The following is a 144,179-nucleotide window of genomic DNA, read 5'->3' on the forward strand; positions in this document are numbered from 1 at the left end:
CAAATGTTTGGAGGTGTGGCCTAATCAAACACCATTTGATCGTTTTTATTCGAAAAGCATCAAAGAGCAAAAACATCTCTTATTTTTATAGATCATTTATGCGTATTCGCGTAAAACTTTAGAGCGGTGAATTTGGTAATTGCAAATTTTAGTTAGTTATCTTGTGTAACTAGTATTAAATAACTGATCACTTAAATAAAACCACTGATCAAAAGGTTAACAAAAAAAAAAAATAAAAATTACGTCCGAGTATAGAAATGAGTTTAAAAGTTTATTAAAATGAGTTAAAAATGAAGTTGAAAAGCACCGCACTGCGCGTTAAACTCCCCGCGTGGACGAACCCACGTGGAGTTCTCGTTACACGTGGAAAACCCACATGCACGCTATCCAACAGGCTAGTTTATGAACACACGTGCCAGGCTCGCATATTATAATCACGCAAATCACACAATGTGCGTTAACGACGCGCCGCGGTTTAAAGCACCGTGTTAAATGTCCGCTCATCCGCTTCAAAGAGCCAAAATGGAGGCGTTTAGCATCCGGCTACATCGCTACACGCTCACGTGGCGAGCGGCGATTAGCCAAACCGCGACATAAAGCTCGAGAAACCTCGCTTGCTAACGACGGCTGGTTTTACAACACTACAAAACGGTCACATACACACTGATAAAAAAAATACTCCATGCGTGTCAGCTGAGGCTAAAGAAGGAGAAGCGTGGCCCGTCCGTGCGAAGCGAATAACCCACACAAACGGCTATTAGATTAGAATTAGTTTATTTTAGAAGCAGCTATTTAGCATTAAAAATCATTTGCACTCTTTGAGTTCACCTGTTAAAGCTATGAAACACACATGATCGAGCTACATGTGTCGCACATGTGGGCCTTCTCCACATCAGAGGCGGCACAACGAAAAACGGAACATTTAGCGTTTCGGACCGTTTAAATTTAAATCGACACTTTGAGTTAGAATGTGTTTGCAGATATCTTACCTTGGCAAGCTTCACCATGACTGAAGGTTTTGTTTTTGTCTTTTTTCTTAACAGTAAGGGTGATAACAGGAGCGTGGCGCAGGTAAAACCGTTCAGTCACACGTGCTTCTCTGTACAGGACGGAAAAGAGCGCTCGCATACGCTTTTAGTACGTCCGGCGAGGCCCCGCCCACTGAGCCCGCCCTCCCAATGACATTCAGCGACGGGAGGTCCGAGTCGTTTCCGCGAATCGGTTCTCTTCGATTCAGTGATTCTTTAATGTCTTGATGTAATTACCCATCACGTGGCCCATAACAATCTGGAGCGGATGGCAAAAATAAGGTTGACATTTTCGTTGACATTAATCAAACAAGGAAAAAACGGCCCTGTCTACTTTTCGTTTTAAAATGCATGTAAAGAATACAATCTATGAAACAATAAAAAAAAACTACTGATGTTGTGAAAATAAGATAAAATGAATACTAACCCGATATTGTTATCATATATATATATATAATATCTATATATATATATTATATATATTGTGTGTGTGTGTGTGTGTATAGATACCGGTTCATTTTAGTGAATCAAAACCATACATGCAGTACAACAAATGCAATGCTCGGTTCTCAAACAATCGACTCACCTGAGCCGGATCTTTGTAGTGTATTACTGTAAACATGTATGAATCATTTTGAGTGATTTTTGAATAAATCAGACTTATTCGTCAAAATGAAAATGAACCACGTTTGTGTCATGTTGTATCAATTTTCCAACCACACTGTTTTATTCAGTATATATATCATAAACATATTCTTATTTGTATATATTTGTGAAGGGATTTTTTAATTGTTTAAAAATCATGATGTTAATGTTTGAATATTAATTAGCAATGCCCAATTGAAAAAATGTTTTAATGAATTTGATGACTCAAATGTGCTCCTTTCTTGTTGTTGCTACACATAGCCTACTACTAGGCTCTTACCCTTTTATTATTTCTCATGTTCATATTTTTTTTAATTCACAGTAGCTGACTATATTTACATTGCAATGCAAGTTTTACCCTGTATACTGTAAATGTATGAAAGGTAAAAATCCTGCATCTTGATTAATTCTTTGAGTCGTTTCTATTTAATGAATGCGTCAAGCTTGTTAGCAAATGGTTCATAGGTTCGCTATTCAATCTGAATCACTCGGACAGTTCATCACTCACTGAGGCATCTGGAGCACTCAATACGTACCACAAGTACAAATATAAAGAAGCTGAAATATTAATTATTTATTTGTATGTAATAACCATTGAAAACTAACTTGAAAAGCATCTTAAAGTTTGATAAAGCGATGAAGAATATCCTTGATTCAACATAAAGACATGTTCAAACAAAATATAAAACAACCGTAGGCACATACACTAAAGAATGCAGCATCTTAAATTCCACGGTGTCAATACAATAAAATAAATAATGCAGCATCTTAAATTCCACGGTGTTAATGCCATACATGAATATAAACATATATCCAATTTAATTTTTATTTTAAATTTTAAATCATATATCCAATTTAATTGTTACTTTAAGTTTAGCTTGATTCAGATGTTGATTGAGTTAATTCAGTGGATGATTCGTCAGACTGTTTCAAAAAAAGGTAATTGTAACTTTTTATCTCAGTAAATATATCGTAATTATAATAATGCTTATATTTTTGCAATACTTAGCTTGTATCTCATACTTTGTATCATCATAATTCTTGTGCAAGATTTAGCAATTCTGAGATAATATTTTTCAAATCTGAGTTTATAAACTCGGAATTCTGATTTATATCTGAATTCTTATTTTATCTTGCACAATTCTGGGAGTTAATATCTTGCACTCTGAGTATTATATCTCACAATTCTAATTTTATATCTCATTCTAAGTTTATATCGCACAATTTGGGGTTTAATATCTCACAATTCTAAGTTGATATCGCAATTCTAGTTTATATCTGGCAAAAATCTCAGTATTATATCTCAATCTCATTTTTTATCTCATCTGAGATATATCTCGCGATTTTAATTTTTATATCTCAATTCTAAGTTTATATCTCCACATTTGAGTTTATATCTCACACAATTCTAGTTTATATCTCAATTCTGAGTTTAATATCTCGCAATTTTAAGTTTATATCTCAATTCTAAGTTTATATCTCACAATTTTGAGTTTATATCGCACAATTCTAAGTTATATCTCAATTCTGAGTTTATATCTCACAATTCTGAGTTTCTATTCTCCAATTCTGAGTTTATATCTTAATTTTTCTCAATTCGTTGAAAAATTTACTAATTTACCTCATGTCCTAAATAGACTGTACCCCATTTGAAAAGATCATTGTAACTAATCTCAGTTATATCTCATAATCATTTCATATTTATAAATACATAAAATTCATCAATAATTAGAATACATAAATACCAATTCTAAAACTCAAAATCCAAATTTAAAACCTTTAATATTTCACAATTCTGAGTTTATATCTGGCCATTTGGGTTTATATCTCATAATTTCTTACTAAATATTTTGTAATTCTGAGACATATTTTGTAATTCTGAGATAATATTTTGCAATTGAAAGTTTATATCTGGCGATTCTGAGTTTACATCTTGGAATTTTGAGTTTATATCTCATAATTCTTACTTTATATATCGTAATTGAGTTTAATCTCATAATTCTGAGTTTATACAAGCATTCAGAGTTTATATCTTGTAATTCTGAGTTTCTATCTCGTAATTCTGAGTTTCATCTCACTTTTTAGTTTAATATCTTGCAATTCGAGTTTATATCTCAATTCTGAGTTATATCATAATTCTGAGTTTATATCTCACAATTCTGAGTTTATATCTTGCAATTCTGAGTTTATATCTGAGTTATATGGAAACTTAATGCTGGACTTCAAGCAACTTGGGCTATGAGCTTCTCCACCCTTCCTCCAGACTCTAGGACCTTGGTTCCAAATAACTACAAAACTTGCTCTACATCTGAAAGAGGACTTTGGACACTGGGCAACGTCGCAGTTCTTCTTCTCCTTCGCGCCAGGTAAGACGCCTCTGACGTTGTCCTTTGGTCAGGAGTGCTTAACAATAGGAATAACGACAACTGTAGCCAAATCCCCTTGACCCACGTCTGTGTTTCGACAGCGTGGCTCTGGATGCCTTGACCTCCCCAGCCTCAGTCCATTCCTTGTGAAGGTCACATCAAATGTCTTGAATCGATTTTGCTTGACAATCCTCATAAGGCTGTGCGGTTCTATAGGTGTGGTTTGTGCATCTTTTTCTTCGATTACTTTTTTCCTTCGGCACTCACTTTCTGTTAACATGCTTAGATACAGCACTCTGTGAACAGCCAGCTTCTTTTGGCAATGAATGTTTTTTGGCTTACCCTCCTTGTTGAAGGGTGTCAATAATTGTCTTCTGGACAGCTGTCAGATCAGCAGTCTTCCCCATGATTGTGTAGCCTAGTGAACCAAACTGGAGAGACCATTTTGAAGGCTCAGGAAAACCCTTTTTGCAGGTGTTTGAGTTAATTAGCAGATTGGCATGTCACCATATTCTTTTGTTGAGATAGTGAATGGTGGGTTTTTTGTTAAAATGTGAGCCAAAATCATTCCCATTAAAACGAAACAGACTTAAACTTCATCAGTGTGCCTGAATTATTTTAATACACAATTCACAATTGAGTTGAATTACGGAAGATAATGAACTTTGCCATGACCTTATGTCATGTCATTGTTATGTGCAGATGCAGACCTTAATGTTTTCTTCTAAGGCATTTTTTGTAAAAGTTGCTAATTATCTTAATTGACTAGGGCTAATTCCTGGCTTAAATAAATCCTGTTTTGTGAAACCAGGCCTTCATCTCGTAATTCTGAGTTACTCTCATAATTCGAGACAATAGTTTCATAATTCTGAGATGGTATTTTTTGCAATTCTAAGTTATATCTCGCATATTCTTATTTTATATATCGTACTTCTGATATAATATTTAATGATTCTGGAAGAATATTTTACACAAATTCAAGATGTTTATATCTCGCCATTCTGGATTTTATCTTGTAATTCTTGACTTTATAGATCAAAGTTTGTCGTCCCAAAGCGACTACAATGAGAACAATAGGAAGCAATTCAGACCACGAGAGTAACAACAACGTATAACAAGTGGCCATGACAAAGTCTCATTTAGGTTTAGCACACCACACGACGCATGTTTTTTTTTCAGAATAGAATAAATAATAAAAGAAAAGAAATGTAGTGCTAGTATTAGTTTGTCCAAGTGCTGGCTAAAAGATTGGTCTTTAGAAGTTTTTTTGAAGATGAGTAAAGACTCTGTTCGAAGTGAGACTGGGAGGTCATTCCACCAGCTGGGCACAGTGATTTTGAACCTCTTTGGGATGGCGCCATTCACTTGCAGAAGGCAAGCTTCTGGAGGGCACATAAGTTTGAACTAGTGAGTTTAGGTATATTGGTGCCACGATAGTGAACGTCTTTGTAGGCAAGCATCAGTACCTTGAATTTGATGCGAGCAGCTACTGGTAGCCAGTGTAACCTGATAAGGAAGGATGCAGGAAGGCCCGCCAAGAGAGCATTACAATAGTCCAGTCTAGAGAGAACAAGAGCTTGGACAGAAGCTGTGTGGCTTGCTCTGACAGGAAGGGTCTGATCTTCCTATGTTGTATAAGTCAAATCTGCAGGACTGGGTCGTTGTAGCAATATGATCTGTGAAGCGTAACTGATAATCGATCACAACTCGGTTTCTGGCTGTCCTGGAAGGAGTTATGGTTGACGAACCCAGCTGTATAGAGTATTGTGATGAAATGTCATGGTTTGCTGTAACCACAAGCAGTTCTGTCTTAGTAAGCTTGAGATGAAGGTGATGGTCCTTCATCCAGCTAGAAACGTCTCTCAGACAGGCTGCAACGCGAGCAGCTACCATCGGATCATCTGGTTGGAATGAGAAGTAGAGTTGAGTGTCATCAGCATAGCAGTGATAAGAAAAGCCATGCTTCTTAATGACAGATCCTAATGACGTCATGTAGATGGAGAAGAGAAGTGTTCCAAGTACTGAGCCTTGAGGAACCCCAGTAGAAAGAAGTTGTGACTCACCCCTCCAAGACACCCTGAAGGACCTACCTGAGAGGTAGGACTTAAACCACAGGAGTGCGGTTCCAGAGATGCCCATCTTTCTGAGGGTGGACAGGAGAATCTGGCGGTTAACTGTGTCAAAAGCAGCTGACAGATCCAGCAAAATGAGTACTGAGGATTTGGAAGCTGCTCTTGCCAGTCATGAAACCTGACATTACATTATTCTCATACAATGTACAAAATCAGTTACTTATTACCCTTTTCATTGAGATGCACAAGTACAATAAGGAAAAGAAAACGCACAAAGCTGCAAGGCCTGCATCCTTCACGAAAGCGTACACACCACCTACAAAAGTGGAAAAGTTCACGCTTTATACAGTCCCGATTTGCCATTTAAATTCATTTCCAAATAAAGTCCTTTGCTGCTCTGTACACAAGGTTCAATGCTACATACTTCATATTTTCTGTTAACACATTGGCAGATCCATTACAATTCGAGATAAGATTTTTGCCATTCTAGTTAAATCTTGCAAATATCACTCTATATATTAGACTTTCTAAATAATATTTTCATAATTCTGGATATATTTAGCAACTCCTGCGTTTAGATCTCAAAAATGCGGAGGTTTATATCCCTCGTTATTCTTACTTTATATAGTCATCATTCTGAAAAAATTTCACAATTTGCTGAGATAATATTTTGCAATCTTACTTAATTATTGGAATTCTGAGATCATATTTCGTAATATGAATGAATATTTCGTTTAAGACTAGCTGCAGATTATGCATAGCTTCAGCTTGGGAAAACTGCATATAGGCGCAACTCTGAAATAATTTGGGTAATTTCGGAGAATAGTTTTGACAGGTCTGAGTTTATAATGTCATGTCATATCTGAGTATATCTTGCGCAATTCCTGCGTTATATCTCAAATTCGTAACTTATATGAGTGTAATTCTTCATAAATATCATACTCGCGCCCAATTCTGCGTTTACATCTTGCAAATATTACATTGATCATATATATCGATTAAATTCTGAGATAAGTTATTTTGTAATTCTTCAGATAGTAATATTTCACAATTCTGAGTTTATATCTTGCAATTTTGAGTCTTTATATCTAATAATTCTTACTTTATATATCAGTAATTCCTGAGAATATTCTGTAATTAATTCTTAAATAATAATTTACCAGTTGTGGAGTTATATATCGTAAATTCTTGTTTTTAATATGATTTAATGTCATTTAAAAACAAATGCCAAAAACGCAATTTAACATGAATGAAAAGGAGCCCCAAAAGAAGTAAAAAACTTATAATGATCCTGCCCCCCATCAACAGCAAAATCATTTACAGTTCCCCAGTTACGTTAAGCTGTTCATGCAGCCCGTCTCTTTCTCTAAGACATCAAAACACAAAATTACATCAATAAAGTTGATCTGTCTGAATACTACGCAGCCATTATATTTCTGCAACAGTCGAGAATTCTAAAACTACTTCTTACACACACATAAAGTGACTTGATTGTGAACATTTTTTCCTTTAACAGGCCGATTGGAATTGGGAACCTGGGTTTTGGTTTAAAAAAAACCTCAGTACCTTTTAGTTCAAATCAATACTATTTCCGTCTTGGTGAATCTGTTTTGCAAATTGTCGGCTAAACTTTCCAGATAGGCCTTTATGCATGGTTTTTTAGAAGCGGTTATACTCTACTAATTCATTAAATTCCCAAATATGTGCATTTCCATGCAAATGTTCGTCAATTATAATACCTGGAAACGTAATCTTCATGTGCTCCTCCAATTTCTAATCCATATAATACACAGAGAGCTGTTGACATATATATATATATTTATTTACTACAAAAATATATAAATTTTAGTTTTTGGCCCGATATTTCAGGCGACAATCTTTTGGCATTGAACATTGTCATAATATTTCTGAAATTCTATTCTCTACAATTTGTTAGGACATCTTTTATATTTTTTCTGTCTGAATTAAAAAAAGTGGTTTTCATCCGCAAACAGAATGCCACCTAAGTAACTGAGACACAGACACAATGTCATTTACATTTTAATTTAGGAAAGAAAAGGTATAGGTCCCTAGGACCTGATCCTTGGGTACCCCCACAGGTTATGTTACAATTATTAGACTTTATGTTGTCAATTTCAACCAAACTGACTTCTGTTTTTAAATAGCTGGTAACCCTTGATGTGCCACCAACTCTGATACCATATTTGGATAATTGATGCCAACAATATCTTGTGGTTCCAGCGTATCAAACGCTTTTTGAAGATCCACAAAGATGCTACTAAATAGTGGCTTTTTATCTCTAGCATTGGTAATTTCTTCGTTTAGTCTACCAATATTGCTGGCAGCAAGTGAGGGGATTAGGACGAACCCATATTGGCTGTTATTCAAAATCATTAAATTAATTTTAGAAATGTATTCAGTCCCTAATCGCAAATAACTTTTCCAGAATTTTAGAGAAATGTTGGTGGAAAGCAATGATATTGGTCTTTTTTTTTTTTTTTGCTCTATAATTAAAAAATTCAGAGTTATTTCCTTTTTTAAACAGTGGAATTACTTTGGCTATTTTCATGCAGTCTGGAAATATCCCTAAAATAAATAACAAATTACAAAGATATAGCGTTTAAAAGGTCAATAATAATCTATAATTTGCTTTATCAATTCCAATATTCATATCAGTATAATAATTTGATTTTTATTGGCACACTTCTGGGACAATTGTCAATATGTCACTTGAGTGTACACTTTCAAGAAAACACACTGCCAACATTATCTGGTACCTGTGACCACCATTGATGTTTCCGATTCTAGAATTTGGTTGTGACAAAGTTAGGGCCAATATTAACAAAAAAAATTACTGAATTCATTGTACAATTTCAAGTTTATTGCAAATTATCAACATTGTTCTTTGTAAACTTATTTGGGAAATTTGGTTTTTCGCTTGCCTTTTTGATAACAGAATTTATCATGCTTCAGTGTGTCTTTTTGTACTACTTTTTTTTTTTGTCTAACAATTTAGTGTAGTAATCCATTTTTTTGCCTTCTTATGATTCAAACTAATGGGTTTTTATATTTTTTTTTATACCAACTTCAGCATCTTTAGTTCTTGATTCTTAAAACAATCGGGTACAAATAGTTTTTTTTTCTTACAGGCATTTTTCAGTCCATTTGTAATCCATGCGATGTTAACAGTATTTTTCTTAATACGAGCATTTGCTGTGGTTATTTTAAAAATTTTTATCATTACCTGATTAATTAATGTCATCATGAAGCCTCATATTGCAATAATTACATTATCTGTGTACACTCCTATCCCAGGCTCTGTTGTTTCTTCAAAACTTCTCGGTAAAAGGCCTCCTAAAATCCTTACTAGATTTATTCTCGAAAGAGTGTTTTATAATCATCTTCTATGATTGTATATGATGTTTTCTCATAAATAAAACTACAGGGAGAGTGATCACTCACGTCTGTCATAAAGTACCTAATTAAATTACCATGTACTTTGTAAATTATATTACAAAATAGTTGCTGCACTATGTGGGTCACCCTTGTAGGTTAGTTATCAATTGGGTTATATAGATCTGTGTTTTCATGCAATTCTTAAATTCACTTGAGGTGTAGGGTTTCCAAGTTTATATTGAATAGATCCACACAAAATTAAGATGTGTATTATTTTTTCAACATCTCTAGGAATGGGATCTCTGCTAAAATTATTCAAACACAGGACCCTGGTGCTCTATTACCACAAACCTGATCCAACTAGGCGCACAGACGGCGCCAGTTCATCAATCCGCTGCTCCCGCGTAGAGAGACCGTGGGTCCTTTGGCTCTCATCATGAGTGTCAATGTTGTCACTTCGGTCCACAAGTTGAGAGCAGTTGTTCCTGTTGCGACGTCACCCTCTGCCAGCTCACTAGACATAAAGTTGAATGATCGCTTGATCCCCTCCAGGCCGTACTGCCGTGGCGTGACTTTTCCCGAAAGTGGGCCTAGATATTTCTGAGATAATATTTAGCAGTTCTGAGTTTTATATCGCGCAATTTCTGAGGTTATATCTCGTACTTTTTACGTTATATATCAGTCATTCTCCAAAGAATAGCTTCGGAATGCTTGGATAATATTTAGCAATTCTGAGTTTATATCAGTCAATTCTGAGGAGCTTATCTTGCAATTTTGAGTTTTATATCTCATAATTTTACTTTATATATCATAATTGTGAGATAATATTTAATAATTCGTAGATAAATATTTCACACTTTCTGGTTTATAATCGCGTACTTCTGAGTTTCTATCTCGGAATCTTCTACTTTACCCTACAAGTTATGCTGCAACATCCTAATTTCGTCAAATCTGAAGATCACATTTCGCGTAACCTTCTGAACCAACTCCACAGTCTCATGATGCGCCCCAAACAAAAAGACAGAATCTACTAAGAATTAAACTCAGAAAAGAGCTATAAATCAGAATGTGAAATACGGTCTCGGATTATTTAATTTATATCAGAATTACAATATATAAAGCGTAAGATTGTAAAATATTCTGTCAAGAATTAAGCGATATAAACTCAGAATTGCGAAATATGATTATCAGAATTACCAAAATATATTATGACAGAATTACGATATATAAAGTCACTATTTGCGAGATTTAAACTCCAGAATTGCAAAATACTATCTCCAGAATTTATGAAATATTATCTCAAATTTTAGATATATAAAGTAAGAATTATTGAGATATACACTCAAAAATTGCACAGATATAAACTCAGAATCCGAAATATTTTCTTCTAAGATTAAAAATATTTCTCTAATAATTACAAATATAAAGTAAATATTTGCAAGATTTAAACCTCAGAATTGTGAAATATTTCTAAGAATTATGATATATAAACTCAGAATTATGATGGATTTAAACTTAGAATTGTAAGATCTAAACTCAGAATTACGAGATATAAAACTCAGAATTGCAAAGTACGTCTACACTATTATCTCGAATTCTGAGTTTATATCTCGCAATCTGGGATTACATATTTAGCAATTCTGAGTTGTTCCCTCAACTTGGCCACAACCTACAACAGTGAGGAGTACCGCAGGAAGGAAATGGATAGAAAACGGGGACGGAGGGAGAAGACTCAGGTGGGCTGCTCCGGTGGGAAAACATCACCACCCACAAATGCCCATACATGAAAATTGAGATATAGCTTACACATCAAAAAGGCTATGGTTTAATTGATTTAAATATGAACACGCCTGCAAGTTGCTAAAATCAGGTGCTGCCTGCTTTGTTTGACTGCAGTTTACCGGGAAAATGGCTATATTTCTGACGAAAAGGCGAAAAGAATGAAGTGCATTTTTCAATAAGCCGCTTCTATTTTTCTATTTTAGTCCAAAGGCAAAATGACCCTTATTTATAAGCAGGAAAACATTGCAGTTTAAATAATTGTTTTGATATTGTTTACATTAATACAATAATTACTTAATACTAATAAATAATAATATAATAATAAGTATTAATAATAATAATAATATAATATAATATAATAATTGATACTTTTGCCAACCCCCGTCTCACTTATTTTGGGACCCAAATGTTGACAGGTATGTATATATTGTCATTCGTAATTCTGAGATAATATATCATAAATTGTGAGACAAAAAGTCTGAATTGTGATATAAAAAGTCACAATTTCCTTTGTAAATTTATTTTAACTCATTTGAAACAAGCTCCCACACTTCACAAAGGGCTTTCTTTCTTCCATTGTACATAAAATAAGATATTTTGAGAAGAACAATGTCCAAAAATCAGAAGATCAGTTAGGTACACCAAAACACAGTTTGGTCGCTAACCAAACAAATAAGCTATTTTTATGCGTTTCCAGAGAACAAAGAGAAACTCATCACAGTTTTGGACAGGGGCGTTAGCACAAGATCCCGGGCCCCTCATGCATAGGCAGTCCTGATGGGCCCCCCATGCCCCCCCATGAAAATATCCAGGTAAAAATAAAATAAATTCCAGACTTTTTCAGGGCCCTCTCTTCCATTGGGGCCCTGGGTAATCAGTATGTTTTTACCCCCAGTCTGACACCCATGGTTTTGGAGCAATGTGAGGTGAGTACATGATGACAACATTTTTCCTTTTTATAGGTGAACTATCCTTTTACAGTAACAGGTGAAGTAAGGTGTAACAAATTCTACCTTAATAAGGGTGATGCTTTTGTATCCAGTTTTGAATGCATTTGACAACCTCTGGCCTATGAGACAATGCAAGTAATACTAACACCAATTAAGAACAAAGACAAGACGTATAAGAGAACACATGTTTTTCGGGTCTTATACTGCGTAGTCTGTAAACCCCTGTAAACAGAGCATGTAAGATGATTCTTCATCTTCTACTTCTCATGCAACAGGGCCTCTGTCCTCAGCAGATCCCACACCTACCACACCTCACCACACAGCAACATAGTGTCAATGAAGAATCTTGTTATAGGAGATTAAACTTCACTGGCCACAAGATGGCTCATCATTTGCTTTTAAACTGCAGTTGAAGCATGATGAAACTGCAGAGCTGTAGAAGTGACCGCCTGCAGGCTATTAGGGGTACTGCAACTTCAGAACAAACAAAGTATTTCTTCATATTCTTTCTGTATATTCTTAGGTGGAAGTCTTTATTTTATTTTTTAATCTTTAATTAAGTTTTCTCCAGGTCATATTTTCTGGATATGGTTTATATGCTTTCTACATAGTTTTTGGACAAAAAGTCATGGTGAATATTAATAAAATCTAATTAATTTTTATTATTTAAAAATGTATAATATTTTTTTTTTAATCAGTTTGATATATACACTACGTCGCCCCAAAAACTTAAGGGTCCGGAAATTTTTTTTTTTTTTTTTAGAAATGAATGTTTTTTATTCACCAAGATGCATTCAATTTATCAAAAAACAAAAAAAAAAAAAAAAAAAAAAAAATACATTCTACCACAAACATATTTTAAGAATTTTTTTTTTTTTTTTTACTTTTATTGATTTCCGCTTAAATACTTCTGGAAAAAAAAGAGGCGTTGCAATTTTAATACTGCAAAATATATCCAATTATTATAATATATACAGCATATCTTAGAATGATTTCTGCAAGATCATGTGACTGAAAGGACTGTTTGATCGACACAGAATAAATTGCATTTTACCTATATATTACAATAGAAAAGAGTTGTTTCAAGTTTTAAAAAATACTGACAGTTTTTACTGATATTCTTGATCAAATAAAGACCTCACAGATATATATACACACACATTTAATCTTACTGACCCCGAACTTGTGAATTTTTTTTTTCTTTTCTTTTCTATGACCTCACAGAAATTAGTCAGAAAGCGTAAGAATCCTGTTCCCACTATTGGAATATTAAATGGCCAGGGTGTAAAAATGATCCAGTGTTAATCATATAATTACAAATATAGTTTTTCTATCAGTATGTATAGCTATTTATATTAGTTAGTTCTGTGAGCTTTAAGTCTGAACAAGCTGTTGTTCTCCGCCAGTTTCTCTCGTAAGTTTCAGTTGTCGGATATCGTGTTTCTCATCATTTGTTTAACTGGAGTGAGGTTGATCTGTCACAGTGTCTCTTCTTTTACAATATATTAGACCCAAAAGAGCGCAGGCAGTGAGTCACTGAAAATTGGCTTTCAAGGACAAAAACACCACTTTTTTCTTCTCTGTGTAATTCTCCTTTAAAAGCACTCTACAAATAATATTACAGCACTAATTCATTGTAATAAATCTGCTGTTTTGCCCACTTAGTGGATCAAACTTAATCGTAGTAAGCACCAATGTTTTGGACTCCTTTTTGCCATTTCAGTTGCAAATTCTGCTAACCACGCTTGCCTGATGTTTGAGAGATTCATCTGAACATACTGCTCTCTCATGTCCCCCGCCCTTGCATACATTGTCTGCAGCAGGTTTATTAATGAAATATTCAGTATAGAGACCACAGGCTTTTTTACTCACTCGCGCGCTTTTCTAAGGAAAAAATCTCTCTCTCTTTTTTTCCCTGATTTTTGAGTAGAAAATATCCAAAAAATCCTCAAAACAAGATTTTACTGTATTTATTTCTAAAGGTAATTTATTGTATTTATTGGTTTCAGAGAATTAATGTAGGATTAAGTAAACTGTAAAAATTTGTGAAAACCAATATAGCTTAATATAATTTGTTATTTTTTACTGAAACAAATCAAAAATATTGATGAAAAATGTTTAATATAAACCACCTTGTAGGGGGCCCCGCCTTTGCCTGTTTGTTTGATTTGTTCGTTATATGCCAGTCAGAATTCAGAAATGATTAGATGCTTTTCCACTGCACACACAAGATCTAAACGGGCAGCTGGGGCAACAGCTTACAACTATGACCTTCGAGACCACAATCAAACAGCATAAACTGGTATTTATGATTATTTCACATAGAAGAAGCTTTTTAAGCTATGCTTAAAAAACATAGAAGAACACGTATTGAATTGCGTCTGCACCATAGACTGTATAAAAACATGGACGTAGTGTCCATGACGTCACCCATAGTTTTCCTGAAGAGCGTTTTTGAAGCTCAAAGTAGGCGGAGTGGGCCATAGCCATCTTGGCAGCACGTCTCACCGCGCGGACTCTCCCAGATAATCGGAAATGGGCAAAAGGGCGGGAGCTAGTAGCTAAAGCCACGCCCACTGACAGCAGTGTCAGCAGCGGCAAATCCACCTGTCACTCAAGTGGCCACGCCCTTAATTATGCAGAACTTAAGGCTTAATATAATTTAAACGGATGAGTTATAAAAAAAAAATTCACCTCCACTCACAGTTGTCATGAAGGGAAAAAAAAATTAGCAATATAGACGATCTAAAATCATTTTTTTTTGCACCAGGCTGTAAACATGTTTTTTTCTCTGCTGTAAAGTTTGGGCATTTTAACCATGGGGAGTCTATGGGACTGACTCCCTTCTGCAGCCAGCCTCAAGCGGCCAGTCGATGAATTACAGTTTTAGTACACTCCGTGTTGGGCTCAAGAGAGAGAGCGGGAGGTTGGCTTGGTCTGCACCGATTGATATCACAAACACTGGCTACTTTAAAAAGCTCCACTAAGCCTTTAGCCCCAAAGAGCGCACATTTAGAAAGATAATGATAAATTCTCAAATGTTCACACCTCATTTCTTTACAGAGGATGATTCTATATTACTATATTAATGTTCCACTAAATTATGCAATCTTCTGATGAGTTCTGAGCGCTCTCTCTCTCATCATAGTGGGGAAGAAATGCCATCAAAATGATTTTAATGAGTTTCTCTTTTTATAACATAACTATGCCTATGAGATAAGACTTAGCCTATTCACACAAACAACAAGTCCTGTTTTTTTTTTTTTTTTTCTTGAATATCTGCATGATCGCAAATGTACAATAAACAGCAACTTACAGAGTAACTTTCAGACACAAAATTGGAACAAACAGCAGAACCGCTGCGTCTCCGCACATCAGTGTTTTGTTCCTCAGCGTTACACGACCAGCAAATGATTCAATCAGGCAAGATACAAAAAAAATTTCATCTTAATTCGCACAAAATTAAACTGTAAAAACTTTAGTGATCCATTTTATTTTTTTGCATTTGTGCATTTTTAATGATTTTTAAAACATTTACAACTATTAGAGACAAAATAGTTACAAACAGAATTGACCTGCAGTTTGCATTCATTTCAAAATGTTACATAAATAAACTCATATTTATAAAAATATCTCTTTTATAAACATATAAAATAGTTTTTTTTTAAAACATAAAATACATTTATGCGAGAATGAAATACATGAATGTACAGCCAGCAGCAACAATATACAGCTTTTATCCACATCATCCGCCATGTGTTTCTTTTATTTTGTACATATATGTTATCTAATTATTTTATTTCAGTATGTATCATTCATCCCCACAAACAAACGTCCTACTTACTTCCTACCAACCATTATTATTATCCTATAGGTTTTTCCTCAGAAGAGGAGCAACTAAGTCTGTTCTGTCCAAAATCGATGACGTCCGTGATTCGCTCTGAAAAAAAGAGAGGACATTTAGTCAGACGGACTGATGTAGACATGTGGCTGACGGCAGATTCTTTGACAACAGTCCTGCATCACACAGTCAGATACTCTTCTCATCAGTTTGGCACATGACGCACTCAAACGAAATCTGTCTGCTCCATAGTTTTTTATCCACTACACTTACACTCTCCAAATCTATTAAACCCAATGCAGAGGTCACAACAAAGCTCCCTGCAATCATACAGCACCTGTTATAATGTCATGTAAAGCCTTTTGCATCAAGAAACTCAGTAATAATCAGGGGCACACAAAAGGTAATATGCAACACACACAATTTTATACATCTTATAAATAAATAAATGCAATACATTTGTTTTAATGAAATTTCTCAAAAAATAATACCTACAAATATTTAAGATTTAGATAGATAGATAGATAGATAGATAGATAGATAGATCTAAAGAGTATATTTACAAATATCAATGATTTTGACTATACAGACACTACAAAAATTAAATATGTGATAACACAAATATATATATATATATATATATATAATATATATATATATATATATATATATATATATAGATATATAAATATATATATATATATATAATATAAACACAAATATATATAAAAAATATTAATTTAAGATTACCATAATTACCCTAAAATTTAGATACCTCTCAGAAATAATATTTACATCATATATATAATAATGAATTTTATTAACCTTAGTTTAAAAATGTGTGCTTTTTTATTTGTAAAAAACTAATTGTATTTTCCAAAGAGTTTACCCCCCCCCCCCACCACACAAAAAAAACATGATTTAAAACTTTACAGATACTCATTCAATAAATAAATAAATACATTTAGATTTAGATCTCTACAAATACTATATATATAGTATATATATAGTTGTGTGTGTGTGTGTGTAAATAATATAATTAAAATTAATAAAAATACATGAATGTCCGAAGCATCGTATCTCTAGAAGTATCTAAGACTGAGATCTCTAGAAACACTCACCATGAGAGATTATTTGCAGGCTGGTAATGAGAGGGTTGACAGCCCATTCCGCTCATGGTTCCTATCCTGTCCATCTTGTGTCCGAAGCATCCGCTCCTGCCCGTCGATCCTCCCTTCTTAGATCCAGCTTTGAGTCTGCGTGAGCCGGGCTGCTCGTTCAGGATCCGAGCCCAAGGGCCCTTGGCCCGAGTGTCCATGCGGAGGTCCCTGAGCAGACGAACCCTGTTCTCCATCCTCCTCTGGCTCTCATCGGACGCCAGGAACTCAGACAGCTCCTCTCCCAACAGCATCCGCAGGGACTGCGGGAAACATGGATGCAGCACTTCAGAAACACTCTCAATACTCTCACCAGTGCTCAGAAAAACAAAGTGCACTATTACTACTCATTTATGTTCTCATTTCACCTGCTAAACATCCTTTTGTGTGTGTGTGTGTGTGTGTGTGTGTGTGTGTGTGTGTGTGTCTATATGTACACTGTAAACTGGTACAAAAGATATTTCTACCTGATCTGATTCTTAAAAATTGATTTTATCGATTTAAGGTTTTATTAATATTAAACAAGATTTCTGACTAGAATAACCCAGTTTCCATGTTTAGTTTACCTGACAAAACGCACGATCCAGTTTGAGCTCCTTGAGCAGGCACTTTAAACTCTTCCACAAAGATCCATTCCAGCTTCTAAATCAATCAATATAAGCATACCAATAGACTAGATTACTACTTTATTTCTATTTATAGTCTATTTGTTTTATGTCCCCAGTGTATTGTTATTGCTAATTTATAGGAGATTCGTGGAATTTTTCCTTTAGGTTTTAATATAAGTTTAGAGAGACCAGAGCTCGAATTTTAGTAATTTATGTTTTAAATAAGTAAAACTATACGCCAACGCGTCTAGAGTGCTGTAAATGTGCTTGTTTTTCATGTTTGAGAACGAGAACCTGTTGATATATGAGCCTCAGAAATGAATGAATCAAAAGTTTTGCTCCGGACAAGTGTCCGAGTCTGGTGGAGCTGCTGCGCTCTAATGATGCGCCCAAACCGCTGTTTCATGATGATGGGGAGGAGAAGCACATACAGATGAATAGCAGAAAAGCCCATTTTGAACTTGAGATGATGTTTGTTTTATTTAAACACTGCTAGATTCACGCATACACTGCGCGGAACTGCATTTCCGAGATTTTGCGCATCTTTTACCCAAGTTACAATTACCTTATTATTAACTTTTATACATCAAACCGTGCATCATACATGCTTTAGAGTTTGTTTCAGCCTGCTATTATACTACACAAACTGTACAATTTGTTACATAAATGTCTAAATATCAACCCACCCTCTGTTTCTGCCTGCGTTAGTGGTTTTGTCTCCCGTGCTGACGGATACTAGCAGGGTCAGAATAAGTCCCACTAGCCACCAAATGCGAGCTGATCATCGTGATGCTGCTTTAGTGCGTTGGATGTCAGTGGAGAAGGGCAGTCGTTTCAATACGTCTCACGGAGAGAACACAAACACGACTTTTTTACTCCCAGAGGTGTCGAGCTCAACTCTTTCTCAATGCAATTCGGCTCAGGGTTTTATAGCCGATGTGACATCACCCTCCCCCCCCCGATGGCTGCGTCATAGGTTACCGTTCATTATTTCATTATATCAATGTTTCTGAAACTGATCAGAGGATATTTATGCTGGATGTTTAGTTAGTCATCGTTTGCAGTGACCACTTAAGTATAGGTGGGAAAAGATCAATCACCAGCGAAATCATTCATGATAACCACGAATCACCCAGACAGCATTTAGCTGAAGTAAAATGAGTTAAATTTTGTTTTAATGCCATACGCCGTTTAAAAGTCCTGCAAATATAGAAACTACTTAAAATTCTGATAGACAGAAGAAAAAAAATAAATAAAAACTAAGCAAAAGCAAGAATTATTTTATTTGCATGTTGGCATTATACATATATATTAAATGAAAACATTTCATGTAAATACGTTGTGAAAATAATTATAATAATCTCAAATAAATAAAACACCATTTAAAATTATAGATTACATTATGTGTATCTGATACTAAAATGTCAGCTGGAGTTAAAAAAAAAAAAAAAAAATTCATTAAAAGAAATACCGCATATATGCGAGCAGAGAAAGGCAGAGGTGAGAATCACTTTCTGAGTCGAGACACTGTGTGGCAGTATATGCTGATTGAAATGGTTCAGCAGTCCAGCAGATTTCAGTTCGCAGAGATGGGATAATCGTTTACAAACAGGGATTTTAAAATTAGTGCTCATACTCTTGCTGTGAATGGGTGCTCAGTTTTAATTACACTTCAAGATACTTCAAGATGAATGTGTTCTCAAGTTTGGGAGAAGCTGTCACGCGGCTGGCCCAAAAATAAAAATACAACAAATTCTTGCTACGTTCGATTTGTTTTTATTTTTATTTTTTGCAGAATTGTTTTAATTTTTAAATGAAGCTTAAAGAAATTAAATAAATAATATGATGATACATTTATGATGCATTATGCATGCTGCAATGGATAATTTTCCCTCCTGATTGTTCACTTTAGTAGCAAGAAAACTTACTTATTGCCTGTAAGATTGATATTTTGTTTTTACTGGCAATAAATCTCATTTGTGACTATTTTCAAAAGCTAGAGATAATTGTGCAGCTCACTAGGGGTTCCTGATGTTAAGCTGTTGCATGCTGAATGAAAATTTACTTCAAACATATATTTACAAAGATCTGGTTTCAAACCATCTTTAAAGGATCAGTTCACCCAAAAAAGTAAATTAGCTGAAAATGTGCTCACCCTCACGCCATCCAAGATGTAGGTGAGTTTGTTTCTTCATCAGATTTGGAGAAATGTAGCATCACATCATTTGCTCAGCAATGGATGCTCTGCAGTGAATGGGTGCCGTCAGAATGAGAGTCCAAAAACAGCTGATTAAAACATCACAATAATCCACACCACTCCAGTACATCAGTTAACATACTGAGAAGTGAAAAACTGCGTGTTTGTAAGAGAAAAATCCATCATTAAGGTGTTTTAATTAAATAATGCTGCTTCTGGCTAAAATATTTAATACTTAAGTCCATAATCCATAATAAAAAAACCCACAATCAAAAAGCACATGTTTAGAGCTGTTTTGGACTGTTTCCGCTTGTATCTGTGCATATTTTTCTCATGATCTGTGCATATTTTTCTCATGATAACAATAGTGTTTGATCTGTGCAGATTTCTCTCCTGATTAGATTACTTTTTTCACTGGAGGTAACCTTATTATGAATTTTAACATTAAAGTTTTAAAAAATGTCTTGATGGATTTGTTTCTAACAAACATGCAGCTTTTCATTTCACAAGACATTAACTGATGGACTGGAGTGGTGTGGGATTATTGTGATGTTTTTATCAGCTGTTTGGACTCTCATTCAGACGGCACCCATTCACTGCAGAGCATCCCTGGTGAGCAAGTGATGTAATGCTACATTTCTTTTTCTCCACATCTGATTGAAGAAACAAACTCATCTTGGATAGGTCTAGCTGAAGGTGCGTACATTTTCAGCAAGTTTAAATTTTTTTAGGGCAAACTATTCCTTTAAAACAAATGTGGTTTTTGAGTGCTCAGACTGCAAAAAATGTATTGCTTTGGATACTTTGTATTTAGTACCAGCACTACCAAGTTTACTTTTTGGAAACTGGAGTCAGTGATGGAGCACGTCCTCTTCAGGAATAATATGAAGCCAGGTCTAGAAAACACAAGGTGCCAGACAACCAACCTGACAGCATTCAGCCTGGCGTTCTCAAATGAATCATTTCCAGGGAATCTATACGGGGTCCACATTAATCCTGATGTTATGATTCCTGACTGCCTAACATGTGGTTGTTGATGAATGTGAACATAGGTCAGTTGTCATTTAGGATACCCTTTTTTATCTAAAGTGACATTCAGTGCACTGATTGCTGGGATGAAGTGTAAAATGAAGGGAAAAATATAGCCATATGCCACAGTTTTACAGGTCACAATGAATACCTCGTGAAATATTTAATGAGGCTGGCACAGAGGTGTTCATGATTCGTTGTCTGTAGCTAAACATTTCCTAATATTGTCCAGCATATCGTCTCATGCTATTTTTAAATACGTCTCAAATCTGTTAATGTATTTATTTATTTATTGCCAGTATTGGTCAATCAGCATCGATGATTGCAACTATCCATTTTATATTAGCAGTTTATTGTTATAAAATGGAAAAGGAATAAAATATGACTTTTAAAGTACTTGATTGTTTCCTTTCATAAAATAGATATGACTGAGTCCTCTAAAATTTGTGAACTTTCAAAAAGCCACTCTGCCTTTATCCTTAAGACCAATTTCCCCGATGTAAAAAGGCATGAAGGTTTTCTGCAGCCTTAAAATGGAACACAAGATATTGTGGGTCGTATTTAACAAAGGAAATCATACGGATCACAGATTTTATGTTTAACTGTCACAATGTGGAAAAAGCAGCCTCTTCTTCCTCAGTTCTGTATAAGTCCTATCAAGCCTGAACTGCTCACGTTTTCCTCCATGATTATTATACCTATCATTACAAATTTAAATATAGAAATATAAAATGTAATTAAATATATACAACAATGATTTGCAGTTTTTTTTTTTCTTTCTGATGAAGTAAATGCACTTAAAAATATTTCAGTTTTGTTATTCGTAATTTCATTACATATTTTGATTTAATTTCAGTGTTTTTGTCATTTTTGTTAGGTTTTGTTATTTTTATTTCAGTTTTGTTATTCGTAATTTCATTACATAAATTTTCATTTTAGAAGATTTTTAGTACCTTTATAGTGTGATTTTGCCATTTATAATATATATATTTTTTCATATTTATTACAGTTTTGGTTTTAGGTTATTTAGTACATCAAGATAGACAAAATGAAAATTTGACAATTTTCCTTGGCAACTGCTGAAATGAAATTAAGTTTAAGTTTTATTTTTAATATTTTATTTCAGCTAACATTTATATAGCACTTTTATTTCTAGCAACAAATTTGTTAAAATAATATACTAATAATAATAATAATAATAATATAATAGCTGCGAGATGAACTGACCTACTAGATAGTTATATTCAACCCTTTTATTCTCTGTATTTGTGTGTACTTTTTTTTTTTTTTTTTTAAACAACTTTGAAACTTCTAATGCCAATTTCCTGTTCAAGACGAATCGCTTTTGTAAGTCGCTTTGGATAAAAAGCATCAGTAGATGTAAAATTCTTCGAGGACACGACTTGCACTCAGAAAGATTGTGGCCATTACTCTTGCTTATGTAGCTTTTTCAAAGCATTGTGGTCGAGTCTGTCGGTCTGTCTGCAGAATTTTCTTGAATGGCCACTCGGAGAGATCCAGGAGGTCTGTAATACCTGGAGAAAGCCATCCATTAGCATTCCCATTCAGTAGCAGTTGCCTGGCCATAAACGCAGAGGGAAATGATGTCATGTCGGTGCTGATTGGCTGATAGCACCGCAAGAATGTGCACAGTCACAAGTCATTCACTAGTGAGCGGCCTGAGCTGTGACGTCAGTGGCAGTGGTCAGGGAAAACCTATCCATTTCATGCTTTGAAGAGCACTGGCTAAACATCTACTATAATATAATAACATATTTATGATTTATATGTTGCTTGGTACCATTTTTAATTCATAAGATACACATATGCTTTTTAATGGTCGTCAATGGAGAAAGATGCTTTTTGACAGCAGAATGCAGATGAGTGGATGTCATAAGTACACTAGGCCATTCATTTTGCAAATTAAGGTAGGTAACATTCAAAGAGAAAGCAAAGAAATGTTATTTCACTGCATCAGTAACGAAGGTTTGGTGCAGCTGTTAAAGAAATCGTACGGTTACTGAAAGCTTGGAGGGTTCAAAACATTTGATTGTTTTTACACTTTCTAAAGACCCAGATTTTTAATCTTAAACTGGAAATTAAAAACAGGTTATTTTATGTAAACTATGAAAAAGCTAGCAAAAAAGTAAAAAAAAAAAAAAAAATAATAATAATGAAAAAAAAACAACATTAAAACATTGTTAAAAAGCATAAACATTGTTAAAAAAACAAAACCATTTCAATATTTATTGTGTGAAAATAATTTCTGTGTGTGTGTGTGTGTTGTGTGTGTGTGTGTGTGTGTGTGTGTAAAATAGTCGATTTATCCATCATATCCACCACAACCAACAATTTTTACTTTCATTTCGAAATACTTTCAATAAACTTTAAGTTTGTAAGTCACCTGTATTTTTTTGGTTATTATTGCTTAATCAAAACAATCCAACTGCAGTTTGATTCATATTACTTGGAATGCACAAAAAACAACAACAACAACAAGTGATTTATGAAAATTAATAAAAAAGGAGTTATCTGTTTTTGCAAATGCAGCAAATCAGCATATTCATTATGATTTCTGATTGATCATGTGACACTGAAGACCGGAGTAATAATGCTGAAAATACAGCTTTGATCACAGAAACAAAATACATTTGAACAGATATTTACACAGAAAACAGTTATTTTAAATTAAGTTAATTAATTCATTTTAATATTTCACAATATAACTGTTTTTACTGCATTTTTGCCAAATATAGCCAAACTTTTGAATTGTTTTGAATTGGTATTCACATATAATAAATAAAACATATTTTATAATATATATAAAAAACTAAAATAATCCAAAAAATGTGTTTCATTCAACTAAATAAATTATCTTAATAAGTTTATTTATATAATAATCAATAAAGACAGCAGAAAGCAGATGTTAATGTGAGGAGAGCTGATGCAAACGTCAGCTGCTCCAGATTGTTTTCCAGCACCCAGACGGTGTAATAGATGTTTAGACCTGACCCCCAGACCTCAATAGTTTAGTGAGTCTGGCAGCAGCACTGAGCCTGTTCAGAGCTGGTGACCTCAGAGCAGAAGCTCTTTCAGGCTTCGAGGGCTGTAATGACAGAAGAGTCTGAGACGCAGCTTCTTTGAGGGTTCCTAGCTGCTGACAGTCTGAAGCGCTAGAGACAGCTCTGACGGAGCATTTGAAAAAGAGTAAAGGCTGGAATACACTACACTACACATTTTGAAATGCTAGACATCACGATGGAAGATCACACACCACCAGACTTTATTTTACAGTAAATTTCCAAATGTGCAACTGGCTGCTCAACAGATGGCTGCAATGCAATTTAACAAAGGCAAAGTTTTCTCTTTTAATCACATGACAGATAATCAGTTTTCTATCTACGTCTTAAATAAGCGTCCCCACTAATGGACGATAACTTTCTTATTATAAGTGTGGCACTGCAGTTTATATTGTGCTTGCCGCCTTAAAAGCCCTGTTCGACATCACGAAACGAAAACTATTCGATACCTATAACGATAGCTTATTAGCGCCCACACCAACGGACAGTACGCTCTGTTCACTATTAGCTGCGGTTATGTAGTTTGCCTCTAATTGTGTTTTTATCATTTATTGGCTGGAAAAAAAAACATTTTTTTCCTTTGTTGGCTTCCTGTTGGTCGCTTCTGCTTTTTCATATTTGTCTCTAAGCAACAGAGTTCACCTTTGTCCCAAATATTGTTTTAGGAGTTTAATCCCTGCTGGAAAACCCAGTTTAAATCTGAAGACAGTCTTGGAGTGTGGTAGCCGATTCTAATCTAGTCTTGAGGCCGATAAATCATCTTGGACCAGCGTTCAACAGACGCTGCTGCATTATGTCCCCAAAGTATAAACATTAAAACCGCAGGGGTTGAGAGCGTCAGTCGGAACAGGAAGTTTTAGGCTCGTTAGACCCACTGTGCCTGCTGTGCAACATAGGTTTCTGTGGTTGCATTTGGTTTCTTGTGTCATTTTGAAAAACTGTGTTCTTTCTAAATCCAGACTCTCATGATTTCTAAGATCTAACCACGTGTTTCAACCAAACTTTGGGTCAAATATGGACTAACCCACACTTTTGTATGTAAAAAATGTACCCAGCGTTTGGGTTAGTCCATGTTTGACACATTCGAAACAACACAGCATTTTTAAGAGTGCAGGTTTAGGGAACCCAACACATTTTCCAGCTCAGATCTACGTTTTCTGCAGAGGAAATCAATGTTGTTTATTTCTTTAGATTTTGAAAATTGAAATAAATGTATGAATAAAACTTAGAAATGTTGTCTTGGCAACCAACTGAAATGAAATAAGTTTAATTTGAAGTACTTGCATGATTAGAACCATTACTGACATAAAGATAATTATAAAATACTAAAAACCAAACTAATACAACTGACAAAAGAACAGCAAAGTTAATAAAATTTAAATTCAATATAAAAATAAAAGTTAATAATAATTATGTTATGGCTGACACTAAATGGCTGTTAAAGTTATATATTATTTTGTCTTAAGTAAATAAAAAATAAAAAAATCCAGTGTCAAATCTAAAACTAAAATCAAATGTTTTAAATGTTAAAGAGCATTCGAGCTTCACAACATTCTCATATGATTTATGAAAAATAGATTTATTGTTTATTATCAAACAAAATTTAATAAAACAATACAAAAATAACAAAATAATATAATAATAACAAATTCCATTCTGAATAATAATAATAATAATAAAAAATAATAATAATAATAATAATAATAAAAAAGTCAATCACTAAAATCAGACCTTTTAAACAAGTGAATTTAGGCATTACAATATTATAACAGATCATGAAAAAGGATACTAATTTTTCATTATTTAATATATTATTTAAAACATTTTAATAAGTATTTAATATAATTTATTATTGATAATTTTGTTAAGACTAATTATTAAAATCCCATACTATATTGTTTTAAAGATTTAAAATCAAACATTTGTAAACACCGTAAACTATAATTAATAATTACAGTTATGTAATATGCAGATCATTAAAATTCTAAAAAAAATTCATAAAAAATTTCATTAAAATTTTACAATTTTTAAAATAAGTAAATAAGAGACAAAAAAAAAATTTAAATATATTAAAAGAAAAATAATAAAAAAAAATAAATGCAAACAATACAACAATATAGAAAAATAGATATCATTTTTAAAATGATTTTTATTCATTTAATTTATTTAATATAATTATTTAATAGTAACAATTATGCTGTGGCATATTATCAAAATTACATACTATACTGCTCATTACAACATTATAATATAAAGTATTAAAAATTTATTTTTATTTACATTTTTTTTAATATAGCTTCATTTAATATTCGCTCTATTTAACATGATTTTTTAATAATAACCATCAGTTTATTTTATTTCCTGATTAAACTAAAAACTACAATTAGTTGTTTTAAATGCTACAAGTGAACCAAGACATCATTCACAACATTATAATAACTAAGAGATATAGATATTCGTGTTGAGAGCTGGCAGAAGTTGTCAGGTTAAGAGGCTTTATTGTGTTGCTTTTAACACTCAGTTAACTGTGATGTAGGAACAGAGGGAGTAATGTCGGCTCCTGCGTCTCAGCGCTGGAGAAAGCACTGCTTCTGTGTTTGTGTGTCATGTGCTGCCTTCATGAGGCCCGGTGACGCCTTTCTTCAGAAACCTTCAAGCATTTCCTCAGTTTTCGAGTGCCATCTTGATGATTGTGACTAATAGGATTAAAATGAAACCTTATACTGTGTCTCAAAGTGAAAGTGTGGATATTAAGAGCTGTGTTTATGAAGACTGTTTTAGTCTGGACTGTTGTGTTGTAGCTGTGTGTGCGTGCAGCAGAGGGAGCTGTTGTGTGTGTTCTTCTGCTGATTGTTTGTTCTTCCTGTCCGTAGGGTTTCCTGATGGGAGCCCGACCGGAGAACGCCTGTGTGCCGATCGCCCCCCCCCTCCCCTGCGGGACAACAACGCGCACGCAGCGCCTTCATCGTGCTGATCAAGCGCTTCGACTGTAACTTTGACGTCAAGGTAGGTTTCACAGACGTCTCAGGAGACATGAGCTCATGAACTCTTTCTCTCCAGCATGGGATTGAAGCCCACTGTATGTCCACAGCATCAGTCACAGCTTGCACTGCATGCAGGTATTTTGGTGACACTTTATTTTACAGCATGTGAAGTTTAAAAAAATATTTTATATTTACATTATGCATTTTGCAGACACTTTTATCCAAAGCGACTTATATTTATAATACAAATAAGCATAAGAATAGCTATTTTTAAATAATCAAATAATTGTTTTAATATAAATGAGGTATTTTTATTTTTGTCTCATTTCTTAGCAATGCTTGATAAAGCACTTTGTCCCATCATGCTTTTGCTTAGAGTGTGTGTGTGAAATTATTTATTTTAAAGCATTTATTTATATATTATTATATATGTAATATATATAATATATATATATATATATATATAGTATATAATCTATATATATATAATTTCTTAATATTAATATATATTATATATTTCTTAAGTTATAAAAATACTTTTTCTTAAATAAAAAAATTAATTATTTTTTATATAATTATATTTTTATATAAAAATATATGCTATTATATTTTTTTTACAAAATGTAATAGAATATATATATATATATATAATTTATAAAAATGAATTTACAACTTGTATTTATTATACATTAACATTTTGTAAATTTGAAATTACATTTTATAAATTATAAACCGTTAATTGTAAATTATAAAATATATAATACATAAAAAATACAAATCTGAGTAAAATATTACTTATTTTTAATATAATTTTTTTTAAATTATACATTTATGTAAATTATAGAATTTTTATCAATCATAAAAATGCTTTTGATTAATAATACACAATTTATTATAAATATAGTCAATTATATTGTTTATAAACTATAATTTTTATCACTTATAAACAATTTATTATAAATTATATAATACGTTTAAAAAAATTAATATTACTAAAAATATTTATTATGTATTTTTTTAAATTACAAAATTCATTTTTATACCTAATTTATTTTTCAAATGTCCTCCTCCTACTATTAAAACTACAAACACGGGGAACATAGAAACGCCTCTGTCCAGGTAAGCAAATGCTCTCCTAAATGCAAAATCAGCCCCCGCTCTCCAAGACACACTACACTGCACACGTTTCATGCTGCTGGCAAATAATATGCAAAGACTTCACGAGCTCTCCCTGCAGTTTGTGTTCACCTCTGGGACTTTGGACGACTTCCAGACAGCGGCGCGTGACGCCTGAGGCACTGCCTTCACAGTATTTTTCCTACAACACAATAAACCGTTAATCATCGACAGCGCTGAGGAATGTGTGATAGAGACAGAGGAAAAACTGAAACATAACACAATGTGTCCTATAACTGAGTCCACTATAATAGTTAGTTCACGTGATGATATTTTATCTAGCTGATGTTATGTCTGTGAGTGGTAGATGTCTGTGATCCTGCTGTCTGAGGAATGTCTTGGATGTTTTTAGCACTGCTTGTGCAAACATTCACTAATCAGTAATCCAGGACAGCAGGAAACTCACTCTAGACCACATTATCAAGGGCACACACACGTCTATATATACAGTGTTACTGCTCTGGGATGTATTTTGAGTAGGTTTAGGTGTCTTGGTTCTGTTGCATTTTAAAAGTGAGGATCTGATCCTGTAAGTCTCAGTTATGCCATTAGTAGCCGCAGTTGAAAATGAATGATAGCAAAAAAACAAAAGAAAAGAGAGCAGAACAACCTCAGGCTAAACTGAAATGTTTCTGACAAACACTCAGATGCTCTTTTTGATTTATCCTCCCTACTATGCAAATATCTTCAGTGATCAAGTTTAGCTGAAGTTACTGTTGGTGTGAATGTGTTCATTAAAGACAAACCTTATGACGTAAAAACTTCTCTTAAACATTGTGTCTCCCCCTTTTTTTGTTTTTTTTGTAAATGTAGTCAGATATTATAGTAAATGCTGTGTACAGTAAGTGTTTTTTTTTTATTATTTTAGCAAATTTTATTGCAACATTTCTGCATTTACTTGCACTATAACAAACAATAGAATTGATGCATTAATGAGAAAGTTGGATGAATAACTGTATTACCACCTGGTAATTAGAGTTAACCAATAATACTGTAATACAATTATCTTATTTTTAAATTAAACCCGGCTTTAAAGTAGTACAATAACCTACTATCTTTTTACAATATTTTTAATTGTGTCATTTATTTTTTATTCTCTAACACTTTGATTTTTTTTTAACTAGTTTTAAGTCAGAAGTTTTACAGTAGCAATAGTGATACTTGTTTTTAAGTAATTTTCTCTTCAAATTCTCACTACCGTGTGTCCAAATGTTTTACTTTTGAGACTTTCTGTAATTTTTCCAATTCTTAATCATCATTAATTCTAATATAATTTTTTACTGTAAAAATAGAATGATTTCTTTTTATAATATTTTTATACTTGACAACATTTTGTAAAAAGAATATTTAAAAAGCTTTATCACAAATATTTTTACATTACAGTAATGAATATCATTAAATAGTAAAAAATGAAGAATTCCTATTTCTTTGTTTGCCTGTGAACTCTGATCCAGACATGTTTTTGTGAAGCTAAAAAACTAAAAAAGATTTAAATATCACAACACCACAACAACTGTACCACACTACTATATGTGTGTGGGGGGGGGTTGGAGGAGTGCACGTATGACGCCTGTAGGTAGAGAGACACTAGCTAACTAAGAGATGGGAAGTGTTTTGTCTACCACACAATGCTATTCTGAGACTCTAGAGAGATAGTTCCTCGTCCCTCTTCCAGGTCCTGCCATGCGCAGAAGGCCGGCTAACAACCGGCGGCGATTGTCCACAATGTGGACTCCGATGACTTAATCAGCATGGGATCCAATGATCGTAAGTTCCTGCGCACGAATGCATGAAGCATGCAGCGGAGACACACGCTCAAGTGTTCTGCTGCAGGACAATGCTGTGATTCAGCCCCTGTGCTGCTAATAACTGCTGTATGTATGAGTTGTGACCGAGCCGTGATGTCCTCCCACTTGGAATGTCAGGATGAAGTCGAGAAACCAACCTTCAGCATTCTTAAAGAAATAGTTCACCCAACAATGAGAATTTGCTAAAAATGTATTTACAATGAGGTCATCCAAGATTAGGATGGGTTTGTTTCTTCATCAGATTTGGAGAAATGTAGCATTGCATCAGTGTCTCAGCAATGAATCCTCTGCAGTGAATGGGTGCCGTCAGAATGAGAGTCCAAACAGCTGATAAAAACATCACAATAATCCACAGCATATTTACATATTTCAAGCATGACAACATTGAAAATAGATTCAACAGCATTTTATAGACAATAATGGAATGTAGGATTGATGTTGAGCAGATCTAGACAGGTGGTGCTGGGGAGGCGGAGGGTTAAATAAAACATGCCGTTTTCATTCATTTAATTATTTGGAGTAAAATATTCCTTTAAAGTGGACATAAATTCAAAATAAATAGTATTTTACATTTTAAAACACACTCGTATTTATTCAACATGGATTTGTTTGAAGAATCGAAGTAAATCTGGTCTGAATGTACGATTGTATTGTTGCAGTGGATGTTCTGAAGCAGATAGACATCCCTTCAGTGTTTATTGGTGAAGCAGCAGCCAACTCTCTCAAAGAGGATTACGTCTATGAGAAAGGGTGAGGGCTCTGGTTTCACTACTGAATACTTCACTGTTCAGATGCTCACTTAACAGAAACATCTGATGAATTCAGCTGTCATATGACACTGTAGAAAGTCTGCTGTCTTAAAAAATGTGAACTATCCACAAACCGTTTTTACATTACTGACTTTAAATGTTGATATATTTAATTATGTATAGTAAAATATATATATATATTTAATACAAATAATACATTACATACATAAAATGAGTTTTAATGTAAGTATAAGTCCTGTGGTATGAAAGCAGTATCACACTCACAGTCTTGCTCCGTGTTTTCAGTGGTCATGTGATTCTCCTGCCGGACTTCAGCTTGCCTCTGGAGTATTATCTGATCCCATTCCTCATCATTGTTGGAATCTGCCTCATCCTCATTGTAGTTTTCATGGTGAGTCACGATTGTGTGTAATTTAAAATGAATCAAATAAATAAATATAATATGCATGCCAGAAATGAATAAAATATGCAACCAGATATATTAGTCTTGACTGTCATGTTTCCGTCTTTTCAATCTCAGATCACAAAGTTTGTTCAGGACAGACATAGAGCCAGGAGAAGTCGCTTACGCAAGGACCAGCTGAAGAAACTCCCAATTCACAAGTTTAAGAAAGGTAAGACACGTCTTCAGTAATATATTGTGGATCAGCATTCAAATACATAAAAGGTATCATACAAGAAGTTTTTTTCTGAAAAACAGTTAATACTTTTATTCAGCAAGAACTCATTAAATTATTCACAAGTGACAGAAAAGACATAATGTTACCTATATATATATATATATATGTGTGTGTGTATTTCAAATAAATGCTTTTTTTTCTGAACTTTTTATCCAACAAAGGATCCTGAAAAAAACATAAATTTCCACAAAAATATGAAGTAGCTCAACTGTTTTCAATGATTTCTGAAGATCATGTCACTGAAGACTGGAGTAATGATGCTGAAAATTCAGCTGCATATCACAGAAATAAATTACAGTTTAAAATATATTCACATAGAAAATAGCTATTTAAATTTATAATAATATTTCACAATATTACTGATTTTTCTGTATTTTTGATCAAATAAATGCAGACTTGGTGAGCAGAAGAGACTAAAAAGACCAACCCCAAACCTTTGACAGTAGTGTAAAATAATTGCAAAGATTTTTATTCACTGTTTGTTTGACTATTAAACTGCCCCGACTCACCAGAATGAGAGATTTTAATAGTTCAAGAGTCTGATTTAAACATAAAAAGATTTAACATGTTTAATTCATGTCAGCCAATCGATCTGTTTTAAATTCATTTAGCTACAATCAATTCATAGTTCCTCTGGAAACAATAAAAGGCCATTTCAAAGCAAATACATAAATACTGAAATATATATACATATATATTATTTAAAAAAATGGGTGACTTTGTAAAAATAAAATCAATGTTGTAAAAGGCAAACGTCAGTTGTAAAATGTTAATGTTTACTGAACTTAAATATCAAAGACCCCAAACAAATTCACTTAAAATGGCCATCTGATTTGTGTCTTGTGTGAAAACTGTTTTTCTGTGCTCCTCCACTTATTACTATTTCCTGTATGTACCAGAAATAATGCAGCAGAAGAACAGAATACGCAGAACACTGTATACTTTGAATATATACTCTATACTTATTGCAATGGAGTATTACTATCAGAATGGGCCTTTTAGCCTCTGTGTTTTGATGTTGTGCAGCTGTCGTGTTGCTGGTTCATCAGTATTGTGTGTAATCTGTGCTGGACGGACAGCACAACAGAAAGTGGGAGAAATGTGGAATTCCCCTCCCGCGCTGTTTCCGCCTCCTCCTAGTAAATCATCAAGCCATTTTACAACCAAATCAACACCGTGAGCATCGACCGTCCGCTGTGTGCCTGCATGAATGAGCATCCTGTCCGGCTCGCTCATAGTGCGTTAGAAGTGTGTTCGGCTGTGAGTGTGCACCTCCTGAAGAAGGTGTCAGACGTCACTTTCACTGAGCATAAGAAAAGAGTGCTGTCTGGACTCAGGTTACAGACACCTGTGTTCACGTGTCCTCTTTCAAACATTAAACAGATGAAAGGTGTACGAGCAGAACGTGTCCGATTCGTCTTTCACGCTTCAGATATTCTGAGCAAATGAGAGTCATATCAGCGGGAAGGTCATTTGTAATTGTTTCCATCGTACAGATTTACCAGACGTCATATGGATAATTTATCTGCAACATGTAAATGCTACCAGGACGCATTCTTAAAATTGGTTCAGAAATAGGCTTTATTTTCTTTATGCAAAACATGAGGACACTAGCGAGGCAGTATGCTTATATAAATACAAACAAGGTATTCGTGGCAGAAGGGAAATTCCCAGTAAATATACTAAATACTGCATGAATCGCAGCACATTGTTTACATTTTTATAAATGTGACCCTGCAGCACAGAACCAGTCTTAAGTCTCTGGGGTATATTTGTAGCAATAACCAAAAATACATTGTATGGGTCAAAATTATTGATTCTTTTATGCCAAAAATCATTAGGATATTAAGTAGAGATCATGTTCCATGAAGATATTTTGTACATTCCCTTCTGTAAATATATCAAAACTTATTTTTTGATTGGTAATATGCATTGCTAAGAATTCATTTGGACAACTTTAAAGCTGATTTTCTCAGTATTTAGATTTTTTTTTTTCACCCTCAAGATTCCAGATTTTCAAATAGTTGTATCTCAGCCAAATATTGTCCTCCTAACAAACCACACATCAATGGAAAGCTTATTTATTTAGCTTTCAGATGATGTATAAATCTCAATTTTGAAAGATTGACTGGTTTTGTGGTCCAGGGTCACAAATCAGCCAGGAACATTTTTAACTATCAGAATATTAACAACTCAGCATTTAGAGCCGATGGTGCAACTTACCACAAAGCATGTATATGGTGAATCCTTTCTAAATATTTATGTCAGAAAACTTGCAATTTGCTAGATTAACCCACTGACACATCTTACCTCATATCATATTTAACACGAGCAGTTGTTTCATTCATAGCAACATTACAGAGGCTTTTGAATCCATCCTGCAAACGTGTGTGTTTTCCTCCTCTGTGTCCCGCTCCTGGTCTCTGCTGACCCACTGGTCTTCTTCATCCTGTGGTCTGACAGTGCAGCTGGACCGCAGACTCAGAGCAAACAGCTGCTGTCACGGCCGTCATACGACACACTCCAGAAAACATGCTGCTGCCTGATCAAAACATCTCAGGGACTCAAACTCTTATCTATAGCTGTCTCATTCTGTTTCTGTGTAACGGAGAGACCAAGCATTTCAGTATATTACCTTTGAGAGATATAGATTATATAAAAATACTGTTATAATGCTAATATATTGAAATACTACTTTGAAATATTCTGTTATTGTTACATTAAAAAAAAAAAAAAAAAGTTAGAGAAACCATTTTTTCATATAAACACTAAAATCATTTCATTCATCGTCAAGTGCGCTCGTTCCTGTTTGGGTCATCAATCTGGCAACCTGCGTGTGTGTCAAGTCTGAGGAGGAGGGGCCGGGTGAAATTAAACTCTCTCCAATATTTTTATTTTTGTACTGCAATAGTTCAACCACTCGGGGTCAATCCTACAAACAGCACCTTTAGTTCAAAACGAATGAAGAATTTGGTCCAAAAGGTCAGTGGCGTCACAAAGAGTTGTTTCTGTTGTAAACAACCAAACCTGGCGTCTCTGTGAACTCTTCAACCAGACTCTGAGGGGTGACAGATACAGGCTTCTCCATGTACGGTCACACACAGCCACGACCGTTTGTGTTCGTTTACCGCTTACATAAACACTGAGCATCAGCAGAGCAGGTGGAAAGAAACGTGTAGAAAGCCAGAGGAATTTAAAGGGAGGGCAGGGTGAATTCCTAAACTTATTGAGCCTGGGATGTTTTCCTTCATCCACGAAACCCAGCAGCTGCACGCTTGTCAATCATGTGCTGCCAGTGTCAAAATCAAAGCCTTCTATCAAAGACCCTGAGGTAAAGCTGTCATTTATACACTTAATCATTTCTGTATTGCTCCCAGGTGATTCGTATGACGTGTGTGCCATTTGTCTGGACGAGTACGAGGAGGGTGACAAGCTGCGGGTCCTTCCCTGCTCACACGGTGAGTTTCTGTCTCCTGATCAGAACACAATATATATGTATTTTTTTTTCTGTCAGTTTGATGATTAACTTTTAATTAAAATTTGTGTATTTTTGTTTGTTTGTTACTAAATACATGTAAACATTTATGTAATAAATATGAATGCAAATATTATTTTTAATGTTAAAAAAAATTAAAACTTAACCCAGGACATAAAAGTACAGAATAATAATCAAAATAATTTGTATATGGTTTATACGTAAATTATAAAAATTAATTTTACTCATGGTACACTTTATATTTGTGCATGTCCATTTTAAGATTAATTTTAAATTAATATCAGAGTAATTTTTGTTACTAATAAATGTAAAAAAAATATTTGAAATAAATGAAGACATGGTAGGGAAAAATACTTTTTAAGAAATTTTAAGAAAAAAAAAACTTCTTTAAAGTACAGAATTATTAATAAATATTTCTTAAAGATATATATATAGGGAGATCATGTTTTATTATTAATTTGAATAGGTGGGATTTGTAAGTGAATTACTGATACATTAAAAGGATTTCCATGTAATAGATCAGCTCTGTCAGGATGTGTGGCACTAATTCTCTCTGCACCGATCATCAGCCTATCACAGCAGGTGTGTCGACCCATGGCTGACCAGAACCAAGAAGACCTGCCCCGTGTGCAAGCAGAAGGTGGTGCCGTCCGACGGGGACTCCGAGTCCGAGTCTGAGTCGGGTGACAGCGAGGAGAACGAAGTGTCAGAAAACACGCCCCTGCTGCGATCTCTGGCCTCCACCAGCGCTCATTCCTTCGGGACCATGTCCGGCTCGCTGTCCCATCACGACACCGAGTCCTCGGACTACGACCCGCGCAGCGACTCCGACAGCGAGGAGGAGGTGACCGTGGAGACGGTGGTCGTACAGCTGCAGCAGGACCGTCCTGACCACATGGAGGCCAGCGCTTGACCCTCAAACTCTCAGTGAGACTCCAGTGCGTCTCACCGTCACTCACAAGTTATCATTGAAACACGTTTAACGCTCACCGCGTGCAGCGATACTATGCAGCCAAATTTTATAATTCACGAATTTTGCCAACCTGGTGAAACGTCACCTTTGAGGATGTCCTTAGCGCTTGCTGCCAAACTCGTCTCAGACGTGCATCCGATCGCGACCAACAGCATGTTTCATACGATAAGACTTGACTGCTTGAGTTTGATCATTAGAGCGGAGCCGCCGCACACACCAGTCACTCAGAAGTGTAGTTTACATCATTTAGGAGTCTGTTTGTTTTTTCTAACACAATGTGGTCTGTTCCTGATGTCTGACTGCGTTTTAATGTTGCTTTACTGTAAATATACCTTTCACTTACACTTGTTTCTGAGTAGTCCACATTCATTTCTCTTCATGAATAAAATACTACACCTTTTGCTGTTTGTGTGTCAATTTGTCATCCAGCCGTTTGGGAGGCAGCACATGGTTTTAAGATTTTATTACATTTTTAGAAACACAATATAAACATATGTGGACCTAGAAGAAAAGTTTGTGTAGATCTTCCAAATTTTGGCAAAGAAAAAGCCTTTTTTTTGTGTATCATGAGCATGTTTTTGACACCCTCAAGCTTAAATTAATAAAGTTTTGGTGACAACAATAAGGTTCCATTTGTTAACTACACTAGTTAACATGAACTAATTATGAAAAATACTTGCAAAGCATTTGTTAATCTCAGTTGATATTAATTGCAATCTTTATTATATTATTAAAATACGTTTTATCTGTTATTTGCATTGCATTAATCAACATCATGAGTGAAGACATTTAAAATTATTTCTATTTAATAAATGCATTAACAAATTTAATTAATATATTCGACGAATTCGATATTTTGATCAAATAAATTCAGCCTTGATGAGCAGAAGATATTTATTTCAAAATCATTAATAATTGTAATGTTTTCAAAACTTTAACAAGTAACTTAAAAAAAAAAAACTCTACATACTTTACTATAATATATTATAGTACTTTATTATAATATATTGTCATGATTAAAAAAAGCTGTTTTTTATTTTTTACAGGACAGTATGTATTTTTACAATACAAGATATATTTTAATGTGCTTATATATATATATATATATATATAATTTAATAATGAGTGCTGGGGGGCGTGGTCAGATTTTGTGTGCAAAAAAGTTTCCAGATATTTATCAGAAATCATCCGCTCCATGGAAAGCCTAAATAAAATAATCTATGTTTTTTTCAAGAACATCTTATTTGTATTTATTTTTGGTGTAAAAAAAAATTCAGTTTACCATTTTCCTCTTTTGGAAAACCCCCCAAAATAAAAATAAAATAAATAAATAAATCCAGATTTCCTCAAGTTCTTTCAACAGTTTCTGTGTTGTTCATTAACAGATTAATAATTAAATAAAACAGAATCTGAAATACTGTTTTAAAAAGTTAGACTTCTACATTTTAACAGGAGAAATTTAGCAATGAAACAACTAATAATTTATCTTCCATGAACAACATTTTATTTTTAATTTATGTGCAAACAGACCAATATATACTGAACTTTTTTGAAAAAAGATTAAAAAAAAAAGGTTTCTCCTCACATGAACCCTTAAACAACACACAGCAAAGACAAGCGACAAGTAACTGGGTTGGAATAGGTTTATTTAATCTGTCTGTAAACAAGGTGGTGAAATTAATTTATGGCATTTCTCAGTTTATGCATATGAAATCAGACTGTATCCAAGATGTAAGAAAAAGTACAGGGAGAAAAGAAACCCACGAGAGTCAGCTGTACAAATCACCCACCAGGCCAGAGCTTCAGCTGACACTAGAAACCCCTGAACGAAGCAGCAGCAGAATCACTCGGGAAGCGGTTTGATTCAATGACAGGTTCTCTACCTTATGGCACAGGATACACATTATGATACGAGTGTCATACTTGAACATTTGGACTTGATGGGGCATCAAGTTTTGACAGACATGATGACACGAAGGCATTTTAATCCACAGTCATGACAGTACAGGTTCAATTCGGTTCAAGTGTTGACGTGGAGTCTGTGATCAGACGCTAGTGTTTTGTTGGTCAGCAAATACAGTAGTGCGTAAATAACCCAAGAAGTGATGAACTATACTCCAAACCGCTGTCTGAAATGGCAGTCGTCTTGAAAATTAATTAAAAATATATATATATATATTACACAAGCTAGCAAAGTAAGTGCGATGACGGAATGTCAATAAACATTCAATAGTGGTGCTGATTGGGGGGGATGCTACCTGCAGCCGCTAAATACACCGTCCAGCCTAACTAGGGTTCATTCGGTGGGCTTGAAGATGTGCATACGGTCCACCGTTCCCAGGTTTGATCTAGGACTGGGAGTTTGAGTTTAGCTCAAGCCCTTGGTAATCAACTACACTCCCAAAACTTTCACGAATAAGCAGAAACGAGACGAGCGAAGTCTGAAGCGCGTCATGGGATCGCAATGCCAAAACGGGGCCGAACACAACAAATGGACATTTATGAGAAAGAAACGGGGTTTGGGTTGCACAAAGTGGAAGTAGAGTTGAAAGCCTATAGATGATGAAGGAAATCTCATCTAGAAAGGTTAGCAGAATGAGCAGCTAGCATTGGGAGGTGTCTTAATATCCAGATTTCCTCAGGTGTTCAGCCATGTGATACGCTTTCTTGTTGAGCAGCCCTCCATGGGTGCCTTCCTTGCCCATGACAATAACCATTGCTGGAGTGCACAAGGAAACAAAACAAGAACAAAATCAACAAACTTGAGGGGAAACGAAAAAAGAAACCACTTTCCCAACTGAAAAAGGGATGCAATTGTTGACGAGATTCATTACCCTTCTTCGCCATTAAGACGTCCAAAAACTTTACATGTGTTAAAAATGGAGGGGGGGGGGGGGGGGGGGTCTTCACAGCTTATTTTGGGAACGTGGGTAACTTGTGTTTTTCCCTCTCTCTAAATTTCACTACTTGATCAAGAAAAAACAAAACAAAAACAAAGCTAGAACCCTGAATCTCTCAAGTATTTTGCCATTGAATAAGCCTTCTTATTCAGGCCGCCGCCATGGACCCCTTCTTTGCCCATTACAAGAACCAAGACTGAAAGAGAAAGACAGAGAGAGGAAGTTCAGAGGACAGGAAACTCCCAGCTCGGGGAAAAGCCAAGATCAACGAGGCCAGATAGCACAGAATAAAATCAGAAAGACGGAGATAGCATGCATGCAGAGGAAATACCTTCATTTAGCTACAGATGATAACACTAATAACTTTCACTGACATTTCGTGTTTTAAGAATAAAGCTTTGCTCAAGGCACTTAAACTCAACGGTTTTGAGTTACGGCTATTATTGTGGCATCATCAGCTTCAGATTTAACCATCAAGAGTTTATTTGACAATTAAACTAATAATAGTTACATCATATATATGTATAAAGCACATTTGTGGCACTGTGTTGTACTTTATGCAGTATTGTACTGCAAGTTAATTAAATATTAAGTTAATAAAAGATTTAAGTTAAGAATTAAATTTAGAATGTCCTTGTTGCATTACAAAACAGATTTTATGTAAGTATATTATATTAAATAATTAGTTAGAGAAATGGATTGCAGCATGTGATTCATTCAATTCAAGCAGGAAAAGCAGGTTTAGTTCCTCTCCTCAATACATGCCATGAGCTATAAGAAAGACTGATTCATAAAGGAACACTTTATTTCAGGAAACAGGAAATCCTCTCAGAGCCATAGACCCCAGATGTGTGTGAGAGTAGCAGAAGCATGCACATGAGAGGAGATGTACTTCAACATGTCCCACAGACTCCCTGCACACCTGAGCTCAAGTCTCGAGGTCAACCGAGACGCTCTAAAATAACTAGCTGGTTGATGAAACGCTAGAAGACCCACACTAACATAAACAAGCCTAATATGTTTTTGTCAGACTCCTGTGTTAATACAGGAAAGATATATTGAGGAAAGGTGGACGTCTGCATTATTCTTCATCTACCACTCAAACTAATGGAAGTTTTACTAATAAAAGACGTTTGGGAGAAAACAGACGAGTACCTTTGCCTGCTTTGCCGACAGCGACGTTGTACGTGGCCTCTCCCCCTTGACTCTTCGTCCTTATGTCCATTGTCCAATCATTGTCGACTAGGAGGCTGTCTCGGATAACGGAGCACTTCTTTGAACCTAAGGTCAGGCCGTTGGTGAAGAAACTTTCTCGGTCTTTCCCTACCAGGACGTCGATTTCTGAGGGCTGGTGTTAGAAGAAAAGAAAAGAAAAGAAAAGAATATCATATGTGGAGCTGTATCTTCTGGTCTAGCCGTTTACATTTTATTATGGATTAATGAACAGCCAAATGCAAATCAACAAATGCGGGCAGATGGTTAGAGGAGTATGATAAATCACCAGAGAGATCGATGCAGATAATTTTAGATAAAGATACAATATCATAGAACTGTCATTGAACGTCAATGAGTCATTAATACACAACAAAAAGTCAGTTACAACTAGCCCTCTATATTTAACTATATCACCTGGCCGTGACCAGATTTGAACCTGTTTCTGTGCTGAAATCTGCCTGACAACTCCGTTTTGATTACGTGTAGTGTCTTCAAAGCTTCAAAATTCAAAAAACTGTCAATATTGATGTATGAAGTCGAAATAAGACTTTCAAGCCATGAAGGCTTCAGTTGGTCAACAGCAAATTCACGTGACCAACTTGAACCCAATAACAAACTTGTGAGGGGAAATTTAGCTCCTATTGAAATCAATGGATTTTGCCCACAAAACTTTGCTGAGCAACAATAAATGTGGTCTGCAGCTTTAAGATGAGCGGGTTTGTACAATTAAGTGGGCAAAAAATGTCTTGTCATTAGTGTAGTGATGTACGAAGTCATTTTCAAACCATGCAGCTTTCGTGGCTAACTTGAACCCACTGCTAAATTTGTGTAGGGAAATCTTTTTAGCCTTGCGCAAATACACCTCGATGTTAAATAAAATAAATAAATTACATAAAGTTTAAATAAAGTAAACATCAGCAAACACTATGGAACCAAATAAATAAGCAAAAAAAACCATTTTGGAGAGTATGTGCCTGTGCGTGCTTTCATGTGCATGGAAACAAGGAGCAGCGCATGCGTCGTGATACTCTCCAAACTTACGGAGCCCTGCACAAGACATGCAAGAAAAAATAAATAAAATGTGCTCACGATTTACTAATTCGTTCCCTCAATGTACTAAAACGTGCACACGATTACTATTGCATTCCCTTGATTTGCTAAATTGAGCGCACGATTTATAAATCGAATGAACGAAATAGTAAATCGAGGGAACGCAATAGTAATCATGTGCACGTTTTAGTACATTGTGAGCACGATTTAGCCAACTATTTTTTTCCTGCATGCCATGTGCGGGGCTCCGTACCAAACTAGCTAAGGTGACACGGAGGAGAACTGTTGAATAAAGTCATTATTTTTGATTTCTTTGTGCACAAACAGTTGTTTTCTGTGTCTTGATCGTGGTAGCTCCCTTGCTGTCCGTGCAGGATTTCATCAGAAATATCAAAAATAATGCATACTTTGGGCTTAAAGCAAAACTCCAAATCACACGGATTCGGTCTGAAATGACTCCAGTAAATGTGACTGCACTTTCAGTCAACTAGTCACTGCACAACCAAACAGCTACTGACTAGCAGTCTTCCAAAAGCAATGAAAACATCATTTATATTCACACTGACTACAAATGCTCCGGTTTGATCCTCAAATGGAAACATGGATGTTTATTTTTAGAGTGCTCCACAATTTTGAAAGGATATTTCTGGAGCATGATGAAAGCATGGCTGAGCAGCGGTAAACTGTACCAGCGTCCTTAAAAGGGACTTCTACAACACGCCACATCTGGGAAATAGTCTTCCTGACCCTCAAACTGGAATGCAGCAGTCACATTAAACAACGGTCTGTGTGTCAAATGCTGTCACAGATCAAGTCTGAACGTGCAGTGTTCTTGTCGCTTAGACTGCGTCACAGTGGCTTTGTTTGTACTGACCCACGACGAAGCTACCGAGCCATCCTCCCTCAGGCCAAACCGCATCTAACTAAAAGCAGCTACTCTTTGGTGAGAATCAGTGAGCTGAAGCTATTTCCAGTGAGGCGCTTGTATGGCAATAAACACAGCCCTGAACTTCACGAAGCCTTGTTGAACTCATTCCTTTCTCTAGCAGTGCAGGAAACTAAGAGGAAAGACCTACTGCTTTTATATACATATATCTATATTTAAAGAGATTGCTCTCACCAAGAGAAATTTCTCACCGATTCGGAAGATTTCAGAACTTAATTCACTAAAGAAATGCATGTCTCTGATTAACTTCCATTACATTTCCAGACCTTAAAATAACTTTTCCTAATATTTCCAGGTTTTACGTTACCATAGGACCCTTATATACTACCAGTGTTGGGGGAAGTTACTGTTAAAAGTAATGCATTATAATTTAGTTTAACTCCATAGAAAAGTAACTAATTACATTGCTTGGTTATTTTTTATGGAAAGTAATGTAACGTTACTTTTGCGTTATTTTTTGTCATCTGCCTTGGCCTCATTTTTCTCTCTTCAGAAACAAATGTAATGTCCTTTTTGCTTATTAATATGGTTGATCATCGAAGGTCAGCAGCAGATATACTGGTTAATATAATGGAATTAAATACATAAAATATATTTGTGTTATTTACCACGCTTGCGTCACGTCCTGAGTGTGCACTTGACTGTTTTTATTCATTCTGAGGAATACGGAGTCTGTTTTTGTGCAGGTGAGATGAGCAAATGTTGACATGTAATCTAGATCTACAGTAACATCACGTTCACACAACGCTTCTGAACTCACTCCTGATCTCTCTCAACACGAGGATGTGTGTGTGTGTGTGTGTGTGTGTGTGTGTGTGTGTGACAGCTATAGAAACTCATACAGGTTAGACGTATATTCTAGTATGTTTCTGTGTTTCTTGTCCATGCATGAAATAAAGTCTTAGCAGTACAGAACAACATGATGGTGAAGAACAGTGACATAATTCACAATAACTACACCTTTAACCTGTCAACAAAAATTTGACATGCTGTAAAGTGACCTTACAGGCAGCACATTAAGCTGGGAAATAAAGGTCACTGTGACAAATAAGAGGAATCAACATTCAGTTATGAAGCGCCATCTTGGACAACGGGGAGTGGTATTCCTGAATGACTTTACGCTGATTGCGCGGCTGAATGTCGCGCGTGCTCTCTCCCGAACGCAGGTTCACGTGCGCTGCGCAGTCGATTTTCGAACCTGACGGTTTGCGCTAACAACGCCTCCCTCTTTATGACTGAAACACATTTGTTTAACTTTGTTAAGTCCTCGCGCTGTCTCCACCTGGACTTGTGACGCTCGACACTTGCGTTTCGGACAGTTCAGAGCTCCAGCAGCATTTTGGCGCGATAATTCCAAATTAAAGGCGGTTTAGAGTCGCTCTCCGAGTGCGCGCTGTCTAGATAGGACTTCATACTAGTAATCAAAACACAGCCACGGTTTTCATCCCTCCACTGAAGGCGGAGTACAAGAGTGCAGGTAATAAGGCGTATTTACCGTGATGTTTACGAACGTGCCCCCCTCCTGCGCGGCCCACACGTATTTAGAGTCCGAGCTGCACCCGACAATGGCCGAGTCCTGGCAGCAGCCATCCGACATCAGGTTATCCACGTAGCTCTGCCATGACGACATATTTGCCCTCTGGTTTCAGACGCTCACGAGCTAGTCTTGAAGAGACGGGACTGACGGTTCCGTGCGGTCACCGTATATCTGGACGTCCCGCGCGCGCACGCCCCCTTCTCTGATGAGAGTTTGCGCAGTAAAGAGTCCCGGCTCTGTGGGTGTAGTCCCTCAAATATCCCTCCGCGCAGGTCCATTAGAACAAAGCCGTGTGCGCGGATTAATACGCTTTCTGAAATCTAACAGGGAAGATGTAATACTAGAAATACATCAAAGTTTGATGTGAGATTCTGCTGGGAACCTGCTCATGTAAATATAAGGCAATGAGAAAGCAGAAAAATAACCAAAAAAATATATATATAATAATAAAATTAATCCAGGAAGAGTGATATTATAAATATTCCCATTGGTAAAGGAGAGGTTAAGGCAATGATCAGAAAAGAAATGATAAAGAAATGGCAGGTCAGGTGGGACATGGATAACAGTGGAAGAAAATACTACAGTTTACAGACATCTGTTAATGCACAGGGTGTGTCAAGAAGGAACAGAAGGGAGCAAGTACTTTTAACTAGACTGAGGTTTGACCACACAGGGTTAAATACAACATTATATGTGTCAGGTAAAAGTCAATCAGATGAATGTATGGAATGTGAAATCACAGAAAACACAGAACATATACTGTTATACTGTATAAAATACAAGGTAGAGAGGAGTAGTCTACAGCAAAGATTAATGAGGCTGGAAGAAGATGGATCCTCGAGGGTGTATTGGGAACATATAACTTCTTCCCCTCCTTCATTTTGTAGATCCAGAATTTTGCCTGTCATCTCTTTATTACCTTCTTGAATTGGTCAAACAACATTTGATTAAATTTTAGTTGCAGCACAGAATGGAAATAAAGTATCTGGTCAGGTGGATATTAAAAGAGATGGACAGACGGTATAACAATCTCATACAGTTTTAGCATCAAAACTTTTCTGGATGTACTTTTTTGTAACATCAAACACTGACAAAGTATAACGAAATGTATTTATTAGTTTGACAACCACCAGAATTTGTTGTCAGTCACCACCTGTTTTTATACAGTCTATGGCAGGGATCCTCAAATCTGGCCCACAAGATCCACTTTCCTGCAGAGTTTAGCTGTAACCCTAATCAAACACACCTGAGCAAGCTAATTCTTCAGACATTAGAAAATCACAGGTAGGTGAGTTTGATCAGGGTTGGAGCTAAACACTGCAGTGCATTGGCCCTCCAGGGTAAGATTTGAGGAACCCTGGTCTATGGTCACCACATAAATCATAGCCTCTCACGGCCTCTAGTGGACGAATCACGTAATGATATTGAAGAATTCAGGTTACTTTACACTGTCAAGTTAACGCTGCTCTGTGCCAACTCAAAATTCAGTGTCAAATATAGATGCCGCATAAAAACCAGACTAAATTATGCCTGCTCTGAGCCACAGCACATGTACATCTGCAAGAGGTCTGTTGAAGATCGCTTCATCTGGAAAGCATCTGCTGTGTGCAAACATCTGCTAGACGTCTGTAAGATGTCAGTTTTACAATCATCCTAAATCATAAACATCTGGAAGACATTTTATAAACGTTTATTTTACATCTGATAGGAAACAGACGTACAGTATTGCAGATGAGCAAACACTCTAAAAAATAATACATCTTGCAGATGTAATGCAGACGTCAAATAGATGTCTCCGTGATGTACGAGTGCTATAGGGCTCTAGCGTCACAGTATGAAGTTGTAATTGCTGTGTAAATTTAAACAGTTTTAGAACTGTTGATAGATATGTTACACTTATTAATTCAGCAGGTGTTTTAAGAACTGTTGATAGATATGTTACACTTATTAATTCAGCAGGTGTTTTATTAAAGTGATTACATTTCACTGTTGCATATTATTGTGTGGCACAAACACAGTGTCCATGTTATTGGTAGTAATGCAGAGAAAAGCAACTACTGCAGCGATTCAAGAGATTTTTAGTACAACTCCTGAGCACCATCTCACAGAAATGTGCAAATATCTTGGACGGGCTATTTACAAAAGTGACAGAAGAAAATACAAAATGCAGTCATTTCCCAGAGGTAGGCTGCACATGCACTGCAAATATTTACATAGGCTTGTTGACATTTTTTTCGGATTTGTGTTACTCATATTAACAGGCCTCTTCAGAAGAAAGCAAAAGCGTTTTACCTGTCCACTGGAGAGTAACAAGTTACATAACAGCTGCTTGAATGATCACAAAGTATTAAACAATTTCTCACGCACAAACCTATGCCCGATTGTATCTATAGATATGCTTTAGCGACCTCTTGTGGATCAGTGAATCTTCCCAAAGATACATAGGACTTGCAAATGTTATGCTTTTATTCCCTGCTGAAAAAACCAGCATATGCTGGTTAGGTATGTTTTGACGCTGGGATGCTGGTTTATGCTGGTCCTTTGCTGGCATAAACTGGTCCTTTGCCGGCTTAAGATGGTCCTTTGCTGGCTTATGCTGGTCCTTTGCTGGTTTATGCTGGTCCTTTGCTTGTTTAAGATGGTCCTTTGCTGGCTTATGCTGGTCCTTTGCTGGTTTATGCTGGTCCTTTGCCTGTTTAAGATGGTCCGTTGCCGGTTTATGCTGGTCCTTTGCGGGCTTAAGATGGTCCTTTGCTGGTTTAAGATGGTCCTTTGCCCATTTAAGCTGGTCCTTTGCCGGCTTAAGCTTGTCCTTTGCCGGTTTTAGCTGGTCCTTTGCCGGTTTATGCTGGTCCTTTGCCGGCTTAAGATGGTCCTTTGCTGGTTTAAGCTGGTCCTTTGCTGGTTTAAGCTGGTCCGTTTCCGGTTTAAGCTGGTCCCGGTTTATGCTGGTCCTTTGCCGGTTTATGCTGGTCCGTTGCTGGATATGCTGGTCCTTTGCCGGTTTATGCTGGTCCGTTGCTAGATATGCTGGTCCTTTGACTGTTTAAGCTGGTCCTTTGCCGGTTTATGCTGGTCCTTTGCCGGTTTATGCTGGTCCTTTGCCGGTTTAAGCTGGTCCTTTGCTGGTTTATGCTGGTCCTTTGCCGGTTTATGCTGGTCCTTTGCCGGTTTAAGCTGGTCCTTTGCCGGTTTATGCTGGTCCTTTGCCGGTTTATGCTGGTCCTTTGCTGGTTTAAGCTGGTCCGTTTCCGGTTTAAGCTGGTCTGTTGCCGGTTTATGCTGGTCCTTTGCCGGTTTATGCTGGTCCTTTGCCGGTTTAAGATGGTCCTTTGCCGGTTTAAGCTGGTCCTTTGCCGGTTTATGCTGGTCCTTTGCCGGTTTATGCTGGTCCTTTGCCGGTTTATCCTGGTCCTTTGCCGGTTTTAAGCTGGTCCTTTGCCGGTTTAAGATGGTCCTTTGCCGGTTTAAGCTGGTCCTTTGCTGGTTTATGCTGGTCCTTTGCTGGTTTATGCTGGTCCTTTGCTGGTTTATGCTGGTCCTTTGCCGGTTTTATGCTGGTCCTTTGCTGGTTTATGCTGGTCCTTTGCTGGTTTATGCTGGTCCTTTCCCGGTTTATGCTGGTCCTTTGCCGGTTTATCCTGGTCATGTGCTGGTTTATGCTGGTCCTTTGCTGGTTTATGCTGGTCCTTTGCTGGTTTAAGCTGGTCCTTTGCCGGTTTAAGCTGGTCCTTTGCCGGTTTATGCTGGTCCTTTGCCGGTTTAAGCTGGCCCTTTGCCGGTTTATGCTGGTCCTTTGCCGGTTTATGCTGGTCCTTTGCTGGTTTATGCTGGTCCTTTGCCGGTTTATGCTGGTCCTTTGCCGGTTTATGCTGGTCCTTTGCCGGTTTAAGCTGGTCCTTTGCTGGTTTAAGCAAAGCAAAGGACCAGCATAAACCAGCATCCCAGCGTCAAAACATACCCACCAGCATATGCTGTTTTTTCAGCAGGGTTGTAATTTTATGTTTACACTGACACCATTTTGTTTTATGTGACTTGACGTAGGAAATAAACTAGGAAAACCCTAGAAGACTAATTGCACTACTAAGTTACTCTTTATGGAAATGCTTTACTTTACTAGTTACTTGAAAAAGTAATCTGATTACATAACTTGCATAACTTGTAATGCATTACCCCAACACTGTTTACAACCACAGAACCAAACACTCTCAAATTCTTTAATTCAAAGGTTTATATCACTGACACATCAAAGTCAAATATCCTGACACTGATACCATAACACAGCTTACAACATGAGTATATTTTCCTCAGGTCCACATTTACCTACTTTGGCTACTCCAAGCCAGAATAAACCTGAATGTTCTCGCAAACTCTCAAAAAAAGCAACTTCCCGTTTAGATTTTAAATTTAGAGAAATTCCCTCAAACCTTTTTTATATCTCGGAAAAGCTGATTGAACTGGACGAAACCGCAGCGCATGTTAACACAGCGTCCAGCCCACAGACACAAAGAACGTCTCTATGTCTGGACATGACAAATAGCACCTGTCTTCAGGCGATTGATTCAAAGCCCTAGTATGGTAAAAATGCAAACTGGTTTTAGAACTTGGACACATAAATGCAGCCAGCTAAAATAACAAGTATGTCCCATTCACCACGGGACCGAAGCAAATACAATAAACAATCAAATGTTGTGTAACTTCTAAATGATACTCTGAATTCCGAAGCGACTTTTGTTGAAATTTTGAATACTTTTATACACAGCTTTATTATTACCTTTCAGATTTTGCTATGACTAAATCAACCAGTTTTCAGAAAGCTGCATCTGTGTCTTCTAATATAAAAAGTTCACCAAGCACTTCTTTCAGTATAGTGCAGTTTTCACTGGTGTTTGGACTGGGCTGCAGAGAGGATGGGCGAACTCAAAAGCCAAACAAACACAGCCTCCCGTACTTATTGGAATAGACTCGTGCCTAAAATAATGACCTAAACTAATAAACAAACTCCAGCAAAGATGTTTCTGTCTTCACTTGCTACATTCCTCCTCGCCCCCTGCGTGAACTTTTTACGAAATGCTAAACAAAGAAGAAACTGTTTTGTAACATGATTTTGCTAGAAACATTTGAAGCATGACTAGGCAAAAATTAACAAATACATCAAATGTTATGCATTAAAGAAACATTAGAACAACATCAATAAAATAAAACATTTGCATTATATATATATATATATATATTGTCTAAATGGTTCCATAAAGAACTTTTAACATCTGAAGAACCGTTCTGCTTCACAAAAGGTTCTTTGTGGTGAAAGAAGGTTCTTAAGGTTCTAAAAAGGTAAGAAAGAGATGGTTCTTTACAGAACCTTTGACTGAATGGTTCTTTGTGGGACCAAAAATGGTTCTTCTCTGGCATCGCTTGAAGAACCTTTTGAAGCACCTTTATTTTTAAAAGTGTATTTCTATCTATAGTGTGTCAGTAGGAGATATTAGAAACCTACCTGCAAAGCTACAGTGCTGTGAAAAGTTTTAGGCACTTGAGTAAAAATGCCAATGTCAGACTCCTTGTGATATTTCCTAATGTCACTCTACAGCAAATGATAGAAATAACTTAAAACCATTTTTTTTTTGTTGGTGAAAATACTAATAGCCTAAGACTTTTGCACAGTACACACACACACACACACACACACACACACACACACATAAATAAATATATAAATGTATGTGTGTGTGTGTGTGTAAATGATGTGATAAAATTAGTGGAAATAATGTCCTACAATGTCTGGTATTCTGTTAAAATGTCTGTTGAAGTTGGCGTAACAGGCCTGTTAAATATTATAAATTCATTTTTCTTTTCAACATAACATACAAACAGACCTGTTTAGTTGTGTCCAGTCTGGTTTTCCAAATGTACAGAATACCACTCGTGTAGGACAGCCAGCTGCAATCAACAAAAGTAAATGACCCCTTTGACAGAAAAAACACTGAAATGTAAGATATGTAAATAGTACAATAGCCTTGTGTAGATAGAGACACAACAACAACAACAACAAAAACTGACATATTTATAATTTGTATTATAACATAATATAACAGTATGACAATATATAATATAATATAAAAAAATAATATATTAAATATCAATATAATGTATATTTGCAGTGCACGATATCACTGGTGTGGAAAATTAAATTTCTGTTTTTATCAAATGTTTTTATGAATTCATTATTAAAATCATAAATAACTTTATCAGAGTCCAATAAGGAAAAGAGTAATACAAACGTTTAATCAAATTTATTTATATCGTCTGAATTTCTTTCTCTTGGCACTTATTTAAAAAAAAAGAAGAAGACGAAGAATGCGTAGTGGTCGGTATTCACGACTGATTTACGTACGCTTGTGCGCAATCCACCCATAGCTCAGCGCGTGCGCTACGTTGCCATCTTGTGTAGAGGAAGCGGAGCCGTTAGCTCGAGACCTGCGCTGACAGACTGACAAACAAACCAACCGTCTCTCTGCTCCCGGTGGAAACGGATAGTAAACATGCGTTACTCCGTGTCGAGACGTGTGTCCGGTGTGCTTCACGGAGGATGTGTGCTTCAGAAGAAGGGAGAGTGTTGAGAACCGAAGGCGCCTCAGAGTCTCGTTCAGTCCAGAGACGGGAGAATTTCACCCGCGAGGGCGGCCTGACGGAACTCTCTCACCGGGACACGGCCTTCGATTAGGCCTCACGGACTCGGGAGGACTAAACACAGCTGGAATAAACCTGACATTGTGTTTGGAGCTTCAGTTTAAAGGATCTAAGAGTGCCGCGATGAGGGAGTCTTGAGCTAGCGTGACGCTAACTGAACATTACATGACATTTTTACACACAGCGCGTTACTTCAGACTCACTACTTCAGTCTGACGTGTTGAGAGACACTTAAAGCTGTCAAAATGTCTAAAATGCCGTCGAAGAAGAAGAGCTGTTTCCAGATCACGAGCGTAACGCAGGCTGCGCAGGTGGCGGCTAACAGCAACACGGACGACCCCGAGAGTTTAGACGAGCCCGGGACCGAGGACCTGTCCTCGTCCGAGATATACGACATGTCCAGAGCGGGAGATTTCGAGCCGGAGGCGTGTGAGGTCAGCTTGTCGGATGAATCGCTTCATAACGAGGCCGAAACATACGGCCAAGACGGTCTCATAACGACCACACCTGGCTCTTGTAGCACAGGTGCTGTTCACATAAACCCACCTGTCCGTGCATTAGGCGGGACCGCGTCTCCCCAGGCTTCAGCTTCCGCTGCACCATCCAGCACATCACAGACTTCATCGGGTAGCAGTTCCGCCACAGTAGGTAGCTGCAGTTCCCGTTTCAGGGTCATCAAATTAGACCACAGCACGGGTGAGCCCTTCAAAAGAGGTAGGTGGACTTGCACTGAGTTTTACGAGCGAGATACGGACGCTTCCTCGTCCGCTCGGACCGTGGATACCGTCAAGCACGCGGGCACCACAGACCACAGCACGGATGCACTCGGGGCCTCGGGAGGTTCGGTGGCGGCTCGTGTTGGGCTTTCGGCAGCTGCAACAGAGCCGCACACCGATAGCGGTTACGCATCTGCGCCATCGAACCCACCCGTGGAGGCTCAGCAGCAAACCTGTGGCATTTACGGCGATGCCCACGCTCAACATGTCAGGTCTCCCAGCATGCCTTCAACAACTCAGCCACAGCCGTTATTCGCTGGGAAACAGGCGCAGAAACCTGGCCAGACTCTTCAGACTGTTGTCCCATCGAATCAGGGTGACTACAGAGCGCCGCATCCTCCCGGGTCTCCGGCCCAGACTGCCTCGGTGACTTCTCTTCCGCTCGTGACCCCGCTGAACCAGGGGCCGTCGCCTGTCATGACTCCTGCGGCGGGGAGCGCCGCTCACGTGCTCGGATTAGTTCCCCAGCCCGTGGACGGCAGAGGGCTTCCTGTCAGCCAGCCGGAGCATGTTCAGGGGCGCTTACAGCAGGCGGGCATCAGCACGGCTCTAGGGACCGTGTCGGCCGCAGCTGTTGTACAGCAGGCACCAGTGCCGCTCATTCAGCCGGCGGCAACCGTGTCTGTCAGCACGCTTGCTGGAGTCCCTGGTGTGCAAAATGTGCCTGCTGTTATGTCCAGTGCCTCTAATACCCCCCAGGGCATGCCAAAACAGACGCCGGCCCCCCAGCAGAATCAGCCTCAGGGAGTCTACGGCGGGTCGCTGGGAGGACTGGGTGCGCTGACGACCCCCGCTCACTTCAGCCAGCTTCCCACCGGCGCCGCCCAGAGCGTGGAGAACCAGAGGAAGCCCGACGGGCTGCTCCAGAGCTCTGTGCTCATGGGGAAAGATGCCATCAGACCCCTGAATCCCGAGGGCCTGCAGCTTCACACACCTGCTGTCAGCAGCCTGTTCGGAATGGCTATATCCATTGTTGGGGATGAGGACAGGTAAACCTTTATTCTTTTTTGTTGCTCACTTCGATTAAAAATAGCTCAAGTTATAGATCAAATATGCTTAAAACATTTTTATCACAACTCTGGTTGCAAATATTTGCTTTTGAAAGCGTGTTACCTTGAAAATATTTATTTGTCGGTTTTTTTTTTTATTAAATGAGTTGTTTTTCCCCCTAAATGATCATTTTTCAAAGACACTGGTGACTCATTTTCACGATTATGCAAAACATAAAACGGGGACGTCCAAACCTGTACCTGGAGGGCCACTGACCTGCAGAGTTGATATCCAGCCCTAATTAAACACACCTGAACCAGCTAATCAAGGTCTACAGGATTACCAGAAACTTCCAAGCAAGTGCCTTAAAGTTGGTTGGAACGAAACTCTGTATGATGTTGGCCTCCCAGGAGCAGGATTCAACACCCCTGTCATAAATGTACCATTTTTTTTTTTTTATATATATCTCCATTTTTAATCAAATTAATGTATATTTATAACACTATAACTTGTGTTTTACTACCTTGACATTAATTGATTTACATAAGACTAGTTAATGCTGTTGTGTGATGGCCAGTTTGACTTCTTACTCTCTTCTGACCACCCTAATCAGTCTCTGTATCTATTGGAGAGTCATAAGGGCCTTTCGCACCGCGGGAACATTTTCATAGTACCAGAACTAATTGTGGAACTACCACTTTTTGGCATTTTCGCACCACAGGAGCTGGGTGCGATTTTAGTACCGGACTGTCTTTTTCGAAAACCAAATTAGCTCCTAATTAGCAGGGTCTAACCAGTGACGTAAGTAGACATTGATTGGCCAGACGTGTTCGAAAATACCCTCACCCACCATGATTTACAACACCGTGTAACATACTGCAAACATTGTTAACTTATTTCACAAGTATGGAGAAGAGCGATAAATATACGGACGCTGAAGTGCAGTCTGATTCAGGTCACCAGCTCATTTATATTGTATTGACATCTAAAATATGAAGGGGGTCTCCAGGGCAGGATGAGAAACATATTTGTGAACTTCATAAGTGAAATTTAATTTATAACAATGCAATGCTCTCATTATTTCAAATCACGTTGTAATACCAGATGGTTTGAGCTAATCTAATTCCTGCATGCTTATTTTACATAGTAAGAATAGTTTTAATTTGCTAGGCAGTAGTTATGTAAACCTGAAAACTTCGTTCAGGTGTGATTGATTAGGTTTGTAGCTTAACTCTGCTGTACTGCAGCGCTCCAGGAGCAGGATCGGCTGTCATGACTTCAAAGGATTTTGCTCAAATATGTAAAAGTCGGTCAACTTTAATTCATCTTCATGTCATTCCAAACCTGTATGACTTTTCTTTCTTCTGCAGCGCACAAAGGAAGATATTTTAAACTGCTTTTGTACACACAGTTTAAGTCAGTGGGGTTTAAAGCAAAGGTGGCAGTTTAAAAAAAAAAATCTTCTTTTGTGTTATACAGAATAGAAATTTCTACTAGGAAACCTGTAAAGTTCATGTTTATTGTATTCAAAGCAAAGACCATATTAAATTTATGTGAACCCTTAACATCATGAAAAAAAGTCACACCAAGACTAACAACTACAAAAAAAACTGCAATCACCTTGCAGAAGTTGTTTTTGAGCTAGCTGGTTTAAATGCTAGTCCTACTGTGATGGGCAAAAACTGCAAGCGTGACAACTACTAGGCCTTCAAACACGTTGTAACTGTAGTTATGATCATTTCCATTAGTAAACATGCATTTGGGCTTTGGAAAGTTGTGACATCGGGGTTAGGTGTTAAATTGCACTCGAGTATCCAAAAGTGACTCATTAGTGATCGGCGTGGCCGATTATGTTTCGGTTTTCAAAACCGATTTGCCGATTTTTTAGAAAAAATCCAGCCACCTCAGGTCAGCGCGCACCGCTTCACTAAGCCCCGTCACATTTACCCGCATGCTATGTTCCGCTCTCACACCGAAAGCACAGGAGCTGCTTCAGTTCATCATCACACATCAATATTGTTTTCGGGTAAGCCGTACTAAGTTCACTCCTCCTCACATTGCTTTTCAGCCCCGTTCAGTTATTAAGTTGAGCTGTTGCAGTGATATGCTTTAACGGATCAGACTGATTTGTAGGTGATGCTAGTGTTAGGGCTCTTAGTCAAAAAAAAAATGCGCATATTTGTGCTTTCCATGATTGCATCTCGTGAATTTTGGACCTGAAAGGGCATCAAGCGCGAGCTCTGACGCCCCGAGGTTATCGCTCTATTTCACTAACCACTGGGGGGGATATTTCCCCCTTCTGGTCTATGCATCCCTGCCTTCAAAAAACCACAAACCCCGTGTAACATCTGAGTCGCGATGATGATTGAAGCGCATCGAAACAGTGCTGCATATGGACGTTGTTTCACTTGTCAGCTTTCTCGATGTAATTGGTAATAACCGTGGACATAAATCGTTGTTAGGTTTGTAGACTTGACTTTTTTGGCTTTGGAGAATTGTTCAGAGGCAGACCTGTGATCTAATACATGACATCACCATACACGTAATAGAAATTTTTCTCACATTGCTTTTTCTGGATGAATTGTTCAGTTTGGCAGTGACCTGTCTAAAAAAACAACAAAACACTATACAATCTTTGTGCGGCAATTAGGTTTGCAAATAGAAATATAACACACGTCACCTATCATATTGGTGTATCTTCATTAAATATAGATTGACAATATCATTTTAAAGACACATTTAATATATATATATGATTACATTTAATTATTTGCAAGCAAAGTGTTTAAGTTTTACTTAGTTTACAGAATGCTGCTGACTTGCATATTTTAATATTAATAATGAACTTCTGGTTAAAGATGTGTTAAAATAATAAAATGTCAAAAAATTTTGACATGGGGCAAATAATTGTCATTCTGTAGTGGCAAAAAATGGTTCGGACAGTTGATTAAATTTCAAAGTGTCTACTTGCATATTTCAAATAACTTTAAGCAAACCAACTAAAAATATATAAATATAACCTCAGCAGTTTGAAATAAGCATAGGCTGTGTTTTATTAAAATACCAAGTTAAAATATATATTTGTGTTCTCAGCAGTTTGAAATAAGCATAGGCTGTGTTTTATTAAAAGGACCAGACCTATGTCTTATTTTTGTCCCGAAAATGCAGTTTATGAGAAATCATTCAGTTTAACATGAACAAGAAGCCATTCTGAAATCATATAAAAAACTGACAGTCATTCGACAGTCTGTGACGGCTGCATATTGCACCCTGAAGTCCACGTGGTGCTGCAAGAAAAGTGGATTTATTGCTCTGAAATATTTGAGAATTTCACCTTTTCATGGCGTGGCATCTGAAGTTACAAAAATACATGTCACTCAGTAAAATGGCAAAAAAAAAAAGCAGATGTTGTGAATAATTGCGATTAACTTCACTGGTCAAGCTCAGTGTTTGATACGGGTGTCCAGCTGATTGCCTGCAATGTTAGCTGAAGTAGAAGTTTGGTCATTCAGGGTAATGTTTCTGTCATGCAGTGTAATGCTAATTCTGTGTTACACCACAGTGTCACCCATTACACTGAATCACAGTATCACTGTAGAAATAACCATTTTAGCATCTTTTTTATATCACAGATACATTAGGAATTAAAAGCCTTTATTTAAGGATCACAGTGCAGCCCTCAAATACCAGTTAACTGTACTCTTTAAATCTTTATACTTTGCCAGTGTGCTTCAGACCACTAGGATTTACCCATTTGTCAGCAAGACGTTTCTGTAAGGAAGTGAAAGTCACTTAAAATATAATAACACTTATGATCTCACATTCTTTTTTGTATTTTAATAAGTACAGTACAGTACATTGTTTCATTTTTACTTAAATTTATATCTGTTACTCTGAATTACTTTTGCCACAGGGGGAATAATATTGTTCAATAATTGCAATGTTTTTAGTATTAGTCTTTGTCATTATATTAGTTTTAATAATATTCCTGAGTAAATGACGGCAGAAGCAAATGCCGAAAGCATTTTATATGACCTATATTGACTCTCTGCCATGCTTGATTAGCTTGTCACTTTGTTTCTGACTTCTGCATTTGCACAGCCTGAAAAATTGCTGCTTGCAGGTATATTTATGAATACTTTCTGTTTGCCAGCGTACCGTAAATGACATTATCAGGATGAGTATTCGGGGTGGAGAATCCCCTTTACTGAACTTGTGATAAACTGTAGTGAGAGAAGACTCTCTGTTCAGAAAAATTGCTAAGCTATTATACATAATGACTTCACCCTTTTATTTTGTGCATTTTATCAGCGAAACGTTGTATTTCTGTGGCTCTAATAAAATCGGTATGCTTCACATTGAGAGCTATAATATAGATCGCACTTTCTGTTTCCGTTTTGCTCAGTTTTTTTAAGACAATTTTTGGATCATTCTTGAAGTGAACTTTTGCCCGTTTGGAGACTAAACTGTTTTAGACCGCTTGAACTGAACGTGATACATCCAAAGTGTGTGTGATACCTGTGAGTTGTAGCAAATAAAGTCCATTTGTAACAATAACTAAGATTTATAAAGCCTGTAGAAGTATTGTTCCTTCTTAGAGTGTTAATTTCAGCTTTAACTAATACATTTTTAAATTTTGCAGTTGCTTCTGTTAACATTAGTTAATGAATGATGAACTAACTTTAATGATCCATATATTTTTATTTATTTACAAAGTATGGTTCAGTACTGATTTTTATTAAATATATATAAATTTAAATAGGAAAGCACTATTTTAGTTTTCGTTCAGTATCCATTTTAAAAGCTATCGGTTATTAATCAGTATTGGCCAGTGTGGTAAAATCCACTAATGGTCGACCTCTAATGTAAAGCTTAAAGGAATAGTTCACCCCAAAATGAACATTTGCTGAAAATGTCCTCACCCTCAGGCCATCTAACATGTATATAAAAATTAATCATCACAACAATCAGAGAAATGTGGCATTTCATCACTTGCTCAATAGTGGATCCTCTGTAGTGAATGGGTGCCGTCAGAATGAGAGTCCAAACAGCTGATAAAAACATCACAATAATCCACACCACAGATCAAGCACTGCTTACAAACTACAACCGTTTTAAATAAATAGTGATGTTTTTATCAGCTGTTTGGACTCTCATTCTGACGGCACCCATTCACTGCAGAGCATCCATTGGTGAGCAAGTGATGCAATGATACATTTCTACAAACCTGTTCCCATGCAAAAACAAACTGATCTACATCTTGGATGGCCTGAGGGTGAGTACACTTAAAATGTAAATTTTTGGGTGAACTATTCCTTTTGGTCTGATGTTTGTTCCAAACCAAAGACATCTTTTCTCTCACCTTTGAGACTGAGATCTACACATCAGCGTCTGTTTATACTCAAGATTATTGCATTAACTGATTATAATGCAAGATGTCTCAGTTCTCCAGCATTAGTGCTCCGCTAAATACGCAGGAAATGGCCCTTGACAATTTTGACTTTCACTCATCACATTCTGTTCCCCTATAAAGGCCATAAGAAAGAGGAAGTGACCTTTTTACAGATATGAAGATATAAATCAGTTTATTAACTTACTGAAATGGTGTCACAGTTGGTGAACCATGGTGAATGCCTCAGGATTTGTAGAGAATGCGTTACAGGGTTCAGTCAGCTTAACTTTGAATAAGTTTGAACAGTTACAGACTGTTGTTTCTCACTTATGCATTGAAGTGCAACTTTTAAAAGAAAGTTTATTTTAATCCTCTGTTGTTGTAGTTGTTATCTTCCAAGGGTTGTGCGACTACACCTACCTGACTATTAGCGTCTTTATATTTGTTGATAGATTTTGAAAAATGAGTATAGTCTGATGTTTCTACATGTTTAGCTCTGTAACCTGTTTGAGAAACAGCAGTAGCTGAAGTTTGTTCGTTGGAAGAGCAGGTGTGCTGCTGATGTGTTATTCCTCACAGTAATGGTGCAGATGAGTCAGTCCCCTCACCGGCGCTCCGACAGTTAGGCATTTGTATATATTAAGCCATAATGTTTTGTAGGGATGCACGATACTGGATTTTTGCCGATATGCCGATATTTTTCAACTCATTTTGAACGATACCCATATATTTCCTTTTGTTTTGAAACAACCCCAAGTCTCTCCTGTGCAGAAATCATAAGCAAAATATTTTTAATTTTGGTTAGTTTTTAACAAGAACTTATTTGTTAGAATTAAATAATAATGGAGTTTTTTTGACAGTACTTTGAAAATAACTATAAATAAACTATTTATCAATTGCTGCATTTTTTTTCCCCCAGAAAGATGCAGTGTTAACCCAACATTTTATTTTAAGATTTAACATTTGTAGATGGTCTAAAGCAAAAGAGTTGTAAAAATTCTGAAAATCTTTTAGAGCTTGTGATTTGTTTTAAAAAATAAAACATATTACACATTAATGAAAAAAACAGTAAAAATAAAATTGTTTAATTTACAAGTGTCATGTTTGTGTTTTTTTTTTTTTTTTTTTTTTTCATGTAAGCTATGGCTTCTGACTTTTAAATCAAAACATACTCATTGTTTTATGACATCAGTTACTGCTTTATTTAATCAGAAACACAGTCTAAACATTATTCTGTACTAAATGTTATTCTGCATTTGATCTGCTTTCACAGATTAAATGCAGCGATACAAAACAGACTCTAATCATCATTCAGGCAAAACTTTGCTTCAAGAATGAGCCACAATGTTGACGTGATCTGAACGCTAGCACACCCTGAGCACATGTGGGTTAACGTATTCCTATAATTTGCCGATATGCCGATATTTACATTTAAAGATATTATCGGCCGATTCTGATATCAGTCTGATAATCGTGCATCCCTAATGTTTTGGAAGACTTGCCCTTGTACATGAATGCATTGAACTTACAGCTGAGTACGTAACTCACTCATAAAGGCTTCACTGCCTTATATGAAGCTGAAACATTGTGCTGTGTGCTAACTTTTTAACAGACTAGTGACATATCTGTCTTAGGACCCAAATCTCCAGAAGGTTGTAGAAGACATGGTAAAACCTCAGAGATTACTTTTGAAATTACATTGCATTTAGAAATTTGTTTAGGTTTTTGGATGAGTTGGTAGAAATATGATGGATCAAGTCAAAAGATTTGAATGTTGAAAGAAACTGTCATGACATGACACGCATTAATCTGTTATTTATAGCAGATTCTTCCAGATATGAGGAAGTGTTGTTACTGATAAAACACATTTTAAATTAGTCGAACACTTCCTCTTTTTGTTTATCTTTCCATTTCAAGTGAATTTAAGTTGTATTTTTTAATCAGTACAAATCTCTGGCAGACCTTTAAGCAGGCATGCTTCAGATTTTGGTAGGCCAAAATAAATGTAACTAGCCCAAATAAAAAAACATTTTTTTTGGGAAATATAGACAATTGGATAGGAGTCGAAATGGCAATCAAAAACCTTTTCAAAGCACAAATATCAAGGAAGGAATTTTATTATTTGTTTTACACCACATTTCAGTCTTTAAACCATTTGTAAGTAAAGTGATGAGTCAAACTATAAATAATCATATTAAAGGTGTCATATGATGTTGCTAAAAAGAACATTATTTTGTGTATTTGGTTATAATGCAATGTGTTTATGCAGTTTAAGGTTAAAAAAACACATTATTTTCCACATACTGTACATTATTGTTTCTCCTCTATGCCCCACCTTTCTGAAATGCGTAGATTTTTATAAAACTCATTGCTCTGAAAAGCGAGGTGTGCTCTGATTGGCCAGCTATCCAGTGTGTTGTGATTGGCCGATTGCCTCAAGCGTGTGATGGAAATATTACGCCCCTTAACATACTGTGATGGCGTCTCCTGGCGTGATGAGACAAAACCAATAAAACCCATTATAAACGAGGCATTTGTTGCATCCAGTGGGGGACATAATTACTGATTATAATGACTTATAATGTCTTTTTACGTGTTCCATTCCATCGCGCTGCATAAACAAAACCATGTCTTTATTTGTGTTCAGAGAAACGACAAACAACAAGCGCTCTACACTGCTCAAAACTCACGTTTGAATCATCAGTGGCAAATCCTTTAAATATGAAAATGTACTTACAGGCTGCGAGTCAGCATTATTTGTCAGAACTTGTCTACTCTCCCAGGATCAGGAAACAGTCCTCGTCCTCTGTGAAATGCGCAGCACACGTATGAACATTTAGATTGGACTGTTCTGGAACAGTGTTGTAAATACAACTTAACCACTGATTTGTAGTCGTGTCCTCTTTTGGAAGACCAAACAAAGAAGTTTTGCTTTTACAACGAAACACACAGCGACTCTACAACATGGCGCCCGGCAGCAGTGATAATCAAAGTTATACCTTCTTTCTTTGCTTGAACATTTGGGTGGTGTTATGCAAATCTTCCCACATAGTGATGTAGAGATGTGGGGGCGTGTTAGAACGAGCCGTTTTAGGAGGGCGTGGATGAGTCTTAACTTTTATAAAGAATATCTCTTTGGATTTGAGACTTTAGTCTTTGCAACTTTACAGATCTTCTTTAGACACCAAGAGCTTGTAACACTCCAAAGAGAAAGGAAAAACTGAAATCGCATCACATGACCCCTCTAATTTAAAACCAATATATTACTGTCTTAATTGTTTAGATTTTTAGGAGCCACATTTGCTTTTCACATTTACAACTCTTGAGTGTTTTTTGCGTAAAAACATGGATCGATTTTTGTGTTGATCTGAACAAACAGCAGAAAGGCGTATTGAAGATGCAAATTCATTCTTTGCCACTAGGTGGTACTTTTAAAACAAAGCGGCATCTAAACTTTTCTGAAGACAGTCGGTTCCCTTCAGGGCGCTCTAAACTTTTATCAGACTTTTCTGAAGACAGTCGGTTCCCTTCAGAGATATTTATAAAAAAAATAAAAAAAAATTTACAAAAAGGCCGGTTTTAGGTGTATGAGCAGTTTACCTCAATTTGGGGTGAATTTTGTCACTTTGAGAGCTCATGTTTCTGTGATATTATAGACACTTTGTTTTAATTTTAGTTGATAGTAGTTATCCTTCAATATAATTAAGAGTATTTGTGATGCCCTCTTCTTTGAAAGCTCTGTTTCTATAGATTTATTGTTATTAGAGCTATACAGCTCTGTGTACAGAAACCTGTTTCTGCGTAATCCTCTGCCAGCTTCACGTCCTCAGGGCAATTCCATTTGTCAGTCGTCATCTTTTGGTGGAAACATGAAAGAGTATTTAGTTTTGCGCATCATTTATCCATTTAGGGTGGATAGTTCCCTTTGTATATGTTTCCGTTTTTTCTTTGACCAAATTTATGCATCCATTCGTTTAAGAATTACTAGGCTATCATGGAAAGTTTTTGTGAAGAATTCTGTAGAAAGCTTTGCAGATTTTTTCAGAATTTGAGCACAAATCCATGGAGTCCTTCATTTTCTTTTATAAATGTTGCGTGCCTGAACATTTTGCAAATGTACACTTTTTTTTGGGAGGGTCTTCAGTTTACTTATTTAAAAATAAATAAATAACATAAAATAACAGAGTTTTTCCTGCCCATCATTCAGAAAATGTTTTGCCTTAATTGCTAAATTGCTCCAAATTGGCAAATTACTTCCATTTACCAATTAGAGTGTAGTACATTTTGTTTCATAATGAATTTATTCCACAGACCGTGCCCCGCCTCCCCCCCCAATTACCATTTTGTAATTGAAAGGTGTTGTATTTATTATGAGGTATGACCTTTTATGTTTCCTAAAACAAATTAACGTTTCTATCGAGGCTCTGTTGAGTTAGTGACAGCTTTTTTGTAGCTAAAAATGTTAAATTATTCAGTATTGTATTCTAGGCCAACTTTTGGACCAAGACCACATTTAAACATTTGTAATAGTTGTGTTTTTTTAGATGCTTTAGATTTATAATTCACGATGTGTTTATTAAAAAGGTCTGAATTGTGAGGTAAAAAAAGTCATACTTTTATTTTTATTTGTTTTATTCAATGGTTGAAATGTGCTTCCATAAATCCCAGTGAGGCCTCATTTAAAAAAAAAAAGTCAAGTCATCGCTGGTCACAGGATAATAGTCACTTTGTAACATTCACTGGGATGCATGATCAACAAAAGAAAATCAAATTAATCTTCTTCTTTTTTTTTTTTTTTTTTTGAGTAAACTTGGCTGTAAATCAATGCGATCATTTGTGTAGTGGATCTGTGCCCACACTCAATGGTTGTTCTGACTTTTCCTGTTTGGTATACATTCATTCTGAACTCTGAATACTTCAGGGCTGTAGCTGAGGCCTCAGACGCCAGAGCTGTTTCACACCCAGGGCTTTTTCACTCTAGATATTAATGGCCATTCAGCTTTGTCTTGAAAGCACTTTAGGCATCACATCAGATTTGTTTTGGTCTTTCCTTCCAAGCCTTGGACATTATATTTTAATACCTTATTCATACTTCTCTCTCTCTTTCTTTCTTTTATCTGCAGAACCCCTCCACGGCTTTCTATCAGGCCTTCCCAAACGGCAGGTCAAAGGCCATCAGTGATGGGTATGATCACTGTGTGTGTGTTATACTGCACTCTTGGCAGCCGTGAGTGTGCATGGAGTGAGCATGGCATCTCTGGAAGTGTTTCAGGCTCAAGTGTCTAACATCCATAACAAGCAGCACTCCTACAAATTGACTCTTTTCACATGCTGATGATGCCTTTACACAGTTATTAGCATTGTAAATCTTTATTAAAATCATGGAAGCATGGTTGTACTTTTTTTTTTTTTTTTTTTTTTTTTTTTTTTTTTTTTTTTTCTAAAATTAGTCTCCTATTCACCGATGTAGAAGATTACTCAACTTTGACTACTTCTGAGAACCCTGGAAATGTGAAAAGGGTCCATTGTTGACTCTTTTGGCTTGGGCATCTTTAAGGGCACTCATACACTAGAGAAAGCGCTGACTGAGAGGATGTGTTTGAAGAGTGTAGATAGACCTGGGTCAGTTACTTTCTTGCTCTCTCGTCTCTCTGACAGCCCGTTCACACAAACCACAGTCTAATGAGAACATTTATAAACTAGTTGTCCAACAAAACACACATTTTCACTCCAAACTTCACTTCATAACATCAGTCAGAGTGTTGGAAATAACCTCCCTATGGCACATCTGATGTGGCTTCTTATCATAGAACGAGGCTGAAAATGTATTATTTTATAGTATTCTACTGTATTTCATGCTATGTCGATTAGCATTGCATTATAAATCGACTTTATTCTTCTAAAAATACCCAAGATGTCTTGAAGAGCACGGATTGAACCATATATTTTCACAGTCGTGTGTTAATTGTCTTCATGCTTGATCAGTTTAAGCATTTCTATCTTCTTTTTATTTAGTTACAGGATAGCTGGATGTCTTTGTCCATATTAGGGATTTCCTGGATCGCTATAAGTGTTATTATTATTATTGTGAGGCATATGTGGAGTATCTGTGCGATTTTGAACATGTTCAATATTTTGAGGCGATTTTAGAATACATTTCATTTGTCACACGTCTAAGAATAAGCTGCATGTTTCTGTGAAGGTTGTTGTGTTCAGAACAACTCTAAATAGTAAGTTAACATAGAAAGTGTCTGATTAAAAGGTGTAGTTTGTAGAACTATTTCTTCTTGATCAAAGTGTCCATCAGAGGTGTTTTTAATGTGGTTTTGCATGAGTACATCGAGTCCTAGTTTACTTAAACCTCAGAGGCACAAATTGACATTTGATTATGATTGAAAATTCGGTAGTTCTTGAACAAAGAGGGGAGGGTTGTACTGGCAGTGAGCCAGAAGTATTTAACATTACTGTGTGACTCATACCTCTGGTGGGAAGGATGGTATTCATGTCAAGAGCAGATTTCTGATATTTGCTACATGTTTGCTCCTGTCTCCACTGAAGCACAGTGTTGACAGCTGTCAAACCATTTTACTGAAAGAAAACCTGAGGCTTTTTTGTGACCAAGTCTAAATGACTGATTACTTATGCTGTGACTCACAGTGCAGATTTGGATAATTTGATCTAATTAAAATGACTAACTGTAGTAACCTCCGAATTGACATTTCAGGCTATTTTCAGAACCATAATTCAATTAAACTGCTTGCTTGGTGGCTTCTGCACTTTTAGCATGAGAATGATTGTTATAGATCATTAGGGCAGTTGCGTGTTCAATGCTTGTTCATAGCCTGAAACCTCTCTGGTGCTTCTTATTTGACTATTTGCCCCACTCTTTTATCTCTATCCAAAGGCTCCAGGGCTTTTAGTTACAGGCAGGTTTCCATGGAAATACTTTAGTTTGAGAGTATTTGCATGGCTATTATTTAACTTTTTGTCTGTATTAAGTACAAATGCATTGGTATTTTGTTAGAATTAGTTAGATTAATGATACAGATAATAATAAAGTGAGATGATCCAGAAATATAATATATATGTGTAGATGTGGAATAGTAGAGGCACTTATTTCCAATGAGCCTGGCTAGAAAGTAAGTCATACTGGTCAGAACAAGATGTGAGTAGATGATGACTGAATTTTTATTGTTGAGCAAACCTGCATGTTTTTGTAAAGATGTCCTTACAAATTCAGATTACGAAATCAGTTGGCTTTCACAGTTAATTGAATTAGGTTAACTTTTTCACAAATGTTCTAGAAAACTGCATTGACTGGCTAAATCAAGCACAATGTTGAGCACTTGGAAATCAGTTCAAATAGGGGTTGTGTAATGGATTCCTTTGTTTAGGGTTAGACTGAAGAACACAGCAGAGCAAAGATTGTGAACTAGCTTCTATTAGAAGGTGCTTATCCAACATGTGATGTATCATTTCCACACTGGGCTTTTGCCATTTGCAGTGTTGACTGGCTAAGTGTACGAGTAGTTGGACAGTATGACAAGCATATTCTAACATTAGACTGATTCATTAAAGTGTTTTCATAGTGTAGGCTGAAACGCATCAGCATTTCCTTCCTCATTTTCTCTGTAAAACAGTGAATGCTTGCCTTTTAACTAAGCTACAGCTAAACAGCAGGAGGCTCCTGTTGGAGTGCGTGTGGACGGAGGTGGTAACACCGGGTGATCCGCATGAATCACAGGGGCCCACATGACTCCCACCAGTGGTACTAGATCATTCACAAAAACATTATGCAACAGCTCAACCAATTAATTAACATCTGTCAAGACTCTGAACTTTGTTTACAACAAATGGGGGTTGAGGATGAAACACCCATGACTCTGATTTGGAGCTGAAGGAACTGCGTGAACTTCACAGGCTTTACAGGGAAAGATACCCTCTTAACGACTGTTACGCCATATCAGACTCATTCACATGGGACCTTTTGCATTCCTCTGCTTTTTCTTATGTAATCGTGCACTAAACGAAATTGCTTGACCATTGCACATGCGCTTTGCAGCATATTGCACATGACAATGCAAGTGCTCAAGATAAAAAAAAAAAATGTTTAGTACTGATGCACTGGAATTTCGGCATCGAATGAAAACAACATTTGGACGAGAATGAATTTTCAGTTTCAGCTGAAAACATTGCCTGCAATGGTGACATTTAATTAGCACTTCTCCAATGGCGTTTTGTCTGTCCATGTCAGTTTAGCGCACACAGCGTGGATAAACCGGTCAACATGTCAGCTGTGTGGACGCTAGAGCTAGTTGATAATATTGGTTTCACGTTTTTAATCGATCTTCATTTTAATAAACAGATCTTTTGTTCTGTGCTGCTTTGCATGAACTAACCTAAATGTTATTTGTAACGCACCTACCATCAAACAATCGCAATAAGCTTTGTGCTTTGTTACTTGTGAAATAAAACAAATCCTGCGCTTTCAAATTCAGTCGTTTTATATTGAAATTCACACAGTAAATGTAATTTGGTGCTCTTTATTGTGCTGTGTCAGATCGCTGTAGTGGCCTGAGTTCAAGTCACAGTGCTGGTTTTTAATCATTATACCATCAGTATCATGTTTGTTTGAATAAATCTGAATAAACGGTATTTTTTAATTAGTCACCACGGAAAAGTTCAAGTAAACTGGCATGGTGTTAAAACACCAACCAACTTAATCATAAGGAGAAAACCCAAATGAAACTTGTGTGCCAGTCAGATGGGAATAGCCTGAATACCCTGAGTTTGCAAGAATTCTTTGTGCGTGTTCCTCTCCACATCTTTCTATTACTAATACAGGTGCTTTTCTTAAGAACTGAGCTTCCCCCGTGACAGTGATTATACTGCAAGGAGGACGTTTCAGCTGGAATAGACTGTTTTTTTGTTAGTCACGATGCCACATGTAAATAGATCTGATGTCATCCGCATAAACCATACTGTGTGAAGCATTTTGCTGAGAATGGAGTAATAAGATATTGTCATGCCAGTTGATTTCAACAAATGTTGCAAGAACTACATGACTTCACCACGTACAGCTGGTCCAAGCTCATCCATGCTAACCCTCCAGTAACGGACTGTTTGAAGAATTCAGCATTTTGATGTGCAAACTAACTCTTTTAAAAGGAGAAAAGTACACTGTAAAAATAAATCTGAGACATTTACAGTAAAATACTGGCAGCTGTGGTTGCCTGAACTTCACCGTTAAAAATATGGTAGCAACATTTTAGGTTTTACAGACTTAACTTAAATTCACAATAAAATACCGTATTTCATTAACTGATGTGATATTAATAAAGCAACATATTGAAGTACTAATATCTGTTTTGAACTATTGTAATGCACTGATAACCACCAAAAACTCTGGGAGGGTCAATTTACATTTTTTCACTGTAAATTACACAATGACTTTTATTTTTTAACAGTATTTTACTGTAAAATTACATTAAATGTATACACCGTATATAGTATGGAAACTTACTGTTAACCAATTAACAGGTTTTTAGCATTTTCTCAGTCTTTTACTGTTAAAATCACAGTCATTTTTACCAGTGCATGATGCACAAAAAAAGTTGTTTCTTTAACTTACTGATTTTCAATCGACAAAATTTTTCCATATTTTAACGTGTTATTATTTTAACGTTTTTTTTCCCACATACTTCTGTTAATCTTGATATTCGCTTTATTATTGAACGATCAGAATCTTAATTCCAAGTTAAGGAGCTGCCTTTATTGGCAAGAGTTAGCTTGGCATGTCAGTAAATTTCACTGAATTTTGATCAAGATACTTTTTAAACGTTTCCTAGTAAATTGAATTCTGGATCATGTGGAAATGGTGCCTCCAGAATTGTGGACAATCTAGCCAGTCTTTCCTAAAGTTCACATTTGGGTTCTGAATTCAGCAAGTTTTATATATATATAGACTAACATGCGCTATTCTGATGCTTGCAGCCTTTATACTTGACAACAAACATGTGTTGAGACCAGTTTAGAGCAGATGCAGTGGACACTAGAGACGATTATCACACCTTTCACACCTTTTTGTCTTGGTTTAATTTAAGAGGCTCTTCATACTGATAAGATCTGAATCAGTGTAAGAGCAATGCAGAAGAAACCGCTTTTAATGCTAATACATTCATGAAGTTAGGATTCACACATGAATGCATCTGATCACCATCCATTAAATGGAAGGTCCTTGTAGTCTAGGATACGTCTGTTCAGTTTGACAGCTCTCTTTCAGATGTTGTTTAGTGCCTGGAGCAGTGCGTCAGTTGTGCAGATTGTGAAATCGAAACACTCGATGCGGTTTGGGAGACACCTGTGTTCTGCGGCAGCATGTGTCGCTGTGCATGTACACGTCTGTTTGGCGTGCCTGCGGTCCGGGTCCCGGTCCCTGGTGGGGAGGAGGCCACTCCGCATAAGAGCTAGAGAGCCTTCAGCTTGTTTTTGTGACCACGGAGTACCCAAAATTAAACTGGAGACTTGTGACTCTTTGCAGTCACTGTGACCTTGTGCATGTTAACCATTTATATAATTAGTCAAAACAGATCTGCCTTTCCTTTGTGAACATATGAATTTGATATAAATACACAATCAGTCAAAAGTTTGGAATAATTAAGATTAAAAAAAAAATGCTCACCCAGGCTACATTTGTTTGTTCAGAAATATAGTAATATTGTGAAATATTACTACGATTTAAAATAACGGTTTTCTATATATTTGAAGATATTTTAAGATATAATTTATGTCTGTTATGGCAAAGCTGGATTTCCAGCATCGTTACTCCAGTCTTCAGTGTCACATGATCCTTCAGGAATCACTCGATATGGGCAAACATTCATATCGGTATTTTTTGGCCGATTTGCGATATAGCCTACTTTATATATCTCGGTTTTTGTATTTGGATTAAAAAAAGAAATCTGTATTTTATATTATATATATATGTATATATATATGTATGTATATATATATATATATATATATATATATATATATATATATATATATATAATATGTGTGTATATATATATATACACACACTTGTATGTTTAAATTTCTACATGTCACATTTATTGTCCAACTACAAATATTTCAGCTCTGTCTGTTTGGCGCGCGTGCACGCGCTGCGCTCGTCCACTGCAGTGAAGTTTAGCGGAGAATCCCAGAAGGCTCACGAACTTCTGACAGAAAAATGGAAATATTTCCATGGGTTTCTAACATTTACAGGTGGAGAATATCCCAGTGAAATATAAGTTATGCATTCAGGAAGACAGCACATCTCAAACACATGAAACAGCGCGAGTAGTGTCTCTGTCAGCGGCTTTCTGTTCGAGCATCTGAACTAATATGCGAAACGAAACTATAAACGATGTCTCAACAGTTTCTAAAGGCCTTAATATAAAGCTTGGCGCATGTTTAGAGCAGACTGGATTATGCACTTTCTCCGCAGCAGCTCAGTCTGTGCTCGTATCAAAATCATCAGACAGTCGACTAGCCTTTGACTTCCATACAGCTAGTCAAACGATGTATTTTCTAAATCTTAATGACTCTTTCTCACTGTGAAATGTTCTCTTCGAACGCGCTGAAAGCTCGCCCAATTCAAAACGAGGAAGCACAAGTCGGAGAGAAACGCCAGCGCTGCGTGTATATTTTTCGACCACCCACACAATACAGGCGCGTGCACGAGCTCGTTGCTGGGTGGCTCCGCCTCTCGGGGGGACGTCACTCGCAGCCACGCCCCCTGCGAGCGCACATATTCCTTAAATCCCGAAGCGCGCCTTTACTCCTGTATGCGAGACGCACCGTTCACCAGCACCATGCGCTGCCAGATGAGCTCCTGCCTGCCGTGCTCCCCGGGATGCTCTCCTACACGCTCCGGGAGATTATTATCGTACAGAGCACGCTGCAGGTAAACGTTATTCAGCTACTCAGGTGCTTCTTATCAACCCTCGAGCTGCTGTGTCTGTGTCGCCTGATGCGCTCCGGGAGGCTTTTCTGAAAAGACGCTGCTTTTCTCAGTTTGATCGGTTATGAATCTGTGGTGTCAAAACTGCCTTGATGTGATATTATTATAGCAGGTTTGGGAATGAATGTATTGCGAAATGAGCCCGTAAAGACATGCGAGTGAATATGAATACAGCTCAAAACTCGTCGTGTAGGCTACTTTACAGGTACGTTTATACTAAAACACGGCTGCATGCGAGGTGTTTATTAAGCCAAGTATAACGATTTATGGTTAGTTAATGTTTGGTATATATGCTAGAAATCTAAGCCGCGTTATTGCGCAATGAAAAGATCGAAACATAGCGTTCATGGCACAGACGCGCGTCTCCATTGAGGGCTGGCAAGAACTAACAGTATTAAACAATGCCTGAAGTCTTTACTGTTTTCTTAGGTGTTTCTTAATTATGGTTGATTGCACTTGATAGTTTTGTTTTCAGTGTTTGTATTTAGCAGTAGTATCATACCTTCCTAACTTAACCATGCATGCACCAGGTCTGAATATATTTCCTAATGCGTAATGGAGTATGATGTTGACATGCTTTGAAAGTGGAGTATGTGCTCGCCTCGTTTCTGTCTTATCCCGGAGCTCTCAACACCTGTATGATTTTACATGATATGTGCTGATAAGCATAACGAGGAAATGTCATCTCAATGTACCATTGTGAGCTACTGCAGACAGATAGTGTGATTCAGCAGAGATTGTGTGACGGGCTTGACAGGACTTGCATATTCCTTAGAAGAGATCTGTGTAAACTCTCTCTTGTTTTCTCCCTGCAGTGCCTCTGGCGCCAGTGTTGTGGCCATTGATAACAAAATAGAGCAAGCTATGGTGAGTATTTTAACGCTTTCTCAAAAAAATAAAAAAAATCTGAATTAAAAATAATTTAGGTATTTTACTTGGGTTTAGTAAGGTTTTATCAGAAAGATAAGAATTTTCTTTTTTTTTATCATGTGTTAATTTTAGTTAGATGGTGCTGGTAATATAAGAGTTTTAAGCAAAAGTGCATGTGATATAATTCACTATAAATGTTTCTTGCCATAATAGCCACAGAAACTGCCATGACTAAAAAATAAATAAATAAATGAAGCACTTGCATCTGAATCATTTGACTGACCACCGCTGCGCTGTTCTCCTCAGGATCTTGTGAAGAGCCATTTAATGTACGCGGTGCGTGAGGAAGTGGAGGTGTTGAAGGAGCAGATCAAGGAGCTCTACGAGAGGAACTCTCTTCTGGAGAGAGAGAACGCAGTATTAAAGTCTCTGGCCAACACGGAGCAGCTGACCCAGCTCAGCGGTCTGGGCAGCACCTCACCCCAGCAGACGCCGCTCAGCACCATCCTACAGGAAGGGAGTACCCTCGTGGCCTTGCCCCCGCAACCCAACGTGTCCACCGCGTGAAGACCTGCACACAACAACCCAAAAATGACAATCTGCACAGGAGATGTTGGTTTCCAGTCGTGTTTGCCACTTGCGGAGAGCCATGCTTGGTTATCAGCGCTGCTTGGCTTTCCCAGTATTAGACAATCATTTTGGGAGAAGCGGAATTGGCTCCCTGATGGGTGCGGGAGCTTTCTGTGGGAACGGGCTGCTGGCAGGCACGGACGAATGAGTTCAGAAGAAGAGTGAAGATGTAGCGGGACGCATGTCTGCCGCTATCAGAGTCTCCAGCTGAGACCGTGGAACGCTCGGGGAAGACTACAGCACCAATCCTGTTTAGTTTTACTGTTTGTGTATATTTATTAGAGGGCTGCTATTTTCATAATGTAAATGAACAATGTAACAGAGATCTATATATATATATGTGTATATCTAAAGAAGCGTTGTTTTGGTTTCTGAAATGTAAGATAGTTGTTTAACGAGGCAATAATGTCCCCGTGGCACAGTTCCAACACTAAAAGTGATTCAGCAGCACTGCTGGTGCAGTCCTGTATAGGTGAGCTGGTTCGGGGTTGAATGTACAGGTGTGTGTGTGTGTATAGATTGTAAAGTATTCGCCAGCGGGAATCAAGTCTGTTTCTTTCGGATTCAATATACTTTCCCTAAGTACTTCAATTCTGATACGGTTTGTATTTTCAATTCGGGATGGGGGAAGGAGCTGTGAATTAGTTCTTCAGCATATTTCTAACCAAAGAAGAAAGCTGTATTTGTTTTGTAATGCACTTTTGTTGTTGCTGTTCGCTCGCGCGCGGGCTTTTTTTCTTTTTAATACTTTGTCACCTTTTGTTTCTGATTGGCATGTGCTGCATGATCTATCAGACTATTTTGTTTTACCTCATGTTTTTTTATTTGTCATAATTTAAGCAGTCTGTGAACGATGTTTGATTATGGACGGTGAAGGGTGATTTTTTTTTTTTTTTTTTTTTTTTTTTTTTGGGGAGTAACGCAAAAAAAAAGAAGCCAAATTTCATTTGCATGGTGTTAAAAAACGCGACATACAGACAAATGTTTATTACATTGCAGAAAATGTACAAAATAAATGCTGATTTATATTTCCAGGCGTAGTTTACACTGATTACTTTCAGAGATTAATCATCGTAATGAAATCCAAGCCACAGAGGTGTTCACGCGCTCTGGTTTATTTTCTGTACAATCACTGTACATCAGTCTGAACCTTTCAGGTGTGCTTGGGTGTGTTTTTGCTGAAGGAAATGTAGTATACAAGCAGAATGCATTGTACTTGATCACTGAGCCTTTGAGAATATCTTAAATACCCTTGTAATGTGCCGTTTTGAAAAAGTTTAGTTTTCTGTCAGAAATAAATGACTGTTCCTTTGAGAACTGAAGCATTTTAAACGTGTTGCTATATTACTGTGCATAACTCACACCACAGACATATACTGTATTTATTAACTGACACGAATTGTTAACTTAGCTACTTTGATGTGTTCATACTGTAGTCTTGCGTTGTTTTAAATAAGGTTAATTAAAGTTAATACAGACCGAGGATGATTAATGATATAGTCAGTGTTGCCAAGTCCGCGGTTTTCCCGCGGGTTGTTTTTCATGTCCGCGGGTTGTAGCGACTCCAATAACGTGATATTTAGCCCCTGGAATACAAATGTTACTGGAGGATCCTTGCAGATAAACGTGTATTTTACCCCCCTGAATGCGATTTTTACTGAGGAACCCCCTCGAAACGCGATAGTTTCGTGTAGCATTTGTGCGGGTTTTGTTGCAAAACCTGGCAACCCTGGATAGTAGTTTTAAAAATCGTTCCAAATGTAACGGTCACAGATCTCTCCGTGAAACCGTCACTTCCCTCAGATTCAGTGAGACTCAAGTCAGCTCAACAACACTGTGAAAGATTCTCACTTTCAAAATCCATCAGTTATGAAGAGAACTCAGCTGTAAAGCAGCTCTAAAGAATATAACAGAGACACTATTCAGCTCAAATCAGCTCCGTGTTGATTCATTCCGCGCGAAGTCCCTCACCGAGTTACCGCAAAGGTTAGGAGTCTTTCGTTTTAAACACATAATCATCATTTTTACTAAAAATATGTTATTGTTTACTGTCAAAAGAACTGAGTGAAGGAAAAAAAGACTTTACCAAATAGGTGGATGTCAAGGTTCGCGTGTTCACTGAAGTTATTAATTAAATATCTAATTAAATGAGTTTTTTAAGCACTACTGCCATCTACTGGTCATTTCTGACAATTCATCAAATTACAAAAGAAATATATTATATTATGATGTTGAGGCTGGTTGCAATGGCAAAATATAGGCTACCATAAATGATACCTTCACGAGTGAATTAGAAATATGCTGCCCTTGGCTTGAACTGTAACTGTAAATGAAAAAAGCTTTAAATGTCTTAATTCTCCCGTGCCTGTAACAACCTGCTGAGTGGAGATCATCTGTAGTTCAGCGACTGTCCTGAACTACTGACAGAACAAGATTACTGTAGTTTATCAGCGCCACCGTGTGGACACGACGCGTACGTCACCAGCGAAGCAGAGACGAGCTACAGACGGTGGCCACTATAGCAGACTTTAAAAACGCTTCTTGAAAAAGATGGGGCAGTTTCAAAGATATATATATATCTTAAAGATATATTCTAAATTTAATTAATAATTAAATAAACGTGATATAATAAATGTAAAATGAATCCAAAACAAATGAAATACTCCAAATAAAAAATAGATATTATATTTACTATTTAAATTTAAATAGTAATTAATATAAATTAAACATAATAAATTAATTCTAAAAATAAATGTAAATAATGAAATATACCAAATAAATAAAAACGTAATTTTTATTTAAATTTTTTATAATTTAAATGTAATTAATAATTAAAATAAACGTAATATAATAAATAAAATATAAAAAATGCAAAATAAATTAAATGAAAGTGACGTGACATTCAGCCAAGTATGGTGACCCATACTCAGAATTTGTGCTCTGCATTTAACCCATCCGAAGTGCACACACACAGAGCAGTGAACACACACACACTGTGAACACACACCCGGAGCAGTGGGCAGCCATTTATGCTGCGGCGCCCGGGGAGCAGTTGGGGTTCAGTGCCTTGCTCAAGGGCACCTAAGTCGTGGTATTGAGGGTGGAGAGAGCGCTGTACATTCAACTCCCCCCATTCCTGCCGGCCCGAGACTCGAACTCACAACCCTTCGATTGGGAGTCCGACTCTCTAACCATTAGGCCACGACTTCCCCAAAATATCTAAAAATATACCAAATAAAAAAAAAGACTAAATTGTTCATAAATATTTAGTTTTAAATACATTAAATAACGAATAATTAAAATAAATGAAATACAATAAATAAAATAAATGAAATATATAAAATGACGACGGTACAGTAGTTGGTGATTTTCCGTCTTTATAAATTACTCAATGTTTCATCTAATATATCAAATCATATATTATTGGGGAAGTAATTCGTAAGGCACTGTATTGTAGGAGTGACCATATGCTTTGATATGATAAAAACCTGCGTTTCACTTTTATTTTTAGAAAGTAGCCTGCTTCCGCTATGTGAGGAATGCGCTTCCGGTCCGCCTTCACGCTCGCCGGTCTTGTTATGGTGCGGGACGCCCTCAGCTCGCGCGGAGAGAGAGTGTGTTTGAGTCGCAGCTGAGCTCTAGGTACCCGCGCGGGACATGGACTTATCCGAGGAGGAGGCGGAGGATGGAGAGCGCAGGTAAATCACTAACAGACACCACACACTCCTGAGTCTGACAGCTTCAGTCTGCTCACACAGGCTCAGCACCTCATGCTTCTGTACATCTGATACACATACTAACAACAACACTGTAACAACACTAACACTGTCATCGACTGCCGCTTTCATGTCGAGTTAGTGCGGTTGTACAGCATACTATGGCGAAGACTGCGCTCATGAATAATAATTACGTCATAGGACGCGTTCCCGTCAAAACGTGTCATCCGATTGGCCGAGCGGTAGCTATTAATATGTAAGCAGGAGAATCAGCCAATAGGAGACTCGGCGCTCACGGAAGCGTTCGGTGTCGTAATGAATATTCATGAGCGTCTCCCTCGCCATAGTGGGATTCAGCTTCGCTTGTCCCAGCGGCGTTCATCCCGCAGATCCTATTTGGGAAGCCCTCATATAATTACAGTATCGTTTTGATTACACGCTTGTAATGATGAAGTTACTATTTAGTTGATTTAAACTGTATAAACATTATATGCGTGTGTGTTTTGTTCAGATGGGAGCACTGGAAGCTTCTGTCTAATCTGAAGACCACTGTTGAGGGGCTGCTGTCCACCAACAACCCTAACGTGTGGTCCCGCTATGGGGGTCTCCAGCGCCTGCACAAGGACATGAACAACATCCTGGGCCACGGGCTCCGACACGAGCAGGTGTGGAGGGACAAGACAAGTTCTCATGAAAGCACCTAGAATATCCAAACCAGCGCCTGGTTTCCAGGAACTATTAGACACAGACAGGCTCTGTGGCTGATGTGCTTTGAAGTCGTGTTACTTCTCTGTTTTACTTTCTATATCTAATTGGAGATGAGAAATGGCCCCGGGTGGACTTTTGAACAAAGAGAGTATTGTATTAGTTTATAGACTAATCCCAAAACTGTAAAGAGGTCACAAACTGGCTTGTTTTTTATTATTTTATACTGCTGTCTGAGGTCCACTTATGGTTTTTATATTCAAAAACATCAAAATCAGTAAGTGACGGGGTGTTTTCGACCCTGGTTTTGAGGCCGGATGGAGAAACGCTGGGTTTTTATGGGCGAGCCGCATTGAAGACTTGGAAGTAAACGCCCGCTGCTACGATTACATAACAGTTTATAATAAATAATTTTTAAATAGTTTTTATTTAATTTATTTTTACCAATCAAATACATTAAAATAAAATATTTAATTTATTTTTACCGATAAAACACCTTAAAATAAAATATTTAATTTATTTTTGCCGATAAAACACCTTAAAATAAAATATTAAATTTATTTCCGACAAAAAACCTTAAAATAAAATAACCTTAAAATAAAATATTTAATTTATTTTTACCGATAAAACACCTTAAAATAAAATATTTAATTTATTTTTGCCGATAAAACACCTTAAAATAAAATATTTAATTTATTTTTACCGATAAAACACATTAAAATAAAATATTTAATTTATTTTTGCAGATAAAACACATTAAAATAAAATATTTAATTTATTTTTACCGATAAAACACATTAAAATAAAATATTGAATTTATTTTTACCGATAAAACACATTAAAATAAAATATTTAATTTATTTTTATCGATAAAACACCTTAAAATAAAATATTTAATTTATTTTTACCGATAAAATACATTAAAATAAAATATTTAATTTATTTTTACCGATAAAATACATTAAAATAAAATATTTAATTTATTTTTACCGATAAAATACAATAAAATAAAATATTTAATTTATTTTTACCGATAAAATACATTAAAATAAGATATATAATTTATTTTTACCAATAAAATACAATAAAATATTTAATTTATTTTACCAATAAAATACATTAAAATAAAAATGTCTAATTCTTTAATATTTTTTTTTTTTAAATTAGGTTTATTTTTACTTCTGACTATTTTTTTGCAGCTCAAAGACCGCTTCTACAACATTTTACTTAAATTGTAAAATTTACTATAAATAATTTGATTTATAATTTTAATGTTTCAGAGTTTTTATTTGTTTATTGCCTTTTGATTAAATGCTTTTTAAAAATCATTTTAATGTCTTCATAACTAGGCTTGCATGCACAGTACATATATACACACAAGTGTCCAAACACATTTTTAATGTATGAATCATTATGCTGTGCTACAAGATCTAATTTGGTTAATTTGTTTTGCAGACTTACTATAAACAAAAAGACTATTGGCGTTTCGTGTGGTGTGTGCGGTATCTCTGTCCTCATCTGGCCCGTCATGTAGAACAGGTATCTGTCAGTCTGATGAGTATTCCCTACGTGAAGCTTGTTTTGACCTCTTCAGTGAGATTTGTGACTGTGTGTTCTCTCTGGTTGCAGTTCAGTCAGCTGGAGCCGGTATCAAACAGTGGCGTTCAGTGCTTTGGCGAGGGTTATAAAGCCGAGCGGTGGCTTCTACACAGCCTGCAAGGTCACATCTTATCTGCCCAGCTCAAACCACTGCTGCAGCATAAGACAAACACACAGAAATATTACAATGGTAACTCACCCTTTGCTTACATGTGTGTTTTTCCTGGTGTTTGTGTGTGATAACAGTGTTGGCTGTCCTCTTCTGTAGACGGGGCCTTCCTGTTGAGTGAACCACACGTGTCTGCCATGCTTCAGTGCCTGGAGGCCGTGGAGCAGAATAACCCTCGGCTGCTGGCTCTCCTAGACACCGTCAGGGTGAGAGACTTGACCTCCTGGTAGAAGAAGTCTTCAGTTGATTCATACTCGTGAGGGGTTTTCTTCAGTGTGGTACTAGAGGACGTGATTAAGCATAGCACAGAAGATAAATGTTTTAACTGGTCTTTATTGAACGCATTCATCCAAACGGTGTTGGAAACTTGACCCGGGCTCAAAGGAGTAGTTTAAAGAAATACTACAGTTGTAATGAAGTTATAATAATTGAGTATTAAAATTACTAACTGAAATAAAACTAAAAATTAAAGTAAAACAAAAATAACAACAGCACATAATGTTAATAATAAAAAAAAGCAAATTAAAATGAAAAATAAAAAATAAAATAAAAGCTAATTTAAAATATTAATCAGAACTATTAAAAAGTATATGAATAATGCTAAAATAACACTGGATTTTAGATATGAAAGCACAGTATTAATACCATCACTGTCAAATTTTGTTCAGTATAATGTACAGTATGTGGAAAATAATGTTTTTTGAACCTTAAACCGCATAAACACATTGAATTACACCTGATACACAAAATAACGTTCTTTTTAGCAACGTCATATGAAACTCCTTCTGTTTCTCTTGTGTTTTTCGCTTTCGCATCTGAAAGAGTCTCCGTTTGGTTTGCTGAAGAGTCAGAGTTTGTGTTTGCTGCCCGGGGCCACAGGAAGTTGGAAGCCTGCGGACAATTCAGAGTCCCGTCGGCTCGCCACGTCCCAGAGCTGCCTTACAGAGAGTCCCAACACCCCACAGTCCAAGAGCAGCTCAGGTCAGCAGGTCTCAGAGAACAACAGGCCGCTCTGTGGCTCCATTACCACACTAAATGCTTGCCTTGTTTACACACAAAATGTGTTGGACAGAAAACAGTGTGTTATTTGGTGAGAACACTGGGGATGGAAGGTGGGCAGTGAGCAGTGCCTGCGGTGTAGAAATGTGACCGCTCCTCAGTATCACAGTGCATCTCTTTGTTTGTCTTTAGATGACTCTCCGATCAGCAGTACTCAGGGAGCGCCATGGGTGTGCGGCAGAAGAAACCAGGATGCAGGAGTCCCCCAGATCTCCTTCACTGAGCCCGCCTCACCCGCTCCGCCCGAGATCCGGGATTGTGTGGAAGCGGATCTGGATGACGGCCCGGAGTACCTGGCTATCGGTAATCTGGGGAAGCAGAAACGGCGCGACTCGTCCAGCTCCACTCAGAGCAGTGAGCACATGGGGACCCAGGGCGACGCCCACATTCCTTTAGCTCCGCCCCCACAGCGCAGCTGCTCCTTCTCAGAGACTCGGAGAACCACAGGGCGGAGCTCGAGGGGCCACATCCGCTCGCTGTCCGACACCGGCGTCACGCAGAAACAGAAAAATGGTGCGTACAAACAGTTCTCTAGAACACAAGCCTTGTCCAAAACTAACGAAAAGTAGCGAAACTACTAACGAAACAACATTAGCAACATATAACACAAGAGTACGTTTTTATTTGTTGAACTGTTGAACTGTTTGCTTTCCAAGCAAAAAAAAATAAATAGCATAGCAATGGTGTGATTTTGCTTAACTGTATCATACGATATGAGACAAAAACTCACATGGGGCATTTTTCCCCAATCTCTTGAATTATATGGGCATGTGACTCATTCTATAGGCTACATAATGCTGTGAGTTGCTGTCCTGAATCATGTTCGTCTCCAATCAACTGTATGAGTGTGTTCACTGAGCAGACCGATCCATGTTTGACATCAAAGTACAGGGAGAGCTGTCGAGAGCAGATGCTCTCGCGTACTTGTCAAACACAGATCGGTCTGCGCAGTGCCGCTTCGAGCTGAAAACACCTTCAAGATGATGTAGGGGTGGGTTAAAAATGTTGACATTTATTAGTGTGGAAGCCTGTTTACAGCAATGACATTAACTACAAGGATAACACAAGATAATCATTCTAACTGTGTGAGAGTGAAGACATCCACACCACAGTTATATCGATAATGGCACAGAGGAATTATATGGTTGAAATCACTTTCAGAACAATAATGTTTTTTTATTGAAAGATAAAAAGATTGACAGCCAATCAGAATCCACCCGACTTTAAAGCACTTGAGCAGTCAAAGTGGAAATGAGCTGTACTAAAAATGTAAATGGTAACACTTTATAATAAGTTTCATTAACAAGCATTATATAATACTTAACAGATCATTAGTTAATATATATATATAGACACACACACACATACATACATACACACACACACACACAAACTGGTCCAATGCAAAGTATGTCTAAAATATCTGCATCGATATATCGGCCGATAATTGGGATTTTTCAAATATCTGCATCGGCTGATAAGTTTTTCTGGTTACAGTGTCACTGGTTACAGTGTTTACTTCCTTTTTAATTATATTTGTATTAAATATTTATTTATTTGTGAAAAATACTTTGTCATCTAAAGTATAAGTATGTCTATTTTACACATTTATTTGTTTAATCCATTGTCAAATGATTTCAAATTTCTTAAATAATAATAATAATAATAAAAATATTATATTGGCTATCGGCCCCCCTGCTTTCCAAGATATCGGCATCGGCTGTCAAAATAAAACAATATCGGTCGACCACTAATATTCAGATACATGAGATAATGTGCTTGTTAATGTTTACTAATGAACTTATTACACATTTACCTAATGATTAACAGATAATTATCTCATGTCAATTAAAATGCTTACAAATGTCATTAAACTTTCAATTCATATGATCATGCACTTGAAAATCTACAAATGAAAATCATTTGTAGATTTTCAAGCTGTGCAGGATCATATGAATTGAAAGTTTAATGACATTTGTAAGCATTTTATTTTACTTATCTGTCAATCATTAGGTAATGTTTAATAAGTTCATAAGTAAACATCAACATGCACATTATCTCATGATTCTAGCTATCTGAATATATATTAACTAATGATCTGTTAAACATTATGTAATGTTTGTTAACAATTAATGAAAGTTGTTATTATAAAGTGTTACCATTTGATTATAACATAAAATCAAAATCAATCCTATTTACTTTCTTAATGTTTAGAAAATTGCAACATTATACCAAAATGGTAAAAAGTACAAAAACTTTTAGCAAGTTTACAAAAATATAACCACCTTTGTTCATGAATTATTCAGTTTCTGATTGATAAAATCAGTCCTGCTCTTGTGTTTCACTTAAAATACATCATATTATGAAAGTCAAATTGTTATGAATACTGCTTAAATTATCTTTAACGTTAACTAGCTTGATTTTAATTCACAAATATGGCATTCCCATGCACGTATGTAATAAACATGTAAACGCAGATCTCCAGACCTTGCTTCTAGCTGTTGTAGCTCTTGTGCTCTTTGGTCTTGCTGTGGGTCAGGGTGATGTGTTCTCTGCTTCAACTCTATTCTTTCTCTCTTTCTTCTCTGTATGGAAAGGAGGGAATCACAGGAAAATCACCATTATTATCGAGGACCCCGTCGCAGGTTTGCAGTGGCGTGGTGCTGCATCTTGTCCACCCCTCCATTTCTGTCAGCCTTGCATGATTCAGTTTTGAAAATTCATTTCATTTTTTTTTTCTTCAGCTTTCGGCATCGTTTGTCAAGCTGTTACACAACATTCCTGTCCTTTTCCATTCCACTAAGTTCTTATTCCTATGTAGAGAAATTTTACACAGTTGTGCCTGGAAAGGTTTGAATATTTAATTTTCTCAGTTTCCTTTTATTTTTTTATTTCTTTATTTTGTTTTATCAGTTATAAACATTCAAGCACTATGTGTTGTGTGGATCTACATTTTCATCAGTGTTTATCATGGATTAGATCCTGCAATCCGGAAGAAGCATTTGTTGCCTTCCTTATCCTAATTTTTAATGTGTTTGTGCATAATTTGTATCATGTTTTTGTTTATTTCCCAGAATCTGTCGCGGCTACACCAATTTCAAAGAGCTGTGGTCCTTTCTCACCCCAGAGCAGCGACAGCAGCACCAACAGTTCAGTTTATATGGAGTCTAGTGAGTGAACGCATCTTTCATCTTTCTTTGGGTCAATGGCGTGTTGCTCTCTATCTATTAATTTATTCAAAAATACATGCAGTTCATGCTTACAAAGACCTAAATACAACACTTCTTTGAAGAGCATTTTTTTATTTAATGTTTAGTTTGATATTTTTTGTGAGCATCAAGCAACAAAAATTTTAGTGTGGTACAGTTGTCCGATGTTATGAAGAAATAAAAATCATAAAAACAAACAAATCTGCTTAAGTGCTTGTTAATATTTAAAAACATACATTTTAACAAATAATAAAAAACATCTTGTAAAAACAACAAAATTTAACAAAATAAAAAAAATAAAAACAAATACAAACATGCTGAAAAAAAGAAAGAAAATATATTCAAATATCAGATAATTTGACCTTTTTATGATGTCAAGATTAGTTCAGGTTGTAAAATGTCATGTGGTACAACTGTACTGATATTGTTATAAAGAAAGAATGAAAAAGTGAGGTTTGGCATGAACTTTTTATATAAAAACTGTTTATTAATATTTAAAAACATTTGTCCATTTAATCAAAGTCATGTGGTGCAACAACAACAAAAAAAATCATGTGGTACAACATGCTGAAATGTGTAGAAAAAATATCAAATATTTTGACCTTTATGTGATGGCAAGATTAGTTCAGGTTGTAAAATGTCATGTGGTACAACTGTACTGATATCTTAATGAATAATGAAAAACAAATGTTATTATTCTTTATAAAAATATTTTATCACAACTCCTCCACTGCTTATTAATATTTAAAAACTTTTGTCAGTCTAGTCAAAGTCATGTGGTGCGACCAATATGCAGAATAAAACAAGTAACTTAAAATACCAGAAAATGACCTTTTTATGATGGCATGATCAGTTCTGGTTGTAATTTGTCATATGGTGTGACTCCAAAAAAAGCTGATATTTCTTAATCAATAATTTAGGATATTTGTTTTACTTTAAAAACATATATTTAAAAACATTTTTGAAAATAATTATTTAGACGCATTATATTCAGGTATTTGAGGTGTAAGGAAAAAGTATTACTTTTCACCTGATGGTTACACCACATGACATTTTTTTTAAAAGTGATTCAACTGAAACATTTCTTAAAAATGGGATGAAAGTTTTCCAAAACAATACAAAAGTTTACATTTCTAAGAAGATTTCCTTTTCTTCATCATGGACACTTACAAACCTCATTAAATCATATTCAAATAATCATCTTCTTAAGCGTGTCTTCATGCTTACAGACAGCAGCCAGCACAACAGCGTCCCAGACGGATTGTTCCGCAGACCGTCCGAGGGTCAGAGTCTGATCAGCTACCTCTCCGAGCAGGACTTCGGCAGCTGTGCAGATCTGGAGAAGGCAAGCGCAAACTCCTCAGCATCAGCATCTTATATCTTGTATATGTCATTCATAACTCGCATACATATCCCATCACCGCAGGAAAACGCCCACTTCAGCATCTCGGAGTCTCTGATCGCGGCCATCGAGCTGATGAAGTGTAACATGCGCAGGCCGCTGGAGGAGGCGGAGGAAGAGGGTGACAGCGACTCGGAAATCCAGCAGCTCAAACAGAAAATCCGTCTGCGCAGACTGCAGATACGCCACACGCGGATGAAGCCACCGACCTCCTCTAGTAATCATGAGACGAGACGTTTGCAATCGAGGAGAAATCAAATGTAACAGGATGTATACAGTGTATATATCGTTTGCTTTTTTTCCACAGAAGTCACATCTGTGGATAGTGGCGGCTCACGGAGGAGCTCCCAGGATTCCTTTCACCCCTCTGACTCTGGCTCGGATAGAGACGTGGAGGATATCGAGCTCAAAGGTAGGCAGGAAGTGCATCTCTGATTCCCGCTTGTGATCGTATAATCATCCTCACCATTGCCCTCATTACCCATAATGCCATGTGATGAGAAATGTGTTGGCATCCCAATCTCATGACTGATTTCTAACTGATTATGCTCATTTTTGATTCGTAATTTGTAACTTTGAATCAAGTTTTGCTTGATTTGTTTGTGTTTTAGCAGGAAAGAGCAGAATAGTCATTGCTGGTGTTATTATTCTTAATGGACTTCAGTACACAAATCAACGTGAAATCAAAATGAATAGAGTTTACTTTAACACACATTCATATACAAAAAAACCTTTAAAAGTGTGTGCAGATGGTGTTCAGATGGTGAGATGTTCACTCCAATTCTGGGTGGTTAAAGTTTTGTTCATATGGTTAAAAAGCTCATACATGTGACGTACGTGACATTTCAAAGAAATATTTGGCTAGAAATAATGTATTTTTAATTCTTATAGGTGATATATCTAAAATTTGCCAATAATTTTTTTAATAAAACACAACTTTTTCTTTTTTCTTTTTAATAAAACATTTTTAATTGCAAATATTATAGTCTAATATAGTCTCAAAATTTATGTACTTGCTATAAAAAAAAATGGCTAATGAACACAATAGAGATATTTGTTCATAATTATTTTTATGCACAATATAGGAACTTATTAATAAAGATCTACATATACCTGCAAATGTTTTTGCTAATATATTTTACAACATAAAATGCTACACAGATTTTACAGAAATTAATTGGACTTGATAAATCCGTCAGTATTTTAGCTCATGAGGTATATATTTATAACATTTGTGAAAGATACACTAGCTTTATTAAGTTTGGGGTCAGTAGGGTTTTTTTTAAATATATAAATTTCTACTTTTAAAGTATTTATACTTTTACTGTTTTTTACTATATTTTGATTAAATAAATTCAGCCTTTGTGAGCAACAGAGACTTAATTTCAAAAACATTTAAAAATCTTACCAAAACGTTTTGATTGGTTGTGTATTTTTTAAATATTTTAAAAAAATTATATTTAAAAATGTAAATATTATAATTTAATATTATTATAAATTTAATATAAATTTTTGAATAAGGTTACGTTTCTGCATTGATTGATGGTGACCAGGACATTTATTGAGAAAGTAAATGTGGCCTGTTTAGATTTCATGTTGTCTTTATAAATTGTACGACACCAGAAACGGGCGTCTGGTTGAGCATACAGTCTCTGGTCTCTCTCTCAGATGGCAGTGATGGTCAGTCCCTGCTGGCGGTGTCTCAGAGTGGCCTGTCCCTGTCACTCGCATCCCTCTTCTCAGGTACCAGAGACAGACAGAAAAAGGGAAGCCGTGTGTATCGTCTCACAGCCTTTGCTGCTTGAGCAGTGATAGATATGATGGTGGGATCAGAGGAGTCAGATGTTTTAGACTCTGTAGCAGTAGTTGGTGGCTGTTCCTGCTTTTTCCTCAGCTTTGCTTGTTCCCCTCACACGTGTCCATCCCATGTGTCAGTATGCATGCCATATAAACCTCTTGTTTGCATTCCGCCACTTTCTGGCTTTTATTTCTGGTATATGCTAATAAACTGCAACCTTTAACAGTGCTTCCTGCATTATGATGGGTGTGTCTCAAAAGCATTCAGAATTATATAATATTGTTATAAGAATGGATTTAATCATGTGGCTTAATCACTTATGTTAATATTAATCAGTAAATCTTAAGATTTCTTATCTTAATGCTTTAATTCATAGTCTGCCCCATGAATCACCTATCTGTCTTTATCACCTAATCACCTATCTGTCAGCTTATGTAATTTTAGGACACGGGGCATCTGGGAAATAAAACCGATCAAACTTTTGCCTAGTTTTACCTGACATTTTGGCTTTTTTTTTTTTTTTTTTTTTTTTTTTACATTGAAAAATTATTCCAATCTTTATAACAATTACAGAAAAATTGTGTATATATATATATATAAATAAAACAAATACTTTAAATTAAAATATATTATTATAACTTTTATTATTATTTATATTAATAGTATTTTATATTGTTGATTTATGTAATATTTCTGCAATTTATTGTATTACACATTTACATAATATTTCATATATTCACAAAATATTTTATACGGTTTATTTATTCAGAGTTCTCCAAATATTTTAGGGACGCTAACTGTTGCTCAGTCAAGCAAGCAGTAATGTAAAAAAGCCTAATAATGTCTGATGTGTTTGTCTGTCACTGGTATATAGCTCTTCTTATACAGTTGATCTCATTGGAGAAACCATGAATTGTTTCTTCTCATTGTTCTCAGAAGCAGACATCAAACGCAGTGCGTCCAGCAGCAGATCCTTCCTCAGCTCAGACTCCATGTAAGCACATCTCAAATCTGTCTTTTTGTTTGGCCGATCTTTTTGTTGTCATGACATCCAGTTTTTTGGAGTTCTGAATGGTATACAGAACTGATTTGGGATCTGCTGTAATGTCTCTCTGCACAGCTCTCCATCCATGTTACAGTCCAACTCAGCAGAGTCGGTGGCGATGGGTCTCCTCCGACAGTTTGAGGGCATGCAGCTGCCCGCCGCCTCAGAGCTCGACTGGCTGGTTCCAGAGCACGACGCCCCCCAAAAAGTACCTTACTCAGATGTCCTTGTATCTGCTTGAATGTCCTTACTCAAATCATTTATATAAATAGAAAACAAAATAGGTCCCAAAATGGAACTCTGGGGAACCCCTTTAGATATATCAAGAAAATCAGATATAAGATCCTCCACATGAACACACTGAGTCCAATCTTCCAAAAAATTTCTAAACCATTTCAACGTTCAGAAGTTCAGAGCTCAACCGGCTGGTTCCAGAGCACAACGCCCCTCAAAATGTACAAAGACTTCCCTATTTACATTAGTCCTGAAACACACTCTTACGTTATCAGCTTCCTTGTGTAAAGTGTATTAGTTGTCAACTGAGATGAGTTTTTAATGGGTGATAATGATAATATTGTAAAATAACAGTTGATATATTCATTTCTGACACATGACACTACAGGTGAATAGGGTAAATAAGTTAACTAACGTCAAATTTACGCTGCCAGGGTGGCACAGAAGCCCTTCTGAAGCGGCATTTATGTGTCTTTATACAGACTGTTTAATGCTGCTCAGAGGTGGCATAGATGCATTTACACAGCAATTACAACTGTATACATTAATGTTAGGGGCTAAGATGGGTCAAAGCAAGCCTAGTTTAGTCTGGTTTTTATGTACCATTGCATCTTTAAACAGAATTTTGAGCAGGCACAGAGCAGCCTTAACTCTGCTACCAAATTTAAACTACAAAGGTGGCACAGAGTACTTCTGAAGAGGGAGTTAGGTGTCTTTACACAGACTGTTTAATTTTTTATTTTTTTAAAATAATAGGTCCCAAAATGGAACCCTGGAGAACCCCTTCAGATATATCAAGAAAATCATATTTGAGATCCAATCTGTCAAATAATTTCTAAACTATCCGTGGTCCAAAACCAGCACTGTTAAGTTTATTCAGCAGCAATTCATGATCCACTGAATCAGACGCCTTGGATAGATCCACAGAAAAGGCTGTGCAGTGCTGTTTTCTATCCAGGGCACCAGTAAGGTCATTTATCACCGTAGCAGCAGTAATGTTACTATGGCCAGTTCTAAAAGCAGGCTTAATCTAAGGCATCTTTACACAGCCAAGTTAAGGCTGTTCTCTGCCTGCTCAAAATTCAGTGCAAAGACGTAATGCTGCATAAAAGCCAGACTAAATCAAGCCTGCTCTGAACCATCTTAGCCCAAGGTATCAAAGCATGCTGTTGTATTTGTATCTGTGTAAATGCATGTATGCCACCTCTGAGCAGCATTAAACAGTCTGTGTAAAGACACCTAATGCCACTCCAGAGGCGCTTCTTCGCCACCTTTGCAGTGTAAATTTGGCATTAGTCTGGGGTTGTTTTTACACTGAATTTTGAGCAGGCACCCTGGGGTTGTAAAGATGCATCACGGTTTCTGAAATATTATGTTTAAATTTGCAAATGATGCATTATCTAATTAAATATGTATTAATTTGCAAACTTTTCCAGAGCAGAAATATGAACCTTGGATCTTGTGTTAAAGGTTTTGGAATTAGCTGTGCGTTCACACCGCCGGCGTCGGGAGCATCAAAAATCGCTCTGGCCGCCCTCCTCTCAATGCTGCAGAAAGATTCGTGAGCGCTCTGACGCTCTGACGTAGATCGAATGCTTATCTTGTATTTAAAGCGGCAGCAAAGCAAACAAGCTTGTTAATCTTATGCAGACTGACCACAATGAGGGTAACGTTATAAGTTAACCTCATTAAATATTGTTGTGGACGAAGTATTAGGATCCTTTACCTATAATCGTATAAAGCACTGTAAAAATACTCTGATGCAAGTAAAAGTCCTGCATTGAAAATGTTACTTAAGTAAATATAATCAAGTATAAACATTACTTAATGTACGTATAATCAAGGATTTTTTTTTTTTAAAGTAAACTGGGACTACTGTAGCCTAGTATTATTTATTATATCATTAGATTATTATTCTTATATCGTTACTGCACATCAGCAACTCACCAGAAACATGAACAATCTCAGACACCTTGGTCCACGTATCATTTTTATTTATTATTTTTTTTGTATGTCCCTGTACGCAAACAGGGATTACTGCAAACCCGCCACAGCAATAATCAACCTTTTGTTTGAACTAATGTGGTCGGAGCTGCGTTCTCTGGAATCCTCTCAAGTGATGGACTTCCATGTTCCGATTGGTTGCTGCCCAATCGCGTCATAGCTCATTACCATAAAGTTGCCTTGATTTCAACTCTCCTCGACGCTCTCAACGGCCCAAGTTGCGCCGCGCCGCTCCTCGCCGCTGCTCGACGCCTGGCCTCACATTGAAAATGAATGACTTCCGGCCACTTTGACACTCTCGACAAAACTCTCATGAGTACACATTTAGAGTTAAAGGTTTTGGAATTAGAATTTTTATGTTTATGTTTCCATAAATCAGAAAATACTGTCAACAGACAGAAAAAAAATAAATAAAATTTTCAAAAGTATGTATTGTAATTAAAATCTACAGATGCAAATATATACATGCGATTATAAATATAATTGTAATAAAATAAATGCTTAACTGTGTATTTTGCATGTTTTCTATCCACTAGTCTGAAAGAAGGAAGCAAAACAGCCTAAAATCTCAAAATTTACAAGTGCATGAAAACATTTTTTTGCCTTAAATTTGGATTCTACTTAAAAATGTCTAAATTTCTGCTGATTTTAGATTTTTTATTTTTTTTTTCAACTACTTCCAATACCAGATTCTCTTCCCATTTCACCTGACGATGGTGAACACGCGGACATTTACAAATTACGCATCCGAGTGCGAGGAAATTTGGAGTGGGCTCCTCCTAGACCACAGATCATCTTCAACATTCACTCTCCTCCAAAGTAAGACCATCAGTATTCAGCTTCATTTCTTTCATTACATGATTCTATAACTTCTATATGTCTCCACTGATCCTATCAGGAGGAAAGTGGTGGTGGCGAAACAGAACTACCGCTGCGCTGGCTGCGGCATTCGTGTTGATCCAGGTACAAAACATGTGTGGAGTACAAATACAACTTGATTTACTTGAAAGTTTGGGTTTACGCTGGTGATTTCTCTTTGTAATAGACTACATCAAGAGGCTGAGGTACTGTGAGTATCTGGGCCGGTACTTTTGCCAGTGCTGTCATGAGAACACACAGGCTGTAGTGCCAGGAAAGATCCTCAGGAAGTGGGACTTCAGTAAAAGCTACATCAGCAACTTTTCCAGAGACTTGCTGGCAAAGATTGAAGGAGATCCTCTCTTCAACCTCAACGACATCAACAGCGGCCTTTACAAGAAGGTCAAAGCCCTGGAAACAGTGCGCGTACGTAAAATAGTATTACAATATATAACTAAAAATTATATAAAGTCAAAAATCTAAAAGTCAAATATATTATATAAATATATCAATATATATATATATATATATTATTTTATATATATATATATATTTTTAATTGTTATATTTCTCTATATAAAGTTTTTTTGTAAGAGTGCGATAATATTATTATATTAAAAGCATATAAAATATTTGTTTATTTTGCAAGTAAACCAGTAAAATAATTTTTTTGCTCAGCATGAAGAACACATTAATTTAGTTCTGTCTTTTGGAAAGCATATTCAAAATTAAAAATGTCTATATAAGGTTTTGCTGTAATAGTGTAATAATACAATACTAATAATATATTATAAAATATGTAATAATGTAATTTATATAAATTACACCACTACACACTACTGTTCAGAAGTTTGGCGTCAGTAAGATTTTTAATTTAATTTTTAAAAATGAATGCTTTTATTCAGTAAAGATGCATTAAATTGATCAAAAGTGACCGTAAAGACATTTATAATATTACAAAATATTTCTGCTTAAAATAAATGCTGTTCTTTTAAACTTTATATTCATCAACTAAACATTTAAGCTTAGTCATGACTGGAATAAATTCTATTTTGAAATCTACAGGAAAAAAAAGTTTTAGAATCGTAATATAATTTTACAGTATTACTGTGTTTACTATATTTTTTCTGTTTTTGAGCAAATACATTTTGAAAGAATACTTGGTGACTTGGGGTTACCTCAATATAATATAAAATACCAAATATAATATCATATAAAATAATTAACTTTTGTGTAGGCACATTTTATTTGTGATTTGTATGGTTTCATTAAGAATGAATGTACTCTTTCTGTTACAGGCATTGAGGGAACAGTTGAACCACATGAAGAATCTCTTAAAAACGTGCCGTTTGGCTAAAGAGTAAGTGTTTTTCCTGCACTTGTTCGAGGCAGCACTGAAGAGCATTGCGTCACAAGTCTCTGTTCTGTCGACAGGGTGCGGGATCAGTTTGACACTCTTCCTGGACATCTGACCGAAGACTTTCACCTGTTCTCTCTCAACGACCTCACGGCTGTCCGCAGCGGCAGTCTGGCGCCAAAGCTGCGTGATCTGCTCCGCCTCGGCTCCAGACACGTCACGGACTGCGTGGTGAGGAACCATTCACACACGATTTGATAGGAATTACATAACATGGCATTTCTTTAGGTGTCTAAATTGGGGAATTAATATTTCATCTAGATTAGCAAATGATCAGTTTCAGATTATCAGGTTTATTCGTCCTTCTTCTCTTGTTGTTCTCCCACAGCTCTGCCAGGCCAAGGGCTTCATTTGTGAGTTCTGTGGAAATGACAAAGACATTATCTTCCCCTACGAGCTCAGCAAGTGCCTGCGCTGTGAAGGTGAGCACCTTATTGGTTGATTAATTCATGCATTTATTTAGTTAAGCATGTTTGCATTTTTTATGCATTGTAATGTATGCATTTAGTTATACATTTCTGCATTTATGTGTTTATTTCTGCATTTATGTATTCCTGAATTTATTTATACATTTTTGTATTTATAAATGTATTTATAGTTTATTTCTACATTCATTTTTGCATTTGTTAATACATTTATTTATGCACACATTTATGCAAGGATTTAAACATTTATTTATGCATTTCTGGATTTATTTGTTTTTATTTATACAGTTATTTATTTATACATTTATGCATTTATTTATGTACAGAATTATGCAAGGATTTAAACATTTATGCATTTATTTATACCTTTATTTATACAATTATTTAATTATACATTTATGTACACATTTTTGCATTTTTTTTATGCAATGGATTCATTTATGCCTTTATTTATAAAACTATTTATTCATGGATTTTATTAATACATTTATGCATTTATTTTTATTCACATTTTTGTATTTATAGTTTATTTCTGCATTTATACATCTGTTTATTTTTGCATTTATTAATACATGTATTTATATACACATTTATGCAAGTATTTATACAATTATGTATTTATTAATTTATGCATTTATGAATTTATTTATACCTTTATTCATACAATCATTTAGTTATACATTTATTTCTGTACACATTTTTGCATTTATTTATGTATGCCTTTATTTATACAATTATTCATGGATTTATTTATACATTTATGCATTTATTTATGTACACATTTAGCTTTTATTCATACATTTATGCATTTATTTATATTTTTAGGCATGCATTTATTTATATATTTATTAATGTATACATTTATACATTTTTTTATACAATAATTAATACATTTTATGCATTTTGTATGCAGTAAAATTAAATGCATAAATGTATAAAAATGTATACATTTTACTTATGTATTGATTTATTAATACATTACTGCATTTGTTTATATGCATGTATTTATGCGTTTGTTTATAAATTTATTAAACTAGACTACAATGTACAGTCGTGGCCAAAAGTTTTGAGAATTACATAAATATTGGAAATTGGAAAAGTTGCTGCTTAAGTTTTTATAATAGCAATTTGCATATACTCAAGAATGTTATGAAGAGTGATCAGATGAACTGCATAGTCCTTCTTTGCCATGAAAATTAACTTAATCCCAAAAAAACCTTTCCACTGCATTTCATTGCTGTCATTAAAGAACCTGCTGAGATCATTTCAGTAATCATCTTGTTAACTCAGGTGAGAATGTTGACGAGCACAAGGCTGGAGATCATTATGGTCAGGCTGATTGGGTTAGAATGGCAGACTTGACATGTTAAAAGGAGGGTGATGCTTGAAATCATTGTTCTTCCATTGTTAACCATGGTGACCTGCAAAGAAACGCGTGCAGCCATCATTGCGTTGCATAAAAATGGCTTCACAGGCAAGGATATTGTGGCTACTAAGATTGCACCTAAATCAACAATTTATAGGTTCATCAAGAACTTCAAGGAAAGAGGTTCAATTCTTGTAAAGAAGGCTTCAGGGCGTCCAAGAAAGTCCAGCAAGCGCCAGGATCGTCTCCTAAAGAGGATTCAGCTGCGGGATCGGAGTGCCACCAGTGCAGAGCTTGCTCAGGAATGGCAGCAGGCAGGTGTGAGCGCATCTGCACGCACAGTGAGGCGAAGACTTTTAGAAGATGGCCTGGTGTCAAGAAGGGCAGCAAAGAAGCCACTTTTCTCCAAAAAAAAACATCAGGGACAGATTGATCTTCTGCAGAAAGTATAGTGAATGGACTGCTGAGGACTGGGGCAAAGTCATATTCTCCGATGAAGCCCCTTTCCGATTGTTTGGGGCATCTGGAAAAAGGCTTGTCCGGAGAAGAAAAGATGAGCGCTACCATCAGTCCTGTGTCATGCCAACAGTAAAGCATCCTGACACCATTCATGTGTGGGGTTGCTTCTCATCCAAGGGAGTAGGCTCACTCACAATTCTGCCCAAAAACACAGCCATGAATAAAGAATGGTACCAAAAACACCCTCCAACAGCAACTTCTTCCAACAACCCAACAACAGTTTGGTGAAGAACAATGCATTTTCCAGCACGATGGAGCACCGTGCCATAAGGCAAAAGTGATAACTAAGTGGCTCGGGGACCAGAATGTTGAAATTTTGGGTCCATGGCCTGGAAACTCCCCAGATCTTAATCCCATTGAGAACTTGTGGTCAATCCTCAAGAGGCGGGTGGACAAACAAAAACCCCCTAATTCTGACAAACTCCAAGAAGTTATTATGAAAGAATGGGTTGCTATCAGTCAGGATTTGGCCCAGAAGTTGATTGAGAGCATGCCCAGTCGAATTGCAGAGGTCCTGAAAAAGAAGGGCCAACACTGCAAATACTGACTCTTTGCATAAATGTCATGTAATTGTTGATAAAAGCCCTTGAAACGTATGAAGTGCTTGTAATTATATTTCAGTACATCACAGAAACAACTGAAACAAAGATCTAAAAGCAGTTTAGCAGCAAACTTTTTGAAAACTAATATTTATGTAATTCTCAAAACTTTTGGCCACGACTGTACAATGTCTGTACACTCATTTTTTTTCTGTGTTTTGGTGGTTGGTTGTAATGGTTGGTCTGTTTTTTGTTGTGCAGATTGTCATGCGTGCTATCATAAGACCTGCTTTAAGGGAGGGAAGCAGTGTCCTCGCTGTCTGAGACTCGCTGAGAGGAGAAAGCGGATGGCTTGCAAGAACATGGAGGAGCAGGAGGACAGAGAGGCAGATGAGGCCAGCGGGACCTAACACACAACGCCAGTAAGATTTAACCAGAGCACAGCACAACACTGAATGTAGTGACTGATTTTCAGCCAAATGTTTCTTGATTCCCGTCCCAAATGAGCTGTTCTGAAAGTCCTGCTGACTGAAGCATAATAGATTATTAATGCTAAGGAGTTTTATGTGCAAAGATGTTTCTGCTTTTAAGGACTACCATATATCCTTTTTTTTACTATTTGCCATGTTTTGTTTGTTTGTTGCCTCCGTCCTTAAAAATCCAATTTGTTTTAATCAACAGGCTGTCGGGTCCTGTGTCCTTAGCTTATATGTGTAGGGATTTATGTGTCTTGTCTGTCTGCTTTTTGTTGGTTATATTTAAGCGTTTAACCTGTTTGGGTGCGTCTTTAATGGCTCTTCGTTTGAATCGATGAGAGAACTGAACTGGGCAGTTAAAGTCCAGCGGGGTTTGCACAACCTTTGTTTCCCGAGAGGTTTCAATAAGTTAAAGATCAAAGCTAACAAAATTAAAGACCAAATCCACTAAAATTTAAACACCTCAAAATAAAAATGTGAGCATTTTCAAATATAAATTTGTAAATAAATAAATGAAATTCAATGCAACAATGGAGCTCTACAAATTTCAAGTAAAACAATTTTTTTTTTAAATGTAAATGTCTGTTAACGATTGAATCGTAAATTGTCGTATTGAACTGAATGCAATTATTTTGTGCAGAAATTTTGCTTGTTCATAAAACTGTTTGGGCTTTGTATGCAATTTAGACCGGAATTTGTTACGGTTATTCATAAACGATGTTTTTCGAACATTTTAACCAGAAATGTGTTCTGCTGAAATTTGTTTTGCTCATATTTCACAAATGAGGCCCTATAATGTTGGTCTTTATTTGTAAATTTAAAGGCCTTTTTCCTTTTATCATTTTGCACCTAGCAAAAAAATGGGTTTCTTATACCCCAGTCCCAAAGGAGAAATAATGTCTCCTTTTATCATTTTGCACCTAGCAAAAAAATGTCACTTTGTATATTTTTTTGTTCCTTGTTGGACAAATAATGTCTTGTTGGTTCTTTAATTTGCACTAGTTTGATAAGTTTGTTCAAACAAGAATTGTATTAATGTTTGAGCAAGAACGTCATTTCAGCATCTCGCATTTAGTCCAAAATCTCGAACAGTGGCCCATTCTCGTTTAATGGAAAAATAGTTGTACCAAAGTGTTTCTGTATTAAAATAGTTTATTATAATGGCCAATTGTATTACATGCATACAGGACCCAAGTTAGTTTGGGTAGTATCTAAATGAAAATATATTCAAAAGCCAATTTGTTTGCTGCTGTGAGTATATATGAAGCAATAACAACTATGTGCTACTCTGCCACAAGCATTAAATGACTTGAATGCACTGACCTTAAATATATGAGATCGAATGAATGAATAAACAAACTTGATTTTGTGTGGCTGCTTAAGAAATATTATATTAAGTTTATAACTTTTCATTTGATCCTGCTGACGATGTGTCCACTTGAGCTTATTGTTGTAAAATTACTGAATTGCCTTTTTTATTCAGGGGCTTTTGATGCACTATTTGAGAAAATGTACATATATAATTTCTTATCCTTATGTAAATATATGTAACTGAAAAGATATTAAAGATATTTAGACTGTTTTGTTGTTTTTGAGTCATAATTGTATTGTTGTATTAGTCAGATCTTTTGGTCTCTACATTAGAGATCGGCCGATATGTTTACCAATATGGGCCGATAATCAGTTCCACCAGTAAATGGTTCAGTTCTGCATATCGGTAATCGGCACATAAACATGCAAAAAATCGGTATCGGTTATAATAAGGTCACCATAGGTCTTCTTTTTCCCGGACATGTCCTGGCCGGTAGTGATGTTGATCGCAGTTATATCCGTGGGCGCTGCAGGTAATCAGTGGGTCTGGTAATAAAAAGGTTAAAGGGATACTCCACCCCAAAATTTAAATTTTGTCATTAATCACTTACCCCCACCTTTGGAACATAATTGAAGATATTGTGGATGAAAACCTGGAGGCCTGTGACTGTCTCATAGACTGCCAAATAAATAACAGTGTCAAGGTCCATAAAAAGTATGAAAGTCATCGTCAGAATACTCTGTAATCAGATTTGATTACACGTAGAAACAGCGCATCCTTGTGGCGCGGATGATACAGAAGAGCATACACAGCATACAGTGATATGGAGAGACACAGAGGAGACTGTTGACAAAGAAATTGTTGAATAAAGTCGTTATTATTGTTTTCTTCGCTTACAAAAAGTGTTCCCATCACTTCATATAACCCAGATTGTACGTCTGATGGCAGATGGAGTATTCTGATGACGACTTTCATACCTTTTATGGACCTTGACACTGTTATTTATTTAACAGTCTATGGGACAGTCTCAAGCCTCAAGGTTTTCATCCAAAATATCTTAAATTGTGTTCCGAAGATGAACGAAGCTTTTATGGGTTTGGAACGACATGGAGGTAAATGATTAATGACAAAATCTTCATTTTGGGATGGAGTAACCCTTTCTGATTAATTGTGGGTGGATGAGATAGATCATTAATGATAAAAACATTAACTACATTCTCTAAAATATGAACACGTTTTAACTGAACCATTTATTGGTCGATTTAACACTACAAAACCAGTATCTGATCATGGAAAAATGCAAAGAAATCAATATTGGTCATTCTCTTCTCAATACATTTCTACTCTAGTGAACATGGGAAAACAACCAAAAGTATATAAATGTACATAAATATATATAAATATAAATATTCTGAGATACAGACTTTATATATTTTATCATATATTTTCCATTAGCCCTGTACTTTTTCTACTGGTTCATCCAAATGCACCACATGCATATGATTACAAGTGCGTATCCTGTGATTATCAACAGGTAAATGCGGAAGAGAAGGAAGTCCAGAATGTAGCCCACGTGGCACCACTGGTTCTGTAGATGGTCTTCCTTTCGTAGAATGGACAAATAAGTGTTCATCTCTCTAAGATCCTGACTGATCTGTCTGAGTTCAGGAACATCCAGTGTCATGGTTCCAGATGCTAGGGGACAAAAAAACCAAGCATTTAGTGTCTAGAACAGGGATAGGCAACTTCGGTCCTGGAGGGCCACTGTCCTGCAGAGTTTAGCTCAAACCCTAATTAAACACACCTGAACAAGGCAATCAGTGTTTTCGGGATTACTAGATAGATACAGGCAGGTGGGTTTTTATGAGGGCTGAAGCTAAACTTTGCAGGATAGTGGCCCTCCAGGACCGGAGTTGTCTATCCCTGGTCTAGAACAAGAAGTGTCCAATCCTGCTCCTGGAGGACCAACGTCCTGCTGAGTTTAGCTTCAACCGGGTCTGACACACTTGTCTGGAAGTTTTAGTGAATCTGAAGACACTGATTAGTTACTTCAGGTGTGTTTAATTAGGGTTAAAGCAAAACTCTGAAGGACAGTGGTCCTCCAGGAACAGGTTTGGACACATTTGATTTGAAAGTTAGCACCAGTTTCTATTCTTGTCTCACCATTACTGGATGTGTGTTGACTGGACATTGATTCTGAGGGCTGGATGACCCATAGATTGGTTTCTTGTTTCCCTTCTATCTTTGCTAAAGGGTCTTCAGGGAAATTGTAGCAAATAAGTCGAGCAATGAAGCGCATCACCAGCACCTGAACCCAGTGTGGCACCTCCCTGTATTTCATTGAATTATGGTGGAGGACGCAGGTTATGAGGACCGTCTCCAGTAGACTTATGGTCATGAATGCCAGACACACTGAGAAATAAATACCTAAGGAGGTGAAACCAAATTTTAGAGATGTGATACTTAAATGAGTGTTCACATAATTCATAATACCACATAAGTAAATTTGTGAGACTTTTTGGTTAATACTCTTTCCAAGCTATCTGGAATGTATAGGTTTTGAATACTCTACCAATGAGCTGATAAACTGAATCAGATGTGTTTAATGAGGAAGAGTTTGAAAATGTGTTGGTGTGTCTTCAGGAACAGAGTTGGAAAACACTGGAGTAATAGTAAAGTAACCAGTTTTACACTCTTGAGTGTTATGACCAATGTTTGTTGTTTGTTGTTCACACATTGCTTCATACAGGTGTGTTGTGGCTAACTGACCTATTAAAGGTGTCCCATTAGCAGTGCTGGGAAGCAGGTCATTCATAATGAGAAGAAAGACCGTATATCCCAGAATGAGGGTCATTTTGAAAGAGGATCGATCCACACTGTGCGGAGGCAAGTAGAACGACAGGATGTCAATGATCATGAGGAAGGAGCTGGGGATGATCAGGTTCACCACGTACAGTATCGGCCGTCGCTTTATCACCACCTGCAGGATGGAAACCGTAAGACTTAGACTGACACATTTAGCTTGAAGTGCTGTATGTTTTTGTTTTTTTAATTTATTTTGGAATATCACCATTTACTGTATGTCCATTTAATATTGTCATTTACGAAGCTCCACTCATGACATTGAAAGTAAAAATATGTTGTGATTCATGGCCAGTAAATAAAGAATTTGTTTCTAAGACTTAATTTGTTCCCTCTCTTTAATTTGATTAAATTGTGGCCAGACTTTAATGAAATGACTTTGTACACTGTCGCCACACATTAAAGATTATCTCAGAATTCTGTTTTTTTTTTTTCTTCTTCTCGCAATTCTGCAAGAAGAGTTAATTATGGGTTAAAAAATGCAATTACCTTTTTTACTTTTTTATTCCGTGGCAGAAATAAATAAAAACTGAATTCGGAGTAAAAAAGACAAAATTGCTAAATATAAGGACAGAATTATGAGGGCCAAACTGCAGTTTTAAGAAAAAAAATAGTGTCCTTCTTGGGAACAAGGACGTAATGGCTGTAAAAGCCTGACTCGCTGTTCGCTAGAGGAACTGTCTCCATGGCTCCCTTTGCCAGAAGACTTTGCACCTCAGACCGGAGAACGTAAGAATCGTGGTCCTGTACTGAAGTTTGAACAATACTTCTGAAGGGAGCCAGTCTGCGAGTGAACTGGAGCAAGTAACCTTGTTCTGTGGTCTGCAGAACCCAATTTGACACATCCGGGATGGCTTTCCAAGCCTAGAGCCAGGTGGCAAGTGGTCCGAGTCTGTCGAGTGACATGTCGCCACAGGCGGGGACCTGACATTTGCAGTACTGCTCTTTTAAGTAAATAAGTCTGCTATTACAGCAATAGTTTGCTCGGGCATGTGCTGAGTGGCAAGCACAGGCCCAGGGTGAACAGCGCTTCCATTGCCCGGAGCTAGATGCGGAACTGGAAAGTGAGAATGAGTGTTTAGCCATCTGAGGGCGCTGTCAGGGCCCAGGCTTTGATTTTAGCTGAGGCTGAGCTGGAGACAGAGAAGGCTTTGCAGGCTGCTGGGAAGACAGAGCCTTCTGGTGACCTGTACCAGCCACTGAGCTGGAGCTCATAGGCAGGAAGTTGCGCATGACCTGCGGCGACTTCTGTGCTGCAGTGAAGCTCTGCAAATCCGTCCACGGCAGAGCCGAATAACCCCGTATCTACCTAAAATTGAGCCAAAGGTAGCGCTCAAGTACCACCATGCCGGCCATGGCCCCACCGATTGTCTGCACAATAGGCTTAATAGTGCACAGAGCCAGGTGGGTTGCCATGCGCAGCTCCTTAAATAACAGTGGATAAATGGTGATGCAAGAGAGTCGTCACCGTTCTGTTAATTATGATTTCATTCTTTTTTTTTTGGTGCAGTCGTGGCCTAATGGTTTGAGAGTTGGACTTGTAACCCGAAGTTTGTGGGTTCTAGTCTCAGGTCCAGCAGAAATTGTCGGTGAATGGAGTGAATAACCAGCGCTCTCTTCAGCGCTGAATAAGCCCAGCCCACTACAGCCGAAATGGTCCTGCTGGGCTTGGACGGGTGCACAGCCTTGGCTGTTAGTTCCAGGGCAGATGCTGGGCAGAGATGTGCAGCGTCTGCCTCTTCCAGACAGGGGAGCTTGCCATATCCCTTTTCTTCAACACCATCAACAATTGTGAGGGCAGCAGAATTAGAAGAGTGGATGCCAAGTTACGGGCGCGCAACACCTTTGTAAGTTCATTGTGAACTTCCGGAAAAATGGCATTGGTCTCTGGCAGGAGATTCTTTGACGAGCATCATTCGTCTAAGCACTGTGGGCAGGCTCTTCTGGAGCTGGCTAAGCTGAGATTCTTCACAGCCTTGGTGAGGATGTGAATCAATTCACTATTCACACCAGCCCTTGATAACTCACCTCCGAAAATGAAGCCATCATCAAGCTCCGAATCTGAAGCTGTCAGTAATATGGAGTCATTCTCCTCTGATCCACCTAAAAAGACCAAAGCATCTGCCCGTTGCCGAGTCCAGCGAGGAGATGGTCTTCGCGCCGAAGTAGAAAATTCTGATGAATGCACTCAGAGCCAACTTATATGTCAGTCGGCGCCACCCCTTTTGGCGGGCTCAAGCGTCATTTGTACATGCAGCTAAACGAACGAGATCAAATCAGGCTTTAGTATCAGTAAAGGAGTTTATCCCATAAGCATATAACGCAACGGGAGAGACCATTCGTTAGGGAACAGCGTAGCATTTTAGTATGCGTTTCTAAACAAAAAATATAATACTACAATCATACTATTCTCTCTTTCTCACCCATAAACCAAAAATTTACCATTCACCAATCACAAACTTTCAAAATCAAAATGTTGGTGTCGCCCAAGATATCCACCAGCTCCCACTCTCCACTGGCTTGCAGATAACGCTTCGAGTTTACCGTCATCTCCTTAAAGGACAGGGCAGGACTGACACGGACGTCCTTTACTGAAGGGGTTACATGTATTACAAGTGTTAGAATAACACTTAATACACTTGGAACACAAATACTTTAACTTAGTGGGTTTTTTTTTAATTCCTAGGGCAAAACAGATTTATTTCTAAAGTCATCTAGTGTGAAAAACTGACATTCTCTCACTGCCATATGTTGACTTTACATTACTGCATGTGAAAGTCCACAGAAACTAACAAAAACTCAGAAACACATAAAGGGAAAATGCTTTCAAGACAAATATGTGCTGAGGTGGCAGGAAATGAGGAGAGCAATGAAAGAGGAGACGTTACTGGTATGCATGTAGGAGCCGAAGGTGAAAGAGCAGTTTTGTATGTCGAAAGGGAAACTGAAGATTTGTAGGTTACAAGCGCTAACCAGCCTCAGCATCCTGTCATAGCGGATGTGGCCTGTGTGGTTCACATACACGTAAGGACAGGCCTGAGATACATCATCATCCACACTAAACGGGAAAAGAGAGGGAGACAGTTGAAATTTATATTTATTAATGTTTTTATACATAATTTGTAGCCTACATTATTTTAAAGCTTCCTCTAAAACACAAATAGTCCATTACAATTTACAGAATTGGCCTAAACAAGACGAAAGCTGCAACAGTATTACATAGCTTATATTTAATGCTTTAACTCTTCTGAAGTCATTATTGCTAAGTCCACAGTGACACCAGACATGAAGGTACCGCCCCTTTCAGCTAAAGCCTGTTAACTATATAGATATACAGTATATAACAATAGCTTTACAGTGTGCTGCAGGGATCATGTATTTTTATAGACCAAAACCCAGAAACAAGAATCTAGCACCTCCAAAGTCAATGGGTTTTTGAAGGGGTTTTTGTTTAAATGACTAAAAGAAGGTCTGTGGTTAAACACAAACTCGAGATATCTTCACTGTTTATTCTACCACATAAAATACATCAGTAAAACCCCCTTGTTGTTTTGAAAAAGGCAATTTCTAACAAGTGGCTAAATCGAACTACAGATGTTCATCACACAGTAGTAGTCACTTTCACAGCCTTGTTGTGTTTATGATTGCACTATTTAAACTTTTCTAATGCAAACTTTAAAAGAAAATGTTTTTTAAATAAAGACCAAAAGACTTGACAGGAGCTTAATGGTGGTAACGTTGAAGTCATGTGACTGGTTTAGTTCGTCACTAGTGAGAATGTGTTGAATGATGTTTTTATATGTATTAACACAATATTACAGGTTTTTAACGTTTTAATGTCGTGTTAGCTAACGCCTTTGTCTTGTGTTGTATTGTGTTATATTAAGTCTAATGCACACAGTGCTGGGTAGATTACTTACAAATCGTAGTCTGTTACTGATTCCAGTCAGTAATGTAATCCTTTACATTACGAATTTTAGGATTACTTTTGGACTACTTTCTGATTACTTTTGACCTAACTCATTTATTACTTTATTTAAATAGAATGATTTTGTACTATATTGATATTAAAATACAAAGACAACGAAAATATATGCCATTTGTTGTTTGTAACAACATTAAGTGCATTGCACATTAAATTACATTTCGTCAAAGTTTCCCAAACTGGGGTTTAATGAAAAGCTAATAATTATTTCATAATCATTTATAAAATTCTAATATAATATAATATAAATCATTTTAAAATAACAACAATCAAAATAAACAAATCAAAACACTTACTAAAAAATATAAACTTACTAAAAAATTCAGAATAATTTATTGCTACTGTGTGAATAATATGCAATCAATAAAAAAAGTCTGATTACGAGCATTTTAAAATGTAATATAATTACAAGTACAAGTACTGAATTTTGTAATCCAGATAGGTGATCAGACTGATTACAGATATAATCATACATGCGTATGTTTACGGTTGCAGACGCACAATCATCTTGTTCTCGAGGGACCGACTTTCACCATTTCAGTATGACGGACAGCTTACGTATAGCGGCCCATAGAAACTGCTGCTAATGAGGCATCTACGTTCTGTTTATCATCCACCTTATTTTTCAGCGCAGAAGTCGTTTTCTGTGAATGTGCGAGACTTCTGGTTCATTAGCCGCTGTAGGGAAATAACGAGAAGAATAACAAACAGTTTGCACTACAAACCAGTGTGTTCGTAATTAAGATGATACATTAAAATATTATAAGACAAGACACAGTAGTTTGCAATTTAAAGCAGCAAAACAGGCTGTTTAGTACAGTTAAAAATAGCTGGAAGCGGATGACACTGGAAGCCAGACACATCAAATTTACAAATGGCCGCAGAGATACGGTGGATTGGCGTGCGCTGCAGTTTTGTCCTCTGCCAGTTTAAATGCTTGCGCTCTTTAAACTAGATTCTGATTGGCTTTCAGTGTTTTAATAGTTGGAAAAAAGTCCTTCTGATTCCTAGTGATTCCAACGGTATTGTTATAGTTGTGGTGCGAACATTGCCATGAACTAGGGGGACCATATTTAAGTTTTCCAAAAAGAGGACAGTTGGGGGCGGGGGGCGGGGTTTCGCCTAACGTAGCATACGTAACGTATACGTAGCAAGGTGTTTTGTTTGTTTGCTTGTTTTGTTTTTAGAATAAATAAAAATAAAACAAGTAGATTCTATCAGAATAGGGAAAAAAGAATAGGAAATGCTAGTGTTAGAGGCTCATTTTTAAATAAAAATAAAACAAGTCAATAGAACAGAAAAAGAATAGATAATGCTTGTGTTAGAAGGTCATTATTTATAATAAATAAAAAAAATAAGTAGAAAGAATAGAGAAAGAACAGAGAATGTTAGTTAAAGGCTCTTTTCTTTTTAAATAAAACAAGTAGTTTGAATAGAAATAGAATGGAGAGTGCTAGAGTTGAAGATGAATGATATGTATTTTCAGCAGTTTCTTGAAAATGATTAAGGACTTAGCTGCATGGAATTAGTTGGGCAGGTCATTCCACCAGGAGGGAACAGTTCATGAAAAAGTCCATGAAAGTTTTATCACAGGTTCAATGCAAAATGTTTCAGGCATTTCAGTCAAATGTATTTTAGGCAATATTTCAAACATTTAACCCACTTGGGAAATCAACCCATGCCAACAGTTTAAAGGGTTACTCCACCCCAAAATTAAAACTTTATCATTAATCACTTACCCCCATGTCGTTACAAACCCGTAAAAGCTTTGTTTGCCTTCAGAACACAATTTAAGATATTTTGGATGAAAACCGGGAGGCTTGTGACTGTCCCATAGACTGCCAAATAAATAACAGTGTCACGGTCCAGAAAAGTATGAAAAGCATCGTCAGAATACTCCATCTGCCATCAGTGATTCAACTTTAACATTATGAAGCGACGAGAATACTTTTTGTTTCATATTTCTTTTGTTTTCACTGATGGCAGATGGAGTATTCTGAAGATTAAAAATATCTTAAATTGTGTTCCGACTTTATCCGAATCCCAGATATTTTGGGCGATTAAGAAATCCTGGTGGACACGACACGAAACACAACAGGTTGTGGAAGCAATAGTCATAAGAAATCCTGGCCGGACAAATTTTTTTAAACCGAATCCCAGATATTTTGGGCGATTAAGAAATCCTGGCCGGACAAATTTTTTTAGGTCCAAAAAGAGGACATGTCCGGGGACTTATGGTCACCCTACATAAACAATATTTATAGTTATTGTCCTTGATGTAGATTGGCTTTTACCCAGATGAGCAGTAAAAACAACATTTATTAATTTTTGGAGAAAACATCCACACAAGTTATTATTAATTCTCCTCAGAGCAATAAAAATGTCCCAAACCTCCCCAGTAGAGGGCACTCACAACTCATAAACGATAATGTCAGGAGTCCAGAGATCTTTGACAGGAAGAGAGATCTTCGTAATGCCGTCACAGGCTTCTGGATCCCAGATGAGGAACTCGTGGAACCAGTACTATAACAAAACATGATTGAAGTACAGGATTGCAAAAATTCAGGTGATTATTCAAACATCTCTTAAGTGTTCATGCACCAAACTTACCAGCCTGAGCCAGAGGAATGTGGTAAGAATTTGAGCTTTTTCATTCTGCAAAACAGAACAAGCATCAAATGTTTAGACACAAGTACAGTTTACACAACCAGAGACATACGCTGGTCCTGCACTGACTCACCACTCCCAAGATAGCGTAGAGAGTGAAGGAGATGTTGGTTATGGTGGGGCTGCTGAGGTTGACAGAAGGTCTGAAGGACTTCTTGTCAATGACGTCCTGCAGAGAGTCGTAGGTGGGTCCACTTTGTCCTTCTTCACAGCGAAGCATATTTGCCAGATACGACACAAGACCATAAACCAGGGTAACTAGCTTAGCGGCTTCTTTGACGCCCATTTATTAGCATGTATTAGCATTATTTTGCAGTATTGCTGCGTTATAGTCGACAAAAGCAAGACTTCAAAAAACACTAAAAAAAATAACAGATATTTCAGTATCATCTATGGTGTCGGTATGTTTTTGTAATATACTTGATCCCCCTAAAAAAGTAAATTTGGAGACTTTTGACCAAACACACTTAAGATTAAAATGTACACAGATATTTCACAAAAAAAAAAATACCTGTCACTCAATCTATGGTAATTCCGTCTTGTTGATAAAAAAGGCAAAAATTATAAAAGACCCAAAAAACATATTTCAGACATGTAAGTTCATTAAAAGTAAAAACAATTCCAAAAGAAGCTGTAATTATTGCTCGTGTGACAAAGATACCCTGGGTGTTCTGCTCTACCTAAGAAATGTGACCTATCATCATGTGCAGTTACATGTTGTTTAACACCTTCGGTAACCACTGACCTATCTCTTATATAATTTTGGTTGATTTGACCAAAAAAACCAAGTGCTACACATGACGCAGATAAAAGCTATAGTATGTGAATGTTTATGTCATTTTAACATATTCCTCTTGGCCTTTGAATGCTCAACATACTGCACAAAAAAACAAAAAAAAAAAAAAACTATACCTGCGTTTACAAAATGTATTTACAGGGATAGACAATTGATTTATGTGGTATAAGGGGAGCGTAACGGTTATTCCACGTCCAAGGTAATAAAAACATCTTCAAAGTCACTGGAATTTTTTGAAGCACGAAAAATACATTTTTGTTGCAAAAACTACGACTATTCAATTGACTTCTCTCCCGGGGTCTGTTAGTGAGCGCGGTTCAGACTAATCCCGAATCATTAAGTCTCTCAGCTACATCGATGAATCGTTTGAGGTTCGCGTCAAATAAGCATTAATCCACAAATGACTTAAGCTACTTTTTAACATGTAAGTAGAACGAAACAATTCCAATTTACTTCCAAAATGAAATCCGATGACTTTGCTGGCAAATGCTCGTGTGGGTGAGATATCCTTTTGTTCTGCTCTCCGTTCACTTCCAAAACTAAAACCTACAGACACATCTTGCACAACACCTTCGGTAACCACTGACCTATCTTATTTTAATAGCTTTGTATCCGTTTGGTTGCTGAACACACGCGCAGTTAACACCGAAACTTCTGAACCGATTCTGTTGTTATGATCGCGGGTTTGGTTTGAATCAAGGCCAACTCATGAAGTAGTGATCTAGAACTTGTTTTTTCTTCATTAGAATGAAAAAACATGTTCAGTGCTACACATTTAATTACCGGTGATCCGGAAAACGAACAACCAGTTCTTCACACTTGAGTCCTGTTTCGTTCGTTATGGCTCTTCAGTCAGTGTACATTATAAAAAATCTATTTATATTTGAACTTCAGAGGGATATCAGCCATGTTAAAAAAGTTAACTCTTGGCCTTAATGATTGTATGGTTACTCAACATACTGCATTTTTACGCAAAAGCATTTTAAACTTGTGGCGCTTCGGGAGAGAGAACAGTGCACATAAAGTCAAATATTGTTTGGACCAAAACTATCTTCAAAAAATATAATTATTATGTCACATGTATTAAACTGGAGTGGACATTTCAATACATTTATCTTAAAGATGAACGGATTTTGTGGACCACAGGGTGAGTAAATGAAAGGAATTCACTCAATAAATCCCTTAAAAAACAAAAACAAACAAACACCAAAACCAGAAGCAAAGTTTGTGTGATATTTAACTAATATTTAATTTTACTAATAATAGAATATTTGATAATGACAATGACAAAAGTCATTGGTATTCATGATACCAGAACTAACAAAACATGTTTTGGGGATACAGATAAAACAGAATGTTAGATTCAGTCTACACATTTGCTAAATACTTTAATATTTATTTATACAACTTTCTAGAAATTGAATGTCTATGGGATAGGAAAGGGAAATTCTGTCATGATGTACTCTCCCTTAAGTTGTTCCAAAACAAACAGTTGCCAGTATTTTTTTATATTTTTTTGCCATAAAGTCAATGGTTACTGTCAACTATTTGATCACCAACATTCTTCAAAATATCTTCTTTTGTGTTTGAAACAATTTGCAGATGAGAAAATTATGACAGAAATGTCCTTTTTGGTGAACTACCCCTTTAAAGCCCCTATGAAGAGTATAAAGCTAGAGTATTTTGTTGAAGATCACTTGCATTACATCATAAATAAATCATGGCCCCATTGGCATTATCAGATTTTGATGTCTTCAGTTTACAGAGCAGGCGATAATATGTTATGACCTTTTGTCTAGACTGTACAAGTGCAGCCACAGAACCATAATCGTGCTTAAACTCACAATGATAAAGATAATATACATTATAAAGAGCACACGGTCAATGACCTGACCAAACATGATCCAATCATCTGTTCTGTTGTCATTATTGAAGTGCTCTTCAACTTGGTGGCGGATAGCCAATAAATCTTGACTCATCTTCTTCATTTCATCAAGACATTGTCCCCAGACTCTCACTGGACTTCCACCAACTAGTTCTTCCTTTGGAATATCAATCATGGCATTATCAGTCATGCTGTTTTTGTAGAAAGTGCTCTCAGATCTGTTTGCTGTTGGCAAGAAACAAGACCGCCATCGGAAAACATCATTTACACAAATGATATGAATTCTGATATCAGGAAAGCATGCGAAACCATCCTGGAAGAGTCTTACCTTCAAAGTGTTTATCGCAAGATTTCTTCATACAAGCAAGTCGAGCAAGATATTTCAGAACCAGAATCCTGAGCCACTTAGGTAATGGAGGAAAGTCACGGGAACCACACAGGACATTGGTGATGAGGATAGTCTCAAGGAGACTTGCTACCATCAAGGCCAAGCAGAGAGAGAAAAACACGTCTACGTCGAGAAAGAAAGATAAGATTGGAGGTGAAGAACGATCACCTACCCTGCTGAAAAGATCTGATTAGAGTCCTGGGCTTCGTTTCCCAAAAGCACTGTAGACCATTGATACCACTGATGGCCTACTATGCTTTTGGGAAAAGCAGCTCAGGTTAGTTTATGCCAGAAGCTTGAGCAAAAAAACTCAAGTCAGGGGTGCCCAATCCTGTTCCTGGAGATCAAACTATCTGCAGACTTCAGTTCCAACCCTAATCGAACACAGCTGTCTGTCATCATCAAGTGCTTCTGAAGGTAGATCTCCAGGAACAGGACTGGGTACCCGTGACTCAAGCTGATTAACCTGGATGATCTTCATGATACAACTGGTCAGCTCAAGGATGTCTGTAATATCTTGAGAAAACTAGCTGTTTCCATTCCAGTTCATCTCAAGGATGGCTGTCAATGAAGAAACATGCTCCCAGTGGGGTGTCCAAACCTGCTCCTGGAGGGCCACTGTCCAGCAGAATTTAGCTCTAACCCATAGACTGTAAAAAAGAAGGACGATGCCAGCAATCTGCACAGTAGTGATTCATTTGGAGCCCGAGTCTGCGCAGTGGTGATCATGAGGCGGGGCTGCGGTATCGAAGTCTCGCCGAAATCCCACAGAACCAATCGCAGGTTCACAATCATGACACCACACCCCATTTTTATAGCAACAAATAACTAATTAAAAGGAAACTTGTGAGAAAAACAAACACTTGAACATACATCAGCATAATAAGAACTAACTAAAAAGATGCAAACCATCTTGGGGAAAAATTTATTTGAAGTGTATTTAGATTTTTTAGATTTGCTCATGTCCCATTTGTTTACATTGAGAGGGTGGGTTTTTGACCTGTACTGCAGCCAGCCACCCCTATGGGGATCAAAATGTTTTGGCTTCACATTTTGGGATGTGTTAGGCACACTTGCTCTAACCTTAATTAATCACACCTGAACCAAAGTAATCAAGGTCTTCAGACTCACTAGAAAGGTCTACTGTAGGCAAGTGTGTTGGAGCTTAACTCTGCATGATACTGGCCCTCCAGAAGCATTGGACACCCCTGACTTTTGACATATATATCTGCCCTTACAGGGACATGCTAACCAGCCTAACTTTGGTTTTCTCAAGAAAGTATTGCTGTGTAGGTTGCACCAGCATCCCATTCTGGAGACCATCAACTTATGCTGGTGACCATCTGGGACCACTTTTTAACAGATGCAGTAAGTGAATGATAAGTTTTGAAAACATACTTATGAGCGGTAAGTTGTTTCCTGTGACGGGCAGCAGGTCGTTCATTAGCAGCAGGAAGACCGTGTAACCCAAAATCAGGGTCATTTTGAAGGAAGCACGGTCCATGCTTTGAGGAGGCAGCAGGAAGCTGAAGAGATCCAAAGAAAGCAGGAAGCTGCTGGGAATCAGGAGGTTCGCGACATACAGTGTAGCTCGGCGTCTCAGGACAATCTAGTCCACAACGAGTGAGAACATTAGTATTTATCAAGTATAAATCTCATTTCACAATAGAAAAAATTACACAAACGGGCGAATTCACTAAGAAGTTGCGCAGCTTTTGTATGGTATTTCCTACTTGTACTGTATATCCATTTTTATTGTTTTCACCTTTGGCTAATTCTTTAAAAGTAAAGACCCAACTGTGAGTATTTCCACCTAGTGGACCCACCAATTAGTGCAGTACCTGGCACGTGTACAAATGACAAATTCAGATGCACAATGGTTAAAGAGACGGACTTGTAACCCGAAGGTCGCGGGTTCGGTTATCAGTACCAGCAGGAACCCTCATTTACTATTCCCTACACTAGTCCACTAATATAGTCCAATACTAACATAGCTGCTGCTTGTTCAACGGTTGCAGTGCATTATGGGATTGTATGAGCACACTCTATGGTTTTGGACACCACTATAAATGAATGTCCCCTCAAATAGTGCCCTATTAAAGGGTAAAATGGCAATTTGGGACACAGCAAAGGTATTCAGATTCACTAGAAACTTCCAATTAGCTGATTGGAGCTGAACTCTGAAGGATGTTGGCCCTCCAGGAGCAAGATTGGACACCCCTGGTATAGTCAAACAAACTTTTAGCATCTTTGTTGGTGTCTGCATCACAGTGGTGCAGCAGTGCTGCACAGTCCCAGTAACAAGCACCAAATCATGGCAGTATCAGTTGCGAATCTTAGTGAATTCCCCTCTAAATCTAAAATGCCACCAACATAAACAATGAGGGTATCCCATCCCTCTTCCTGAAAGGGCTGTACAGGTTTTTCTGCCCGCATGTCTATCAGCTCCCACTCTCCTTTAGTTGTCATTGCTTCAAGAGATTTTTTGAATATCTTCTCCACGGGCATTAAGAGGAACAACTGAACATCATCACCTGTAGAAAAAGAGACCAACAGCTACAATAGAATCACAAGCAGACAATCAGGAACATCCATGTCTCAGTTCTATTTACTCACGAGAGTGTTTGTAAGAGTTGAAAGTATATGAGCAGTTCTGAAAATCAAACGGAAAGGTGTAGATGTCCAGTTTGCAGGAGCTGATTACATGAGACGGCCATCCATCGAGCACTAGACCAGTGGAGGTCACATAGACGTAATATGTTTCTGGTGCTCGGTTTTCATCCATGCTGCAAAATGATTGCAGATAGCAGGTTTAAAGGTAATGGAGGTCCATTGCAAGTGCGTAATTATGATCAACACTATTTTTTTTCCCGCTAGTCATTAATCAAAGGTGTTAAATTCAATATTTGCAACTTACAATTCATTAATGACAATGTCTGGAACCCAGATCTTCTCTCTTGGTAGTGAGATCTTTTTTGTTCCACACTCAGCAGGATCCCAGCTCAAACCTTCAATCTGCCACATCTAAAAAATAATAATTCAACTAGTGCTATTGCTACTAATGCCTGGAAGTATTTAGCAGCGTAAAATGTGTATGGATCGTGCCTGCTGACTGTTAATACCAGATCTACACCAGGGCTGTGCGATATTTATTGTCTGTGATTATATCGTAATTGTTTATTTTAACAAACAAAATAAAAAAAACACACATTTTGAGAGTCCAAGCATTCACTGCGTGATGAAACGTAATAGCAAAAAACATCCCTGTGTTTACATATATAAATATGTAAGAAATGTGATTAAATTGCCCCTATTATTCAAGTTTATGACAACAAAAAAACATCCCTGTGTTTATATTATTAGCGTGTGCACGCATATAAATATGTAAGAAATGATATAGTTAAAGAGGCCTAATATCACACAAGCATCAGTGCCGTTTTCCTACATATTAGCGTGTGCACGCAATTGCCAATGTGATATTAATTTTATACAACAGTTCAAAAAACACGACATTAATATAAAGTATGTTGCATTTTAGAAAAAATATTGTCTGATTTTTCTGTTTTGCCAACAAAATTATTTCCTGAATGAATCTTTTTTTGAATTAATAATTTGAGTCAGTGATTCTGTGATCAATTCATAAATCACTTGCTTCGTTTCTAAATGAATCAGCTTTTTTGAATGAATCATTTGAATGAATATTCATGCCAGGCCTAAACCAACCAAGGTTCCAACACAAAAAGACACTCAGCAAAATATTGTTTAATTATACAGACATGCCAAGTTGGGAAACATTACCATTTTAATGTTTTTGAAAGAAGTTTCTTCTTCTGCTCATCAGCCTGTATATTGTTTAATTATCATTACTGGAAAATCCCAAATTAATATTGTGATCATTTTTTTTTTTTTTTTATTAATTTCGGACATCCTTAGTATAAACAGTGTAATTTGTTGACTGTGACCGTCAAAATCCACAGATATGTTTAGGATCCTGTGCACATGATCATTTAGAAAGGGGATTCGCAATCTGTATGATTCATCTATCAACTGAGTGGGAAACAGTACTGCTGAAAATGTCATTTTTGTAACATGTGGTAAGTTTTTTAGGATACTGATGACTAAAAAGTTCCAAAAAGAAAAAAAAAAAAAGGTGACGTGGTGGTTTTTCAGACTATAACTGGCCTTTTGTAATAACTGTAGCTATGACTTCCTACTGGTCATGGCATTAAGGAGCGTAATTTTTCTTTTTCTTTATTTTTTTTAAGTTAAATCACTACTTTACAGAATCCTAGCAAGAGAGCTGAAAGAGCAAAAAGTGAAGTAAAGCAAATATATTTTTAGAATAAAATTAGCGCACAATTGCAGTTTTATTTTTAAATAAATGCAGTTCTTTTTTTTTGCTGCTTAAATCACCTCAATTGTTCTTGCTGCAAAATCAGGTCCTGTTTCCATAGATTAATAAAAAATCAGAATATTGGAAATGAATTCTACATTGTATAATGAAGCAGACTGGATGATCAATGGAACCACTGAGGGCTGGAGTAATGTGATAACTGAAAAATACAATTGCAATATGTCAAATAATACAAAAGATTTTGTAAACTGAATAAATAAAGCAAAAACTCTATTACCAAGAAGTTGTTTAACATTACCAAGATATTAAAACTGAACATTTTTTTCTGTATTTTATGATCAATTGATAAAGGCAGGCTGAAAAAAGAAACTTCTTAAAAGAACAATAAAAACATAGTAATGTTACCAAAGTGTTAAGTAGCTCTGTACTATGAATCTTTAAAATTAGTGCCAGGCCTTTTTTTTTTGCCCAGGTACACATAAAATTAAATAAGATAACTCAAAAAAATCTTTGTTTTATTATCATTACTGGAAGACGGATCCCAAGCCATCAATCCTCAATAAATTTTTTTTTTTTTGTCTGCAAGGGAAATGTTTAACAGTTTTTAACTTTGCAATTTCTTTTTTTTTGTGTGACCGTATAGCAGAATCCACAGATATGAACATACAGTAAATGCTGTGCTTTTTCTGAAAGGGGAAATTACTTGTGTAACAAATTAGAATGACCAATACGGAGGGCAATGCCTTTTTCACATCTCTCATACATCAAACGGATTGTTTTTCCAAATTGTGATATAGCTTAAAGTTCATCTCAACCATTCATTAATATTCAGTAAGCTAGATGAAGTCCACATTGTTGGTCAAAACTCATCCATCAACCACTGTTTTTGAGACTGGCCAGCTTGTAGTCGCAGTAGTGAAGACTTTCCTCTCAGGCTGGGGCCTGAAGGAGAATTTAGTTGTTGGTGATTTTCAGTTAAGATGGACTCTACGTATCCTAGCAAAGCTTTCTAAAGAGCAAGAATACATGTGGCTTTTATATATATAAATGGCGCACACATGCACACTGTGTGTTAATGGCAAACAATGTTTTTTTTTTCTAGAAATCAAACCTCAACTTGTTCTCCTGCTCAGGCAAGACCACAAGGGCTTGATGGTCCCATCATAGATTACCCAAAAAAACCAAGGTTTGATGAAGGGTTAGAGCACTTACACTATGTAAATAGAGGCCATTGGTACAACAACTGGAAACCAAGTGAGAGTGGCAATCAGATGTCAGCATGTGTGAATACAATTGCTTTATGTCAAATAATCTTAAAAGTTTTGTTCACTGACATAAGATGCTGACAAAACTTTGCAGACCAAGCTGTTAATCTGAACATAAAAAAAATGACTTTTCATAATAGAAGTGCTAAAGGGGGCATGAAACACTTAATAATAAAAAATAGTGAACATTAATGTTAACAAATGTTAAGTCGCTCCTTTTACACTGAGACTATGAATCTCTTAAATAACTAGTTTTTTTTTTTTTTTGCCCAGTACACAAAAAATTAAATACCACAACTCCAAAAAAAAGTATAAAAGCCAACACTTGCAAAACAAATAGAACCCAAAATAAATCAATAAAATATTTTTAACTTTGCCAATTTCTTTTTTTATGTGTGGAGGTTTGTATAGCAGAACGGAGAGTGAACATACAGTAAATGCTTGCTTTTTATATGACTTACTTGTGTACACAAATTAGAATGACCACAACAGGGGGCAATGCCTTTTCACATCTCTCATACATCAAAGGATTTTTCCAAATTGTGATATAGCTAAAACAATTCAATCTCAATATTCATTAATATTCAGTATCTAAATATTCATGCATTTGGTCAAAACTCATCCATCAACCACTGTTTTTGAGAGAGGCCAGCTTGAAGTTGCAGTAGTGAAGATGGGATCAGGCTGGGGCCTGAAGCAGAAGACATCTGAGCTTTTATGATTTTCTGTTTAAGATGGACCGTACTTATTAGCTTATCTTTCTAAAACAAGAACACTTGTGGATTTAGTGATATATGGCTTTAAACATTTACACTAAAAATAATGGCAAACAAATCTCCAAAATGAAGAATAAAAAACTCATTGTTCTCCTGCTCAGGCAGAGACCACAATAAACCAATCTAACATAAACCAAGCTAACCAGGTTGAGAGTTGGGTTAGAGCACTACACATATCTGATTAAAACAATCAGATCCAGCATTAACATCCAACTAAAAGCAATCATATCAAAAATTTTCTTTCATACAAAAGACACCTACAAAAAATTTCAGTTCTAAACAAAAAGACGCTGACCAAAGTTTTTGCAGAAAGCTGTTATCCTCCTTCTCCAACAACAAAAAAATCCTAAAAAGTACTTATGATGGCATCAGTGCTGCCAGTGGCATGAAACACTTAAAACCCAAAGCTGTGTCAACATTAATCTGGATAAATTAGGAAACGCCTCCTTTTTCGCCACACCTGAGGACTAAGAGTTTTGCCAAACCAATAAACTAAGCTTTTTGAAGCGTTTTCCCGTTCCAGGTGAATACATTTGAAAATATAATTATCCCAGGAATGTGAATGTGTGGACTGTGAAAACGTGGTTTGTTAAAAAAAATTACAATTTTTAAAGAAATATCACTCGCAAAAGATGACGACAGTGGCGTTTTAGAGTATTCAGTGAATGGTGATGTACAAATTATTTGTATGAATTACTTAATGACTCTCTCGTAAAGACAGTTAGACTACTTATCACCACGTACTGTCACAAGTGACCTATTTTTCATATAATCACTTTCCACCACACACACACACTTTTGGTGTTTTATCTTTCGGGGGATTTTCCGTCGATTTTGGATGATTTTTCATACTGTACAAACTTAAATCTTAAATCACCTAACCCTAACACTTACAGAAAACCCTTTTTTTTATTACTGATTTCAGTATGATTTATAAGCTGCTTTCCCTCATGGGGACTGTACAGTATAGTGTGTCGCCACCTATATATGGAGGACTATTGGCTCAGTGTGTGCTTTACTCTTAATTTCTGCTCTTAAACAATGTAGGCTCATTAGGACTGGCATGCTATCACCGTAGCTTGCTGTTCTTTTGTATTTCAGCGTTTGTACAAAACAAATACAATTTTAAAGAAATATACTTTCAGCGGAGGATTAATGAGCAGAATAACAGAACAATAGTCAGAACAACCAATTAAAAAGTAAGCGTGCCCTCTACAGAAAAGACTTCTACAGAAGTCGTTATTTTTCAGTTTTCTTTATGTACAAAAAAGTCTTCTCGTCGTTTCCTAGCGTTAAGGTTGAATCACTGATGGCAGATGGAGTATTCTGACAATGCTTTTCAGATACTTCCTGAAACTTGACACTGTTTATTTATTTGGCAGTCTATGGGACAGTTTCAAGCCTCCCGGTTTTCATCCAAAATATGTTAAATTTGTTCTGAAGACGAACGAAGCTTTTACAGGTTTGGAACGACATGGGGGTAAGTGATTAAAGACAAAATTTCCATTTTGGGATGGAGTATCCCTTTAAAGGTGCAATAGGTGATTGTCTTCAGAAATGTTTTGTTATGCTGGTTGAAAGTCTCTTCACATCCTGATAGCAATCATTAAGTTAAGTGTCTCTAAATGTTTTATCTGTATTTTTATATGTTGTGGAAGGCGTAGGACCAAGAAATATGCGTCCAATCAAAACAATCAAAACACACATGTTATATTATATACCATAATGGGGTCCAAAAGTCTGAGATTCAAAATCTTATTTAGATATAAGTTTAAACATTTGGAAAAAAATATATAAAACAAAGAAATGGTTCATGAAGTGTAAATGGCTTACTGTTTCTAGATCACTAATTAAACTAAGCAAATTTAAGACGTTTGCTCACTAAATGTTCAAATTTCATGTTAAATTTTAATTGAATCTTTTCATCCAAAAATGTAATTCCTAATAAAAAAAATCTATTAAATCAGAAAAATTACAAAATAGAAGCATTTTATTTGGCCAGACTTTTGGACCGCACTCTTAATATACAGTGATAACAGGACTTATAAGAGGGATGGTGTCTCCTGTAACCGGAAGCAGATTGTTCATGAGGAGGATGAAGACGGTGTAGCCTAAGATCAAGGTGCTCTTAAAGGCAGAGCGATGTTCTGAGGAGGCAGGAGGAAGCTGAACAGATCCCACGTAATCTGGAAGAAGCTGTCAGCAGGTTTGCACCCACATACAGAGCTGGTCTGCGCTTCTTGATGATCTAATAAGTGACAACCATTAGAAACAAAAAAAACAACACAAATCAAAGAAATAGTTCATTCAAATTAAAAATTCTGAGCTAACCATGGTCTAACTTGAAATCAGTTAATCCTTGTACAATAGATAACATTTTTCCTGCTCAAACAATATTAGGGTGCTTTCACACCTGCCACATTTAGTTCGGTTGAATCGTACCAGAGTTCGTTTCCTCCTTTGGTGCGCTACGTTTGGGCAGGTGTGAAAGCAGCAATCACACTCAGGTGCGCACCAAAAGCGGACCAAACAAGCTTACCGAGACCTGCTTGAAGAGGTGGTCTCGGTACGCTTTCAAACGAACTCTGGAGCGGTTCGTTTGTGGTGAGAACGTGATCCGACCTCGAACAGACCCTACTGCAAAAAGTACTGATCTTTTTTGGACTAAACCAGCTGCCGTAGTCAGCTGCGCTGTCCATTATGGGATGAGGAAGTGTTTGTTGACAGTTTGCACTTTAGCATGGCAGCTCGTGGATTAATGCATGCCTCCGCTTGACGTTACGAGCAAATCCTGCTCTATACAAACAATGCATTAGAACGTTGTTTTCAAGCCGCATCCGCGCTTCATTATAGAAATGTATTGTTTGCATATTGTGGTGTATACAAACAATGTAATAGATTATGGCCAGGGACAAAACCAGCCCGTGCAGTAACAGTCATCTCTCCATAGTTGTGTTGTCTCCGTGTTGTTGCTTGCTTTTCGTTTTCCTCTTATGTTGGAATTTTCCAACCACGTAAATTCTGACCAATCGAAAAGCAGTTTAGGAAATACGTCATGGCCAATGAGTGATGTGGATGTTGTCATGTGACTGCATTTTGGTTCGTTTCAACTGGTTCGGACCAAAGCAAAGCCATCAGTGTGGTGTGAAAAGGAACCAAAAAAGCTGAAAAATGCTACAAATGTATAATTGTTTGCCCGTGGTTCGCACCAAATGAACTGAACTAGTGATGTAAAAGCACCCTTAATCAAACTACAGTATTTAAGACCTGAAAGTGACACAAACATGATAAACGAGTTCATCCCATCTGTCCAATCTGTCCATGTTGAAGTATGATGAGTTGGCAGACTTTTTTGGCGATCATGTCAGTCAATTGCCATTCTCTTTTAGTCTCCATGCACTGTAGAGACAGCTACTAGAGACATGCAAAACTACATACATTGATCAAGCAGCATCCATCTGGTATTTATAATAATTGAGATATTGTTATCATGTTGATTAGGGGTGTCACCGTGTCACCAGTATTGGTGATAACCATGATATATTAAAATTAATAGTTTGCATATGATGTTATGACACATAAACCATCCAATTCCAGTAACTATCTAGTTGGCATCCTAGTGTAAGTGGCGATATTGCAATATTTACATCCCTTTGGGCTTTTAGTCCAAAAGTGTGCTCATTCGGACTTACGAACTTTACAAATTATCATATGTTTACTTCAAATATCATTAGAGAGCAGCATTTTTTAAATGAAATGATGTAAGCATCATCGAGCACTAAACTGGAGATGCTCTTTATTATTGGGATATACAAGCACCCGCAACGCTACCATTGGGGGAAAACATAACAGTCAACTTGGATCATGTGTACTTTAATAACAATAACATCACAGCCTTAACGTAATTAAGGCTGCGTTCGAAAGCTTAGACTGCTGTCTTGTTGCCTCGATGCCTTATCAGGCAATGACTATGCAGGCAGCATTTGCACAAGACACCTCACTAAACTGATTTCGGACAGGCTTCTCAGTGCAGAGTAACGGTTTGATGATCTATAACAAAATAGAGCGAGATTTGATGATAACTAAGCAAATATTTAATTAGTATAATGCTGATTTCTTGCTAGAAATAACATCAAAAGTGCAAAAAGTTGGTCAGAAACATACATTTACACACAAACTGACCACCAACCGCAACTTTCAGATGCCATCTTTATTTTTTGGCTCAACCATCATAAAATGGAACACACAGGAGTGTGGTCACACATATCTGTGCTGCCTTCAAAAATCGGCCCAATGAAGGTATCTCAGGAGACAGGAACTGAGGCTGACGTTGGATTCGGACATGCCTTGATGCCTTCCTACCTTGGAATGCATCCTCTGAAGACTGTGTTCTTCAGCTTTCAGATGCAGCCTTAAGTTCAGTTAGAGTTGTGTGACAGTCAGTTGCTGTTTAAGGATACCAAAAGCATTTCTTTTTTGGTGTAGACTTGCACCTTTGGCTAAACTCTCACACGTTATGTTTGTTTCATTCATACTCGACACTGGAGGGTGCCCTCGCACAAAAAGTCCACAACTGAGACTCACAGGAGTAATGAAACTTTTGATGTTTCAGGAAATCTCTATTATGGACAAAGAAATCTGGACTATCACTGTAGCAGAATAAAATGCAAATCAAGATGTTGTTTACTGATTAAATGTGAAGAGAATGCAAATCGACACAGACTTTTATCACTGTGTAGAATACTATAAATTTATAGATTTTGTTAAGATGCCACACTAGTTCACAGAAGCAAGTTATTAAAAAGTGCCATTAAGTGTCATTGTTCCTTATGCATGCAATGGTGTGATTCTTAAAAAAAAGAAAATAAAAACGTTTATATATATATAAATATATATATATATATATATATATAAAAATGAAAACAATGAGTTTGACTGAAAACATTATTTTATTTTATTTTATATATAAATACGACAAATATATTGTTATTGTGAATTATTTTTTGGCCATAATAATTGTGTGATGTAAAATCTGATATCTTAATAGCCCATATCTAAACTATCCATTTTATAATTCTCAATACCCACTTTGTCTATAACGTTCACTGTTTGCACTTCATGTCCAGTCTGTTTAAGCTTTTACTAAGTTATTGTCAGTTTAACTCTGTGTAAACTGTTTAATAAGCCTATATAATATTTAATGGTTTGATTTTTAATGCTGTGTTTTGGAAATGACAATTCATTGATGACAATATCGGGCCTCCAGAGTTTTTTCGTGGCAATGTGATTCAGTCTGTTCCACACTCAAACAGGATCCCAGCTCAAACCCTCAATAGTCCAGTCCTTCAAAATTCATTTTCATTTATATAGTATAAACACTTCTTAAAAACAATTTTACAAATATCAACATATTGTATTTAAAATTAAATTTCAAAATATGATTTATTTTTTTTAGGAATTGAAGGCAAAGAATAAAAAGCAAAGTAATAGTTCATAATAGATACGTAGAGCTCTTACAAAACCGCAGCCAGATAAAGGGTATCTAAGATTTGAGCTTTTTCATCCTGAAAGAGAAAAACATCCACAATTTCTGTTTAGCCAGTTAGATATATGAACTATTTATGTAATGTGATTGCATACTGTGATTTGGATATTTGGATATTTACTCACCACATCTAAAATTGCATACATAATGAAACTTCAATTAATATTTGTTGGTGTCCTTGGATTAAATAACTAGCCGCACTTCAGTTTTGTTGAAGACACTCTTTCTAAGTGCTTGTAGGAGAGACTCTGCGGTTGGCTGGGAGCAGTTTATAGTGTGTGCAGATCTCATGAAAGCAGCTGCAAGATGGGTTCAGCCCCGTAGTTGTCTAGGCTGCAATGACGAACATTTGTTTCTGAATTCACAACACAACCGAATCTCTAATAAATCAACAAATAGGTTTCTTGAGCACATTTAGACCTTTTGATTCGATCCATCAACAGTCTGAGCAGACCAGACCTACATGAATATCTCCTTTAGAGTTATATCTACAAAATGCCATTAATGCAATTCAATTCAAGTTTATTTGTAAAGCGCTTTTTTATGGTACAACAAATCATTACAAAGCAACTTTACAGAAAATTAAGTTTCTACAATATTTAGTAGTAGCTTATCAGTGATGACTGTCAGTTTACGTGCATACGGCAGAAATGTTCAGAAGAATCAATAAAAGACGTAAACAAACAGACGATGAACACTATTAACAGCGATTATTATATAATGCAATCAAACTTATAGCAAAATGTGGTAGTTCTGTATGTTGTTTCAGGGTTGGCATCATCTGAGGTCCTCTGAGGGGTTGGCATCATCTCTTCTCAGGTGTTCTGGATCCAGACTGGAGCTTGTGTAAATCCTAGTATAGGAAAAAACAGAGAAACAAATAGAGACATAATTAGCATAGCTGCTGTTCCAGCCAAGTAAAATTAATTAGTTTAACCCAAGCTAAAGAATAATAATGCGCACTTGATCAGATATAACTGCAGTACAATATTATGAGATGCATTATTTGAATGCTTGACCAAAGAGGTGTGTTTTTAATCCTAGATTTAAACAGAGAGAGAGTGTCTGAACCCCGAACATTATCAGGAAGGCTATTCCAGAGTTTGGGAGCCAAATGCAAAAAAAGCTCTACCTCCTTTAGTGGACTTTGCTATCCTAGGGATATTCAAAAGTCCAGCGTTTTGTGACCTTAGGGAGCGTGATTGGGTTGTAGCGTTGTAGAAGACTAGTTAGGTACGCAGGAGCATGACCATTAAGTGCCTTATAGGTACAGTAAGTAATAATAACTTGTAACTGATACTGAACTTAATAGGTAGCCAGTGCAGAGACTGTAAAATTGGGGTAATATGATCATATTTTCTTGACCTGGTAAGGACTCTAGCCGCTGCATTTTGGACTACCTGTAGCTTGTTTATTGAGGATGCAGGACAACCACCTAGAAGTGCATTACAATAGTCCAGTCTAGAGGTCATGAATGCATGAACTAGCTTTTCTGCATCAGAAACAGGTCAAGTCAAGTCAAATCACCTTTATTTATATAGCGCTTTAAACAAAAAAAGATTGCGTCAAAGCAACTGAACAACATTAAAGGGATAGTTCACCCAAAAAATCAAAATTATGTCATTAATGACTCACCCTCATGTCGTTCCAAACCCGTGAGACCTCCGTTCATCTTCGGAACACAGTATAAATAATATTTTAGATTTAGTCCGAGAGCTTTCTGTCCCTCCATTGAGAATGTATGTACGGTATACTGTCCACATCCAGAAAGGTAATAAAAACATCTTCAAAGTAGTCCATGTGACATCAGAGGGTCCGTTAGAATTTTTTGAAGCATCGAAAATACATTTTGGTCCAAAAAATATCAAAAAAACTACGACTTTATTCAGCATTGACTTCTCTCCCGGGTCTGTTATGAGCGCGCCGTTCACAGCACATCCGGTTCGCGAACGAATCACTCGATGTAACCGGATCTTCTTGAACCAGTTCACCAAATCGAACTGAATCGTTTGAAACGGTTCGCGTCAAACAATAAGCATTAATCCACAAATGACTTAAGCTGTTAACTTTTTTAACATGGCTGACACTCCCTCTGAGTTCAAATAAACCAATATCCCGGAGTAATTCATTTACTCAAACAGTACACTGACTGAACCGAGCCAGATAACGAACGAAACATTGACTCGTTCTCGAGTCAAGAACCGTTTGCATCGGTTTTCGGATCACCGGTAGTGATGGGAAGTTCTGTTCTTCTCCGCGAACCGGTTCATTCGGACAGTTTGATTCAATAAACCGGTTGCCGAAAACGGTTCACCAGTTATTTTGCACTCGACGTAATGACTTCATTGGCGATGATTGCCCTTGATTCAAGCCTTCGGTTTAACCGCGCTCATAACATTAGCACAGAATCAGTTCAGAATCAATCACCAAAAGAACCAGTTCGGTTCAGACGCGCTGTGTGTCAGTCTGCTTCACGCATGCGCAGTATCATCAGCTCCTCGGTTCTCGAATCGCACGCGTCCGACGGTACGGTTCTTGACTCGAGAACGAGTCAATGTTTCGTTCGTTATCTGGCTCGGTTCAGTCAGTGTTCTGTTTTGAGTAAATGAATTACTCCGGGATATTGGTTTATTTGAACTCAGAGGGAGTGTCAGCCATGTTAAAAAAGTTAACAGCTTAAGTCATTTGTGGATTAATGCTTATTGTTGACGCGAACCATTTCAAACGATTCAGTTCGATTTGGTGAACTGGTTCAAGAAGATCGGTTACATCGAGTGATTCGTTCGCGAACCGGATGTGCTGGTGAACGGCGCGCTCATAACAGACCCGGGGAGAGAAGTCAATGCTGAATAAAGTCGTAGTAGTTTTTGCTATTTTTGGACCAAAATGTATTTTCGATGCTTCAAAAAATTCTAACGGACCCTCTGATGTCACATGGACTACTTTGAAGATGTTTTTATTACCTTTCTGGACGTGGACAGTATACCGTACATACATTCTCAATGGAGGGACGGAAAGCTCTCGGACTAAATCTAAAATATCTTATACTGTGTTCCGAAGATGAACGGAGGTCTCACGGGTTTGGAACGACATGAGGGTGAGTCATTAATGACATAATTTTGATTTTTGGGTGAACTATCCCTTTAATTAGGAAAACAGTGTGTCAATAATACAAAATGACAGTTAAAGGCAGTTCATCATTGAATTCAGTGATGTCATCATGCAGCTCAGTTCAGTTTTAAATCATATCTGTGCAGTAATTTGCAATCAAGTCAACGATATCGCTGTAAATGAAGTGTCCCCAACTAAGCAAGCCAGAGGCAACAGCGCGCAAGGAACCAAAACTCCAATCGGTTGACAGAATGGAGAGAAAAAACCTGGGGAGAAACCAGGCTCAGTCAGGGGGCCAGTTACTCCTCTGACCAGACGAAACCAGCAGTTCAATTCCAGGCTGCAGCAAAGTCAGATTGTGCAGAAGAATCATCTGTTTTCCCTGTGGTCTTGTCCCGGTGGTCGTCTCAGACAAGGTCTTTACAGGGGATCTGTCTCTGGGGCTCTAGTTGTCCTGGTCTCCGCTGTCTTTCAGGGCTGTAGAGGTCCTTTCTAGGTGCTGATCCACCATCTGGGCTAACCATCTAGGTAACATGTTTCGTAGCTTGGCAATGTTTCTAAGATGGAAGAATGCTGTTTTTGTAACATGGGAAATATGATTTTCAAAAGACAAGTTACTGTCTAATATAACACACAGATTTTTGACAGTAGAGGAAGTAACAGTACATCCGTCTAATTGCAAATTGTAACCTAAGAGATTTTGTGTACTGTTTTTTAGTTCAATAAGTAATATCTCTGTCTTATCTGAATTTAATAGGAGAAAATTATTGGTCATCCAATCTTTTACAGTTTTAACACACTCTGTTAGCTCAGATAATTTAGAAGTTTCATCTGGTCTCGTTGATATATATAGTTGAGTAACATCAGCATAACAGGGGAAACTAATCCCATATTTTCTAATGATATTACCAAGGGGCAACATGTTCATTGAAAATAGCAGAGGACCTAGGACAGATCCTTGTGACACTCCATATTTTACTGGTGATAAATGAGATGACTCCCCATTTAAATAAAAAAAGTGGTAGCAATCGGACAGGTAGGATCTAAACCATCCTAAAGCCTGCCCTTGGATACCCTGTATAGTTTTGTAATCGATCTATGAGTATGTCATGATCAATGGCAGTGGTTCCCAATCCTGGTCCTGGAGAACCCCCAACACTGCACGTTTTTGTGTCTCTCTTATCTGACACACATTTTAGGTCTTGGTGTCTTCACTAATAAGCTGATGAGTTGAATCAGGTGCGTTTGAATAGGGAGACATCTAAAATGCGCAGTGTTGGTGATCTATGGTGTCGAACGCAGCACTAAGATCAAGTAAAACTGAGATGCAGCCTTGGACTGACGCAAGAAGCAAGTCATTTGTAATTTTAACAAGTGCAGTTTCTGTGCTATGGTGGGGCCTGAAACCCGACTGAAATTCTTCATAGAGATAATTTTTTTGCAGGAAGGAGCACAATTGAGCAGACACAACTTTTTCAAAAATTTTAGACATAAACGGAAGATTTGAAATGTGTCTGTTATTTGCCAGTTCACAAGCATCTAGTTGTGGTTTCTTAATAAGAGGCTTAATAACCGCCAGCTTGAATGGTTTTGGGATGCGACCTAAAGATAATGATGAGTTAATAATATTGAGAAATATTTATTTCTTGAGAGAGTGGTTATTACTGTTGTACCATGGCACAGTACATTTTTTGTCTAACCTTTTTCAATTTGATGGGGGACAACAGCTTCTAATGTATTAGAGAAGATAGTGCCCATGTTGCCAGTCATTTCGTCTAGTTCATGTGTATTTATGGGTACACAGAGCCGTGAGATAAATCAGGCAGGTCATTTCTGAATCTGTCTTTGGTGGCTGGAACAATAGTTCCATCACAATAGTAACATCATCACTTTGAGGTATGATAGCTACTGTATATCAGTAAGATCGATTCCAATGCGATAAAATTAAATCTATGATTAAAATGATGAGTGGTCCCGGTGACATTTTTGCTGGACTCCAAAAGAGTTTATTAGGTCAGTAAACGCAAGTCCTAATGCATCATTTGTATTATCAATGTGAATGTTAAACTCCGACAATTAGCACTTTATCAACAAAAACCAACAGGTCTGAGAGGAAGTCTCCAAATTCTTTTAGGAATTCTGTATACGGCCCTGCTGGTCTATACACAGTACCCAGAGCAAGAGCTACAATAGAGTTCTTTTGGATATCTGACAGTGTAACATTAAGCATAAGTATTTCAAATGATTTAAACCTGTATCCTGTTTTCTGCGTAACATTGAGAATATCAATCGGAGCTCATGCTTATAACAGTAGTTTGGTGTAGTAGACTCCTTTAGACCCAATATAATCATTTGGTTTTAGCCAGGTTTCAATCAAGCAGAGTACATCAAAACTATTATCTGTGATAATTTTTTCATTTACAATAACTGCTTTGGGTGTGAGTGATCTAATGTTTAGGAGCCCAAACTTTAAATTATTATTATTTTTTTTAGACATACAGTATATGAAATGCCCTTTGCGAGTGAAACACATTTTAAAAATTATAAGGAGAATAATCTTACTGGAATGATAAAAAGCAAAAACGTTTATTTCCAGAATTAAATTTAATATAGAAAATTAGCAAATATAGAAAATTGACAGCTGTAAATTACAGGCACATTTATTTTTTTATTTTTTGCAAATGTTGCTTTGTTTGTAACTCTCTGATAGTATCTAAAATACTTTGTAAAGGTCTTCAAATTATGTTTTAAACATTTTCCCATTATTATATATGACTGTAATCTTTGTAAGTTGTTTTTATTTCTGACAGCCTAAGTTCAACAATTCAAAATTCATGCATCAAAAGGTTTTAAACACAACAGTCTGCACTGCAATGCTACCATGTATTCTCTGCTTAAGTATAAAGTTATAAGTTATAAAGCAAAACCATTGCTACAAAACCATGATCTATCATAACTATTTTCAGCTGAAACCCAGCCTTCTTGTTAATGGCTGAATCTTACCTTGAATGTTGACAGAAGTTCTATATCCATTAAGTTCAATGTTGTGAGTTATTGGGCCCCAGAGATTTTCATTTCAGAATAATTTCTCAGTTTGACAGGTAATGTGTTAGATGGTGGGTATGTATCCTAAATATAAATAACTGATTTGTTTAGGCAAATTAGTCATCCAGCTAGTGCTACCAGTAAAACATTAAGCAAAAACTCAACATTTTACTTCTAAACCTTCTGGAAATCTCAGACACTGGAGACACAAGCCCAACATGCAAAATATCAAATGGTGTATCAAAATAAATGTGGTGGTAACTGGGATCTTTGAGGTTGAGCATACTTTTGCATACTTAAAGCTGAGGTTAAGAAACGTGACATTGTCTAAAATTGTGGTATATATGTGACATTAATATTGCATGGTGTGACACAAAATACGAAAGTCTTCCTCTTGTAGGTCTCCCTCTTCATCAAATTTCCATTTGATGTTTACACAGTTTCCAGGTTAATGAAACACCAGTTACCATACACTCTCAGTAACAAATATACAAACAAGTGTATATTAGAAGCACTTTAGAACAGTGTTTTACACATTATTTCATTATCGTTGCTTAATATCATTTTGTTTATTTTTTAATACTTTCCTATCTCTGGCTATTTCAGATACTGTCACCCTTGTCTCTTTTGAGAATATTTAATGGTGGAATGTTGTACCTGAAACTGGATAGATCAAATCAAAATGCAGAAAACCAATTTTCAAAGTAAGCACTAATCAAAAATTATGATTCAGTTAATCCAGGGCTACTTAATTTATATTCAAATCTGTATTAATCAACAACCACATCTATTTTTTTTTTGACCAGCCTCGTATAAAGAATCCCATTCTGCATTAATATAATTCATAAAAGCTTTCTATGTGTTAGATTGAGAGCCTGAGATCTAAAAAAACTGATTTTCACTACACAACCATCTTTGGTGACAGTATTTCTTATCTTGCTGCTTTAGGATTATAAAAAAATTTAAATGAGACTGATGATTTGCAAACTTTTTTGTAAACGGATCTACCTATCTACTAATGTACATGTATGACACCCTTGTACACACCACACATAAATCAAGAACTATAATGAAAAGTACCGAATATAGATGTATATGTACTACTTTTTCTCAAATGTTCAACTCTTCAATTCAGTGACCAATATCGCAGATGACACTCCATATGAATGGATTTCAGATATCAATCTGTTCCATCATGTTGCTGTCAAACATTTATAAATTTTTATACCTCTTAAATTGCTGAAAGCATATCAATACAGAAAGATCTTTAGATAAAATGTAGTCCTTATTAACAAGAAGAAGAAAAAAAAAAAAAAATAAAAAAAAAAAAATTAAAATAATCAAATTAAAATCTGATCTGGGGAATTTGGAGGCCAAGACAACACTTTGAACCCTTGTTATGTTCCTCAAACCATTTCTAAACAACCTTTGGAGTGTGTGCTGAAAGAGGCCACTGCCATGAAGGGGTGTACATGGTCTGCATCTTTAGGTTGGTGGTATGTGTCAAATTAATATCTACATGATTTCCCCAGCAGAACACACTGGTCAGAGAACAACACTACATCTGCTGATCTGCTTTCTTCCCCATAGTGCCTCTGCTGTCATCTCTTCCCAAGATAAACAACACACACGCACCCGGTCATTCACTTGATCTAAAAGAAAATGTGATTCATCAGACCAGGCAATCTTCTTCTATTACTCCGTAGTCCAGTGCAGCCCTGTACACAGCAAACTGCAATGCACTGTGTGTTCTGACACCTTTTTATCATGGCTAGCATTAAGTTTGTTAACAGTTTAAGCTACAGTAGGTCTTCTGTGTGATCGGACCTGATGGGGCTCCCAATGTTCATCAGTGGGCCTTGGGCATCCATTTCCCTGATGCTGGTTAACCAGTTGTTCTTGGCATTTTGGAGATGCTTTGACCCAGTCATCTAACCATCACTATTTCTCAATGTCACTGAGATTTTGCTCATTTTTTTTTTACTGCTTCCAGCACATGTAATTCAAGGACTGACCATTCACTTGCTGCCTAAAATGTCTCACCCCTTGACAGGTGCTGTTGTATTATCAATGTTATCACTTCACCTTTCATTGGTTTTAATGTTGTGACTGATCAGTGTGCACAGCAGTCATAGACTTTTATTAGTGTTTTTTTTTTACAGTAAATATGCAGTTTTATTGTACCAGTACAGCCAAAATACCAAAATAGTCCTGAAACTAACTGAGAGAAACACAGTATACAGGCAGAAAAGCAAGCGGTCAGTGACTTGACCCAAATGCATCCACTCCTCTGTGCTCTCATCAGTTTTAAATGTTTATCGACCTGCTGATGGATGCATAGCAACTCGTGGCTTATCTTCTTCAGTTCCAGAAGAGTAGGGGGTCTTATGTGTCACTTCGCTCTGAGGGGATTCAAAAGCAGGTTCACAACGTTTTGGTCTCAGGTCTGTGCTCTACAGGGTCAAGAGAAAGTTGTTGAAATAAATGTATTCTGTCTTTACTCAATAACCTAATTAAGCAATTCATGTTTTTAGAGTACTCTTAAATTACTTTTGGAAATGATTACTTAGGAAGAACTTAAAAACTCTCTTTATTTTGGCTGCTCCTGTTAGGGGTTGTCATAGTGGATCACCCATACATATATTTGGCTTAGGTGTTAATTTAATAAATAAAAGTAGACAGACTTATTTGATTTTGCATGGTAAGACTCACCTTCAGGAACACAGTTTTGGTCACTGGGTTAAACAAACAAATTTAGCAAGGTGGTTGAGGAAAAGCACCTTGGCCCATCGAGGTAAAGGTCCACAGTGAGTGGAGCCACACTGAATGCTAGAATGTGCAGTTCTAATGAACTGAACTGAACTGAACTGATCACATGAATGGGAAGATCATCCATTACCGAACCAGTATGTTGGACATAGAGGTAATATGTGCCTGGGGATTTATTGTCATCCATGCTTCAAAGTAAAACAAAAACAACTTTAGGAACAGGAAGCATTTAAATGTTACAGAGCATAGCTTCTATTATCCAACGTATTTGTGATACATTTTGAGTGAGTCTCAAATGTGCTAACAATTCAGGTGGTGTTTCAGGAGATACACAAGAAAGAGTTTCAGATTTGTTTGCAATGTTCAGCATTGACATAAATATAATATTAATTACAATATCAGGAATTCTGTTCCACATTCATCAGGATCCCAGCTCAAACCTTCAATATTCCAAAACTACAAACACAAAATATATATATTTTTTCATTATGATAAAACTTACATGAAAAAGTAGGGACAAGCACATGGAGAGGCCTAAAGACAGCTATGGAAAGACTTACCAGATACACCCAAGTGAATGAATCAAATATTTGAGCTTTTTTTACCTTCATCCTGAAAGAGAAAAATTAAGAATGTATAAAATGTTATCTCACAGTTGGCCTACAGATCTGCCATGGTTATCTGGCGTGGTGTTCTTTAAATGAAAAAACTTAAAACTAAAAAAAATTATTTTTATTATTTTTTAAATCTATATAAACAGTAATTCCTAAACTTTAGGGGTTCCTCAGGGTTCAGTGCTCTGCCCGTCCACTTCTTGAAATACACAAACTTACTGAGCCCACATAGTCACATTGTATTTAATCACATTTTTATAAATACAATATTAAAATCTATACAAGTAAAGATGTACCAGCTAAACATTACATACATGTTGTTAATTTGATTTGGTTGTGAATGGGACAACCAGGTAGATCATGATGAGCTCCTAAGTGTGGTATTTGTGTTACGAACGCACACACAAAACGAGAGATCCAGTTAAAACCACTAGACTCACAAACAAAAACACAAAACCAGATACACAGTTTAATGGGGAATCCAAAAATCAACCCAAAAACATGTCAAAAACAACAAAAGCAGTCCAAAAACAAGAAACATGAAAACCACTAGGGAACACGAGAAAGCAGGGTGACATGAAACAAGGACTCCATGAAACAGATAGAGACAGACCGGTTTATATGGACAGGTGAAAACTATGAAAGTGGGGACAGCTGAGTGCAATAAAACAGGTGTGCAATTAACAGTGATGAATGGGACAAAGGCTTGTGGGGAAATGTAGTGCCTGCAGTGGGGTGACTATAGGGAAGTGAGACCACTAGTGGACACCCAGGGAAACACAGACCAGACACTGTGACATTACTCCCTCTAAAGAGCAGCTACCAGATGCTCCACCGAACACAAGAACAAAAACAAAGAACACAGAGACCAGGAGGGAGGTGGACTGGTGGAGGATAAGGGGAGGGATGAGGGCCAGGTCCATAGAAGGGAACAGGGACAGGAAATGGAAAAAAACGACAACAACAGCAACAACAACAACAACAATGAGACCAGGAGGGAGGTGGACCGGCGGAGGACCAGGGGGACTAACAGAGAGCAACATCCATAGAGGGAAAACAGAGACCGGACGTGAAGTGAAAAAAAAAAAACAAAAACAAAACAACAACAACAATGACAACAACAACAAAACAAAGAGGCCAGGAGGGAACGGAAAGTTCAGGGCCCAGGGCAGAGCGACAGGGCAGGAATCCAGGGTGGAGCAGGTGGAACTGGAGCCCACCACAGCCGAGCAGATGGGACTGACACCCACCAGGGCGGTGCAGAGAACCACCACAGCCGAGCCCGAGACAGATGCCACCCAGGGCAGAGCAGATGCCACAGAAAGCCGGCGACAGGGCAGGCAGAGAGGACCACCACAGCCTTGCAGTTGAGACAGAGGCCTACCAGGGCGGTGCAGAGGACCACCACAGCCGAGCAGACGAGACAGAAACCCACCAGGGTGGCGCAGAGGACCACCACCTCCGTGTGGTCGTGACAGAAGCCCACCAGGGTGGCGCCAGCAGGACCACCACCTCCGTGTGGTCGTGACAGAAGCCCACCAGGGTGGCGCAGAGGACCACCACCTCCGTGTGGTCGTGACAGAAGACCACCAGGTGTGGCGCAGAGGACTACCACAGCCGAGCAGACGAGACAGAACCCCCCAAAGCAGAGCAACAGAGGACCACCACAGCCGAGCAGACGAGACAGAACCCCCCAAGGCAGAGCAGAGGACCACCACAGCCGTGCGGAGGTTTGCTTGAGACAGAAGCCCACCAGGGCGGAGCAGAGGTCCACCACAGCGGGATCGATGGCACAGAAGAGCAAGTCTGGTCACAGGTAAGGTGAATAGAGAACATGAATGAAACAGTGTAAGGGTGGCCTCGTGGCCCTGATGAGATGGTAGATGGTCTCCATGACTGTCTCCTCAGTTCCCAGAGCGTTTGCAGACTGTTATAAAAGAGAAGAGGGGATGCCACACAGTGGTAAACATGGCCTTGTCCCAACTTTTTTGAGATGTGTTGAGCCCATGAAATTTAAAATCAACTTATTTTTTTGCCTTAAAATGATACATTTTCAGTGAGTTTAAACATTTGATATTTCATCTATGTTGTATTCTGAATAAAAATATTGAAATTTGAAACTTCCACATCATTGCCATTTCTGTTTTTATTCACAATTTGTACAGTTTCCCCCCCCACTTTTTTGGAATTGGGTTTGTATATATATATATATTAGGGCTGTCAAATGATTAATCGCGATTAATCACATCCAAAATAAAAGTTTTTGTTTACATAATATATATAAGTGTGCTGTGTATATTTATTATGCATATATAAATACACAGACATGCATGTATATATTTCAGAAAAATAGGTTATTTTATATATTAAATATATTTATTTATAATATAAAATATAAGAATATAAATATATAAATGTATTATACATGTAAATATTTTCTAAATATATAATTTATGTGTGTGTATTTTATATATACATAATAAATATACCCTGTACACATACATATATTTATGTAAACAAAAACTTTTATTTGGATGTGATTAATCGTGATTAATCATTTGACAGCCCTAATATATAATATACTGATATATATATTTATATGTATATGTATATGTATATGGTATATATAATATAATATGTATATATATATGTATATATATTTATAGATATATATATATATATATATATATAATATATATATATATATATATGTCTATGTATATATATTAATAAACCTACAGTTTCATGATGTCAGGATTCAAATAGAGTCTCAAACTATGTGTCCCATACTCCGAGAAGCCAACCACATGCAAAGCAAAAAATGTGGTGTAAATCCCACACATCGCAAATATGTGATTCTGTGGTTTCCTTTTGAAGGGCAAAATTAATAACTGGTACGGAATAAGAATTTATTTACACATTTTAATGAAATGAAAGGATAGAAATTATTTAAAGAAGTGGATATGCTTATAGATATTCAAGGCCCATTAACTCAGGGAAGAAAATGGGAGACTTTATACAAACACAAATGTGGGACTATGGACTTAATGAACTAGACACAGGTGAACTGATTAATGCAATTGAGGGGAAACAGAAACTGGGTCAATGAGCAAAACTAATGCAGGAGAACAGGAACAGAAAGAAACAAACTAATGTCATCACTTGTGGTAGTTGCCAAAGCCTCTGAAATGTTAATTTCCAGAAGTAGTGTTAACCGAATCCTGATAACAATATTAAAATGTATGAAAAATTTGTGTTTGATAAAGATACAAATAAAACATGAAATCCCAGTTCAGATTTTATCTATAAAAATACTTGTGTAATAAAATTGTGTTTTCAGCAATTTGAAGTGAAATGTGGAAACACGACAAATAGAACAATCTGGACAGAAATACTTTAAAAACATGCTTAAAATATGTTTTGGTTCTACTTTCAAAAATGACTTCAATGGTAAAGTCCCCCATGTTGAGTCATTTGGAGTGAAAGTCTGTTTTTTTTTATCTTCGAAGTCATAAGAAACAAAACTGAACCTAGTACATAGAGTATCAGTGCTTTAGCTGTCAAACTATGAGAGATTATAGCAGACTATAGCAGAATAAAGACTTTTGTATCATAAATATGTGATTTTTACTGAACATGTACACAGAATGAGTATGAGAATGCTTTTGAAACTTTCACAAGACATGAACGTGAAACGAAACTGAAAGTTAATTTTCACCTCCACCTACTGGACAACAAGCACAGATAACATAAACATGAAATTAAAACCGATCCTCTTTATGTTCAGAATTATTGCTCCTAGCCTAATTGTGTGTGATTATAAAGTATAAATCATTAAATAACTGTAAAATATTAAATTAGAAAATGAGATAATCCTTGAGATATTTTGCTCCAGCTCTGAAACCACTTTCCTTTTCTTTTTCCTGGTGTGAAGAATCCCTCCCTGTTCAAGTATGTAACTCCCACTTTACAACATCTAGTCAGTTCTTAATAAATAACATCAGTTCTGCCCTACATTGTGTTCCTTTCTGACAGAAATAAACATCATTTCCACATATATGATTTTTTTTTTCAAGAGGGAAATACTATCATATATATATCTTTTTTTTTTCAAAAATGGCAGCTATGGGGCAAAGTGAGCCAAGTGTTGTGGGGTAAATTGAGTCAGCATTTTAACTTACCCCACTATAAGGCACTGTAGTTAAGTTAAATCTCTAAATTATAAACTGGTATATTACTGGTGTTTGTTCATCATATACATATATTTGTAGTTTATTTGATAGGGAAAGTGTACAAGTGCACCAATCCTTCTCTGATAAGACCCAGAAAATGCTTTTCATCACATTATAATCAGATATATATATATTATCCACCTGTAGTTCACTAATGGCCAACACAACTCTCTGTTTAGTCTGTTTTTAGGAAGGCTACCAGCTTTGGTGTTTTAACATATTGTTTCAGAGATGCAAACAATTAAATCTTGAAATTTAAACTTTCATTTGGTTGGTTTTATGTTGTTAAAGGTTTACCTTTAAGAAAAAGAAGTATGACTGTTTGTAAGAGGAAATTATTAAATTCGTTTTTTAAATTATTATTTATTTCAAATGGGGTTTGAATCAGATTCGGTCAGATGGTCATTTTACACCCAGATGGTGCATCTTACCCACTGACTCGACTGGGGTCAACTTACCCCAAACCCTGAGCCATGGGAACACTTTTCTATAAGAAGCATTATTTTTATAACCCTTTGTCACAGATACATTCTGATCATTTAAAAGGATATGAATACTTTCACTTGAACAAAAAAAAAAAATACAATGCACTACAGATTAATAGTATCAAGACAAGTGATCAATCTTAACCAAAATGGCTAATCTTACCCATCTTACTCTCCCCCCTATAAGTATTAGACATTTAATTTAATATGTTTACAGCATAAATCTTATATTACTGTATATACTACTAATAAAAACTGATTAGAACATTATATTATTTTTTAACTATTTATAGGCCTACTATTAATATGGTTTTAATCAAATATGATGTGTTATAGATTACTAGTTTGAAGACAAGTGATTATAATGGGAAATATACTTAATTACAAGAATTAAAGTGTGTCAAACTGCTAAACATTGTATATGATGATGTATCTGCTGGCTTGCTGGAGCTTTGAATTCAGGTTTGCAGTGTTGAACTGCCTTTAGCAGCCTCCCTTTGCTCTTTTTCTTTTTGTGAAGGCTTTTTTTTGTCTACAAAGTGTGCCAACAACAGCAGATTTGGTGTTATCTATATTAGATCTGTTCGGGTACAATAATTTGATTTTGACATTCAGAACATGGATATCTTGTACAAGTTGTTAGCACTCTTGGGCTTTTAGAAGGCTGAGTCATTACAGACAAAACATAAAAACAACCAAACTACCATACCTGACGTCACTAAAGGGGATGGACATGGACAAACTCGTTTTTTTTTTTTTTTATTAAATAAAAATATAGCTTTTATTGACCAAAAATGATCATACACTCAAATTAAGTAATCTCTTACTTAACAAAATATTAATAAGAGAAACAAAACACAATTTTAACAATTTTATGGATTGACTATATTTTACTCTCATCAAACTTAATGAGCAGTGCATGGGACATAGCAAAATAACACACAACCTCTTACACAAAACTAATAAGAAAATGTATCCAAAGAGCCATGTAATGCTTTTGTTATGAATATAAAAACTTAGCCTAATAAAAACACAACCCTTTCATAGTCATTTTTATGTTATCATGGAAAATGAGTTATTTATGTACAGAACACCAAAAGGCACCCTATAGGGATTCTGAACCAAATATATATACATATGTGTGTGTGTGTGTGTGTGTGTGTGTGTGTGTTCTAGTTTATGAAGATAATGGATATAACATTAAAGAAGTGAGATCCCAAATATTTTAAATCATACAAAATAAATTCCATATTCCTTGTTATTTTTTCAAGATTTATTTATGTCTACATCGGAACATCATTGTGAAAACCATTTATAAGAATAAATAAGACGTAGCCGCTGATTAATTTGTCTCAGTTGGCCTGACTACAGACCCCCTTATGACAGGCTTCACAGTGAGCAGTTTCATGCGGCCCATTAATTCTTCCAGCGAACACGGAGGCTCTGTTCGAATGACCCAGGTTCTCTCTGTAGCATTTCACACGGATATTTTTAACCAGTCTCTCAACCAGCACATCAATGTTCTCCACTGAGAAGTTTGGATCCTCCCACTGAGCTTCGGTGCATCTCCTGCACTTCTGTTTGAAGCGTCGCACTTTAATGGTTCCCAGATTGCTTGCTGTGCTCAGGTGGAAGTTGAACAGCACCTGCACTCTTTTAGACCCCCAGCCTTTTCTACAAAGAGAACACCTGAACCTACAAATCAAATGGAGAATGGATGGTTTAGTGCACTCTATACTGATACTTATTTATAACGATTTATAATGTTTTAACAGAGGGAATCAACAAAATATCCCACAAAGTCATCTATTTTAGCAACTGGCTTAGCCTTAATTGTTTGTTTACAAATGGTAACATTAACTATGAAAAATACATCTAAACCATTTATTAATCTTAATGTTAATTTCGACATTTACTAATACATTCAGCCAGAAGTTGTATTTGTTAACATTATTTAATGCACATGAGCTTACATGGACAGTTGTAATTTTATTAACTACCATTTACAAAGAAATGTATAAATACTGTAACAAATCAAACTCAAACCAATCATATCTATCTGTTGTTCTGTCTGTCTGCAAGACCTATAAAACTTCAAACTACAAAGCTTTTTAAACCAGATTCTGCACTAAATGCAGACAAACAAAGCATACGACACATTTGTGCATACATTATTAGTCTTAATAGTCTAAAGAAACACAAAGAAATGTTTGACATCTTTTACTGTGGTAAATTTGTGCTCTTACTGTGCAAAGGAGCCAGAAATGTACTGGTGCCAATCACGAGCTGGCCTGTTTTCCACAATCGTATCATCAATTACAATGCTCCAAGTGTCGTCATGAAGCTCGCTTATTTTCTCCTGCAGACAACTGTCCCACAGCGATATCATGTCTGTGTCGTCGCAGAGATCTCGTAGGAAGGATGCTCTGCTGTCTTATAACCCACTATATATACAGCCAAAGCTCTCAGTTCACTAAAAACGAAACTGAAAGTAACAAGTACTGTAGGTATCTGTTTTCTACAACACAAGAGGGAACATTGCTTTGCAAGTCAAAGAAACAGAGACTGTGAATAAGGACTATGGCAGAATAAGTTACTTATTACCAGTAATAATGTTTGAATGGTCTTTATTATTTTACTGCATATGCATGAAGAACCTCCTGGATTTCCTGATGTCTAAATCCAACAACCAAACTTTTATAATCTGCATTTCATTAACACATAAAAAGTTGAAATGGGTATGATGATAAACATTGTACAGTAATTTAAAACTGTATTATAATGCATTTAACCTAAAATTATGGAACTATAACTATAATATCTATAACTATAGGCTACTGCAATAAGACCGTGGTCACACTTTTTTATGACTGAATGCATTCTTATTCTTAATCTTTCTTGATTCTTAGAGAAACTGCACAAAATCTGATAGATGTAAAGAACTAACTGTCTAATCATCATGAATAGTGAAGAAACCGTTAAAGTTACAGGAAGAAACATTTGTTATTGTTTTACCTCCACCTACTGGACAACATGATATATGCAAGGGTGCTGCTGAGGTGGGATATGGCTAAGGTTCCGGACAGCTTTGGTGGTATGGTTAGGTTTAAGGGTCAAAGGGTAGGGTTGACAGTGTAATTATAGACGTAACTACAGAAATTAGTTACATGAGGAATTACAGGTAGGTATTTTTAATTGGAAGTACAATATAAAACTGTGTATGCACACAATAAGTGCACTGTATCAAATATTAAAAGTAAGTACATAGTTGTTAAAGAGACTTCAGATAATATCACAACAGTCAGTGCTGGGTAGATTACTTACAAATTGTAGTCTGATTACAATTTACATGATCAAAATTGTAGTCAGTAATCTAATCTACATTACTAATTTCGGGTAATGTATTCTGATGTTAACTTTTGACCAAATTTGTAAACAGATTTTAATGGGATTATTGTAATGACAAAAACTGAGATAAAATATATTGCATTCTTTGTTATCAACATAATGAAATGCACTAAACATGACATTATTCTAGGGTTTCCCAAACTACCGTAAATGAAAGAACTACTCTGGTTTTATGAGTCGATGAAATGAATGGTGCATGATGCATGAATGATGCATGAATTAATGCATGGCAAATGTGAACATTAACCAAATTTTGAGAACTGTGAACATGTGAACGTATTGTTAAATTATTGAAATATTAACTTTAAATCTCAGGGGGACTTTTAGGTCAAAGGGGTATGACTGACTCCCTGCATCAAAACACTGATCAACATGAAAATAGCAATGATACGGTCAAAGTCTTCAAGATTTTAATATTTTTGTCAGTTATACATCAGGAGTGTTTAGTAACTGATAGAACTATTTATCTATTACCTTATACATGGTATATTCAAAGCTAAATTATATGAAACAGTACAATTTTTTTAGAAAGGAATATTTAAAAGATAAAAAAGGAAGAATTAATAGATTATGAATTAATTACTGCCACTGTGTGAATAATTTGTAATAAAAAAGCAACTGTAATCTTATTATGAGCATGTAATCTAATTACAAGTACTAAGAATCTGATTTTGTAATCCAGATTACATGTAATCAGTTATTATCCAGCATTGACAACAGTCAAAAATAAAGTTTAACGTGAATATAAAACTGCTTGAATGCAAATAACCCACCAAATGTCCTGTCCTGTATGCTGATTGGTCAATACAGAAATCCAGTTCTGTTATATCTCTCGATGTATACCGAGCTCTTACTGATCTCTCATTGGTATTACTTGTATAGTGATGCTATGTTAGGGACTATGTTAGTGATTTGAAAGAAATGCCACTATTGAATGAGAACAAAACTTGAACTGAACTGAGCTGGATAACAACACTATTGTCTTTTGTAGCACTGCTTTAAAACCAGATGAAATTTGTTGATGAAGTTTGACACAGGGTATTGTGAAAATAGGGTTTCTGCTACTATTACATAACATAGCCTGCATATATTACTGCTTAATTTTTGTAATAACCTTAACTTTAGTAGCAGGGTGCAGTCTCAAGGAGGACTGTCAATGGAAAATGAGATGCATAGTGTCTCCAGAGTAAGCTACGACAAATGCTTAACCAGGACTACTTTTTGCTGATTGAAAGGAAACGTTTCACTTTAAACTGAAAATAAGTGAAACTTACTTGCAACGATATAAGTCAGCCCAGCAGTTTTTTTTTTAATAGGCCATATTGCATTTCTCAGATATTCAGTACAAACCTGTGTGGGTGCTGGAAACTTTGTCATGCAGCTATAGAGTCATGCTTCTCAAAGTGTCTGCATATTTTGCGGTTTGAAATGTTAGGTTTGATGCTCGCAGAAATTTCTGAGAGAAAGGCGTTTTCATTTTCTACAGCTCTCGGTTTAAAATGCTGTATATGTGACTCCATCAGCACTCCTACTCACAACTGCCAACACATGCATCCACATCTGATGTTATCTTCGTGGCCATGCGCATGTGAACCTTCACACATAAGTAAACAAAATCAAATGCTCTCTGGCACTCAGGGCAGTGTGTCAAGTGCCTCTGCACTAGGCTGTTTGTTTTAGTGTTCAATCACGATGCTTTTGTTCAAAAAATGTGTTATAGGTTTAACTCCATTTAGCAGTTTTACAAATTTTATGAGATTCCTTTGTGGTTATACATTCATATGTAGTACAGAACTCATTCAAGTACAATATTTACACACACAGTGCATTAATCAGCACATACAATTTACATAATACACAAACTGCTGTGATTTACATTTTAAGATAAATAGTGTTAGGATACACAGAAACATTTTAGTAGAAAATAAGAAAATAGTAACAGGAGAATAATGAAATCAAAACTAATCTTTACATTTTCTTTAGAAAATGTGAGTGGTGTATGTGAATGCAAAACTTGCTGCCACACTCTCAAGTCTCTGGTCTCAAAATGACTCAGGTCCCTCCATGAATGTAAGTCCTGGGGATTTTGGCCAGTTTTATCAAATCATAAGTCTTTTTTTTTTTAATAAATGTAATAGCACATAAACCTTTCCTCATAAGCCCCACGGTGTGAGGTATCATTCTTGTGTATAGACACAGATGGTGCAAGAATGAGAAATAATACGCTTGTGGTTGCAACACAGGCTCATTGGAAAAAAGTGTCTCTATATTTTTGCAAAACTCCAGAAAGGCGCCTATGCACACAGTTCACTGCAGTTTCCAGCTGAAATGAACACTAGTTTCAGTAAAACACCAACAACTTTTATTCCTTTTCACAAAAATTATGATCAAAGGATCAGATTATATTGATTTTTCATGCCGTTCTTAAAGTAATAATATGGCATGACCTCAAAACACTTTCATCATAGTGCGTGGATTGTAATTGTGATGTATTTGCATCACATAACAAACTCCATATGTATGGTATATGGCACATAGTAAACTTGCTCAGTAGCGCACCTGGTACAGCAGCGCACTTGCAATGTGAAATGCTCGGATACGAGTTCTGTGAAACACAAGTCAAGATAAAAGAGCTCAAAGACCTGTAATAGCTACTTAAAGGGATACTCCACCCAAAAATGAAAATTTTGTCATTAATCACTTACCCCCATGTCGTTCCAAACCCGTAAAAGCTTCGTTCGTCTTCAGAACACAATTTAAGATATTTTGGATGAAAACCGGGAGGCTTGTGACTGTCCCATAGACTGCCAAATAAATAACAGTGTCAAGGTCCAGTAAAGATATGAAAGTTGTCGTCAGAATAGTCCATCTGCCACCAGACGTGCAATCTGGGTTATATGAAGTGACGGGAACACTTTTTGCAAGCGAATAAAACAAAAATAACTACTTTATTCAACAATTTGTCTTCTCTGTGACTCTCCACATCACTGTATTTTGGAGTTGTATAATGGGTACAGATTCATTTTGGAGAATCTGAGCTGAATGCAAGCAGCGACACAAGGATGTGCGGTTTTCTTTCAAATCAAAGTTTAAATACACATAGAAAATGTATCCTTGTGTTGCAGCTGACACAGAAGAGCATATGCTGCTTGCGTTCAACTCAGATTCTCCAAAATGGTGCTACAGTGATGTGGAGAGACACAGAGCAGACAAATTGTTGAATAAAGTCATTATTTTTATTTTCTTCTCGTACGAAAAGTATTCTTGTCGCTTCATAACGTTACAGTTGAACCACTGATAGCAGATGGAGTATTCTGACGATGCTTTTCATACTTTTCTGGACCTTGACACTGTTATTTATTTGGCAGTCTATGGGACAGTCACAAGCCTCCCGGTTTTCATCCAAAATATCTTAAACTGTGTTCCGAAGACGAATGAAGCTTTTACGGGTTTGGAACGACATGGAGGTAAGTGATTAATAACAAAATTTTCATTTTGAGGTGGAGTATCCCTTTAAAATAGCACAGTTGCTTCAGCAAATGCGTTTTCCCTTCATGTTTGCTTCTATTAACACTGTTGGTTGGGTGTAGCAGTACAATACCCAGTGCTGGGTAGTAACTGATTACATGTTTTCTGGATTCACTCCCATCTGTACTTTCATTGGATTTTACTCTCACACTTATTTGCCCTGTGTAGTAAATCTGACCCTATATTTCCTAAAATATAATGTAATGGATTATGCTACTAACTAATATTGTCATGTAATTTGTAATCAGTAACATATCACAATTTGTAAGTAATCTACCCAGCACTGCAAATGCGGTAGAGCATTAACCTCTTAGCAGCACCAAACCAGACATTTCATTCACGGACTGCCAAGACACATTCATCTGTTTTACATCAAACTGAACACCAATAAATATGAAGCACAGCAACATAACATCATTTTGCAGAAAAAGACTGTTTTTTTTTCCAATGAGCCTGTGTTATGTAATACTGTACAAAAATACCTCAGGTTTCTTTATGGGGGCTTCTGTGGTTAGCACCTCATTATGATTCAGTGTTAAACTCTGTGGCACGTTTACAGTATCGTTGTGAACTCATTAACAGTGAGATTATCACTTACGTGGCAGTTTGTGATCATATGATTATTATCTAAAATCAAAACAGTCTTAAACTGTTTAGGATTTCTACGCACTCTCAATAAAACTCCCAAATAGTACATTAGGTTTACATGAACATATATTAAAACAGACTAACTTTAGTGGACAATGCATGATATGGTTTCATGAGGCTGACTATCACTTAATGGCAGGTACTTGCTGTGTTACATTATTTCTCATCCGCCCACTCGGTGGCTGTTTTTGCTGAGGGAAAATGATGGCAGCGTATTCCACTCCGTCCTGGGCCGTTGATGTCGCCTCGGCAGGTTCTACTCTGTCATCTCTTTCCGGTCTATTTTGAAAGTCTAACTCTCCATACTCCACACAGCTGACAAACACAGCCCCGGATGTCCCACACTGCCCCTGCTCATGAAATACAAAAGGTAAATGAAATGAGTCTTAGTGTTTTTCAGTAGTTTAGTGAAATAAAGAGGTCATGAACATACCTGTTGTGTTGTGTTGTTGTGAACTGGAGGGTTTTCTGCATCTGAAGAGCCATAGAGTTACAATTAGCACATTTTTCTAAACATATAAAAAATGTTGTAACTTTTTTTTTTTTTTTTTTTCTGTGTCTTTGTCATGAGGATGTGTTGGGGGACTTGCTATTTTAGTAATTGTGCATATTTACTTATTTTAATTGAATATTCAATTCATTTTTTTCATATTAAATTTCTTTTTACAGACATTTTGTTTATATTTTTCCCTTTATTTTAGAGTTTATTTGTGAGACAGTGTAATGCAATGTGTTTTTTAAAATACTTGAAGCTGTGTCCCCGAGTTGTGTATCAAATTTATTTTCTACCATATTTATTTTCCCCTTTAAAAAAGTAATGAACTACTCCATAAATCATTTTATTTTATGTTTTACAGTATTTTTACAGTACAGACAATTTAAAAGTGGACATTTGTAGAAATCTAAAAGGCATCTAGTTTAAAGATTTTGAGCACAAGGCTTGCAAATATTAATCTGTAAAACCTCAACCTTGTTACTTTTCTGAAAACATAATTATGTACTAACATTCAAAAGTTTAGTGTTTAGATTTTCAATGTTTTTGAAAGAAGTCTATTCTGCTCAACAAGGATGAATTTATTTGATTGAAAAAAAAAAAAATATTGTTGAAATATTATTACAATTTAAAATAGCTGTTTTCTATGTGAATATATTTTAAAATGTAATTTATTTCTGTGATGAAAAGCTGAATTTCCAGCATCATTACTCCAGTCTTCAGTGTTGAAAACCTGATCCTTCAGAAATGTTAAATGTTTAAAACGACCCATTCTATATGAATCCTTCTAATATGCTGAATATTATCAGTGTTGAAAACCTGATGGATTTCTTTTGGACTCTTTGGTTTAAAAAAAAAAAGAATAATTTATTTTAAAAATAACACTTGTCTAACATTTTTGATATCTTTACTGTCACTTATGATCAGCTGAATGTATCCTTGCCGACTAAATATATTAATTTCTTTCTAAAAAATACCTTTCTGATCCCAAACTTTTGAACGGAAGTGATATATAAAAAGTTCTGATTTTATGATTTTATGAAGATGGCACAATGCAATTCAGTAACACTTATTTTCTCATGTACAAAATCTTACAAACATATCTTTAAAATCACCCTGTCAAACTGTGAAAGAAATTTAATACTACATTACCTGGTTTTCTTGGATAGGTCCTTATAAGCCAGCACAATATGCCCACAATGAGACATATAAATATAAATATTGTAACTAATGCACAGAAGAAAATGAGGAATGGTTTTTGTTCCGAAGACTCCAGTTTAGGGGAATTAGTCACTATGTTTTCATGCACAGCTTCCGTTTCTTTTCCAGTTTCTGAAAGAAAAATCACTTTTTTTCTTAAAATGGCATGCAACACTGAATCTAAATTAATTAATAGCAACTGCACATGCTATAAATATGAGTATTTCACTGAATGGAAACAGTTTTAAATGGATTCTGTTGAACACTGAGCTTTAAAGAGAAAACGTACCTGCTGATTTATTGACTAATTTGACTTTGATATTGATCTTATTGCTCTCAAAAAGAGAGTTAACACCATCTGGAAGCACTGCGACATGATATGTCCCTTCATCTTCCAGTGTGAGATTTGTGATGTTAAGTGTGACAGTACGGTTTTCCACAGGACTCAGGGCAAACTTTACTTTGAGGGTGGTGGATTCTTTCCAACTTACTATCTTCTTCCCGTTTTTGTACAGACTAGGTTTGGAGTTTATAACATAATCTTGAAAAGTGAATTGAACAGTGATGTTTTCTTCTGACGTGCCATTAACTTCATGTGTTGATTCCACTGAAATAAAAACAGCACTAGGTCACTTCAACAGAAATCTTATAATAGACGGTTTAATGGCAGGTTGAACTCATCTTATTTATTTATTTTTTGTATATGTTCAACAGCTTTTTGTAGTCAAGTTTTCTAGATATACATATAACAAAACCTACGCTGAAAGCATTCACCTGAGTAAGATTTGTACTACAGCAGTCCTCCCCTAAATCATGAAAACTGAAAACTCAGCTCGTCTGTGTCATGATGTTGTCTTTTTTTTAGTGTTAAAAAGACCTACTCACTGTTATTTCATTGATGGTACGATAGAGATACGAAACTCTTCAAAAGACGAAAGAGCTGTTGTTCTGCAGATCTCTCTCTCTCATATTTTCCATGAGTCAAAGGAAATTTCTTGGTACTTCTACAATTGCGTTTTTTTGTACACTACTACAAATCCTTTCAATTTTTTAGTTTTTTTATATGTGTAATTGCTTTGGCCTAAAAACTTGAACATTTAAAAATGTGTAAAATCACTTAAAACAAGTGTAAAGGCACACCTATTCATGTATTGTTCAAAATACTGATATGTGATATGCATTTTCCCGTAGTTGTGCCTTAATGTAAGAAACATTTCCGAAAGCTGAAGA

General features: G+C 36.6%; 8 protein-coding genes and 1 long non-coding RNA gene across 14 annotated transcripts in view; 4 read left to right on the forward strand and 5 right to left on the reverse strand.

Moving 5' to 3' along the window:
* Window positions 1-16,104: 16,104 nt before the first annotated feature.
* On the reverse strand, window positions 16,105-17,564 carry LOC122134922 (C-type natriuretic peptide 4-like). The gene is made up of 2 exons (XM_042712169.1): window positions 17,202-17,564; window positions 16,105-16,179 (listed from the first exon to the last, which is right to left on the reverse strand). Coding segments are annotated over exons 1-2 (291 nt in total). The 5' UTR covers window positions 17,492-17,564; the 3' UTR covers window positions 16,105-16,178.
* Window positions 17,565-29,992: 12,428 nt separating this feature from the next.
* On the forward strand, window positions 29,993-36,439 carry LOC122134921 (E3 ubiquitin-protein ligase RNF13-like). Its single transcript, XM_042712165.1, has 6 exons — window positions 29,993-30,078; window positions 30,779-30,869; window positions 31,175-31,280; window positions 31,410-31,503; window positions 34,947-35,027; window positions 35,635-36,439. The coding sequence occupies exons 1-6, from the start codon at window positions 30,063-30,065 to the stop codon at window positions 35,976-35,978; spliced, it is 732 nt and encodes a 243-aa protein (XP_042568099.1). The 5' UTR covers window positions 29,993-30,062; the 3' UTR covers window positions 35,979-36,439.
* Window positions 36,440-37,667: 1,228 nt separating this feature from the next.
* Window positions 37,668-43,912, reverse strand: LOC109073733 (profilin-2-like). 2 transcript variants are annotated; one of them, XM_019089807.2, is made up of 3 exons: window positions 43,645-43,907; window positions 40,094-40,286; window positions 37,668-38,757 (listed from the first exon to the last, which is right to left on the reverse strand). In XM_019089807.2, exons 1-3 carry the CDS (start codon window positions 43,777-43,779, stop codon window positions 38,660-38,662), a joined length of 426 nt encoding a protein of 141 aa, XP_018945352.1. In that variant the 5' UTR covers window positions 43,780-43,907; the 3' UTR covers window positions 37,668-38,659. The 2 variants fall into 2 exon arrangements, with proteins under 2 accessions (XP_018945352.1, XP_018945353.1); XM_019089808.2 differs by lacking the exon at window positions 37,668-38,757 and adding an exon at window positions 38,941-39,134 and having other exon boundaries at window positions 43,645-43,912.
* Window positions 43,913-50,061: 6,149 nt separating this feature from the next.
* LOC109073734 (TSC22 domain family protein 2-like) lies at window positions 50,062-72,373 on the forward strand. Its single transcript, XM_042712175.1, has 3 exons — window positions 50,062-52,141; window positions 70,357-70,408; window positions 70,718-72,373. Exons 1-3 carry the CDS (start codon window positions 50,622-50,624, stop codon window positions 70,976-70,978), a joined length of 1,833 nt encoding a protein of 610 aa, XP_042568109.1. The 5' UTR covers window positions 50,062-50,621; the 3' UTR covers window positions 70,979-72,373.
* A 442-nt stretch (window positions 72,374-72,815) lies between these two features.
* On the forward strand, window positions 72,816-93,985 carry LOC109073737 (run domain Beclin-1-interacting and cysteine-rich domain-containing protein-like). Of its 3 annotated transcripts, XM_042712172.1 has the most exons (23): window positions 72,816-73,027; window positions 74,553-74,739; window positions 75,269-75,422; window positions 76,918-77,001; window positions 77,092-77,251; window positions 77,330-77,436; window positions 78,037-78,211; window positions 78,422-78,802; window positions 80,887-80,934; window positions 81,364-81,459; window positions 82,728-82,843; window positions 82,925-83,117; window positions 83,208-83,312; window positions 84,569-84,643; window positions 85,635-85,692; window positions 85,819-85,951; window positions 88,655-88,800; window positions 88,880-88,944; window positions 89,027-89,265; window positions 90,138-90,199; window positions 90,274-90,427; window positions 90,585-90,678; window positions 93,367-93,985. In XM_042712172.1, exons 2-23 carry the CDS (start codon window positions 74,699-74,701, stop codon window positions 93,513-93,515), a joined length of 2,835 nt encoding a protein of 944 aa, XP_042568106.1. In that variant the 5' UTR covers window positions 72,816-73,027; window positions 74,553-74,698; the 3' UTR covers window positions 93,516-93,985. The 3 variants fall into 3 exon arrangements, with proteins under 3 accessions (XP_042568106.1, XP_042568108.1, XP_042568107.1); XM_042712174.1 differs by lacking the exon at window positions 84,569-84,643 and having other exon boundaries at window positions 77,330-77,435; window positions 78,036-78,211; XM_042712173.1 differs by lacking the exon at window positions 80,887-80,934 and having other exon boundaries at window positions 72,818-73,027; window positions 77,330-77,435; window positions 78,036-78,211.
* A 2,828-nt stretch (window positions 93,986-96,813) lies between these two features.
* LOC122134924 lies at window positions 96,814-98,064 on the forward strand. Its single transcript, XR_006153220.1, has 3 exons — window positions 96,814-97,027; window positions 97,147-97,256; window positions 97,643-98,064. It is a non-coding gene; the product is annotated as an uncharacterized LOC122134924 (long non-coding RNA).
* Window positions 98,065-106,536: 8,472 nt separating this feature from the next.
* On the reverse strand, window positions 106,537-107,911 carry LOC109088096 (5-hydroxytryptamine receptor 3A-like). Of its 3 annotated transcripts, none has more exons than XR_006153286.1 (3): window positions 107,649-107,911; window positions 107,417-107,559; window positions 106,537-107,313 (listed from the first exon to the last, which is right to left on the reverse strand). XR_006153286.1 is itself a non-coding variant. In XM_042712495.1 (2 exons), the coding sequence occupies exons 1-2, from the start codon at window positions 107,568-107,570 to the stop codon at window positions 106,985-106,987; spliced, it is 483 nt and encodes a 160-aa protein (XP_042568429.1). In that variant the 5' UTR covers window positions 107,571-107,617; the 3' UTR covers window positions 106,537-106,984. The 3 variants fall into 3 exon arrangements, 1 of the variants encoding a protein (XP_042568429.1); XR_006153285.1 differs by having other exon boundaries at window positions 107,417-107,563; window positions 107,649-107,907; XM_042712495.1 differs by lacking the exon at window positions 107,649-107,911 and having other exon boundaries at window positions 107,417-107,617.
* A 27,012-nt stretch (window positions 107,912-134,923) lies between these two features.
* On the reverse strand, window positions 134,924-136,109 carry LOC109103937 (receptor-transporting protein 3-like). Its single transcript, XM_019117285.2, has 2 exons — window positions 135,919-136,109; window positions 134,924-135,367 (listed from the first exon to the last, which is right to left on the reverse strand). The coding sequence occupies exons 1-2, from the start codon at window positions 136,059-136,061 to the stop codon at window positions 135,025-135,027; spliced, it is 486 nt and encodes a 161-aa protein (XP_018972830.1). The 5' UTR covers window positions 136,062-136,109; the 3' UTR covers window positions 134,924-135,024.
* A 5,272-nt stretch (window positions 136,110-141,381) lies between these two features.
* Window positions 141,382-144,179, reverse strand: part of LOC109103935 — a 3,118-nt gene continuing 320 nt past the window's right edge. The window contains exons 2-5 of the mRNA XM_042712484.1: window positions 143,239-143,556; window positions 142,902-143,081; window positions 141,690-141,730; window positions 141,382-141,606 (exon numbers count right to left, since the gene is read on the reverse strand). Of these exons, the coding sequence (XP_042568418.1) occupies window positions 141,382-141,606; window positions 141,690-141,730; window positions 142,902-143,081; window positions 143,239-143,556 (764 nt within the window). The remainder of the gene's footprint in view (window positions 141,607-141,689; window positions 141,731-142,901; window positions 143,082-143,238; window positions 143,557-144,179) is intronic.

This window comes from Cyprinus carpio, chromosome A22, assembly GCF_018340385.1.
Source record: "Cyprinus carpio isolate SPL01 chromosome A22, ASM1834038v1, whole genome shotgun sequence".
In the NCBI taxonomy this organism is placed as follows: Eukaryota; Metazoa; Chordata; class Actinopteri; order Cypriniformes; family Cyprinidae; genus Cyprinus; species Cyprinus carpio.

Coding starts and splice junctions, on each gene's coding strand:
- LOC109103937 (XM_019117285.2), bottom strand. CDS start 136,061: ATGATATCGCTGTGGGACAGTTGTCTGCAGGAGAAAATAAGCGAGCTT. Junction 135,368..135,918: donor ATTTCTGGCTCCTTTGCACA/GTAAGAGCACAA, acceptor TTTGATTTGTAG/GTTCAGGTGTTCTCTTTGTA.
- LOC109073733 (XM_019089807.2), bottom strand. CDS start 43,779: ATGTCGTCATGGCAGAGCTACGTGGATAACCTGATGTCGGATGGCTGC. Junction 40,287..43,644: donor GCACGTTCGTAAACATCACG/GTAAATACGCCT, acceptor TTCTAACACCAG/CCCTCAGAAATCGACGTCCT. Junction 38,758..40,093: donor TGTCGGCAAAGCAGGCAAAG/GTACTCGTCTGT, acceptor TGTGCACTCCAG/CAATGGTTATTGTCATGGGC.
- LOC109073737 (XM_042712172.1), top strand. CDS start 74,699: ATGGACTTATCCGAGGAGGAGGCGGAGGATGGAGAGCGCAG. Junction 75,423..76,917: donor ACGGGCTCCGACACGAGCAG/GTGTGGAGGGAC, acceptor TTTGTTTTGCAG/ACTTACTATAAACAAAAAGA. Junction 90,428..90,584: donor GACACGTCACGGACTGCGTG/GTGAGGAACCAT, acceptor GTTCTCCCACAG/CTCTGCCAGGCCAAGGGCTT.
- LOC122134921 (XM_042712165.1), top strand. Junction 31,281..31,409: donor TCCTCATTGTAGTTTTCATG/GTGAGTCACGAT, acceptor TTTCAATCTCAG/ATCACAAAGTTTGTTCAGGA. Junction 31,504..34,946: donor AATTCACAAGTTTAAGAAAG/GTAAGACACGTC, acceptor TATTGCTCCCAG/GTGATTCGTATGACGTGTGT.
- LOC109088096 (XM_042712495.1), bottom strand. CDS start 107,570: ATGGTAGCAAGTCTCCTTGAGACTATCCTCATCACCAATGTCCTGTGT. Junction 107,314..107,416: donor TTGCGATAAACACTTTGAAG/GTAAGACTCTTC, acceptor TCTTGCCAACAG/CAAACAGATCTGAGAGCACT.
- LOC122134922 (XM_042712169.1), bottom strand. CDS start 17,491: ATGCTGTTGGGAGAGGAGCTGTCTGAGTTCCTGGCGTCCGATGAGAGC.
- LOC109073734 (XM_042712175.1), top strand. CDS start 50,622: ATGTCTAAAATGCCGTCGAAGAAGAAGAGCTGTTTCCAGATCACGAGC. Junction 52,142..70,356: donor ATTGTTGGGGATGAGGACAG/GTAAACCTTTAT, acceptor TTCTCCCTGCAG/TGCCTCTGGCGCCAGTGTTG. Junction 70,409..70,717: donor ACAAAATAGAGCAAGCTATG/GTGAGTATTTTA, acceptor TGTTCTCCTCAG/GATCTTGTGAAGAGCCATTT.